The sequence below is a fragment of the Dermacentor albipictus genome, unplaced genomic scaffold (genome assembly GCF_038994185.2).
Source record: "Dermacentor albipictus isolate Rhodes 1998 colony unplaced genomic scaffold, USDA_Dalb.pri_finalv2 scaffold_13, whole genome shotgun sequence".
Lineage (NCBI taxonomy): Eukaryota > Metazoa > Arthropoda > Arachnida > Ixodida > Ixodidae > Dermacentor > Dermacentor albipictus.
The window spans coordinates 6,750,968-6,895,146 of record NW_027225567.1 but is presented as its reverse complement, the minus strand read 5'-3'; positions in this window follow the sequence as shown (position 1 = coordinate 6,895,146).

Sequence of the window (144,179 nt, the reverse complement as noted above, 5' to 3'; positions counted from 1 at the left end):
TCCACTTTCATTTCCATTAATCTATCGTTTCTTGATTTCATTTATTAAGCGCAAGTAAATTCCTCTATGTTGTCCTTGGTGTCAGTGTTTGTTGGCTTCTTATGATATTCGTGATAACTGGTCACTCTGGATAAGTCAGGAAATTCAGCCGTGGGGGAGAAACGACTTTTCAGACGCAAGACTTGCATGTAGCAATCACTCAGAACAGCCTAGACGATGAGCGTTTGGCCTTGTGTTCAGTTTACAGTGGAGCCCCTTTACATCGAACGCCTCTACAGCGAAATTGCCTGTTTAACGAATGATTGAGTATGTCTCAGCTGTACTCCTATGCGTCATATGTATTGCGAACGCCTTTATAACGAAGACCACTGCAAAAAATTTGTCTGTACAACGAAGGAACATAGGTGTCCCCGGCGGCTGATTTGTTGTTTCGAATACCAGGCAGCGGTGCCGCCGCATGCTCTCCGCAAACGTCACCGAGGTGCGGTGTGTGCTAGCGCTAATGACAGTGCTCGATATACTCACTTACGAGTGTGCCGATTTCAGTGTAGTCCGGCTACACTGTTTCACGAATCGCTTAACCCGCACGACGCTGCTCGTTGTAACACCTCAGTGGGTGCGACAGCTGACGAACACGTCGCATTTAACGACGAAGTGATTATACAATCGTAACTGACAACCGACGGAGTCTTCAAGACATCTAGGGTGGAAAGAACGCGAACGGCAACGTAGGCAAGATTGGTGAAGATCCTGTAAGCGAACCATGAATTTTAGGACGCAAGAAAGGCGATGTCAGCATTCGACGAGCTGCGGCGTTACTTTGCGTAGCTGCTTCATTTCGCCGCAGACCATGCTGCGCAATTAGCTTGGCCGCACTCGCACATTCTGTCAGACGAATTGTGAACAGAAAAATTAGTGACATATTTCACGAGTCTCTCACGAATTCATGTTAGATAAAGGTTTTCTTTTATGGAATGTGCGTACTTAGCCTGCTGTATATCGAGGCATATATACTGTACGCGACTTTTAAATAGAAGTGACCTGTATAACGAATTATCTTGGAGGTCCCGAGCACTTCGTTGTACAGGCGTTTGACTATGTAACGTGACCTACCGAATGCACCTGTACTATAAGAGCGAACGAGCACCGATTTGAGATTTCGGCACCCAAACGAGGATAAGGTTTGTCAAAGGGATCGTTTGAAGTACGTAATCTCGGTTTTCCGATAGTTTAGTCGTTGCGTATTGCTCACAAGACTCACGCAGAAGTGACGACAAATTTTCTGGAATCCAATGAGATGAGAACAAAAAGAAAATGCAGTAACACACAAAGATCCGCTCCGGGAACTGGCTTCTATAGCGGGCGCGCCCACAGTAAGTCTCGCAATAATGAACGGATGGGAGAAGAGAGGAGCTGAGCGCATTTCGCACTCGGCGGTGCGCTGAAAACAAGCCGGAGGGCTACAACTGCGCCAGGCGCGTCGCGAAACTAAGCGGCAGACCGCCCGCTTTCGCCATTTCACTCCACAGACGCGCACCATAAACACCATAGTAGAGCCACGAGCAGTGCCGCCGTGTGTGCCTATATAGATCCAAACTTTCAGCTGGCGCGGTGCGCTCGCGGAATAATAGTATCCGTAAATTGCCCAACGCTCGGTGCAAGAAAGGGCAGCGCTCCGCTCCGAGTATGACGGCGTGGCGAGGAACGATTTTGGCCTTTCGCGCTTTAATTACGTTGCCGCAATTAGCGGCGTCGAGGGCGAGGGAACCGACTAACGGGGCTTTGGCTAAGGCGAGGCGAAAGGCCTCGAACGCCGCGCGCCGGATTTATCGTCGCCGCGAGGACGCTGGCTTCTCAAACTGCTTTGAGCTCAACCATGCCCGCCTCCCCCGCAGCCTCCTGTCCCCCTTAATTCCCTTTCGGCCGCAGCTTTGCTCGCTGCGGAACCGAGTGCTCTATTCGCGCACCAGGCCACGGCGCTTTCCAGCGCGCCGGGGAGCTTCTGCTGGGCTCTTGATGAGCGCCGGCCACTCTCTCCGTACATTCGTCACCGCTGCCGAGGCGGCGGCCAGGATTCGGCTCAGTCGCACAACAGCCGCGGCGGTGAAATATGGGCGAGAGAGAGAGCCGAGGGAAGGAGAGATAGCGGCTGCTGGTCACTTCAGCGTTGGTCCGGCGCTCCCTTTCGTATGGCGCGCCCACTTTCTGGCGCGCTAAGGGCCAGAGTGCAGAGCGGCACCACGTATGTATATAAATAAAACGCAGGAAAAGGAAGGGGGGGGGGGTCAAAAGCGTTCGTCCAGCGCTCCTACGCAGCCATTCTAATGAAATGTGCCAGATGCCGCTTTAATATATCGCGTTTCCCCGCGCTGCAAAAGAAGAGGAGGACACCACTCCGCTCCTCGAGCGAGAAGTGGACGCAGTGCACGGCGTAATAGAGCGATGGAGAGATTGAAAGGGCGAGGGCTCCAGGCCTGGCTCGACGGTCAGTCAGTCCCCGTGCGTCGGGCGGTGTCAGCTTGCGTTCCTCTGCGAGTCCATTTGAAGCGCGAGGACGCGGCGCCGCATTTTTGCGCGGCCTGCTGCCCCGGGGCCCCCGGGTCGCGGTGTGCCAGGAGAGCGCGGGGTCGGCTGGCAAAAATTTTTGCCCCTCTTTCTCGCCAGGAATGAGTTTCGTTTCGTGGTGAATTGGCGCTGGACAGCGAGAGAGAGTTCTCTTTGCCGAGAATATAGAGAGACAATGGCCAGCTTAACAGAGAGAATATAACCCAGCGGTGGGAATTCCGGCAGGAGGCCCAGCCAGGGACGCAGGCAGGGTTGAGCGAATAATTGCCGCGCCACCTATTTGCTGGAGTGCCGTCGCTCTAGGTCGAAAGGGCAGAAACTTCTAATTTAATGAACGTGCAGTCGGCGTGCCACGCAGTCTTGGATTGCGTGCATTTGTCCGGTGGCGCTGTATGGAGTTGTATTCGAGATAGAGATAGAGGAAGGGCTTGACTGGGTTATTTGGTGTCGTCCGAGCGCCGATTACATCGTAGTTAACAGACACGTTCTCATAATAACTTCACACAGAAGAGAGAAATAAGGCAGTATATTTATTGCAACAGTGACGCACCCCAATATTGCTGCGTTTACATCAACGCTACGTGTGCTCACCACGAACATTGTATATGGCCGCTCAGCAGAAGTTGGTAATTCTTTCCAGACAATCGTGTGACTAAATATTCCGTAAAGTTTTCTGCTGTGCCCGCACAGCCGTTGGTGGCTGCCAACGATTTATTAGATGTAAGGAATAAGTAGCACAGCAGCAGGAAGTAGCTGATGTGTTGGAACGAACACTGTCTAGCGTTTGCCGCGTGAAGTGCGCTCGTGCCTAATCACGGGCGCAAACGGCGCGTGCGCTTCGTGGTTGTCATTTTTGGGACGACGCATCAATTCTTCCTCGCTTGGATGAAGTCTCCATAGTGGTCTGGAGGCTGTCTAGGCCGTCTGGTGGTCGCTGTTAGTTGGTGGTTCCTGCTTGTGACGTCAAGGTCGATGACTGAGTGAAGGTCGTACCTTGGGTATCGAACTAGTCTGGTGCCAGAGTAAGAGCAGAACTCGACGGTGTTTCTTGTGGCGTTTCATCAGGGAAGTCGTCTGCTTTACCCTAATCTATCGGCAGTTGTATTCCTTGTCTTCTCTTGCTAGCTTTCTTTCAGCATTGCCATTTGTTGGGCCTGTTGGTAAACTAACTTGGAAAGCATATTTAGCGCCAGCGAACAAGGACAGAAGGGAGACGACACCACAATGCGCTATCGGAAATGTAGCATTAGTGGTAGTAATAGTAGCAGAAATAAGCGCATTCTGGTGTCGTCTCCCTTCTGTCCTTGTTTGCTGGCGCTAAATATGCTTTACAATTTAGTTTTCTTTATGGGATTCAGGTGACGCCGAACTTTTTCGAGGGCGCATTTGACAAGCCAGGATCGTTGTCCGATACGGTGCAGAATTTGTCCTTCAATCTAGCCTGGCTTCGTAAAAAACTGCCAGATAACAACTTTCTCGCCTCATGAACAGAGACTTGATGGCTGTAGTGTCTCATGGGGTTCTTTGACTTGTGTTTCTGTCTCTGGCTTGAGAAGATCGAAAGGACAGAAAAGTTGTCACCCAAACATCGCCCTCGCTCATGCTATTCCTGTAGCTGTGTGAACCGCGGTGTGTTGCCCATACGCACATGAATCTCGCAAGTTGGCACTGTGTAGTCCAAGTGGTATCCGTCAAGAGCGCTATCTTCAGTTCTGCCAAATAGCGTCCTGCCTAGCCGTTTGTTTCAAGGCGGTACGCTGGTGATGGTATGACCTGTATTCCATCTGACACATCATCATCATCATCATCATCGTCGTCGTCATCAGCCTGGTTACGTCCACTGCAGGGCAAAGGCCTCTCCCATACTTCTCCAACAACCCCGGTCATGTACTAATTGTGGCCATATCGTCCCTGCAAACTTAATCTCATCCGCCCACCTAACTTTCTGCCACCCCCTGCTACGCTTCCCTTCCCTTGGAATCCAGTCCGTAACCCTTAATGACCATCGGTTATCTTCCCTCCTCATTACATGTCCTGCCCATGCCCATTTCTTTTTCTTGATTCCAACTAAGATGCCATTAACTCGCGTTTGTTTCCTCACCCAATCTGCTCTTTTCTTAACTTTTAACGTTGCGCCTATCATTCTTCTTTCCATAGCTCGTTGCGTCGTCCTTAATTTAAGTAGAACCCTTTTCGTAAGCCTCCAGGTTTCTGCCCTGTAGGTGAGTACTGGTAAGACACAGCTATTGTACACTTTTCTCTTGAGTGATAATGACAACCTGCTGTTCATGATCTGAGAATGCCTGCCAAACGCACCCCAGCCCAATCTTATTCTTCTGATTATTTGCGTCTGATGATCCGGATCCGCCGTCACAACCTGCCCTAAGCAGATGTATTCCCTTACCACTTCCAGTGCCTCGCTACCTATTGTAAACTGCTGTTCTCTTCCGAGACTGTTAAACATTACTTTAATTTTCTGCAGATTAATTTTTAGACCCACCCTTCTGCTTTGCCTCTGCAGGTCAGTGAGCATGCATTGCAGTTGGTCCCCTGAGTTACTAAGCAAGGCAATATCATGAGCGAATCGCAAGTTACTAAGGTATTCTCCATTAACTTTTATTCCCAATTCTTCCCAATCCAGGTCTCTGAATACCTCCTGTAAACACGCTGTGAATAGCATTGGAGAGATCGTGTCTCCTTGCCTGACGCCTTTCTTTATTGGATGGCTACGGTGGCTGTGGAGCCGCTATCGATATCTTTTAGTATTTTTACGTACGGCTCGTCTACACCCTGATTCCGTAATGCCTCCATGACTGCTGAGGTTTCGACTGAATCAAACGCTTTCTCGTAATCAATAAAAGCTATATATATGGGTTGGTTATATTCCGCACATTTCTCTATCACCTGATTGATAGTGTGAATATGGTCTATTGTTGAGTAGCCTTTATGGAATCCTGCCTGGTCCTTTGCTTGACACAAGTCTAAGGTGTTCCTGATTCTATTTGCGATTATCTTAGTAAATAGTTTGAAGGCGACTGACAGTAAGCTGATCGGTCTATATTTTTTCAAGTCTTTGGCGTCCCCTTTCTTATGGATTAGGATTATGTTAGTATTATTACAAGATTCCGGTACACTCGAGGTCATGAGGCATTGCGTATACAGGGAGGCCAGTTTCTCTAGAACAATCTGCCCACCATCCTTCAACAAATCTGCTGTTACCTGATCCTCCCCAGCTGCTTTCCCCCTTTGCATAGCTCCCAAGGCTTTCTTTACTTCTTCCGGCGTTACCTGTGGGATTTCGAATTCCTCTAGACTATTCTCTCTTCCATTATCGTCGTGGGTGCCACTGGTACTGTATAAATCTCTATAGAACTCCTCAGCCACTATAACTCCTCAGGCACATATAACTGCTCTATCTCGCTAGAAATAAAGGCTCTTCCCTTGTCGGATACGACTTTTCGTGATATACCACACGTAGTGAAGAGGCTGTGGAATACATCGATGAGAGATGCGGATGTTACTTGTGCCACGTGACGGACCTCCACTCACTCTCTGTACGCGTTCACAACGACTATGTAAACGTGCGCCTGTGCAGTGGCCCATCGAAGTCAACGTAAACTGTGCGTGTCACGCTGTCTGGGGACGGTCCCAGGTGGAAATTGAAATTTTTGGTTAGCTCTCCTGCGTTTTCTGGCATTTACAGCACTGTCGTACAGTTTGTTAGATTACCTTGTCCAGTCCGGGACACCATATAGCTTCTTACGCACTACTGCATGACTAGAATACCTCGGTGATCAGCAAGTCGCAGTGGCGGAATGCGAGAACGTGCTGCATCTTGTTATAATCACCCGAGATACAAGCGTGAGACAATAGCTATAACGTGCCAGTGCGGTCGCTCTTTGTCGGTAAGGCGTGAACTCATCTTCAATGAGTCTCTCCCCTGTGCCATCCTCAGCTGCCTAGTACAGCTTATCTAGAGTGTCTTCTTGCTGTGACATATCGAATGATCGCCTGGTGGCCATGGTTCGTCGGTGTGTTCTGGCAATTGATGGCAATCGGCTCGACGCATCTGCGCTTTCATGGTTCTAGACATGCCTGTAGGCTGTAGACAACGTTGTAATCATAAACAGATACTATGAAGCACCATATGGTCAGTAGGGGTGAGAGGACCTGAGCCGAGAGAGAGAGAGAGACAACTTCATGTAGTCGCCTGCAGAACGACACCATAAATAAATGGCGCCGTGACGCGGGCCCTGACGTCTTCTCAACGGGTGGTCTCTACTCAACTCCAGCGCGTGTTACTCCCGCGGTCGGTCGCCCTGAGGGGCAACGTTCCGTCGGTTTCGCTCGGCCTTTGTCTTTCAAGAGCCGCCGAGACCTGCTGGACGGCCCAGGTTTGGCTTTCGTGGTCGTAGCATTCCGCCGCAGCCGCGAGTCGCGGCGGAATCGTTGTACTTGTCGAAGCCTCACTGGGGAACTTGGTGCAATCCCATAGGATGTGCGTCAGGGTGGCCCTCTTCCGCTGGCACACGCGGCACACATCACTCACATATAATTTAGGGTATAGATGATAAATTCTCCGAACCCAGTATGCCAAGCAGCGGTTGATGGTAAGTCACGAAAGTTACATTTCTTCCCGCTATATATTTGTGAAACTTATTAGCTGCAAGGACTAAAGCAAGGCCTCCTTTGTCCAAAAGAGCAGAATTTCGTTCTGCCAGTCATAGTGTACTTGAAGCAAAGGCGATCAGAGCCTCTCTATTCTGGTCATCACGTTATAAAATAACGGCTCATATGTCGTAAGGCGAAACTTCGCATGTGACGACAAGATCGTCTTCTTCGTCGTAGCGAGCCAGTACATTTGGACTGAGAAGCAATCTTTTATGTTGCTTCAATGCTTCCTGGTGCTGGGTCTCCCATCTCCGCGTTGCGTCCTTCCCAAGGAATTGGTAGAAAGAGCTGGCAATTGTTGACCTGTTCCTCAAGAATATGTCGTCGAAAGTCAGCACACCGAGAAATGGCTGCAGCGCTTGCTTGCGATTTGGTGCTGGAGCCTCAATAGAAGACACTTTTAGAATAGCGTTTGTCGCCTTGTGTACGTTAAACGCAAGCACCTTTGCGGGACGTTAGGGTGCGTGTCCCTTCAAGACATTTATTTTAACGTGCGGGAACGCAAACGCAAGGAATACGTTAGAAGACGTCTGGTGGTAGAAGACGTCTGGTGTCTCCTTTGAAACCTATCCAAGCTAAGTCAATTCACTGGGAACCATCCTGTTGATCCTGTTGTTGCTATGCGGACGCGTCTAGTTTAGGCCTACGGACGCCGGAATCGCCCAACGATCTCAAAAACTGGACGCGTTATGTGCTCACAACTTCCGTTTCATGTGAGTTTAGACGAAAGCGAAAGGTCATTTTAATAGTTACTGGCGATGAACGAGAGTGAGAGCGTAGCCATCACGAGCATTCACGGTGAAGCGGGAGCCACGGGTGCCGCCATTTTTGACAACGCTATTTCTTAGCGTCCGTAAACATTACGGACGTTAAACTCGCCAAAACACGTACGTCATCATAGCGCACGTGAGCCGCAGAAACCCAATAACGTTCGGAGCGTGCTCAGTGAGGACGACGCTATTTCTTTACGTACGTAATGCGTTTATGTTCGGTTGCAAACGCTGAACTAAAGCTGTCTAATGGCTCGAACTTTTTCGTCGTTGGTGTGAACTCCGGACTTGTCCATTCGATGTCCGAGAAAATAAACTTGCTGAACTGCAAAACAATGTTTGTTTCTGGCCGGGGCGGACGTAGAACTTTGCAGCCTCTCGATGACTTATTCTAATCTGAAGGCATTTACGGGATGTCCTTTCCCCCGATTATCACGTCACGGTAACTGTTTAACCTCGTAGAGCCCTTTAAGCGTGTTGAGGGTCAGTATCTCAGGTATATTCGGTGTTACGCGAAGTTGCTGGTAGGCCTGCGCTAAATCCAAGGTGCTGAAGACTCTGCCTCCCCTCAAGTGGCCGAGTAGTTTATCTGCTGTAGAAACTGGGTAAGCTGCCTTCTTCTATACCACATTTACTGTACAACGGTGGTTGCTGCATATTCGCAATGAGCTATCTTTCTTTCGTACAAGTAGCAAGGACGTATCCCAATCCGGGTGCTGTGTAAGTTACCTTGGTTTGGGTGAGTTGGTTGGATATGCAAACTGCGTAAGTTAGTTCGATTGCGCATTGATTTTGCAATCGATCCAGTTCAGCCGCTACAGCAGATCGCAGTCTTCATTGTCTTCTTCAACACACACACACACACACACACACACACACACACACACACACACACACACACACACACACACACACACACACACACACACACACACACGCACACACACACACACGCACACACACACACACACACACGCGCGCGCGCGCGCGCCTCGTGTGTGTGTGTGTCGGGCTAAGGGGGGGGGGAGGGAATGAGAAGTTAAAGGAGGTTTGCAGGTTCCCACATTGCGTCATAACCTACACGTGCGTGATTTCACGCAGCAAAGCTTTAGATAGAGGATATTTATGTTTATTTGGACAGGAGTATACAATTTCATTGTTTATTTATGAACATTTTCTGCGCAAGGAAATGTTCAATCTTGATTGATAATTAACTGACAGCCTGACAACTAGCGAGTGTGCGGCACGGCCGTGAACTCATCCCAATTATTTCCGTCCTAGTCGAATTCTCTTTCTTTCCCTTTTCTTTCTGTTTTTCGACTTGTAGAAAGTAAAACCAGTGACACTGAAGCATTACACGACGCATGAGCAGAGTGCCTCATTAGGACCTCCCCATCTGGAGGATATTCCTATACTCACCATTTCCTTGACGTCTTTCAAAAGCGAACTGTCGGAGATGATATCTACCTACGGTATTGTTCTCCACAAAATCTCATGGACACCTTCTGCGCTTTTGTTAGAGCTCGAAATGAAACAAAACTTAAACGATTGTTTCATAAGACAAAAATCAAAAGTATTCAACATAACCGGGGGAGGCGAAAGCGAAGCTGCACACTTGATGAGCATTCTCGGGAAACCTGGCGGTAAGTCTACTGCGGCACGATGAATAATTCTGGCATAGCGATGAATATTTTCGTTGAAAAACACAGTAATTCGAGTTTGTGGGGATTTGGGGAATTCGACGCGCCATGGCGCAGGCGCATTTCACCCATGTCTGCAATCCTAAGCCATGCCGTTCTTGCTCCGAACCAGTTTTAGCGGTGGCGCTCCACTCGCCGTGGTTCGTGGGTGAGGGCGGAGCTAGTGACGTCACGGGAGTGGCCCCTCGTGGCTACTGCCGTGACGGTAGGGGCTCTCTTCTCCTTTGGGACAGCACCCGGTACGTACGATGCTCTCTCTCATCCGCCGACACCTTTGTGACTAGGATTGAGCTCACGCACGGCGCCTTTGCCCGTGCGGGGAGCGCGTACCTCGTGTTGTTTCCTATCCCGACGCTAAGCCTAAGAACGGGTGCCTAGTGCTCGCGCGAGGTCGTACCACGCCGAGCCGCACTCATCGAAGGCCCAAGCCGAAGGAGATTGCCCGAGCTCTCGCGATTTGGCCCATTGGTTATCGCCAGAGCAAGTAGCATAGCCGCCGGGACTTTTCCTAGCGGCGCGTCCCAGCTTGAGCCTGTGCTCTCGCAGCGACGTGCTACAGGCGCCCTTAGCTGTATTTTTCGCCCTTGGTGCGGGACCCCTTTGGTTCCCCGCCGTCCCGGGACCGGGCGTTTGTGCAGTGTTGGGTGCCGTTGGAAACAATAAATGGTTTCCTTCACTTTAGGGCAATACTGTGTTTTTGCGTGCGTCGCTCGGTAGCCCCTTGTGGCCTGAGCTCGCGCGCAGCGGCGCTAGAGGCTGACGGCTGACGCGGCCCTGTGGCTCGCTAAGCTCGAACCCGCGGTGGTCGGTACTCCTGTGAGACCCGAAGACCCCACACTGGCGCCCAACGCGGATTCAAAGGCTCATTAAGCCTTTGTCTGTGCTTAGCCGAGTTAGTACGCCTTTGCATATTATACTTGCCGCGTTATGTCTGCTAGGCCGAGTGACCTTTGTCATTTGTTAGGGGACTTTTGCCCTTTGTTACCGCGAGCAGACGCCGCGTTGCTCGATAACGGGGCCAGTGCTCCGTTTGAGCAGCGGACTTATGCACCCTCGCATGTCGCAGCCCCCTGTGGGGACGACAACACGAGGCGCTACGTACCAGCTCCCATTGGAGCAGTAGCGTTGTTTGGGAACGGGGCCAGAGCCCTCCCCGAACAGTGCACACCAGCTCATTCGTCTCCCTTTGGAGTACATTCGGTTGTGCCCAGTGGCGCAACCTTCGAGCGCGCACCTGTTTTGTCGACGCTGGCTGCAAGCGGCCTAAGCAATTCACGTATAGCTGCCTCAAGTGGCGGCTGTGAACGACAGCAGGCGCACCCCGCTAGGAGCCCGTTTTGCTCTGGGGCTGGCGGCGCCGCGGCTGGTATCCCTGTGGAAACCGCGCCGCTGATCGAGCTGGAGGACTGTTCACCCTTGCTCGACCACGCCGCTAACGCGCCAACGGTTCCCTTTGGAGCAGGCGCACAGACGCTGTTGCAAAACGCCGCCGAAATGATTCAGTCACTCTCGGGGGCAGTTAAGACGCTTTCGGCTGTACCGAAATGCGCGCACCCCGCTGTACGGTTGGCAGTCCCGACTTACAGCGGATACGGTGACATGCTCAGTGCCAGGGATTATTGTGACTCCCTGGTACGCTACCAGATGGCAAATCGTTTGGAGGATCAGGAGGTGCTGGAACGCGTCGTTCCCGTAGCACTTACTGACACGGCGGCTAGGTGGTACCGGCTTTCCGGATACCGTGCAACAACCCTCGAGGAGTTCCGCGTGGCATTCCTGCGCGAATTCCTACCCGCTGACTACCAGAGTAGGCTGCGGCGAGAGCTTGAGCTACGTACACAAGCTCCTGACGAGTCGCTTCAGGAGTACGTACGCGCGATGCAAGACCTTTTCTTAATCGCCGAGCCCAATGCTTCGAACGAGGAACGCGTCGAACGGGTGATCAGGCAGGCACATCCGACCTTTTCGGCGTACCTGCGCGGCGGCCGCTTCCGAGATCTGGAAGAATTGGCCGCCGAGGCAAAGCGCATTCAAGGCGACATTCTCGCCGCGCGAGCCTATCGCCCACCGCCGCCCGCCAGCGAGGCCCTTGAGCCACGCTGCGCGTGGGGAGGGCCTGTGCCCCTCCCCCAACGGCAACAACCCGGCCAAGCTGCCTTTGCGGCTACAAGCGGGTGTGTTTGGGAGCTGAGCGCGCGCGCTCTAGATCCCTACACGTACGGGAGGCGGGCAGCCTGTGCTGCACCACCGCCCGAAATGCATGCGCAGGGACGCACTTCGACCCAAGGCATCGCAGAGGTGGACGCTCGTAATAGCAGGCCCTTTGGTCAAGCAGCGAGTCGACCCCGGCAGGGAGCTGAGGCCGCTCCGCCTCGGGAAAGGTACCGCGGCGGAGTGCGCTGTTTTCGCTGCCAACAACGAGGGCACATAGCAAGGGACTGCACCACGCCCAGGCCTCCTGCGAGGTCGGGAAACGGGAGCGCGGGTCACTCGTGAAGGCACGAGTGACCGAAACCTTGCTTGTCCCCTCGGCGTATCGAGCAGGATGTGTTGCTGGGGCGCACGCGCCCTTCATTCCGGTGACCATTGTCGGCCGCGAATTTCCTGCGCTGCTGGACACGGGCGCAAGCGCTTCGTTGTTCGGCGAACAGGTGTTATCCCACTTGCAGAAGCACTCAGTGCGCTTGCGGGATTGCCGAACGACATTCAATCTTGCGAAAGGCGTGGCCCATTCGGCTGGCGCCGCAAGGCTGACTGTCAGGTGGGGAGAGCGAATGAGACGCACGCGTTTCGTTCATCTCCCCGGGCTCAGTGTTCCTATGATCCTCGGAAGGGACTTTCTCCTTAAAACAGGAATCGTTGTAGACATTGCGAATGGCGGCTATCGCGACGGACCGTTTACGTTGCTAAAGCCGTTCATCAGCCCGCCGGCGTCCGATCTTGCCTGTGCAGATCGGGCGTCGGAAACGTGCCGCGCGCCAAGTTCGGGGACAAGCCCTCGAGCTGTGCGCTCGCCTGCTCCTACTCCCCTTTGGGAACGAGAGGCACGGCACGAACCGCGTCGCGCGCAGAGTTCGGGGGCAGGCCCTCGAGCTGTGCGCTCGCCCGGTTGCACCAACGTGGTAGCTGACGCGCTATCCCGTGCCCCATTGTGCACCAAGAGCATTCCTCCAGGTGTTACAGCCACTGCCGGTGCCTTTGCGCCAGCAAGCGTCGGGGGCGAAACGAGCTCAGAGAGAGGCGAGTCCGCAAGCGGGCAAACCTGTCATTCCGCTCTCCAGGCAAGCAGCGCGCCGCATAACGAGCGAGCGGGGGAGCTTCTCGAAAGCGAACCTACAACGCCGTTGGCTGCAGTCCTGAGTGGGGACGAGACCAGACTCCCCTTTGGGAGAATTGGAATCGCATTCAGCAGGCAAGAGTTACTGAAGGCCCAGCAAATTGATTCGTTTTGTCGCGGAGTGAGCGACGGTCTCAGGGAGACGAAGCGCCGAGACGCTGCTGGTAGTGCGGCGGGCGCAGGGGGGCCGGAACCAGCGTGTGTCGCTGGGTCCCCCGCGGATTCATATTTGCTGGATCACGATGGGCTCCTGCTGAAATACATAGCCACCGATGACGAGGCTGTGGACCCGTTTAAGGTGGTTATCCCCAAGAGTCTGAGAAGCGCACTGTTGCGATCATCTCATGACGAACCCTTGGCCGGTCATTTGAGTGGCTCGAAAGTTTTTGCGAAACTAAGCCAAACTGTGACCTGGCCTGGCATAAAGCGTGACATTTTTCGCTATTGCCGTTCCTGCCATGTCTGTCAAACAGTGAAATCAAGGGGTGGCAAGCCACCCGGATTGATGAAACCAATTGACAGTGAGCGTCCGTGGCAAGTGGCCACCTGCGATCTTATGGGGCCTTTCCCCAGGAGTAAGCAGGGGTTCACACACCTGATGGTAGTCGTCGATCATTTTTCGAAGTGGGTGGAGTTGTTTCCGCTTCGAAAAGTGACCGCGCGAGCAGTGCTGGAGAGGCTACAGGAGTTTTTTGTCGGTTCGGCTTTCCGAAAAGACTAATTACGGACAACGCGTCCTATTTCACTGCTCGGGTGTTTGGTGCTACGTGCCGTTCCCTGGGAATTAATCACTCCACCACGTCACCCTACCATTCCCAGTCCAATTTGACGGAGAGGGTCAATAGAACCCTCAAACCAATGTTGGCGGCTTTTGCCGTGAGTCAAAAGGATTGGGCAGACCACTTGAGTGAGCTCGCGTTCGCAATCCGAACCGCCGAGAATCGCTCGACTGGTTTCTCTCCCGCTTTCCTCAATTTTGGAAGGGAGCTGGCAAATCCGGTGACCAGTGTCATTCAATGTCAGCTCGGGGATGAGGAGGCGCCGGCAGACTGTTCTGCGTACGCTTCAGCACTTCGGGACAGGCTTTGCCGGGCTCTCTGTAGAGCAAGGCAGAGTTTGACTTCGGCCAGGGCCCAGCAGAAGGCTCAATACGACCGCAAACATCGCTATCTTTCATTTAAGGTAGGTGATTTAGTCCTGAAGCGCAACCACGCTCTTAGCGACGCGAGCAAGGGGTTCTCAGCCTCGCTCGCTCCTAAGTGGCTTGGTCCGTACCGAGTAGAGAAAGTTTGGTCTCCGCTCGCGTACTTGCTGAAGGATTCCCCTTCGGGAAAACTCAGCCGTGCCCATATCGCCGACCTGAAAGCCTTTGCGTCGCGGTCCGACGAGCTCGCGCCGGTGCCCAGTGGCACCAGCCGCAAGCAACAGGGCACACCCGGGGCGAAGGACCGCATTCGGACCACGCACCGGTACAACCTGAGGAGACGGTCACCTGTGTGATATCGCGCCTGACGGCGGACTTTTTCCGCCACCGAAGGCCCTCAGTAACATTGCTTAGCCTCAGTGGGTTAGCTTCTTTGCGGCCAGTGCACGAAAAGAAGCTGGCCCCAGCCCAGCTCTAGCCTTGTTGACAGTGTGTTGTGCAGTGTGCATTTTTTTTTTATTTTTGGGTACGCATGCTGAGTGTAATTATTGTTTTAATGTCTTAAGTGTACAGTTGTATAGTTCATTTTTGTTACTTGTACATAGATTTTGACCGTTCTTGTTTTCTTCTGTGGGTGTTTTTTTTTTCTTCTCGTTTTCGTTTTTTTGCCAAGAGGGGGGGTCTGTGACTGGCGTGTCGTGCAGCGCGGGGGGGTGACAGTGGTCCCCTTGACTCGTCGGTGCGGGAGAGAGGGACGCTTCGCGCCTGGATCGGCGCGGCGCGTTGTGGCCAACGGGCGGCATGGCGGACGGCGAGGAGCGCGGTGCCACGAGGAGTGTGCGCGTGTGTGTGTGCGTGCGTGCGTGGGGGCTGTTGCTCATTGAAGCAAGCTGAAGCAGCCGCGCCAACTCCATCGGATCGCCGCGGATACCGTTGGTGGACGGGACCCTATGACATCACGCCAGGAGCTCGGCTCTGCAGTCGCCGACGCCGTGCGAACGCCCTGCAGCCGCCGCTGTGGCTGCCCATCCATCCTGCGTACGGCGGCGTGGCCAGCTGACCTGGCAGTGTCCTGCCCCGTCCACCTGGAGTTCGGGACCACCACCACCACGAAAGCGACACTCATTCGGGCTCACCGGCAACTCCGACGGAACAACGGTGAGCCCGTTCCTGCGTTACCTGGCCTGCTATCAAGCCTACGCTCGCAACTCCTGCGACTTCGGCCACCGTCCTGGCCACAGAACTTTACGCGCCGCGTTCTCTTCGCACCCCCGGACATTGTCCCGCGCTAGCAGCAGACTCTTTTGTTAAGATTTCTTCCCCCCCTTCGCGGCCTCATTTTCTTGTATTTTAGAGTGTATTATTATTTTTTATTATTATTTTTCCGTTATCATTGTATGTATGTTTTTTTTTTGTACGCATAGTGCTTGCTGGGCTGAGGTAGCAATTAGCTAGTGCATGAAAGGCTCAGTTGTCTTTGGTGCATTAGCCCCTACCAGCTTCTTCGCCAGACTGGTAGGGGGGCAATTAAGGAGAGGAGGATGTGGGGATTTGGGGGATTCGATGCGCCATTGCGCTGGCGAATTTCACCCATGTCTGTAATCCTAAGCCATGCCGTTCTTGCTCCGAACCAGTTTTAGCGGTGGCGCTCCACTCGCCATGGTTCGTGGGTGAGGGCGGAGCTAGTGACGTCACGGGAGTGGCCCCTCGTGGCTACTGCCGTGACGGTAGGGGCTCTCTTCTCCTTTGGGACAGCACCCGGTACGTACGATGCTCTCTCTCATCCGCCGACACCTTTGTGACTAGGATTGAGCTCACGCACGGCGCCTTTGCCCGTGCGGGGAGCGCGTACCTCGTGTTGTTTCCTATCCCGACGCTAAGCCTAAGAACGGGTGCCTAGTGCTCGCGCGAGGTCGTACCACGCCGAGCCGCACTCATCGAAGGCCCAAGCCGAAGGAGATTGCCCGAGCTCTCGCGAGTTGGCCCATTGGTTATCGCCAGAGCAAGTAGCATAGCCGCCGGGACTTTTCCTAGCGGCGCGTCCCAGCTTGAGCCTGTGCTCTCGCAGCGACGTGCTACAGGCGCCCCTAGCTGTATTTTTCGCCCTTGGTGCGGGACCCCTTTGGTTCCCCGCCGTCCCGGGACCGGGCGTTTGTACAGTGTTGGGTGCCGTTGGAAACAATAAACGGTTTCCTTCATTTTAGGGCAATACTGTGTTTTGCGTGCGTCGCTCGGTAGCCCCTTGTGGCCTGAGCTCGCGCGCAGCGGCGCTAGAGGCTGACGGCTGACGCGGCCCTGTGGCTCGCTAAGCTCGAACCCGCGGTGGTCGGTACTCCTGTGAGACCCGAAGACCCCACAAGTTCATATAGTTTATCGCGCAGGCGGCAGCAGTGTAGGAAAAGATAGTTTCACCCCGGAGGGTCAAGCTCAGAAAGCGATCGCAATTAGCATTGCGCTCGAGCTATTCGGACGGGGTTGCAGAGAACGTGGACGGCGAAGACATGTTGCCGTGACGCAGCGAGTGAGACCACTGCTGCTACACAGTAGGAACAGCATTATGGAAGCTGCCAGGCGTGTCAGAACGCTGGCATGATGAGTGAGCGTCGCACCTCGATGGCGCACGAGATGAGACCAACCGCAAACCGTCGCTGTTTGTCCTTCGCTAGGAACGCTACTGATGCGAAAGCATCAAATGGCCTATTGAAAGAAAAAGCCGGCGTCTGTAGCAGTGAAGCTGCGCCTAAATTCCCATTGGCTGCGACGCCACGTCACGTGCGTGCCTCGACGGAGCAGAGCGGGCCAAAGGGAACAGCTGGTGCCGCGCGAAGTCTCGCGTGGGGGGAGAGGGCACCACTGCGGCGCCACGTCACCCTCGCTCTCGGAAGCCTGTGGAAGCCTGGTCGGAAGCCTGGTCCGCGCAAGCTCTCGCCTGCGCTCTAACTTCGCCTCCGTAATCGCCATTAAGAAAGATTGTTTAAAAAAGCAGAATGAATTCGAAACGAAAAACGTTGAGTTTCGAACGGATGACCTCACTCTCGGAATCCGAGTGTCTTATCCACTGGGCTAAACCAGCGCCTCCTAGGTAGCAGGCCTGTGCACTCTGCTTTATGGCGTCATGCTACTTGGACAGAAAGTTGCATCGCCAAGCCCGGCGTGACGAAAGCGCTGACGACAAAATCACCGCGACTTGCTAGGGAGCGTCCCCTTAGATTCTATGGCATGGCGTCACGGATCGAAGTGCACCGACCTTGTTCTATCTAGGAGGTGTTGGCCAAGCGACTCACACTTGAGCGCGAGGAGTTCATAACTCGAAGGATCGCTCAGCGGCGTTCAATTGGACATTAAAGCTTTCGCATTCACAACTCCTAATGAGGGCTCAGGTGTCCTCTGATATTGTGTTGTGCCCACAACACTCTGGCAGCAGTGAAGCCGCTTCACTGCAGAAACCGATTTATTGGAGCGGGAGGCTGACAGGGATCAACACCCATGCACAACGCTAGATTACGAGGACTATATATAGTACGACCATCGCGTTTCGTGCGCTTGCGTGTAGCCAGCTAGCGTCACTTTTCAGCCAAAATTATTTCCAGGTAATACAAACAGATTCAAACATTGAGAAATCGTAATTATACCAGGGTGCATTTCTTATTTTTAATCTACAGAAAATGTATTTGACACGACTGAGGCCTGTATATTTAGGTGAGACGCATATACAAATTTCCTTGCAAGGTTTCACCGTGGAGGTGTTGCCACGTGTCATTTTGCACAACTTTCTGCGCCAATTCTAACGCACAGCTGCTTGCTTATTGGGCAAAACTATCAATAGTGTTTGCCTTAGCTCGTCGGATGCAAATTGCAAGTAAAACAGAAAGCACTGACATGGGCAGCAGGGAATTGTGTCGTGTAACTTCTTCCCTGTTGTCCATGTCAGTGTTTTTTACTGAAAATCTTTTCCTGCAAAATTATTCTTGTTACCATTATTGTGTAGTGTGATCTTTCTAGGCGTCGGAGCCTTCGGCGATGCAAGTCGGCCCCTTCGACTACTTCTAGTCCCCGCGTTGATATCGGCATGTTGGCTATGTAACATCACAAGTGCGTGGAGGTGTTGGGTTTCTACGGAGCGAAGGTAAATATTTTCATTCGGGAACTAACGAGGTGTTATGTTTAAAAATATAGAACGCAGTTTGCGTTATTGTGCTTTCCAGTGAAGGGAACCGCACTACTTTAACGATTTAAACAAAGTGTGAAGCGCGGAAAGGGAAGTGTCCGTCTTATTGTCAATAACTACACGACGAAGTTCGGTGTATCTCTAGCTGAATGTGTAATTGGCAAAAGCTTATGAGAACGACTGCAGGAGCATGAACAAGGTGTTTCATTTCACTGCAAGACCGGCGTTAGTCGCAATCATCGTACAGTTCGGGCAAAATTACGCTTCTCTCTATCTCTTTTGGCAGGATCATGCGAGCAAGTGAAAACAGTGAGCCTTAGGAGGGGTCAAAGGGGTGCAGTGGTCCACTGAGCTTGCGAGTCGAATAGATTTTCCTGGGCTGCTTGGATGGTTTCTTGAGTTGTTAAATACCGCTTGTACTTTGTGATTCTATGCTGGTGTTTGCCTTCCTTTAGAGCTGCGAGCAAGATTAATCTTAAACAAGTCGCCCAACTGTCCATCTGGCTACAGGGCTTTCTGGCGTGGTGGCGTTGGTTGGTTGTAGCTGCGTTACCGACTATTGCGCAGTGGCTTGGCAGCCATTGGAATAGAATGCCATGTCCGTTCTCGACACCGTTGACGCTGAGCTTGACTAATTATATTCCCTAATCTGCTCGTCAACGTTCGAATATTAGTAATCAACATGTATGAGTTAAGCGCGTTGCATACCTAAGTTTCTTTTCTTTAAGATATGCTTCTGGGATTGACGGATTATAGGATAGATGCCTCACAGTGCTTGGGCCTATACATGACAGTTATGCGTAGAGTCTCATTGTGTAAAATAATCTATCCATGAAACAACGCATACGCTGATCGGAAATGTTTTCGCCTCAATGTCAGAACATTATCCAGCTTGGTTAGTGTGATACGCGTATGTGGAATTTCACGCTTAGTCTTTAGCACATGAGATCGCTGGAAGAGAGCTCTTGCCTAGAGTACCTAAATGTATTATTATTATTATTATTATTATTATTATTATTATTATTATTATTATTATTATTATTATTATTATTATTATTATTATTATTATTATTGCTATACTGCTATAGAATATGTGGAGACATTCAAATACCTGGGTATAACGTTCAGCAGCGGCATGTCTTGGCAACATCACATGGCGTTTTTGTGTGGCAAACTACGTAGTGCAGCATATTTGCTTTTCAACATAAAGGGTTTAGTACCTCTACCAGTCAAGGGGAGGAAAGAGATAAGGAGAAGGCAGGGAGGTTAACCAGAATAACGTCCGGTTTGCTACCCTACACCGGGGGAATGGGAAAGGGGATAACAAAGATAACAGGGAAAGAGAGGAGGGAAAGAAAGAAGGAAATTGCGGTGAGTTCGCTGACGTGTGTGGGCTTACAGAAATTTCTCCTTATCTCTTTCCTCCCCCCCCCTACCAGTCAAGAAAATGATAGTGCATGCACTAGCGTACAGTGTGCTGAAGTATGGGATAACGATCTTCGCCTTTTGTACAGAGCACTGGAAAAATCGCATTGATAAACTGCTAAAAAATATGTTAAGAAATGTGGCTTATGGTACTACACTTAACGACAATAATATTTTTCAGGAATTAGGATTTTGCACATTGGAGGATTTATTTACCAGAACTGTTATTATGCGGCATAATTGGAGCGATAATTCAAAGAGACATACAATGCACCTCGATTGTTAAGAAATGAAAAACGTTTTAGGGTACCGTATTCCACTACTAAGTATGGTGAGGCGAGAAGAAGTGTATACATCCTAAAAATATTTAACGATTTGGCCGATGAATTCTTCTTGGCAACTTCGAAAAAGCAGTTGAGGAAATTATTGATGAAATGTTGAAATTTAGTCCTGATCTTTACTTAAGTTGTTTATGTGTTTCTCTTTATTTACTATGTCATTGTCTGTTAATGGGTAATACTACCAAACATTCTTCTCAAAGTTGAAAAAAAAACGTGTTATTATGTAAATGCCTACCTTTTCACTTTTTATGTAAATATGTAATCACATCGCTGTACCGACTCTGCCGGGCCTAGTCGCACAAGTCCTCGTGGACTTAGACAAGCCCGTTTCTTTGTTTTGCTTTTGAATGTGTGTCAATAATAATAATAATAATAATAATAATAATAATAATAATAATAATAATAATAATAATACATCATAATCATCACCATTATTATTATTATTATTATTATTATTATTATTATTATTATTATTATTATTATTATTATTATTATTATTATTATTATTATTATTATTATTATTATTATTATTATTATTATTATTCAGTCCGGCCGAGCGTGTGAAGCTGTCATAATCACCTTGTTCTTTTCGTTGGGTCGGCCTGCGTCGGAGCACTCGATAACGGTCGCCGTGTCGGATCAATCTGTCGCGCCTACATTCCTTCGCATGGATGGCAAGCACTGGGCCATCTGACGTCATCGACCCCCAAGGGACACCTGACACTTGCACGCGCTGAGCTGGCATGAATCAACGATGTTAATCGTCGACCAATCAAAGTACCGCACAAAGAACTAGAAACTATAAAACCGAGCGTATTACAACCATCGGGCGCAGTCCTGCGGAGCGTGTGATCATGTCATAATCGCCTTGTTCTTCTTGTTAGGTAAGAACAGTCACCTGTGAATTTCGTTTTTTTTTTTTTTACGCTTTCTCCGCCGGACTGACTCATAGAGCTCGTTGAAGGTTGAGGTACCTTGTTTTCTTGTATCATGGTCATGGAAGAGTGCATTGCTTGTCACCGTGCGTTACACGATGATGGTCGTTTTATGTTATGCGTTGAATGTAAACACGGCTACCACTTGGGTCAACCCTGCTCGGGTAAAGCACCTGCAGTACTTTGGCATCGAAGAGTCAAACTAAGCCAGAAACTTGGGTCTGTAAACGTGTCGAGTAGGCCGGCAGCGTGACGCATCGCAGATGGAGTGTAGCCGGACAGGGAACGGCAGTTCTGTAGAGCCATCCTTGGCTTCTGAGCTCGAAGAAATAAAAGAGTATTGCTTCTTTGTTGACTCTCCATGCAAAAGTGGATTCCCTACTTCTGCTGAAGACTGAGTTTACTAAGCTTTCGGTGAGTGTTAAGGAACTAGAGAATTCGGTCTCATTTGTGTCCAAGCTGTATGAATCAGTAATGGAAAACCTAAAAGCTAACAAAGAGCACGGGAACGCCCAGGAAGAAGAAAATGTTCACTTGAAGGAATTAGTCAAGGCCCGAGTGGTACAGCTTGAGCTTTTGAAGGATGCACAAAATGAGAATGAACAGTACGATAGGAAGGCTAACTTGGAAATCGAATGGATATCACTGAAGCAAAACCAAAATTTAAGGCATGTTTTATCAGAGGTAGTCATCAAGCTAGACCTATTTAGCTTTTCAAGTACTGATGCAGAGGCGGTGCATCGCGTGCCTAGTAAACGTGCCCGACAGTCCTGATACGGTTCACTTCTGAAGCAGCGAAAAAAGCTTGGTTTGAATCACGAGGAAAACTGCGGTGGCTACACCAGAACGGTTCTCTACCCAAGTTGTTTTTTAACGATAACTTGACAAAAGCAAATCGTAGTTTGTTTTGGTGTGCAAGAACAGTCTCTAAGGAGAATGGGTACAAGTTCGCGTGGGTTAAAGACGGCAGGATTTTTGTAAAGAAGGACGAAGGTGCGCCTTTGATCCGAGTAATCAGGCCAGCTGATATTGCTAAGACTGTGTAAGCTGCATGGCCTCTAGTTTCTGCGTGATTCCTGGTTTTAGAAGTTTCGAAGATGCGTTTGGCCTGAGGTCGCAACGTAATTTTACTCTCGTCAACGTAAACATAAGAAGCCTCCGAAAGTATTGGAATGAATTTAGAGAGATAGCGGCAGCGGCTGGCAAATAAGTTGACGCCCTTGTTCTCACTGAAATAAATAAGCCACACGTATGTGCTGATATGTTTGCGCTGTCTGGTTATCATTTACGTTTCGTGACCCGGCCACGAGGGCGAGGAGGTGGTATAGCGACTTTTGTTGGCGACATGCACGTTACGTAATGAGTAGATATAACATACATTCATACGGAATGCATGCCTGGCCATAAAAGTGAATATTTCAAATGCCGATTTAATCCTTCTTGCGTTATATCGTCCACCATGTAACAGTGGGAGGCGATTCCTGGCGGATGAAATACTGGGCAAATGGAGTTCAGCTGTGCAGTTATGCTTAGCCGGAGGTTTGAACATAAATACGCTATGCGTCACGTCAACTAAGAGAGAGAGAGAGAGACAAAGAGGAGGAAAGACAGGGAGGTTAGCCAGTGTAAGTTCCGGCTGGCTACTCTGTGCTGGGGAAAGGGGTAAAGAGAATGAAAGGAGAAAGAAGAAGAAGAGGAGAAAAAAAATAAGGAAATTCATGCAGTAACGCGATACTACGCGATACAACACTCAAAGGCGATCGCACAATTCGCATGTCCTTAAAAACTTCAGCAAAGCCCTTAAGGCCTTGAGTGCCGAAGCCCGTCTGGACCAGTGTCCTAGAGCTTTTTCCTCTGTAAAGGGGCGATTGTCCAGTTTTCCGAGCGCGGTTACGAGCACTGTTCTTGGCATTTTGTAGCTGGGACAGTCACAAAGGAGGTGCTCAATCGTCTCCTCGCAGCCGCAGGTGCCGCAAGTAGGGCTGTCGGCCATCCCAATGCGGAATGAATAGGAGTTCGTGAATGCCACACCGAGCCACAGGCGGCACAGAAGTGTTGCTTCCGCTCGTGGTAACCCTGGTGGTAGGTGGAGTTGCAGACATGGATCCAATCTGTGGAGACGTTCGTTCGTGAACTCATTGGTGTTCCACAGATTCACACAGTCACGTCACGTCCACGTCACACAGTCACGTCAACTAATGTGTCCGATTACTTATCCGTTTTGTGTTCTTATGGCTTGGGAGCCATCATAAATCACCCGAAACGAGAAGAGTGCTTGAATAACCAAATATTAGCGGCCTGCATAGACCACATTGCGGTGCGTGCATCAGAATATTCTTTGGATGCTTGCGTCTTGAGTCACAGGTTAGCCGACCGCTATTTCGTCGCCTGCCGCCTTTCGAAGCCTTCACGACTCAGCTGGGAATGCAGAAATAAATAAAATGGGAATTCAAATCACTAATACAAAAATGTATGACCAACACATCTCTAATTTCGACTGGCCTTTGCTGATTGATGCCAGTGCTGCCGATAATGTATACGAAAAGTTCTGCAATCAACTTAAGCACTTTGAGCGCCCAAGTATACTGTAATAAAGAAGTGCAGAAATAATGTTAGCTGGCCTAATGCTGTTAATATGCGTACGATATCGTTTAGAGATTGGCTATGGAAGCGCTGCAAAGGTGTTCCTAAAAATGAAACATTAAACGCTGAATATAAAATGGCAAGAAACAGGGTACTCGGGGTTTAGCGAACAGCGAAAAGACTGGATTCTTTAAAATAAATTCACCCAATCACGCAAAAGTTCCCGCGAAAACATGGTCATTAATAAATAATCTTAGGAGAGCAAGCAACGTGCTTTCTTATCCCATTGACTCATTTCCAGATGACAAAACAGTGGTTGTGTTAATGCATTCAACCGGTTGTTCTCGCGTGCTTCTGAAAGCGCTTTATCCCAACAGGGAAGTCATTGTACGTTGCAGGAATCCGTGTCGACGTCTGCTTTCTTGCCTAGCTTATCAGCGCCTGGCTTAAAAATGATTATTTTTAGTTTTCGGCAAAATCAATCACCAGGAATAGATGGCATATCAGTAGGCACTCTGCGAAGAAATTTCGATGTGCTTTCAAACATCTGGCTTTTCTAATTAATGGCTTTTTAGAAACCGCAGTAATTCCTGAGACTCTGAAAACAGCTGTCGTTAAACCGCTGTTTAAAGGAGACAGGAAAGATAGTGTAGAAAGTTATAGACCAATTTCGATTTTGCCGGTACTATCCCAGATATCCCAGATACTCGAAAAATTCCTGTACGAATGCATTGCGTCTTTTTAAACTAAGCTTTCAATTTTATCGCTCAGGCAGTTTGGTTTTGTGGCGAATCGAGGTACCACAGGCCCTATTAAAAGAATTCTCAGATGAAGTATATTCTGCATTTGAAAACAACTTATTCACCTGTGCGCTATTTCTAGACATAGCCAAGGCGTTTGATACAGTGAACCATAACATTATGCTGGCGAAAGTGATTTTGATGGATTCAGAGGACCATTTCACAACATACTGCGAAAATACACGTGTGGTAGGTAACAAATAGTTATGGTCGACAAGGAAACCGTCGGTAACAAACAATGGCTTCCAGCCGGTGTTTCCCAGGGATCCATATTATCACCCCTATTGTTTAATATATTCATAAACTATCTTCTTCTAGTAACTTCTAAAGGTACTGTTTATCAATATGCAGATTATACGGTAATTTTAAGAAAGCATTTAAATTATGAGAAGGCTGTGGGCGCCCTGCAAAATACAATACATAGTGTAATGCACTGGTTTGCGAAAAATTGTATTAACGTAAATATCAATAAGACGCAGTTAATATGTTTTAGAAGTCCCTTAAATACTGCTGCAATAAACACCCCAGTATACTTGCATAATCAGCACTGTGTTTCACGTACATGTACCCCTGTTGCGTGTGTAGACGGTGTGCGATATCTCGGTTTGTTTTTTGATAGCAGCATTTCGTGGCAGCATCATCTGGCCTATATGTGTGGTAAACTTAAGAGTGTCGCTTGGTTGCTTTTTAATATAGAAGGTTTCACACCATTATCTGCAAATAAAACCGTAGTGCACGCTCTTGCGTAAGAGAGACTGGTTTGATGGACATATGGTGAAACGCTTCAGCGGTAATGTGCGAGGCGCTCGGGCGGAGCAATTGCCGGCCTTGTTCGCCAGGCTAAACCCGCCTGTTGCTACAATTCACTACCACCACCACCACAGTATATTGTGATACGGAATCACTGCGCTCGCTTTCTGCGCATTGCGATGGCAAACGAGAATTGACAGTTTATTAAAAAATGTATTGAAAAGTGTTGCGTATGGATGTGGCCAGGTTTGAGATAAGAATTTCTTTTCGGCATTGGGTTCGTATTCATTTCAGTCTTTATTCAGGTGAACTGCGGTTCTTCGTAATTTTCGGAATGACCAATTCAGATAGAAATATGTAGGCCCGCGACTTTTGAGGGACAACAAGCGCTTCAAAGATCTTCGCTCAATAACTAGGTATGGCGAGGCACGACGATGTGTCTTTGTCCCAAGGATCTTTAATGATCTGCCTGACGATTTCATTTGCTTCAGTCAGATCTAAAGGGAGTTAAAAAAATTGTTATCTTCCATTTGAGTTTTCCGTTGCTCTGTTGTGTGGGTATTTGTTTATTTGATGTAATTTGGTTACCTTCACCTGCATCTCTATTTAAGAGTAAGCTTTAGCTCGGGTGCTCCTATCTAAATACACGTAAACGGAGAATTCGTTTTTCTCGGCAACCACTGCACCATATGCGGCGAGTTTTATTGCATTTAAAAGAAAAACTTTAAATCTCGTGTTGGTTTTGAATTTTTGATTTAGGTCGTCAATTTTTTATTAAAATGTGGCAAAAATAAAAAGTTTTCAGAAAACGAAATTGTCAAGTTTACAACTCTGTAACTCTGCAATGCAAAATGATATCACAATTATGTGAATTGCATCTAACAGTACATCTAAAGCGGACAAAATTTACATGTTACACATGAATCTGAAAAAAATTTAGTAATATGGAAATAAAGATTCTGCAGAACCCTTGTACACAACGTAACAAATTGGTGTACGATATAGAATGACATATCAAATTTGTCGGCTTTCAATGATCTAGTGAATGCCGTTTGGAGAACCTCGATGTTTGTCCATGATGTAGAGCTATCAATTTGTAAACTTCGTGCTTCTATTTTTTTCAGACCTCAGAATATTTGAAAATCTTTTTAATAAAATTCAGGCCCTAAATCGAAATTCCGCTTCCCACAGTCACTAGAAGTTAACTTTCTTAAAATTGGTCCAGGGATTATCTCAGAAAAAACGTTTTTGCGTTTTACATGTATTTCAATAGGCCACGTCGGGGTTGGGCCCGAGCTAAAGCTACGTCTTAAATGTGGAAATGTTCACTTTCCGTTGGAATAACATGTATTACATCTTATATTTTATTTTCTTAGTTCGCACAATGTTTTGTCGGCACTAAGGTAGCACCTGTACACACCCAGACCTCATCACTGTTGCCGAAGCTACCGGGCCTATTCACACAAGCCCTTCAGGCTTCGACAGGCCAGCCTAACCTGTATTTTCCTCTAGTGGTGCATAGAAAGATTATTATTATTATTATTATTATTATTATTATTATTAGTAGTAGTAGTAGTAGTAGTAGTAGTAGTAGTAGTAGTAGTAGTAGTAGTAGTAGTAGTAGTAGTAGTAGTTTTGAAATTTGCGCGGTATGCACGTATCACGCACAACTTATTTGTTATCGTTACATATAGAATTCCACCTTCTTATTCCTACTTTTCTTTCGTGTTTAACTTTTCGCAACTTCTCGAAGCGTCAAAGGACCTTAATGGACGCGAAAGAAAAACGGATATCGCCCGCAGCTGGCGCCTTGTCCCCGTGGCTGCCGCGATTTCTAAATGTCGCGCGCTTTTAGCGGCCGCTCTCGGAGGAGGAGACCGCGGGAAGCGGCCTGTTTCCGGCGGCGCCCCGACTGCCGGATCGAAGGGCGCAGATGTTCCCGTTGTAAACCTGCTTGTCGCTGCGACCAAAATGAATCGCTCACGGCCGCCTTTGATGAATGGTGCTTCACTCGCCGGGAAAGAACAAAAGAAGAGTTCAGAGGCGAGAGTAGGCGCCGAGAGTAGGTCGACTTTCGCTTTCCTCGATACAAGGAAAGAAAAAAAAAATCAAAGGACGCATTTGTCCGTATGTGCCACCGGGCGACGCATATAATACAAAGCAGCATGAGCCGCCAGTCCCTGCGCAAAATTCTTGCGCCGTACAGGCGCCAGGTTCGTTAACTTAGTTCCCCCCCAACCCACTTCCTCTTTCCTTCCGCGCCCAACGCCTTTGAGACGTTTCCCTATAGCGCACGGACGCTCGCATACAAAGTACGGACGGATACACTTTGGCGCAACCGCCTGTCAAATGTTTTATAAGTGCGATCGTAGGCTGGGGAGGAAGCGGTGGAAGTTCTCCTTTTCTCCCTTTCTGCTTGCTGTCGCAATTAAAGCTTCATTAATTCTGATAATTAAATTGGCTTTCTGCCGCTGATTCGGTTGATTAATGATGAGTCGAGCGGTGTGTCTACACAACGCGCGCACGCACGCTTCCGAAGCTCTGTTGCCTCGCCGCGGTTGGCGTCCCTGGCGTGTATTACGTAATCTGGAGCCCGCGGTGCGGGATGTATACTTTCTCGCGACGGAGTGTGAGCTGCTCCCGCGTGGTGCTCAAGTTTAGCGACTCGCCGCGGTTGTGGGTGGGTACTGGTAGTATTACTATACCTGCCTGGAGGGACCCCAGTGAGCGTCCACGCAATCTTGCTGGTAATTCCCTCCCCGCTTTTTCGTGCAGCGCGTGCCGTACGCCCTTTCCGCCTCGCCCAGGCAGACTCGAGTCAGTTGCGTCGAGAAAGTGGCGGCTGTGTAACAAACGACCCGATGGCGTGCCCGTTCGCGACCGCACGCTTCTCTTGGCCTTCTCGCGCGTTTCGCGCAGCGGCTCGTGCATGGCAGCCCCGTATGCGTGTAAAACTGGCGGAGTGGAGGGGAACCATGGCGGAACGGAGGGAAAGGAACGCCGTAGATGGCCCCAGATAGTTGTCACGCTTGCCTGCGGTTTTTGTTCTGCGGCGGCGACGACGCGCTCCGCGCGATTAGGTTTTTAACAAGGCCACCTCCGCCGCAATTAGCGGCGGATGGGAGGGGCTTCCCGACGTGAAACGGCCGGGGATCAACGAGCCGAGGGTGTTTGTTCGCTCCTCGCGATGATCAGCCTGGAAGCCCGAGCGATTCTCCTCCCGCGGGCCGTCGGAACTACCCTAAATAAAACGGGGGCCTGCCGCAATCGGGAGTACGGGCCGGCCCGCCTCTTGGCAGGTTAAAGAAGAGAGATGGCGCGCTCGCGCGTGCGCGCGCACGGCCGCGAAAATGATGCTTGATTGCGAACCGCGGGCGTTGCGGTCTTCTCATCCAGACTGTCGGGAGAAGTGAGCGCGCATTTATCCGCGGGTGCTTGCGCGCTCCACGTCGGGCCTAAACAGCCGCCAAGTCGTTTGTCACTCCGGTGTCGTTCGGCTTCCATCTTCATTTCTTTCTCGGCCATCTGCTTGTCTCCGTCTGCCGTATATGAATGACGCGTGCAAAAGCCAGCAGTAGGGTGGCGCGCGCGCCTCGCCAGTGGGAAGGGACGCGGCCTGGGCGCCTGTAAGCCATTTAATAACTAATCACGAGCACAAATGACGTGACCCGCGTGCGGCTTCACTTACATCCACAGGCGGAGACTGAAACCTCGCACTCGAGGCTTATGCTCCTCTCAGCGAAAGATAAACATCGCACTGCCTTATTGTGGCAACGAGCACGTTAAACTTGCAACGTATTATGTCAGGAGAAGCAGACCACTCGCTGAACTTTCAAATAAGTTCTATTGGACACGAGCATATTTTAAGCATGCCTTATCTGCTGACGTATCACGGGACAGAGCCAACCGAAACTGAAAATTCGAGCAGAAGGAAGACGAAAGATAAGACGCCATCAAGAAGTAGACGGACGTCTCATACCTGCACATATATTAGCTAAGCCATCGACAAAGACGTGCTTAGGCAAAGATCGCCTATAGCGTTTACTTTTGTCCCGATTATTTCACGTGTAGTCTGCTCACTGCTTCTCCCATAGATGCTTGCCGCTTCTAATTGCGAGACCATAAATCTTCAGACAGAGCGCATAAGAATTACGAGACTGCCTCTTATAATGGTGCTTTTCAGGGAACAATGGGCCACCTCACTCACGGTTGTAGCGTATGACTGCCCAGGCAATGCCCGGAGAAGCAGGAAACTTATAAGAGTGACAACTTTCAGGAATCGTTAAGAGAACTATCAAAAGGAAATGTTAAAGCGACCACAAGTCAACACCGAGCCCATGATAGTCACGAGTGCACGATATCCGAACACGAAGTGACGGAAATTATTGCCTTTAGCGAAACTCTGCAAAACGCGAATCGGTGTGGCTTGCACAAAATACGGCATTTAGGTTTAGACACAGCGGAGACTGCAAGAGCTGTGGGACGAGTGGGCTGGTATGCTTAGTAAAGCAATGCCGTCCTAATAGGCTGAGCGTATGTGCTCCCACGCGCTAAGCTGTTTTTCCTACAGAAGTGAAGCGCTTGGGACCAACCAGTAGCGAATACTGACATTCCCTTCTTGTAAACAGCGAAGCAAGCAGCGAAAGTGAGAGATGAAACCCGCGATGCGATGAAAACCAGAGCCAGAAGGCAGAAATTTTACGCCTCCTGTAATTATTGGAGATTCTTTAGAATGACATAAAAAAAAATTGATGTATATAAAGTTGGCTAAAACGAGTGTACGTGTACAGCCTCCCGCATATTGAACTGCATCGTGTGAGCTTCGATCAGACGCTGCATATCAGCGCTTACGAGAGCGATAATCTGCGGGACTGGCCGTGTAGTACGCGCATGCGCACAAAGCACTCTCCAGGACCAGCATCGTCACAGATAGTGAGGTTGCGAAACTCCTGCTTTGGTAAGCAATGCGTCGCCCTGAGGGAAACAGCGGAGCATGCAACGCTTGCACTGGAGAGTGCTGTGTGCACCTTGTCTCGCAGGTTATCGCCCTCGTAAGGCGCTGACCGAGTGCGCGGTCGATGCTCGCGCGACGTAGTTAAAAATGCGGGAGGCTGTACGTAAGTGCCGGAAAAGAAAGTATGAAGTGTCTAGGAATACGGCTGACAAAGGGACAGAAAATACAACAAGAGAGTGAGAGAGACGAACGCGGATGTTTTTGCGTTCCTCTCCTCGCTTCGTTCGCTGTTTTGTGCTCCTACTTATCTCACTCCATTTGCCTATATATGCATTTGCCACGCGCACCGTTTCGCCTCCGCGCGTCGACGAAGTTACCATCAAGACGCCGCACATATAGCGCGGCCCGGCTGCGCTCAGACGCGGCATGCACACCTATCCGGCCCTCCGGTTTTTATTACTCATCCGCGCACGCGCACCTTTGGTTCCGCGCAGAGGCGGAAAGTGCGCGCGCGACGCGTCCGCGGGTCTTCCGGTGCGGCGCCCACGGAGCTCGTTGCAGCGCTGTCACTCCGCACGTCTATTATTCCGCAACCCCGCCGTTTGTAGCCTGCGCGTGCTATCAAGAGCGCGCGCGCGCCTTCTGCACGCATCAGGCCCCGTTCGGGCTCGGGCTCTGCAGCACGGTTTGCCTCCTGTGCGACGCGGCCGAGACTTTTTTTTTTTCTTCTCTGCCCTGGCGCGACACGTTTCTGCTCTCACGAATAAATTGGCTCCGCGCTGCAGCTGCTTGACTGCTGCTGCTGCTGCTGCTAGCAAGTAAGCCTGCAGCTTTTGTTTTATGCTTGTGTTGCCTCCATTTGCCGAAGTGAAAGAAGGAAAGGAATAGGAGCGGGCGAAGCCCACATTCGCCACTTGCCGTGCTCGTTGCCGCACCACTTGCGATAGGTGAAGGATGTGTAGGCTCCTTTTCGTATTCTGGTCACCCCCCCCCCCCTCCTCACTGCTTCTTCCCCTATTGGCTTCTACCGGTTCTTCCTTTGTTTTCAGCGTCTTTCCCAGATACATCACGTGCTCGTGCGCTTCGTGCCACGACGGTGCCGTTAACGACACGCTGGAAAGTTTCCACAAAGCCGCACAATGCTACGAAGTCTTCTTTCGCGTTTTGGTTGCCTTCTGCACTGCGTTCAACAGGTATAGCTGTCTCCCGCAAACTGCCGTGCTTCAAGAAATTATGCGGATATTTAAGATTACGCAAAAAAGCGCGATAGTCTCGTGGAGTTCCACAAGGATCAGTCATACGTCTTGGTCAAATTTAAAGCCGTATTGGAATAGTCATATACTTCAGTAAAGGGAAACCTTAGCCGCGTTAGTGGTTGCGATTTCAGAAATCAAATTGTGGGTTTTAACGTTCCACAGCAGCATAAGTTACATAAGGGAGACAGAGGGAGAGAGAGAGAGACTTCTTATGGGAGAAAAGCCGAGAGGTTGGCCTGGAATACTCTGTTCTATCCTGTTACTCGGCGTTGGGGAGCGGGAAAAGGGGAACAAAATGAGAAAGCGAAGAAGAAGATGAACATATCAAAAGAAGTAGATATAAAAAGTTAAAGATTAACCGGAATCAGTTATTACAATTGTATATCTAGTTCGGTGTGTCTAAAGAAGAAAAAAAAACCCACAGTTGCTTTCATGGTCTGACATATAGTATTTTGGCCGTAAGCCTAATAGCAAGCCTTCAGAAAGTGGCCGGTTATCTATGCTTGCCAAATATCCCTCCACTGCTTGTCCGTCTCGTAAGCAGAGCGGGCACACACAAAACACACGGTCTACAGCCTCGGGCACGGCTCAGTTCTGACAGTGCGGGCTGTCCTCACGGCCAATAAGATGACGCTAGTGCTTTGTAAAGGCCCCTGTAAATATCAGTATGCGTAAATCGACGTCCTCTGGGGCTTTCGCGGCTGCTTTCGTTTCCCGAGCCTTGTCGATTCGCCGAAACTTCAAACTCGACCACAAGACGACGTTCACAGCTTCGGAGATTGCTGCGATTCGCGAAGCAGTTCGTTACGCGGCAGGAACAGCCTGAAACATGAATTGTCTTTTGTGATGCTATAAGGGACGCCGTAGTGGAGTATTCCAGAATTTCAACCACCTGAGTTTCTTGAACGTGCATTTAAATCTAAGTGGCAAAAGCATATTTTTCTTTCAACCACACTGGAATACGGCCACCAGGGCTAGAAATATAACCAGAGACCTCGTGCTCAACATCAGAACGCCGTAGCCAGTGAGCCACCGCGGTGGTCTAACTGTGATGTGTATCGTATCTGGAAAGGGAAAAAAAATTAATATTTTTCCCTCGCGAAATCAAACGAAAATCCGCACGCGCACTTGGCCGATCGTTTACTTTCCTTCTCTGTGTTCGGCACTGAAATGAGATAAGAGCCATATATTTGATATCATGTTGATGGCCTTGCAAGTGTTTGGTGCCTTATGTAGGTTTAATGAACATATTATTAAGCAAAAAAGTCATTCGTTGATAGCTCGAAATATATTAAGAGTACCATCCCGCTCCGCGTGAGTTGCGAAATTAGATTATTTTTCTTTTTTTGAATTATTCAGACCCAACGCACATTTCGAATTCTGTGTGAAGCTAAGTTTTAGTGAAATGGTGAATTAAATGCTATGTAACTGCTCATATTCTGCAATGGGTTTTGCAGCAATGCGATTACGTGCCTGTCCGGCAAATCATCAAGAAGCGGAAACACCCCACCATGCCACCCATGTGATCTACGCGACCGTAGATTGCACACTCTCCGGGATCGACCCACTTTTCAGCACCCCATCTCCTAACTCCGCGCTTGCTACGTGATGGCAACTGACGCTGTCGGCCGGCCTGCCCTGCTCGATATTCGTAAATGAGAGTCTGCAGGGTTGTAGAACAGTATGTACGGAATGTTCCAGAACACTATTCTCGGCGGAATCGAGCGGATTCACCGTCGTTACCGCACTTAGTGTGGATTGCTCTTGGTATCGCCTACTATATATATCGATCAGTGTATACAAGTACGTGTACGGCGTTGGTTTCTCGTTGTTGCTGTTCTGTCATCGTGGCACTCGTAATGACTTATCAGCCCTTTCTTGAGCTGCAGCGTTTGGTCCTCGGCTATCATGACTGCGTTGTAATATTGTGTTTGTGTGAAGCGCGCACAGCGTTTTTGGTCTCCTTTCTCCGTTGGCCCGAGATATTTCCATTATGTGGCTTACCAGCGCTTTAAGCATATCACGAAAGACGTTTGAATGCCACTTTCAAGAAATTAAGTGGTCACTGCGGCGCCTGAATGCATGCACTGCTTTAGCGTCATTGGTGCAAACTGCGGTATTTTGGTGCACAGTGGGGCATCAGTGCAATTATAGCATTAAGTAAGCAAGTGGTAAAGGAGCTGTTTTGAATGGTCCGGCACGATGCAAGCCGAACCTTTAAGAAACACCGAAATAAATGTGAAAACAAAAGTTCTGTGGCTGAATGTCAGATCGCCGGTTCAACCTGACATTGCGTGGTTCTGTCACTTTCTACAGAAAGCTTCTACGCTTCTCGTAGCCGACCACACATCCTTATGTTTGCTGAAGAAGAAGCGCAGCGAAGTGATGACATGTTTTCCTACCTTCTTTTATAACGATATCTTTAGTCTTGATCTGATAAAGGGAAGTCTTCCGAGTGGTTTCTGGTAGTCTGAAGGTGCGCTGAACAGAAATACTCTCAAGCTAACCTAAATAAACAAAATTTTCGAATTGGAAAGCGGTAATAAGATTTATTTGCAAGAAAATAGGATAAAGCGTGCTTGACGATTGCGATGCATTATGGAGCATATTTCCCCTCTCAGGCAATGTCGAGATGAACCGCAAGTAAGAAAAGGTATAAATTTTTTCTTGTCAGCAGGTGTCTTATACATGCAACATCAAGTGGCCACAATTGCTAGCTAAATGCAAACTTTGCTTTTAACTACAATGCCACTTAGTCGACGCGAATTCTTGTGAATGAGCTTTGCGATTGTACTTTGTTTCCAAAGCTGCGTAGACTCTCGTTTACTCGTTCGGCGTGATGCCTTATGACTGAGTCACGAGATCGTGTATAACCTCGACGGCCGTGGTTATCCAAAATAAATAAGATTCTGGTTTTATGCGCTGAAACCACGATACGATTATGAGGCGCATCGTAATGAAAGACTCCGTATTAATTTTGATCACCTGGCACACAGAAGAGACACACACCACAGAGCGCTACTTGCAACTATCGTTTTATTCCCTTGTCAGTGGAATAAATACAGGAAGATACTCTGGGGGGAGGGCGGTAGCGACAAAAAAACAAACAAAAAACAAAAAATAGTTTTGACAAACATTGCCATCTACCAATGCCAAGCCGGCTTTATCATGTGATCGTTTTTGCTGCACTCGACATCACAAAAAAACCCATGATACGAAATTTCCGATTAGCGCATGAGGAAATCTAATTCCTTTGCACTAAGGAATACTGAGGGATCCTGAGCAATCCAACCTCTAATATGCTGTACCAACACGCCCAGTCGTCAACCTTGGCAAGATCACCTGGGGTTCTTAAACGCGAACGTAAATCTAGTTACATGATTTATTTATTTATTTATTTATTTATTTATTTATTTATTTATTTATTTATTTATTTATTTATTTATTTATTTATCTTGCATGTTGCGCATCGAAATGCGGCCACTACGACCAGAACCAAACCAGCGGTTACGAGCTCGGTAGTGCGACGCCATAGCAAATGGAAGACGTATTAATTATGCAACGTTTATTTTCCTTCTAATGCTGGCATTTATAAAACTAGCTCTAGCTTTAGAGCGTTGTGTTACGCAAGCACTCATTCGGAGGGCGAGCAAACGAATGAAAATGCAACTACTCTATGCAGAGCGTAGTAGACGACCAAGGCGAGTCCCCCAGCCAACGTCACCGGTGATATGATGATGATGATTTATGGGCATCCCCTTTGAAACGGTACGGTGACAAGTAGTCACCTGATCTGCTTGAGTTAATCAGGCATGCTATACATGCTCTTCATTCACGCAATTCTGCATCCATCTTCTTAAATCTTTTTTTCTCTTCCGAAACCGGAGCGCCGTTTGCAGCGTCACCCTTTCGTGGCGCACGAGATTAGTGCTATCAGCATACATTCGAAGTGCCTTTGATCGTAATCGTAAATTTTGTCACCCAGGGAGTTAACGAGGAAGGTTCATGGAGTGAGTAACAGCGCAAGGAACAGGATTATCTTGGTCCTGTCCCCTGCGCTGTTACTTCGATTAAGTTCAACATGTACCAACCAGCCCCCCCCTCCCATCCTAAGTTAGCGTTATTTTGAGGAAGGCTCGTGCTCGAGCTGATCGGGCTCACGCTCTCGGCGAGATTTATATCGACGCTTTCTCTCCCTCGGGAGGAGAGGCACACAACTAAGGCTTCCTTGTGGTTTGACTAAGCGGCGGGTGGAGGAAAGGAACGACAGTGCCGAAGGGCTAGCCAGTTGCCCTGAAGCGTGACAGAGAGGAAACAAAAATTGGCAAACTTGCGCTACCTTTCAGAATCTCAGCGCACCACCCTTACGTTCCTTCCGGTAAGTTACGGCACAAGCTGATGAACGTAAAGGACAGACTGAAGAAAGAAATGTTCCCCTTTCGGGGTGTTACACTGCTTGTACTACGATTGCGTGCACGTAGTGGCATTATTAAGACGTTTCCAGTGCTTAGTGAAAAAAAAACAAGAACAAATAAAGGCAGGCCACTAAGCGCTGCAAATTTCTTAATAATGTCGCGGTTACATGTAGCCCAAATTTATGTATTAACTACTATATGCGTAGCGAAAGCGGCATTTTTGAGAGGCGCCTAGAAGAGTGCATGAGCGATATAAAAAAAAAAAATGCGGAAGGTCTCGTTCAGTTCCTTCCATGCAACGACTTGCAATATCTACATTTCTTGGCTATTCGGATAACCGAAAAGTGGCTGAATCGCAACGACGGTAAAATTACGCCTGCCCATGGAAGGTCCCTGAAATAATTACTGTTTTGAAGCATTTTAGGTTAGTCAACAAGACTTCCGCGTGGAAAGCCGAAACGTCTTCTATCCCCTGCGACACACCACTTTGGAAGTCGTTCGCTCTTTGCGTAATATGGACAGTAGATATTTGAATGTAATGGACTCGAGTATAGTGAACAATAAAAAACAATCTTGCGCATTTGGCAAAACCAAGTCATACAGTTAATACTAATCGTACAATAACAGCACACAAAAGACAAAACATATCAAAATGACATTACCAAAATTAAAGAGAAAAACATGCGAACAAGCGTAAAAACTGTGTAAATGCGTTGGAGATACTGTCAAACAAATACTGTGTGCAAGAGTACGTGTAATTTTGCGAAGTCGATCGGAGTAGCAATGTGTGATGACAGATTATTTCATTCAACCATTGTATACGGAGGGATGAAATACTTGCAGAAAGAAATTAGCAGACGCGTGATAGGTTTTAGTTTTGAAAGAATGATCTAAAGCGTGGAAAGGTGGTTGTAGGTGGCCGATATATATATATTTGTGAGCGGTGACGGCACGGTTGATGGCAGAGGTTCTGAAGAAGACACAAGCAAGCAATTGTGTGGTGGCGTGATATTCAAATCGGGCGCGATAATTTAGAGCATCAATGTGAGATGCTATTTCTTTATAGCAGAAATATTAGTGTAGGATGAATAATCAGAATGAATGAACAGAGTCGTGCGCTTTTGTAGAAATTCGATTCCATAGACTAGAAAGTTCTTTCGTGTATTCTAAATGGCGGGACCGTGCTTGACTTTAGAACGAATGACCTGATGTATGATAGTAGCCCGCGTAAATTACCAGGGTATATTTTATAGGCTGCATTTGAAAAGAGCCTTTTATTATGCGGGGTTTGCCGCATGACATAAGTAGTAAACAATTAACTACAAGGGACATGAAATAAGCGCATGCGGCCTTGTGTGACGCGCGTACTGCAGCAATGCATTCCCACCCACCCAGCGGTTAGCTGCGCCAATGTGAGATGGATGTCATGGTACCATGTTAGAATGGACTGTAAATGGATAAGTTATTTATATGTGATGCTTAGGTCGAAAGTGTTGATATCGAAGGCGAAACGTGTTTGAATTTAGGAGTTTCGCTTCACGAAAGAAATCAGCATAGCTTTAGAAACACTTGGTGTGTTATAGAAGCACTTAAATGATTTCTAGGCCATTGCGAGATCTTGTAACATATTGACATATTGAGCAGTCATCTGCAAAACGTCCGATATGGAAGGACACGGATCTGGGTAAATCGCTCTAGAAGATTAGGAAACGTATGTGCGAGGCGCCGGGTATAAACCCTGTATAAACACCTGTATAAAAGTTGAGCTGAAGCTCTTAACAGAAGTATGTTGTATTCGTGACGTGGAGACGCCTTTAATCCATGCATTAAAGTGTGGGCGAGTTTGAATATTAGTAAGCTTAAGTAGTAGTTTGTGGTGAGCAAGGCGATCAAAAGCTTTTCAGAAGTAAGGAAAAACTACGTAATGCTTGAGTGCAAGTCGTGCATCAAACCGGCTAATTGTGTTTAGCATGAGTGAGTACGGAGAGAAACGATGCTCGTATCAATATATAATTTTGAAATCTCTGAAGTTATTGTTGACTTGACAGTAAATAGCCTTTCTGAGTCATTCGCAGATATAACTATTGGAACAGATTGGGTGATAGCATAACGGCAGTGTGCGCTAACCAGCCTTTCTGTTCGAGTGGTATGGTATTATTTGATAAGGATAGCGAGAAAGGGGTGCATAACATGGAGAATATTGTTAGACGATATTTTTACTATGGTATTCTTGATTCCTATGTAATAAGACGATGACAAAGTTTTCAAGCTTATTTAGTTATGGGAGCATCACCGCCACAGTGTGAATAATTTCTGGCATTGGTGTATCCACGAAACCATTCAAAGTGGGTGATGATACTGTGTCTTCAAGCGTAAAGCCGAATGAATGAAACGTTATTTATTATGTCAGCTCATCGTAACTGATTAACTATATCGCCATTGACATGAGGAAGTGTTATATGTTCAACAACGATTCAACATTAGCCAAGAACGTTGAGCTTGGTTACCTAGCATGGAAGATGGGTAAGTTATGAGAAAGACTGGCGTTTAGAAGACTTCAGCTTACTTGATATTTATTTTTCGCAGTTCTTGCAACGGCATCGGGAATCATACTTTTCTCTACAAACAAGTGTTTTAATGCGTTAGCATCAGGAGTGTCAAAGGGGAAAAAACTGCATGTATGTGAAGTGTGGCGAGGCGTGGCAGAGGTATATACATACATACATACATACATACATACATACATACATACATACATACATACATACATACATACATACATACACACACACACACATATATATATATGTATATATATATATATATATATATGCAGCGATGTGGTGTACATGGTAGACAATGGCAATGTTGTGAGCGGGGTTTAAATTATGGATTCGGGACATAAAGAATTGCTACGTAATGCTAACGCATGTCTCTCGCATGTACCGCTAAATTTCCACTGAATTTTATTTTTTCATTCTTTTTCACCGACGCCCTGGTTAAACCAAGGCGTAGGGTAAGTTTCATATTTGTGGTTGTTAACTAAACGGATTGATCAATTCGGTCGTACGTGCATTTGTTTTTATCCAGTTGTCTTCAATAATTTGCGATTCGTAGCTGCCCAGGAATAGATTAAATAAGACTGACATTTTGTCCCCTCTTAAATGGCACACATCGAGACAGATAGCTAGAAAGGTAGGGAAAGCAAGATGAAATCTAGAGAGGTTAACGAGAGTACATTTCTTGTTGACTACACTGCACTGGGGGAAGGTGCAGTACAGCTAAGGGGCGAAGAAACGAAGAAACGGATCTGCCCGCACAAACGCGATGAGGCACCAGGCAGCGATCAGTCTTTCACGCTGGCACGACGCTTTGGGAATGCGCATGAGTACCTGCTTTTAAAGCAACTGAGGCTGACGTCGGCTAGGACCAGGGCCTGAGGGTTCTGTTGTCCGTGAAGGCATGGCTGTCTGGCGTGTAGAGCGTAATTTTTTGCGCCCTGAAACCTCACTTTTCACATTCACAGAGCAATTGAAAAAAAAAAAAAACGGGCTAGTTGGTGCGTAAATTCCAGAACTCAGACATGTTTCACTAGTGCTAAAAGACGTAGAACTATAACGTAAAGGAAGCAGACGACGACGCTAGACTTCATTTGAATATTTACTACGCTGAAACATATAATTTATGGGTGCTCAAGTTTCGTTGCACCTCAAACTTAAGGACTGTCAGCCATTCCAAAGGCTGCCGTTTCTGATATCGAGATTAGATTAGATAGTCTGTCCTGATACATTATGTCGCCATAAATACCAGGTTCACTGGTTAATAAGGAAAATAAAGTGTTAGCTGATGTATCGGAAGACTGTGCGTGGATAGGTAACAGGCTGTAATAAAGGAATACTGACACAATATTTTTGAAGTGGAGATAACGCGTGAGATCGATGTATGTTGGCACACACACACATCGTGTGCAAGATATCAACGGCGAATATAGCTTGGAGCATATTTAAAATTAAATTAGAAGTACGTGCGCGCAGCCAACCGCAAAACGCAGCACGTCGCGACATCGACCTCAAGGATGGATTGTAAACAATCGAGAAAACGCTACGTCACGAATTTTCGTTGGTTGCCATGCTGCTTGCATGTGTTCTTCTTAGTTGTTGCGTCTAGTAGGACGCTATCCGCGTCACGGCAACTGCAGAATTAAACGGCAGTTTTTGTCGTGTCCACAGATTTCCCGTACTATCAGCTTGAGTGCCATTGAACGTGGCCGATGCGAGCATCTTGAGGTTCGTCCTCGCTGTCGCCGGCAGCAGCATCCGAGTCGATGCTTTCTAGTGGGTCGAATCGAAAGCGATTGGCCACGTCAAATGCGGCGGTGACTCCCGTCTGCAGGGAATCGTCGCCACTGGACGACGAAGCCGAGAACGACGATGGTGGCGAGGACATCGAAAAGCACGTGCAGGCGTAGCAGACGAACTATAAACACGAAGCTCGCGCGCCAGCGTGCGCGCTGGTGCTCGCGTCAGAGTCTACGTCGGAGGTTTTTGCGATCACGTGCCCAGCTGTGTTTACATTCCTTCTCTGGCCCTTTCGTTGCTTTCTGAAGCTGAAACTTGGACTTGTCGCTAAAAACAAGACTCCAAATAATTACCTGTCGCGCTCTGAAGTAAATGAGGTTTTGCGCCGTGATTACTGGGTCATTAGCTACTTATTAAAGCAGAAATAACAGATAGAAATTTTTTGTGTCAGTGCTCCTATAAAGAAAAATCGAGTCACGACTGCACGCAGGAAACTACAAACATCTGTGAGGTGAGTTTACGTGGAAAGGGCAGTGCAGTTTGTTGCGTTGTGCGCTGCTGACGAAGATATTTTATGTTCAAAATTATTAAATTTTACTTGCAGTTCACAGGCCCCTTCTTCGCACTTTGGTAAGGGTCAAGTACGGTTATCTCAAAACTGGCTCTATACATACAGTAACGGGATTATTGCTAAGTGGGTCTGACGCCATTGTTGTCCATGTTTGTTTCTGAAACTGCAACGCATGCCGCAAATATAACAGCAGTTTTGCAATTTGCGTGTGCAAAGTTAGGGGACGGAAAGTACCGGGCTTGCAAAGAACACAGGAAGGTATACAAAAGAATCCCTAAGGAGTGCAAAAGTACGCAAGTGGGGCGGAGCGCTTTGTGTATACGCAAATGTCCCTTTGGGTACCAAAACCCGTTTGCTTTTGCAAAATATAAAACCCCTTAAAGACTTTAAAAATTGGTTGGCGGGCCCCCAATAAATCGCCGACTGCCCAATGCAATTTCTCATACCTCCATGTAATGACCACTTCATCAAATGTTGTACCTGTAGAAACGGAAGTGCCACGAAAGATAAAAATGAATGAATCTGTGGACTTGAGTGATTTATCCGGCTCTGAATTCATTTACTGCGGCTGCAACAGATTTTCACAGTAGGCACCGTCATCTTCTCTCTCTCTCTCTCTCTTTCTCGAAAGAGAGAATCGCACCGGGATGCTCCCTGCTGGAAAGCCTCATTAGTGGGTATGGAGTCCATGACCCCATGAGTCGTAGCCGCACGCACTCTTCTGACTAGATCAACCTGATCTCCGGAGTCGACGCTGGTCAGCAAAGCCTCCCACTATCGTGTGATAGGGCGTGTGTTACGAGGTATTGATTTTGTTAATTAGCATGCCCATGTGGCGTGGTAAAACGTCGTAGCTAGTAAGTTGTAATCAGGACAAGTATGTGGACAATGTTTGGGATACATCGCATCATATATAGCGTGCTATGTGGAAATGTGTTTGTAATTGCCTCCACGACACTGCCTCATCGTGCGTGAGTGATGCGTTGGGCGGGAGGGGGGGGGGGAAGGGGATTTATCGAGATTAACTTCTCGTCTCTGCCCTTCTCGAAGAGAAAAGTGCCTCACTCTTTTTTTACGTTTGCAAACATGTCCATGTTGCTGGTTATAAAACCCCAGTTGGTCAAAATTATGCATGTGTCCCTCACCACCCCCCCTTTACTGCGTGCCTAATAATTAGATCTTAGTGTGTTTTAAACATTAAACTCCGGAATGAATTCATTTTTGGCTATGCAATTGCACACATACAAACTCACAATTTTTCCCAAAATTTTCGCCCCTAAGAAATCCGCCGCATCTTCAGCACATACTGTCAGAGTGACGCTCGAAAGAAATCCAGGTTGGTATTTCTTTTTAATTATTCACAATAAAAATAGCACAGCTATAAAGAAACCCTAAAGTGTACCTTCCCTAGACACCGAGCATCAAATCCCATTATAAGTAACTATTACTGTTCAAACACATGACCAAAAAACACCTTGTGGCATGGAGTTCTAGGAGCATCAACTGAGCTTAATATATTTTGATGCCTGGCGCCTTCTTTCATTACACTTATTCACGCTTTTTGTGAAGAAATGTAGCCTGGTTGTGATGTAGAAAGCAGTGAGTTCTGCTGTGATGGATTCGAAGTGATCAGGGCAGCCAAGTTGATGCTGCAGCCTTGCTTTAAAAGCACCTAGCTAAAACATCTAAAACACTGTCCGCGTGCAACTCAAGAAGACTAAAACAAACTATGAAGTCTTTGTCCAAGTTGATCATAAACTTGTACAGAGGGGAGGCAGGATATGACAAACCACCATTGTCTTTCATATGGTAAACTCTGCAAGCCTCAAATTTCCTGCTGCCCATTTTGTGATCAGTAGTGCAGCCTTCACAGCCTGTCTTTAAAATGCATTTTCTCGCCACAACCAGCGATATAGAAAATTAGGCGGCTGTCAATGGATGCTGGAGTCCCAAATACCACAGCAGCAGGCAGCAACCTCGAGTTAAAACACGTGAAAGGTCATGGAAGTCACTTTCAGGCATTATTCCTTGGCAGATGATGCGGCTCTCAGAGTCTTGCAGCAAATGGTTCGCAGCGGCAAGGGAGCGTACAACTAAGTCTTGGCACAACCCACCTCTAAAATACAGTTGAGCAGACACTTTGTCTTCATGCCCAGTGAAATGCACAACTTTCTCATGCAATATCTCGAGCCTTTCTTGCTTTTGTACCTACGATGTCACGAAAACTACGGTTGAGTCGTTGCAACGAAGAGGCGGACTGCGCAGCTCAAGGTCTCACTAGCCGAGCGGCAGACCACACCGTTCTTCAGCCCCCGACAGACCGACGAGCGACCCACGAGTTATTAACGACAGGTCAACAAATACTGCAGGACCAACGGCTCGGAAGAACGCAATACGCTCCCCCCACACAAAGCTCTCAATAAACTCCAGGCAAGGGACTGGCGCCGCCTGCAAACTAACACATACCCACACTTGTCTCGTCTACACGCAATCTACCCAGACAGTTATACGTCCCGAACATGTCCCTGGTGTAGCAACCACACAGCGACACTCGCGCACATAACACACGAATGCACCGACCGTCCGGGCGACGCAATTTCGCCACGAGTCACAACACACACACTCACTACGTGGTCTTGGGAGGCGAGACTCTCCGAACTGGACCTGGGAAGCCAAGTGGCGACCCTCGACCAGGCCCGGCGAGCCGCGATCGCCAGTGGAGCCCTGTCAGAGGGAACCACCCAGGAATAAACCGCGCAACGGTTTCTCCAATAATAAAGTTCCTCCTCCTCCTCCTGCCACAGTTAAAGTGGCACCAGAGCTTGAGGGAACATTCACTACTTGGAGCGAGCTAATTGCGAATGGTTCATTCTCCGCAAACCGTCCGTTTTCATCTTACGCAGTCTCGACCAGAATCCCGCTCCGTGCGCTCTTACGTGGCTTCGTGCTTACCATCGGTGCACTTTCGGTGGCTGGCCTCTTCCTTTCTGCCCTCTCTTCAACAGGTGCGACAGAAAGGTAGGACGTACAGTCGGGCAGAAGGGTAGGCACCGCGCCAGGCGCCAGCGACAGCTTCCCACGTGGAAGTCGCATTTCGGTGCTATTGATGATGCGGACGTAATCCCTCCAAATGTATCGAGGCTCAAAGTGGCGCTCACATACCACTGAACATAAAAAATTGTAACAACGCAAACACGTGCAACCACAAAGTAACAAGGACGAGACACTAGCACGCAATTTTTATGTCAAGTATGCACCAACTCACCCAGAAAGAAGTTTTAATGAAATACCGCTGAAGATTCAGTGAGATGCGTGTCTGCTGTTCGCAGATTGCGCTCTCCCATTTCTTCCCAAGTTCATTTTCCGTTGGTGCGGCGAACAATGACGCTTTCGGAGCGCCCTGATAATCGCTGTGGCAGCCCGGAGCGTATAAATGGGTGCCCGTTTTTCTTTTTGGCATCGAACCTCCTGTGCTGCAGCAGATGCAGGGATACGCATTCTTTTTTCAAATCATCCACTGTTTTTCACAAGCATGGCCACGTTAAACATAACACGGCTCGGAAAACACACGGAGCAAACAGCCGCAGAGCGTGTCTGAGCTGGCTCGACCGCGCGCCAGCAGCTAGAAAAAGCACAGCACTGCCACCGACGGCGGCTACTGGCATTTGCTTCAGCCGGCGCATTGTCCCTCCCTCTTTCTCGCGCCACTAGGACATTATTCTAGTACACTATAGTTTTAGTGCAATAAAAAAAAGAAAAAAAAAACTGTTTCAACCAGGATTCACAGACCCCAAGCCTGGCACCTTACCGCTACGCCACGCCAGCCGACAGAAACGCAAGGATAATTTGCCATGTCAAAGCCGAGAAGCAGCTTGTTTCGCAAAGCTAAGTCTTGAACAGGCATGGTTGATGCGCTATCGCCCAGCAACTGAAACTCGCGCCTGTACCAGAAAGAAAAAGTTGCTGTCCGTATTCAGCAGTATGCTTGGAAGTACCACAACATCGATTTTCACTTGCGATTGCTATTTTAACTTCGAAAAAAGTCCTAAAGGAACCGCCGACCCGGGACGGTGTATGGGCTGTTACTGCCGATTTCGATAGCCGTTTCTTGTTCTTCACGCAAAGGATATGCAACGTTTCCTTAGTTCAGTGATGCCTTTCAGTCAACACGCCTGTCTAGTCATATATCTTCGTCAGAGAAGCGCAGGCTAGTGCTGGGAGCCGTCGGCGATAGCACATATACCTGTGTTTATGACGCATCACATCAGCGGTCATCGCTTCTTGTGCTGGCACTGTAAGCATGAAAAAATTGTTTATTTAAGAACACCGATGCGAAAGCTTAAATATAGAGTGATTTATCCTTGTTATATTTCTTGATTCCCGAGCCTACACGCGATGATAGCGTGAGGACGGACTCGGCGGATACGCTAGGCCTAAGCTTCGGTGGGGACCGATCTCGGTGCGGGTAGCTGGCGAAAGCTAAAATGTGCGTATCTGAGCCTCAGAACTTTTTTTAGTACAATAGGGAAAGTGGAAGCGCACAAATCACTTCAGCTTTGTTATCGGTGCAAAAATATCAGTCAGCGATAGGCTTCGAACTCGGGGTCCGTTCGCGCGCGTCTTAACGACTTCTGCATTTCATGTCCACTCCACAACACTGCGACAACGGCGACAAATCCCAGTCATACGTTACGTGCGAACTACTAAAAAACGCGGCGTCCTCTGCATTTACGTGGTTTCGTTCAAGAATTTAGCTATCCGCCCAGTCAAAAGGGAAAATAAAAAAACGAAAGTGACTTTCAGTTTCAAATGTGCATGAATAAACAGGGCAGCTCACGCACCTTTATTCCAAGCTGTGACACGAAATAGGGTTTTATAACCCCAAGATATAGCGTTATTTAGGATAAGAGACTAGTATCAAGCGATAAAATTGAATAAAGTATTTAATATTCAGCAGCGCTCGTCCATGCGTACTGGAACCAGCGCAGTTTCCAGTGCGAACCAGCGAACTGTAGCGAGAACCAGCACCTGTACAGCACAAACCAGTGCGCCCCAGCGTCATGGCAGTGGAACCAGCGTCTCTTCCAGTGTGACCCAGCTCTTATCCAGCGTTCTCACTGGTGTCCCAGTGAGTCCCAGCGAGTGCCAGCGTACCCGGTGCGACCCAGCGCCAAAAAGCGCGCTGGTTTCACCCTGGAAGACGCTGGGAGACGCTGGTTTTTGCAATAGGGACGGAACTACACTAATCATTCGTGGTATGAGCAGCGTAAGACAAAGGACAATGTCTTGATAAGCTGCCCCCCCCCCCCCCCGTATTTACAGTCGTTCTTGTCGTGGATAATAAGATCTTTTTTTTTGCGTAATGCTATTCACCTATCTGAGCTTGATTGTCCTTCTATTTGAATTCTGCTTTCCTTCTTTCGTTGCAAATAAAGGCGCGTTGCCTGCGACGTAAACCAGTCTTTCACTTCCAGAAGTACTTTGGGACCACCGGAAATGTTTGTTTGACGTAAAGTTTATGTAAGCAATTGGAATCTTACCCGATGGCCACCGTCATGCATGAAGTGCACGAGCGAATTGCGACGTCACCTGAAAAACATCGTCATCGCACCAAAAGTGCCATGCGACTGAAAATGCTCCTCATTTCGCGTCTTGCACACAGGTGAACGACCTGGCTACATCGTCTCATTCGCACCTCTACAGGACGGTCAGCGCAGGCGACAATAAACCGGTGGCACAGATACCGGAGGTGCTCAACCGCGGGTACGAGAGAAGGGGAGGGGAGTCCGGGGACAAAGCGCATCCCAGCAGCCTGTCAGGGAGAGGATGCTGTTTCTCACCTGCCCGGAGCAATCTCGTCTCACGGCACTGCGCTTTCCTCGTCGAATAGCTCCACCTCAGACTCATCTCCCCGAGCCCCCATAGCTATTCGCGCCATAAAGGGAGGCCACGGTGGTCACTCCGCTCGCGCGTCATCGTGTCTTTTGTTTGTTTATTTATTTATTTATTTATTTTGCTTTTCGGCTATAGGTTTCGTTCTTGCATGCGCCTGAACGAAAGCACAGCGTTCGTGTACGCGAGAGGGGAGGAAAGAAAATTCTCGCCATTTCTGGGCCCATTGCCCGAGGGCGCGTTCACGATGAAAGCGAGAAATAAATGGATGAGAATACGCAGATAGGGAGCAAGGAGCTTCGTAAGAAAAAGGAGAAAACGAGGAGGGAGCGCAAAAACAAAATGGCCAAGACGAGCCGTGCACGGGAGGAAATGAGGAGCGGCAGCCGAGGCCAGGGCTGGCGCGCTGCCCCATTTCCCCTTTGCCGGCCGGTGACGCATTCGTCATCGTCGTCGACAGTGGGAAACGCTGCGCCGGCCACCCTATAGTCGGAGAGCTGCGCTGATGGTCCAGTTATCGCGTGACTGGTTCCGTTCTCGCGCCGGCGCGCGCGCTCGTCTCGGCCCAGGGGTCAGACCGCGGGCAGCACTTTTGTGTGCATGCATAGCTTGTTACCTTCGCGTGGCGCCTTACAACGCTCGTATTCTAGGAACAACTGCGCCTCGTTCAGTGTCTGTCGTTCGACACTTCCTGCCTCCCACCGCTGCAATATATGCCAGATAAAACAAACAAAGAAGACCATTCTAGACGAAAAAGGACGTCAAGAAAAAAATTAAGTGATAGAGTAGAAGGACAGAGTTAAAGAAAAGCACTAGCTGACAACGTAGAAATGTATGAACTTCGCATCCAACGAAAATGCACGCACGCACGCACATGCGCACGCATACATGCCCGCGCACGCTCGCCCGTCCGACGAGTGACAAAGCGGAGACGAAGCATTATTCTGCAGGATGAAACACAACGGACTGTGCACGTATGAGGCTGGTCACAGTTGCAGAGATTAAAGCACACTACCAGTATACCAAAAACGAAGCGGTGTGTAACAACGCTCGGAGAATATGTGAGCCAATGGGAAGAACGACGAGGTTACAACTTTGGGAAAGTCACGCCGAGAGGGCGAAAGGAAAGCGATTCTTAGCGGCAAGGTGAGAGAGAGAAACACTGGCGTGGTTGGTCCACCTACACGTACATCCTGCCGCCACTTTCGGCGGTCGAGGCTGAGAGAACCAGGACGCATCAAACGGCATCCTGAGAAAACGGGGCGGCTGGTATTCGGTAGCACGCGGGGAGATACGACCAAAGTGCTGAGCGGCGCAAAAATGAAATCGCGGCCCTCCCGATGAGGCTTCATTATGAAGAGCGAGAAGGGAAGGGCGTTGCAGGAAAGAAGACGCTGCCTCGAAACAAATGGTCCACGTCTTCCTGTCGCGGCGTGCCAGGTTGTAAATCAACCTATAGAGGAGTGAATTAGAAAGAAAAAAAAAAGGGGGGGGGGGTGGAACGGCAGACAGACAGCGGGCAGAAAAGAAAGCGAAACTACAGAATAGGCCTCGGAGAAGAATGGTCTCTCGTTCAGCGCGTCGACTAGCTATATATGGCTCGGGCGCGTTTCTCTTCGTGTGTGTCTCCGTTTTTCCCACAGACTTGCACGGCCCGCGGGCTTTCGGCCGCTGCAACGCGGCGTGGTGCGTCTGATCGTCCGTGTACATGTATACAAGCGAGCGCGCATACAGACGCACCTAAAAAAGCAAAAGAAAAAAAAATCCCACCACCTTGCTCTTTATTTTTATTTTGTTGTCGCATTTTCTATCAGTAGCTGGCCCTTGCTACCTTCCCGCCCGTGGAGCCAGTGAGCAGGATGCCTGAGGAAGACATCCATCAATCGTGAACGGCGCGATGCCCCCAGTGGAGAGTGGAAAAGGGAGGCGCGATTGCCGGACCGTGTCGGGGTCACACCACTGCTGTGTATATCAGTGGTTCAAAACTGTTGAACATGACTGTCCTTGCGGCAAAAGCCTCCAGGCACGCGTTTCTTTATCCGAGTTTAGCGAAGTCGGGTAAATTGAAGGGGGTGTGGGGGAGGCGCTGTTAGCCCGCGAAGCGCGGCCTTCGCTTCATAGAGTGATGACCTCCGCCCTCCTTTTCCCTCGTGTTATTAAAGCCCAACGTGGTCGTTGTTTTCTTCTTCATTTTTCCCCCTTTCGGCATTAAAATTGGGAACGGCTACAGGATGACTTTTATTTTCTTTTTTCTTGGTTCGAACCATCGTGGTTCGAGTTTGCTGAAGAGACTGAGAACAGATTTCCTTTATAGTCTTTCTGCCGTACGTATACATGCACGGTAGGCGACCGAGCCTCTCTCGCTGCATGATTGCCATGCAAGGAAGGGAACGTGCGACTATAGTAACGAAAAAGTTGGCAGTCACTTTAGCACACGCTGAAGAAGATGAAGGCGAAAGCCTGCCCCCTCACGAGACATATTTGTTTCATTACTTTACTTTTTCTTTCCAATGCGTTGCTACCTCCTATTACTTGCTTTTTCCCACCAATTGTTGTGGGTTCGAGTGCCGTAATTAACTGTACCTTAATTAACATCACCCCAATTAACGTCAATGGGCATGGGTGTTAATCAAATTTTCTAAATTAACAACACAGGTATAGTGCGTTCGACTCCCACCAAAGGTCGAGGGTTCGACTCCCTATGAATTTTGGTGCCATAACGCCGGACGGCCGAATGCCGGACACCGGATTTTTCGTCCCATGAGCCGTCTGAGGCTTTCGCTTTATTACTTGAAAGTCGCTTCTCTTACTGCTTTATAGTTACTCTGAAATCGCATGGATGGACTCGCAGCACTGTTGGTGTATCCAGATATTAAAGTAAGCTTTCGCAGTATACTAAAGGGAACTAAGCGTGCATATCTTACGTATTGGCGTTTGTATTGTAGTTTTGTTCAAGGGGTTGGGGTGCACGAGAGATAGATTTAACTTTGAAATCAGTTGGAGAGGTTGGAGGCATGAGCTTCCCCGTCTCGGTAAGGTATCAGAAAGTCTGAATTTTATTTTAAGGTCCACTGGATGTAGAATACATCTTTTCGCTGCATCGATTGTCGAAACATGTTCTCAAAGATCATTCGTTGAAAAGTTTCTTGCAAGACATTTTCCTATCTACCACTTCTGAAGCCTCGCTATCACCTTTATCTGCAGTTTTCCCAAGCAAGGGGAAATACGTCTATATGTTCGAAGCAACTTGTCTGTGTAGCCGTAAGAAGCCTGCCTCCAAAGCTCAATTCTCCTCATTTACGTTCTGTGTCGGGTCATGAAGCACACGAATGCGCGGCTGTGACACTTTAATTTCGTACCAGTTTTCTGCGTGGGTATTGTCTAGTGTAAACAATTTTTGTAAAACGGTGTGAGCCAGAAACGCTGCCACAAATATTGGACAATTTCTGCACACACTGGTTCCATTTTGAAGACAAGGTCTTTGGCGACTTCAGATCGATTTGGGAGTTCTCGAGTCCTGGGTATCTCACCCCTTTCGTCTCGTAAATCAAAAGTCTGAGGCTTTCTAATGTACCTAGGAGAACAAACAAGGCGTCAAAAATGAAGCTTGGAACGAAAAAAAGATGCACCAAGTAAGCGCAGAGCTAGCTAGGTACGGAGCCGTAATAATGCGTAATTAATTTTAAAAAAAGAGGCCGGAATGGAACCCTGATGCGATCATTCAAGCTGTTCGTGCCTAAAACGTGAACAGGAAGTGTGGCTTCACTCAACGAAAAAATATGGGCCGATTCTGATGGTAGAGCAGCCTAAACGGAATGAAAGTAAAGGCTATTTGTTATGACTAAAGGGCTCCATGTAAGAGTAAGATGGTACTAAAGCACGGTAAGGTGCCGTAGGGAGAATTATGCCGACTTAACAGCGGCTGACATTGAATAAAGAAAGACAAGGTCTTCCCTGGGAGCCTCTCCTTCCTGCCAAATTACAAGCATGAAAAAAAAAAACCCATGAAACAAACCACATGGTATACTAATGCGACCCACAAGACCTTATCTTTCTTCAATGTCAACCGCTGTTCAATCGCCTTTCTTTAAAAATGGTTTTATCAAGTAGCAAATTTCCGATTTAATCCGGAATTTCGCAGTAAAATTTGCGCGCACCTTCGTGTTTGTATTCGTGCGCACCTTCGTATTCGTGCTTGTGCGTTCTTTTTGTATTTCTTTCTTAGTCCACACGTTAAAGGCTTATCGTGCTGCGACGGAAACGCTGAACTGAGTTGGTCACAACGCTGACCTTCCTACCATATAAATTGTGATTCGCTGTGCGCGGGTCTGCTCGCAATATGGGGCTGTGGTGTTTCTTTGCCTTTTGTTGTTATTAATTCCATCTGCCCTGGTCAGGCACGAAGCTGCCGTGGTCTATCCTTTTCGTGTGTCTGCTGAGGTGCATGGGGACGCAGTAATCCTCATAATACTCATAACAAGACATAAAACACAGTTTTTTTTCATCCTCAATTACACGTCCAGTATAAGGAAGATGTTGCTGATCGCATTAACTTCGCCGATCGTCTGCAAAGAATGAATGCGCCTCAATTTATTTTTACTTTTTCTTAACAGTAGTGGGTACAAGGAGTTCTTCGAGATTTTTTTTTTGTTTTTGTTCTCTGTGCTCTTTGACGTCTTTACGGAACCACACAGGACACGTGTAGGCGTGCTTGTGCGTGTTTTCTGTATACTCAAGTTGTTCCTGCTTATGTTGACTTTGAGCTCTTTTAACGTTTCTGCGCGAATGCTGAACACCTTGGTTTACCCATTGAGCACATGCTAGTATTGCATGACAGGTTGCAAGCTAGAGTGTTTTATGGCTACGCATGAAACGTTTATTAATGGCCAAACGTTGTTTGCCTGACTCAGCCTCTTTCGGGTATAAGTAGGTATCTGGCACATTTAGCGACGGCGCACCGCTAGAGGTCGCAACGTGTCTGAGGTGCATAGGTTATTGCCTCGATAACAGCCGGGCTTGGTATGGAGGCGCCCTAGAGGAGCAAGCGTTTGCGCAAACTGACGTCAGTGGTGCAGATGGCTTCGAAGCGCTCGCCTATGCCGAAGGGGGTAGACGCGGATGCGATTCGTCGCGGGCACTTAGCAAAAGGTTCTCCTCGAGTCAAATGTAAAAGCGAAATGCCGGTGAGCTGTAAGCGCATATATAGCGTGTGTGTAGTTCATAATGCTTCGAATAACGCCGAATGTACATGGTGTGGGAAGATCACTTCCTTTTTTCACCCGCTTGTATTACTTCTTCCTTTACGGACTTGCTTTAAAAGTTTTCATCATTTTATAGGCGCTAGCGTTTTTTTTTTCTAGTCCTGTTTCAAGGTTAATGTTTAAGGAAATCTGGCCCTATGACTGACCAACTTTGCCATACTTCGCAGCTGATGAAGAAGGGCCATGCAGCCAAATGACTTGATTTTACCGTTCCTTTTATGGCTATCCTTAGGCCTCTCTACTTTTGTACACAGCGATGGTTGCTCGACTACTGAAGACATTTTTGGTTTTTTTCAGTTGCATGTTGTTTCTTTTCCAAATTCAGAACGTACTATTTTTTTACCCCTAACTTCGGATTTGTTCTTTTTTGCTAAATGTATACCCATATTCCTTCTTAATCTTGGCTGCCTAAATCCTGTTTCTTTTCATGAATACCTCCCTACTACATATGAAAATAAATTGACCTTCAACTTATTTTGGTTGTTTTACATGTAAAGCATAATTTCATATCCTCTTCATGGCTTATGCTTCGGAGTCGGTATGTGCCCCTGCGACATAGCATAACGTACTATTACCACCACCACCATCATCACCATCACTACTACTACTACAACAACAACTACTACTACTACTACTACTACTACTACTACTACTACTACTACTACTACTACTACTACCTGTTTATTCAAACTCAGGGGTTGGCCGGTGCTCCGCCACGCCGGTCGCGTATAGGAGTGACGTAATTTTTATCTTTTTAGTAAGCTACATACACGCTTTTATTTATTTATTTATTTATTTATTTATTTATTTATTTATTTATTTATGTGTACATACTGCAATGCAATAAGCGCTATAGCAGGAGTGGGTTAACAGAGGGAAATTATAAGCAGAAAAATACAATAAAACGATTAGGGCGATGTGCTAAGACCATTCAATTTGGATGGCAGATACAAAACTTTGGGATAGGCATGTGAGCGAACAGACCCAGGCAAGGAATTTCAGTCTTCTATGGAACGAGGGCAAAAGCTGAATTTAGAGGTAATAATGCGTGCAGAGTAGGGCATCAAGTTTAAGTTGTGATGTCGTCTCGTCGATGACTGTGGCGCGATGTTAGTATAGTTATTTTTTGAAAGCGTAACGGAAAAATTGACAATGCTGGGCAAGAAATCACGATGATATGCGGCGACGGGAATAGAGCGAAGTTAAATTCAAGGACCGAAGTGCAGAAGAGGATGAAAAGTCACGGTCATAACGGTGACATATAAATCTTACAGCTTTTTTTCTGAATTGCTTCTAGCATGTTAATCTCACACTGCTTATAAAGATTACAAACTACAGGTGCGTAGTCAACAACAGCACAGATTAGCGATTTTTATAACAGTAGCTTAGTATATTTTGCAGAGTTGGATGGTGTACGACGTAGGTAACCTAGTTTTTTTTGGTGCTTTGTTACAAATGTAATCACTGTGATTAGACCATGACATATTATGGGTAGCAATGACACCGAGATAGTTAAACTCAGATACCCTACACACAGCGCGGTTATTGAAGGAGTAATGAAAAAGAGGAAAATATTTTTTTACAGAAGGATATAACAACGGTTTTATCCAAGTTAATGTTCATTTGCCAAGTGTTGCACCAAGTACAAAACCTAGCAAATGACTCTTGGAGGCGGCAATTATCATTAGAACATTTATTCATATATAACACAATCATCGGCATGAAGACGAATATTAGAAGCGATGTTAGCAGGCAAATCATTTATGTAAATTAAAAAAATAAGTTTCCCAAGAACGGAACCTTGGGGCATTCCAGATCTCACATCAATAGCATTAGAGACGGTCGAGCTGTAAGAGAAACCAGGAACGAAGTGAAAGAAAGCTTGAAATCTACTTAAGTAGTTGAGGATTATTTAGTACAGCGTTAAGTTTAGCAAGGAATTTAGATTGCAAAAATGTATCAAATGCTTTAAAGAAGTCTATAAAGATAGCATCAACGCGGTTGCCAACATCAAGGGTAAGGAAAATGTCATGCGAATACTCAACTACATTGTCGTACTAGAACCGCGCCTAAACACGTGCTGTATGTCAGATAGCAGATTATGTGAAACCAGAAAAAGCAATATGTGTTTATAAATGATATGTTCTAAGAGTTTGCATGACGGTGATGTTATTGTTCTAAGAATCTGCATGATGACTGTGTTATTGAAATTGATCTGTAGTTCGATAAAGACTGCTTATCATAGGATTTATAGAGAGGAAGCCTTTTAGCTAACTTCCATGAGGAAGGAACAGTGGCAGATGATAAAGATTTGTTATATATGACTGCCAGATATCTTCATGACCACAAGGAATAGCGAACCAAGAATGCATTGTGTATCCCGTCCGGACCGGTGCATTTCTTGGTATCCAAGTTTAATACGAGGTTAATAATGCCTTCATTGTTTATGTCAGTGTCAGTGATTGTTTCAGAAGAAACTATATTGGTGAGAGAAGAAATGAAGTTGTCATCGGGTACAAATATGGACTTAATATAATTGTTGAAAGCATCCGATATTAATGATGGATCACTGATGACGTCATTGTCAATGTTGAATGAATTTGGTGAAGCATCGCGAGGTAAAATAGAAGACCAAAATTACGAGGGTTAGTTCTTGACAGATGAGACAGTTGAACGCGAAAAAAATCTTTAGCCGTTAGAATTTTCAAATTAAGTTCATTTTTTGCCTTGTGAAACCTGTCCAGGGTCATAGGATCGTTGGTTCGTTTAGAACGCCTAAGCCTACGGGCACGACCAGATAAATGCAAGATATCGCGAGTGATCCGGGGAAGGTTAGCAATACCTTTCTTAGTTTTAATGGGCACAAATCGTTAGATACATGACTTGACAAGATCCTCAAAGTAATTAAGACAATTTAAATCCTCGCTGGCTGACAGAAATCAAAACGTATCGAAATGATCAGCTAAGAGATCAGTAATGTAATTGTGGTCCGCACGAGTGAAGTCAGGCAAACTAGTAAACGTAGGGTGATTGGGAAGTTGGACAAGAGAGCGATAACAAAACGCCTCTATGATCGTAGAGTCCATCAATTACTGCGCAAGAGAAGTCATTTTTCGCTAGGTCAGCGTTTAGGAAAACCAAGCCGAGGATTGAATTTAACCTAGTTGCACTAGAAACGGCTTGAGTGAACCCAACGGACACGGAAATATTAATTCATTACAAATTGCTACGTCACTTGTTGTATTTGTATATGTTGTAAAATGTGATGGCCAGTGGATGTTAGGAGCGTTGAAATCACCCATGCAGATAAATCGTGATGAAGCAATGTTAGTCCGGCATATGAAATTTGCACTAGCATGAATGACATCAACGGAAGAACCGCGCGGATGATATGCAACGCGAATTACAATACATTGATTATTCAAGGATATTTTACAGCACACAGTTTCTGTATCCGAGACGAGCACAAAACTGAGAAACGAAAATCTGAAAGGACAAACAGTACGACACCGCCGCCAGCGCCGTGGATCCTGTCTATGCGCACGGCAATAACACCGGGTGGAGTAAACTCGGAGTCATTAATATTACTGTGTAGTCATAACTAAGTGATGTCTATAACATGAGGGGAATAAATAGAAATAATAGACAGTAAGTCCGGATAATTTTTTAACGATTCTGCGGGCGTCAGTGTTCAAAACGACGAGGTTATCGAGGTGGCCAGAACGATGTCAGGTAGTGGATGAGCCGGGAGTCGAAGACAGAGGCATGCAAGGTAATGCTTGAATATACTTTTACTAATGTGTTCGAACTCTCATCCCAGTTATAGCGAACCATGTCAATGAACGCATGATTGTATCTTAACTTTATGACAGCGCGATTGTTACGAAAAGGAATGGATGCGTCCCAGATTCTTTTGCGAATAGATCTAATCCTCGCAGAGAAATCTGTGATGAAATTTGAGCGCTTGAGTTTATAACTGTTATTTAGAACCACAGTTTTGTTGTTGAAGTCGGAAAGCTTTAGAATAATAGCACGAGTGCGAAGAACGCGTGCTCTACCAAGCCTCTGGACGCGTTCAATGTGAGGACAGATAATCTTCAACGTCTTACTAATTACACTCGTAACGTTGGACAACAGTATGGCAGTGTTCTCATTCGGGCTTTCCAAAATATTATGTATTATAAGATTATTTTTTCCAGAACGATTTTCTAGGTCATCATTTTTTTAAGACCTCCAGCTTGGTAGTTTGAAAATATAAGGAGTTGATTTCTGCACGTAAGGTGAAGATTCTAATGCACCAACACGCCACTCTACGGCATCAAAGCGGCAGGCGACTCTCTGTTGAAATGACTTGATGTCACCAATGTCTCCAGCCAACTTATTTTGCCCAGTCAGTAGAGAACATTTCGGACACCGAAAGATCATGAGTGTCATGGCATACAGGAGGAAAATGTGCATCAGTAGCCCTATCGGGAGTGGAGTTGGAACCAATCTCACTGTACGGGCTCCAGGTTTATTACCAGACTGATTGATTTTATTGGTACTCGCTGACTGGGACTGGGGGCCCGGATTGAGTTCCACATCACCGCTCACAATGAGACGACCTGTGCAGTATAAAACGTGCAAACACCAGGGCACAAGACTATGTGGGCAAGGAAGCAGGAAAAAAAAGCTATCATGAGGTCGGATACGTACAGCGTTGGAGTAGCAACGTATTTCCGCGAAGAGCAAGCAACGATTAAACATCGTACTGCTGCAACCGGGTCTACTGAATAATGGATCGATGCGCAGTACATTTATACTCCTGGTGGCTGAGGTCACAGACCAGCAGTTGTCGGCAATTGGCTGATCAAGAGGCAGCTCGCCGGGATGACTGACATGCAGAAGTTTGAAGAGGGATACGCGGGAACTATCACTTATCGCAGTGATAGGGTAGTTTCAGAGCAAGCACTCAATGGAATTCACGTGTCCAGCCACAAAGACGGAGCAAGGTGAGACGAAGCTAATCCAGGCCATGTGACGACCCAGAAAGTGGGATAAGCAAAGCAGGCGAGACACTGCACGAAGAGCAAGCAACCTGGCCTACTCTGAGATATCTGAGATAAGCGCTGACGTGGATCCAACAACTCACAGAATCGTTTCCATCTTTGAAATTGGAGTGCATCAATGCGGCGCTGAATCTTCTTTTGCATCCGCATAGCCTCTCTGAGATCGTGGATGGATTTAGTTTTCGTGTATCTTCTTTCAGCCCGCCGGAAAATCGCTCGTAATCACTGCAGTTCAGCTTCAAATTCTTCATATTTTGGGAAAGGCTGAAAACTGTGCGCAGCCTCTTGAATGGCTTTCCGAATTTCATATTCCAGACTAGAATGGTTCCATTTCTGACATACTTGCTCCATGTATGACCGAAACGTCGAGCAGTCAGTTCGTTGGAGAGTTGTAGATGAGTATTTAACTAGTCCTTTGATACTCAGATATGTAGGAATATGACCGCTTCTATTTATTAGGTGTCTGGAAACCAGTGCACGTTCCTTTCAAGACGCCGAAAGACGAGAGTCAAATCTAGGAGTTGATGTATGTAAGCCCTCGTAAATATGTCGGTCTATGGCATCGTTGAGGTAATAAAGGTTGTGCTGTGTGGCAAATGATACTAGTCTCCTTCCCCTGCAGTCCATATTTAACCTCTCCCGAAGTGGATGGTGAGCACTAAAATCTCCGGTGAGAATTGTAGGGCCGGATGTCGCTGATAACCCGTCGTGAGTGATTCGGAGTCGAAGCGACTTGACGGAGCAGTGTAGGCAGTGACAAGAGTGAACGCAAATTCCTTCGCTTTTTTCCCCTCCCTGCTGCCGTATTCGGCCACTGCCTCCCTCATGACTCCTGCAATTAACCCATGGCCCTCAGTCCCCAGCGGCTGTGGAGCACCCAGCCAAGGCGGCGGTCAGATCTGGGACGCCGCAGAGGGTGTTAAGAATCTCTGGACCCGGACAGGCCGCCACTGGAAACTGAACCTGGCAGCGTTTAACATGCGATACCTCTCAAGTGAGGCTGGCTCAGCAGGGCTCTTTGAGAAATTATGGGTCATTGCCTGGAATATTATTGGTCTTAGTGAAGTTAGAAGAACTGGTGAGGCTTATACAGGGCTGACTAACGGCGACTTCCTCTGCTGCAGAAGCCTTTCAGATCAGATAGAATACGGTGTACCGGGTTTATAATCCACAAGGACATAGCAGGTAACATATTATTTCTATTTTATTTATTGGGTACCTGCTTCGCCATTCAGGCATTACAGCAGGGAGGGTACAAGTCATATAAAGAAACACTCAAAATTACATTTATGAAGCATGGAAGAAATCATCATTTGAACAAATACAGACAGTGTCAGGTGGTAGGGTATTCCAATCTCTTATAGTACGAACAAAGGAAGAGTAGCGGAAAGCGTCATTTTTAAGAGGAATCTCGCGTATTTTAAATTTCTGATCTCGCGTTGTAGAAACATATGTGGGTGGCTGAAAATAAAATTCCCTAGCTGTCCCCGTTTCAGAGTAGTATATGTTATGAAGAAATTTTTATCTGAGATTTCGACGACGGTGTTGAAGAAGGTGCCAATTTAATGCTTTTTTGCTTTCTATCATGCTAAGCATCCTGTCATACTTGCCAAGGACAAACCGAACTGCCCTGTTCTGCAGTTTTTCTAGTTTATCTACAAGTTCTGTAGTGTATGAATACCAGCAAACACACGCATACTCCAGTGTACTGCGGACATGTGTGAAATACAGTTGCTCCCTAAGTTTCTTTGGTAAGCTACTAAAGTTACGTTTCAAGAAACCCAATGCTCCAAAAGCCCTGTTCCTAACATGAGTAACACGTCTGTTCCACCTTAGATCAGCAGAAAAATATACAGCTAAATATTTATATTCTGTCACTTGTTCAAAAGTAGCATTATTTGTAGTGTAATGATTGCTGTCGTATGAGCGCTTGCTGGTAAAGGTGACGTGGACATTCTTTTTAACATTCATCGACATTGTCCATTTTTCATACCATGTGGCAATCAAATCGAAATCATGTCGTATAGTGCTTGTTGGTCAGATTCTTTGTTGATGACCCTATACACTATACAGTTATCTGCAAACATTCTAAATGTTGATGTAATGCCCAAAGTGATGTCATTAATTAACAAAAAAAAATAAAATGGACCTAAAACTGATCCCTGGTGTACACCAGAAGCCACAGGAACATATTCAGAGGAACATCCGTTGAGAGCCGCAGACATCTGTCTTCAGCGAAGATACTCAGCAATCCATGCGACAACTTTGTCATTCAATTTGCAACGTCGAACTTTAGCGATCTGCAGACTGCGCGTAACGACGTCAAAAGCTTTTTTGAAATCCAGATATATACAGTCAACAATTTGTTTCTTGTCGACTGCTGAGACTAGCTCATGAGTGAACACAACCAATTGTGTCGTACACGAAAAATTCTACGGAAACCCATGCTGACTAGGAAGAAGAAGGTTATTGTTATCACGATGAGACATGATGCAGCTATAAATCCCATGTTCCATAACCTTGCATACAATGCTAGTTAAGGATACTGGTCTGTAATTTTCAACTCTGTCCCTCTGTCCACTCTCATGAATTGGCACCACTCGCGCTAGTTTCCAGTCACCAGGAACAACGCTGTTATTTAAGGAATTTCGAAATAAGCGACACAAGTACAAACATAAAATACCCGAGACAATTTATAAGGAATGATGCAGGGATATCAACCGGACCACATGCTTTTGTTGGTTTCAAACATTGTAATAATCGCTCGATGCCCATCACATTAAACACAAACTCCGACATTTCGTCGGCTTCGATCGGAAAATCAACACTATTTACCCCACTAATGTTTGAATGAGTAGACTGAAATACTGATGAAAATAATTAACAAAAATTTTGACCTTACCTGAGTCTTCAATAACAATTCTGTTGGACCAGTGAAAGGGGGGAACAGAAGTGTCATCCTTACCGTTTCTCTTAACATATTTCCAAAATTCCATTGATGAATTCTACAAAATTAACGAGAGGGTAGCAGTCTTCGTAATAAAGCTGAATAGGAGGTATAGAACACAGGTCGTACAAGCCTACGCCCCAACCTCAAGTCATGATGATGGAGAAATGGAACATTTTAATGAAAACTTATAATCAGCAATGGAAAAGGTACTAACTCAGTATGCTGTAGCCATGGGCGATTTCAATGGAAAAGTGGGGATGGACCAATTGGCAACTACGACATCAATTCCAGGAACACCAGAGGAGACATGTCAGAATTGGCGGAAAGAAATAGGTTACGCATAATGAATACCTTCTTCAGGAAGCGCTATAACGCGAAGTGGACCTGGAAAACCCCAATGAAGAAACAATAAATGAAATAGATTTCATACTCGGCCGATCCTGGCATAGTGCAGGATTTATCATCAGCAATTTTTATGATATAGTAAAAGCAGCAGAAGAATTCCATTCTCACCTGTACAGTACCCATAGCAGCCACGCTACCTTTATTCGACCTAGTGATGAACAGGATATAGAGCCTCCTTCTATAACTAGCGATGAAGTTAGAAGAGCCTTGCAACACATCCCCCAAAAAAGGCAACAGGAGAAGATGGAATAATAATCTATTGAATCAAAGGAGGAGATGTCAGAGTTGAAAAGCTTCCGGCCCTTTATACGCACTGCCTCACGACCTCAAGTGTACCAGAGAGCTGGAAGAATATCAATATTATATTGATCCATAATAAGGGAGATGTTAAAGAATTGAATAACCATAAGCCCATTAGCTTGTTTTCAGTATTGTAGAATATATTAACTAATTTCCAATATAATCAGTGTAATACTTGACTTCAATTGACCAAGAGAACAAACAGGCTGCCTTCAGGAAGCGATATTCTGCAATGGATCACATCCATTTCATCAATCAGGTAATAGAGAAATCTACAGAATGCAATCAACCTCTCTATATGGCTTTCATAGACTGTGAAACATAATTTGACTCAGTAGACATACCAGCAGTCATAGAGGCATTGCGTGATCAAGGAATACAGGAGCCATACGTGCATTCTCTTGGAAAATATCTACATAGATTCCACAGCTACCTTGGTTCTCCACAAGAAAAGTAGAAAGCTATCTATAAAGAAAGGTGTTTGATAAAAAGACGCAATCTCTCAAATGCTATTCACTGCATGCTTGGAAGAACTATTCAAGCTATTTAACTGGCAAGGTGAGCGAGGATCAACGGCGAAAACCTCAGCAATCTTCGGTTTGCAGATGAAATCGTCCTGTTCAGCAACACTTGAGACGAATTGCAACAGATGATAGCGGACCTCAACCGGGAAAGTGTAAGAGTGGGGTTAAAGATTAATATGCAGAAGACAGATAATGTTAATGATCACCAGTCAGCCTCTAGAGTCTGTACAGGAGTACGTTTATCTAGGTCAATTACTCATAGGGGACCCTGATCATGAGAAGAAAATTTACAAAATAATAAAAATTGGTTGGACCGCGTACGGCAGGCATTGCGAGATCCTGAATGGGAGCTTACCGCTTTCATTGAAAAGAAAGGTGCACAATCACTGCATTCTACCGGTGCTAACATATGGGGCAGAAAGTTGGAGGTTCACAAAGAAGCTCGAGAACAAGTTAAGGACCGCGCAAAGAGCGAAGGAACGAAAAACGTTAGGCGCAACGTTAACAGACAGGATGAGAGTGGTGTGAATCAGAGAGCAAAGGGGGATAGCCGATATTCTAGTTGACATTAAGAGAAATAAATGGAGCTGGGTAGGCCATGTAATGCCAGATGTAATTATAGATAACCAGTGGATCATAACAGTTACAGAATGGGTGCCAATGAAAGGAAAACACAGTCGAGGACGGCAGTAATTTAGGTGAGGTGATGAAATTAGGAAATTTGCCTGTGCAAGTTGGAATCAGATAGCGTAACACAGGTATATATTCCGAGTCATGTCAAATACATGTGCGTTTGATTTTACAGCTGCAGCTTAACCCATGCTAGAGTGTATAAGCGCGACTGAACGAGGATGTAGGAAGAAACAGATGCACAGACACAGCGCTGTGTATCTGTTTCTGTGGCTGTGCATCTGTTTCTTTTTACGTCCTCGTACCTCGTACAGTCGCGCTTATACACTCTACCATGGATTCTAACCAACTAGCCCGCCACCATGTTTTATTGCAGCTTAAATTAGCTTGGCGTTCATTTTAACGACTCGTGTTCAATAGCAGTAACCGAGGAAAGTGCTTTGTATTTTTCTTTAATTGTTTTGTTTCTATCACGCAATTGTCTTCCTTGTAACTGGCCAATCTTATGTTATGGGGATCTTCTTGAACCTATATTGGTGGTCGAGTCTATATTGGTGGCCCTATTCAATCCCAGAAACTCAGAAACGCGCAGTTTTGTTGCTGTGCTTTCTTTTTCTTACGTCGTACTTCTCTTGATTTCCCAGTCATGTTTGCCCGAATTCCTTGGGCAACATGTTCCTTTCACCTCATGTTATCATCCTTCATTCATTGAACAATTATTTTTTATAGAGAAGCCGGCGACACTATATTTGCCAGCATTGTCGACAACATCTCATTCATTCATTCATTCATTCATTCATTCATTAGAAGCGTACACCGTTAGTGAGATCTTTTTGTCATGAGACGCGTTGCGGGTTCTTGCTCCCTATCGGCTGACAGGACGTGCAGCTTTCGCTGTACGGCATGTTCATTGGACTGCGAACCACATTATACCGGGTGTCCCGCGTAACTTGAACCAAACGTCAAAATATGCAAATGCCACGTAGCTGGACTGAACTAAGGTAATGCTGTTTGCCGTCCCTTGGAGATACTGAGATTATGTTTTGCATTCCACCTGTATCGAGGTTTTCAATTCCACTAATTTATCAGTTCCTTATTTCAGTTAGTACATATATATATATATATATATATATATATATATATATATATATATATATATATATATATATATACACACAGTGAGTGCGATTCTACACTTACAAATATAGTGTGCAGAAGCGCTTCAAATATTGTGTCATGCATCGTTTGAAGTGCACGGCATATAGGCGAACTTACCGAATATCACAGCGCGGTTGGTTGAGACGCGGTCGTAGGCATGGACAATCTTGGACGATAAGGAAAGGGGAAGGCACGCGAATTCAGAAGTCAACTGCATTGAAACATGACGGGAAAAAAACCGCGCTCTTTCCCAGATAGCCGCAAAAAACAAAATAGAATAACTGTAAGTGACAAGTCTACATAATGGTAGTGTGGGACATCCTAAACAATCACTCTTTCTGATGTCTGTCGTGTTAGTTAAAAATCTATTTTGCAGCTAGATATAAAGCTGGTGGAAGAAACAATCACACGCTCGTTTCATTTGCGCCGCTGTGTTCGCGCCGTGCGGACTCCACATTCATCAAAGTACAGTGTTGTTCACCTTTCGGTTTCACGTGAAAAAATTTATTCGGGCTGCCTCGAAGTCGTCGCCTTTTGGCTACCGCCCATACGTGCGGTTCGGCGACGCAGCCCCGCTGAGCGAGATAAATCTCGGTAAACACGTGAACCTTTCCGTTTTCATCCATCCGCCCAATCAAGAACGTCTCGCGGCGTTCCGGGTATGAAGACGTATGGCAGGAGGCGACCTGCTTTTTGGCACCTGAAACTTGTCTCACTCACTCCTCGCGGGAGGAAAAGGACCGACGCAAAAGTTTGGGGAACGCGCAGAAACTCGCTGCCGGCGCAGCATCTCAAGAATGCCTGTAACACATGCCTCTGGGCCGCGCGCAAACCTCGGACACGGAGGCCGGGGAAGTCGGGGCGAACTTTCCCCGCACGCACGCACATCCGCGCTGGCAGATAGAGACGGAAAGCGAGGCGGACGCTCTGTGCAGCTGCCACGCCGCAGTAGACGCAGCAGTGCGCGGCCTGCGGTCAGACCTATTAGTCTCGCGGGAGCGGCGCAAGATTTACGGCCTTAATCCAGCGCTCAAAGCCGGCGGTCTCGGCGGGAATCTCCCGGCCGACGCTTGGCTGCCTGGGCCGCCAATCCTGATCCCGGAGCCCTAAGCACCTGGGAAAGCCTCTCCTCGCTACCCGGCGTGTCTCTCCAGCGACGGCAGACTGACAGCCGCACGCGCCCTCTCACTCTCGCCGACACCCGACGCTATTTCATCCTGAGCGTCGCGCGCCGCAGTTTCTTACGCGTACGAGACGTCCAAATTGGAAATGGAAGGGGACACGCCAACCCGGCGCGCTGAGGTGGCCCTGTTTGCGGGCTCCCTTTCACCCCGCTGTGTCTCCTCTCGCAATGCATCTGTATAGTTTGACGCGTCTTGCGCTATCGTCCCCGACACTCTTGTCTGCCAACTGCGCGCACTCCCTCCCAACCCTGCCTCAGAACTTGCACCCCCGCGCACAGAGGCGAGCCGAACGAGCGGGCGGAAGAGGAGAAAGGCGAGAGAAGGGTGAAAAATTTACGGCCCGCGCTCGGCGTCGCGGTTCCGGCACTCGTTTTTCTTCATTGCAACACGCACGCACGGATGACACCACCGCCGCCACTGCTTCGTCGTCTGCTGCTGTTCCGTCGTGTGCTACTGCTGCTGTTCGCTGCTCCCGCTGTTAGCGCTGCGCTATTCGGTTCTATCCTGCGTCCCTCCACCCGGCTACGTTCCCGCTGCCTTTCACACCCCTCGTTCTCCACACCTAGACGTCGAGAGCGTCGCGTAGCGTGGCCCAGTGGAGCGCACCGTCGCACGCGGCGGCGGCGGCGGCCACGTTGGGCCTAATGAGGAAAAACGAGCCTGCCGCTAACGTCACCTCTCCGTTTCCCCCTCTGGGGCCCGTCGCGCGCGCCCCGTATATAGCTCTCCCCTAATTTGAGCTGATTCTCGATTGGGTTGGATTGTCGCCTGACGGACGCTCGCCACCCCCGCACCCAGGCTCTCTTCGCCCGCCGAACTCGCGGGGTCTGTGCTCTACTCGGTAGCAGCCGCCGTTTTTGATACCCTTTTTTTCTCATTTTGCTTCGCACGGGACACCCTGGACAAAGTACGTGCATGCAGCGGAAGCCACCTGTCTAACAACCACCAAGTGCTGCTAGCTGTCCTCGCCTTTCGCAATACCTTTGCGCTTTCGACTAAGCCACACTGCATTGTGTAACAAAGCACTATATGCGGTGGCGACAGGGCAGCACAAAACGTTTAGATACTTGCGAACTAGCCTGCCCTTCTCGCTTGCCTTGAATGGCGGTGGTCTGTCTGAAATGAGGCAGTTTTAGAAAAAGCACCCGCCGTGGTTGCTCAGTGGCTATGGTGTTGTGCTGCTGAGCACGAGGTCGCGGGATCGAATCCCGGCCACGGCGGCCGCATTTCGATGGGGGCGAAATGCGAAAACACCCGTGTACTTAGATTTAGGTGCACGTTAAAGAACCCCAGGTGGTCGAAATTTCCGGAGTCCTCCACTACGGCGTGCCTCATAATCAAAAAGTGGTTTTGGCACGTAAAACCCCATACTTTAATTTTAATTTAGAAAAAGCATGACCTAAGGTTCGCGCGCCTTATCCGCCCTAGCTATGCATAGAAACGGATTCAACCAGACTTTAAGTTTCGCGCACGCGCACTGTCACTGAAGCTTCTTTTTTTGCGAGCACGCAGCCGGCATTTGATGAGGTAAAGCTGAAGAGCACGCTTTCATGATGTGGAAACACGGTGTGGCTCAGAGCACGAACTTGGTGCAACACTATAGTGAGGTACGAAATTAAGACACCGGAAAGATTCAGAAAGCACTGAAAAAACCGAGGGAGCAGATTAGCGAGCATATTTGGCATCGGCAGGAACAAGATGCGGACATCCAGTATATACCCAAAGCAGTACATCATCATCAATTTCGATTATATTGTCACCGTGCGCTGCCAAAGAAAAGACTGTCGCTGTTAGATGATCCGACCGGCATTCCTTTTATTGGCCCTGCCTACCCATGCATCCTAAGCTCATTGCGGACGTGAAGGTACACCCTTTGGTGGGCTTATTGACGCCACCACACACATATATCGTTGGAAAGAAAAAATCAATAAAGAAATTCCACAATGAATTATACTGTACCCGGTGGTTACAGATGAGGGAATAAATCTGGTTTCTATTAAAGAGGACGGAGACATCGGTCTCGGATAACTTGCTCCCCTTAATACGCTATACCTCATGACCTAAAACGTACCATAGACACGTAAAACTGTCAAGATGATATTGATATGTCTGACAACACTACAAATCACTGACTCTGTTGCGAAAATTAAGTCTTAACTTGTCATTGTTAAAATACACTTTTGTATCCATTCACGATGTTTAGTTATTGTATTACTATACACAGCGTTACTAAAAATTATGAAAAAGTTCTTTCTTGTTTATCTCTGTGTAAATATTCCATTTGACTGTCTATTTCTATTATTAGTGATACTTTCCCTACTTAATGCCCTTTCTGCGAAGGCCCTTTTCAGGCCTGCAATATTTTTCTAAATAAAATAAACTAAAATAAAATAAGTATCTATTAATGCGAAAGGAGGCTTTAAGGTATTGAAAGATTGGTATTGTACAAAATATTCACAGCGGCGATTTCGAATAGGATTAGGACAGCACTTGACATTAACCAATAAATAAAACAAGCTGGCTTTAGAAAGGATATTCAACAATCTATTGCATTCATGTCATTAATGAGGTTTTTTGTAAGTCTGCGGAATACGGGCGAATCACAAGGTCTTTGCCCCCCTTTTTTTAGCCAAAATCCGGCTGTTAATGCGAAGTCAACATATCCATTCCCAGCGGTGGACCTTTCTTGGACCGGCCCAGCCTTATCTGCCGGTATAGCTCCGCAGCACGGCGCTGCTGTCAGGTGTTGAAGATGGCAGTTGTGTTCCACACGTCCACGGCATACGAGCAACGAAACGTGATTCGTTTTCTGTGGAGCTAGGAACGAACGCCCATGGAAATCCACAAGGAAATGCAGCCCACTTATGGGGAAAGGTGTCTCGGTTTGAGAAGTGTGACGCGGTGATGTTGTGAGTTCGTAAATGACCGTGAGGACTTGCATGCCAATGAGCGGTGGCTCCATAATAAGCCGGACAAATTCTACCCCAGGAGCACCTCAAATTTAGTGCTGCGATGGGATAAATGTCAGAACCGGTGTGGGAACTATGTGGAAAAATGGTGTAAGATACGTATATATGTAATTACGTGTGTGTACCTTATTTTGGCTAATAAAAAAATAGGGGCAAGGACTTTCTGATTTGCCGTTGTATAAGGAACAGCTCCATATTCATAGATTACAATAAAACGTAGATATACCAACACGATGAAGTAAATATACCAACACTCATGGAGGCATTGCGTATCGTATATTCATAGAGTCATCATACTTGAATTTTTGAGCCTCTAGAAGGGACAGAAGAGAGGGAACTGCTAAAAATATTTCTGCAAAGCATAACACTTCAAATATAAGTGAGAAAAATACCACTTAATTATGATGATGCCAGGCATGGAAACACAATCCCTCACTAGTTATTCACAGCACGCTTACAAGAATTTTTCAAAATGCAAGATCGGTAAGGATTCGCGACCTGTGATTTGCAGCTGACATTGTGGCGTTGCCGAAGCCCAGGCCACGGTAACGTCATGTCCAAATTACAACATTGTCATCTCAAACTTAGAACAAGTCGTTAAGAGGAAGCTTTAGCTCGGGCCCAACGCTAACGCGGCCTATTCAAATACATGTAAAACGCAAAAAGCGTTTTTCTGAAATAACTCCTCGACCGATTTTGAAGAACTTTGTTGCATTTGAGAGAGAAAGTTGAATTCTAGTGACTGTTGGGAGCGGTATTTCGATTTAGGGCTTGAATTTGGTTAAAAAGATTTTCAAAAATTCAGAAGTTTGAAATAAATAGAAGCATGAAGTTTACAAACTAATAGCTCTGCATCAATAACAGATATCGCGGTTCTGCAAACGGCATCCGTTATATCATTCAAAGCGGACAAATGTGGTACGTCATTTTACATCTTACGTGAATTTGTTACGTTGTTTACGAGGGTTCTGCAAAGTTTTAATTATATATTATAAATTTTGTGAGTTTCATGTGTAAGATGTCAAATTTGTCCGCTTTAGAAGTGCTATTAGGTACAATTCACAGAATTGCGATGTCATTTTTTGTTGCTGAGTTACGGAGTTGCCAACTTGATAGTTTCGTTTTCTGAAAACTTGCGATTTTGGCCAATTTGTAATAAAACTTGACGACCTAAATCGAAAATTATAAATCAACAATCACTAGATTTGAAGTTTTTCTTTTAAATGAAACAAACCTTGTCAAATTTGGTGCAGTGGTTGCCGAGAAAAACGAATTCTCCTTTTACATGTACTTAGATAGGAGCACCCGAGCTAAAGCTTCCTCTTATGTACTGAGGAGCACCCGAGCTAAAGCTTCCTCTTAAGAAGAAGCTTTAGCTCGGGTTGCAAAGGTTGCAAAGGTTGCACGTAAGGTTGAAACCATCGGATGCAACTTGCAACCTTAGGTTGCACCAAAGGTTGCACCAAACTTGCAGATAAGGTTGTAGCGTTAAACGTTGCCAGGTTCAGATTCCAATGGCGGCCTGTCCGGGCCCAGAGATTCCTAGCACCCTCTGCTGCGTCACAAGTCTGACCGCCACCGTGGTCCGTTGCTTCGCAGCTGCTGGGGACTGAGGGCCGGGGTTTGATTGTTGTATTCATATAGGAGGTTGTGTCCAAGTACTGCGCCAGGGTGGCCAATCCTGCTCTGGTGAGGGAGTGCAATACCGGTTCTGGTCACCGAGATCAGGCCGCATTCCAGGCCTGTTTATGCAATTTTATTAACACGCGTTTTTCTTTTAATCCGGTGGAAAATTGCGAGGCGGATGCTACTATTATTATTATTATTATTATTATTATTATTATTATTATTATTATTATTATTATTATTATTATTATTATTATTGTGGCGGAAGTTACAACTAGTGTCAGATGGGTTTCTCCGCCTTGCCAAATCAACTGTGGTAGTCGCTGGTGTAGTACACGGTGTGTAGAGATGGTTCCTCATGAAGAGTTCCCTGAGCCATACATGCCTGCATTAGATGCATTTTGATTGCCTTGTAGTTAAAATTATGCTTTTCCATCTTTTTTTATGCGAAGCATATTACTAGAGCTCAACCCAGCTCCTCAGGCGCGGCGGTGTCGCCTTCAATACCACGTGACACCGTGACGTCACGACAGAGGAGAAACGGGGCTCTAACTCGCGCCGTCGCTCGCGGCGTCGCCTTCAAGGCTGACCACGTGACACCGTGACGTCACGACAGAGGAGAAACGGGGCTCCAACTCGCGCCGTCGCTCGCGGCATCGCGGCGGTATATAAGCAGCTGCGCTTGCCTCTGCTAGATACTCACGAGGCGAGATGCCTCCTGGAGACAGAGCTGCTCGTTGGAATGAGAAGCGAAGGTTGCGGCGTGCTACAGAGACTGTTTCTAGGTGGCTTTCCTACGGCGCAGTGACTACGCGCCCCGCATCGGACGCGGTGAGCGTCGAGCAACGCAGCGTTCGGCGCGACAACGAAATGTGCGCCTGAGCAAGCGCCGCACGCCTGAGCCGACGCCGACGACACCGGCTTTTCTGCGACACGAGCTCCTTAACGCTGTCGCGTTAAAATAAAGGCTAGTATGCTTCGCATCCTGGGCTTAACCTTAGCTAAGCCACACTCCATTTTTTTTTTCTTCACGTGCAAAAGTAGACTCCAAGGAAAGTTTTTCAAGGAGGACAAGAATGAAATCTTGGAGTAAGATGATGTATTTCGAAAGAGGATGTTTTCGGCCTAAAAAAAAAAAATTAATTAAAGTTATTGTCGAGGCAAGTTGGCAGCAAGACACGCTAAGCATTCCTTTTTTTCCTTTCTGTTTTTCTTTTAAAGAAAACGATCTGACAGGAAATTGCCGTGCTCGTAACAAGGGCAGTTGGTAGGAAGATGTGGCTAGGGCAATAAGCCTTACGCGTACTTTGAGCATTTCCGCGGCAGTTTGAGTGGTTATTGTTGGATCCTGGGTTAATACTGACACGTATACTTATCTTTATCGGGCAACCACGTTTCGCAGCCTAACAAATGTATCGCACAGCGTGGGACGCGCCTGTATGTATCCGAAGTTTCTGGAACGTTATCGATGCTTCTATCCGCTGTCTGTTGTCGCCGAACGTTATGTTATCTGATTTCATCACCTGACGCGAATGGTGTAGAACTTTGTGGAAGGCACGCGGGTTCGAACGATTAGTCTGGAACATTCGATAACTGCTCTATAAAAGCCGACGCGCTTGACCCGCTGATCAGATTTTCGACGATCGCCGAGCGTGTTCGCCGCTATCGTTGTGCTATAAGTGTAACCTGTTTTGTGGGCACAGGTTCGCCCAATAAAAGTTAGTTTTGTCGTTCACAGTATTGCTACTGTGTTATTCAACGTCACCACCACGTGACAATACAATAGCCGCGGCTGTTGGCACACATCGGGGTAAACAAAAGGCAATAAATTCGCACAGTCGCAAGCATGGCTGAAAGTATTGCGCCGCGTCTCCCACATCTAGCGCTCATTGATCATCGCTCGCATAATTTGTTTAGAAGATGAAACATATATAGCTGGACGCTCTGAGGCAGTCACCCCGTAATTGGTATGCCGGTTGCTGCTGATGGTATTCTCTTCTTTTCACTTGAAACATTTCATTTAAGCCAGAGTTGAGTGTTATGGGGGCAGTGCCACGTACGTGCTGTTTTTTTTTTTTAGACATCGATCAATGGGAGGTTGTGCACGATGGAACGCAACTAAGTGCATGCACCGACCCGGCACTGTGACAACAAACAAGAGCTGGGTGCGTATTCACAAAAAGAAATTTTTACGATATAGCTGCTCGTAAGAACAGATGCCCGTCAGTCGTGCTGTTGGACATATCATTATCGAAGGCGGCTGGCCAATGGGAAACAGCATTTATAAAAGAAAATGCTCAAGAATTTCGCCCCTAGTCTCCCACAGGATTTATCAGTGCCAGGCACACGTGGTAAGGTGTACATTATGGTGCGTATCAGTAAATCTATCAAATATAGAGATTTTTGTAGGGAAACTTTACATCTCTATCTACAATGCGAGTACATCCTTGAACTATTCTGGGAGGCCAGACTTGAAAATTCTAATTTTGTCGTCATCCAAACAATACAAAGGTTCACAGGAAAGTGTAGACTTGAAGTGATGAACAGTCGTCGAACAAGCAAACGAAAGCGAAGAATGTATAAATCGGAGGCAAACTAGAAAAAAAAAGGAAGAAATGTGTCAAATTTTTGTAGCAATGGGAAATGGTTTGAACTTCCGACTGCACGTGTATTATCATAGTTCCATATAGTATAGATGTCTCTCGGGTGGCGACGAAAAAACAAATAAAAAGTGCGCCAAACAACATAATATGCCGGCTACGCAATAAAATATTAAGCATAATTCTGTCACAGGTTGCTTCCCGCCTGCTGACGACCAGGCGACGTTTATTTGTGTGTTTTTCATCCCCTCCACCCCTATTTTTTTTTTTTTCGAGGAAGCTGTCCGAGAGTTCTTGAAGAGAAAGCAAAGATCAGGTGGAGCACGATCTAGACCTAAGAACGACTTAGCAACACTAAACTTTCTGAATAAACCTAACAAAGAATGCGAAAAAGAGCAACAGTCGTCGCCAAACCAATCAGTGCCGACTGCGCATACGTCGCGAAGAGAAACCGAATAATAATAGTCACAATAACAATAATAAAAATAGAGCCATATATTCGAGCATGGAGAGAGCTCGCCACCCGCTGCGTAGATATCGGGACTAAATTTTCATGCAGGCGCGCACCGAACACTTCTGCCGTCCAAGGCAAGAGACAAGAACGAAAACAGAGGGGACGTCAAGTCAGCGGTGAGTAAGAGAGATGCGACGCGTGCGCTGGAATGCGGGCGGCGGGCAAGAGTTGCGACCGCGCGAAGGGAGACCGAACCACCTCCACCACCGGCTGCTCTCCCCTCCTCGAACCTCCCGTTCGAGCCGGCTTCGCGCTCCGCTCGGAATTAAGTTATATAACGTCCCGTCCGAGGGGCAACGCGTCCACGCCATTAGTCTTAGTTTGCTTGTCCACCTCGTGGGAAATGCCTGCTGCCGTGCCAGCGCTATGCGGAAGCTCGACGCTCGTGTCAGGAGACGTCGCGCGCGGGCTCGCCGAGAGCTGCCCGCCCTGGCGCGACACCCCTTCCACGCTACATTCCGCGCCGCGGTGCCCGTTCACTGGCAAAGGTGCGCGCACACCCCTCCCCCCCGACCTTCTCACGTCGCGATACCCTGGCGACTTCGGTAGCAGCTCCGCGGCCGTTGACAAACAGGTCCGGATGACACCTTTGACGCGGACCATTTGACACTTTCAGTCGGAAGGCTCGCACTTCCCTGCGCTCGCGGTCCCGGCGGTGACGTCGAGTCGAATTTGGAAACCTTTCTCTGTAACGAGGGCCGCTCTATCTCCCTTCGCCCCTGGCTCCACCGTCCCTCTCCCCGCAAACACTTTGTCCTCTTTTCCGCCGCTCTGCGAGCTCTCTTGCTATCCGGCTCCCTGAGCATCCCTAACGACTCGAGTTGGAGGAAAAACGTGCGCGGCGCCGGCAACTTTCCGGCGCGCAAGCGAACCCGGGTAAGGCAGGGAAAGGAATCTATAGGCTATTGCGAAGGCTCTAGATTTCAGCTAGCGCTATAGCTTCGGTTAATTCGTTAAGTATACGGTATTTAGAATTTTACCACAACCTCTTTAGAATGCTCACAAGTATGTAAGCAAGGGGCTATTCGTTTCCTACAAGGCTCGATACGTTTTCTCTGCCTCCACAAAGGTCACGCATGGGTACCTGACATATACTAGCGAAGGTGGTTTAGCTCTTCACAGATGATGCTCCCGTGTGCAGGGTGTAAGGATTGGGAGCTCAATCCCATCGCTCGTAACCCGTTGTCAAGATTGGAGTCGGGCATGAATTAGATGGTAGCTGGCCCATGCCGTCGCGTCCAACTTATCGGCACTGAGGACGTTGTTGAAGGGAAGGACTGCTTCTCATCGAGAACGAGGAATATGGGTTTACTTACAGTATCTACATAAGGACGTTGCAGTTCATCAGTCTAGCATGACTGCGAGAGAAAGTACACTGAGCAGCCGCACAACAGCGGTTTATAAACACTCGGTCCTCCCTCGATCCCAAGGTTAGGGAAACGTTCGACCAGGCACCGTAGACGAGCTGACCAGGCACTGTTGGCGAGCCGACCAGGCACCGTAGGCGAGACGACCAGGCACCGTAGGCGGGAGGGCTTACACACACACATTTCCGCACAGGTTCACGGCCCCCAACCGAGGTCAGATGGTCTTCGCAGAACTCGGGGCTTACGTCAATAAAGGCGCATTTTATTCCCCGAGCTGACCCCCGCAGCGCGCCCGCCGGTTGCCCATTGTCTTGCGTTTTGAACGGCGCCTGGGAGGGGGCCTCGAACTACGTTCTCTCGGGGACTCCCTCGTTCACAGCAGACCATGTTGGCGGTGGCGGGATCAGGCACAAAGCCTGCTTCGTCGCACTCATCTTGGCTCCAGCGACGGAGAGTCGAGGACGCGCGTATTGTTCTCAACACACAGTCGACTTGGGGACGCCGTAGCTAGAGGTTTGCGGTGGCGTTCCAGGAAAAGTTGACGCCCGCTGTCGCAACTGGCTGGCAAAACTTGCACGTCAGCGGGCCGTTCTTAACAAGGGTGCGCACGTGGCACGTATACAGCACGGGGTTTCAAAGAATGAACTGTGCGTGCCAGCAAATGTTTCATAGCTTCAGGAAAGGACTTCTTCGGCTTCAGCGGTGATATGTTCGCGAACCTGTGTGAAACAGGGCTTCTGCTTTGCGCACGACGAAGTCGCTTTTGAGTTTCTTACATGAAACCGGCTTTAATCATCTCCTGTAGAAATTCCTGCGCTCGTTTGTACCTTTATTATTAGAGTGTGTATTTTCCATTTCTTAAACGCGTGAGCATTTCTATGCCTACCCAATGAGGAAGCCCGCACGTCCATCCGTCCGTCCGCACGTACATCCGTCCATCCGTCCGTCACGTAAGACGAAAGTGGCCAGAGCACAGCGCACACGAAGCTATCAGAACTCGGCGCACTCTGTCCTCATCGCAGATCACTTTCAAGATAGGGCCCGAGCAGCCACGCCATGCGCAGCACCGCTATAAAAAATTCAATGTATAAAACAAGAAGCGCGGCAGCAGCAGCGAACGAATTCACCTTCGTGCTGCCTATCGCTTCAACGCGAACTAAGCGGCGAGAACACCGCACACACGAAGCCATCAGCACTCGGCACGCCATGTCCCCATCCCACATCACTTTCAAGATAGGGCCCGCATGGCCGCGCCATACGCAGCCGCTGCCAGAGTACGGTTAAACACGGTTGATAATGGTTCGGTGCGGATGGATAAAGCGCTAAAGAGTGATAACGGCTTATAATGATCGGAACATTATTAACGCACCTGGCGCCGCCACCTGCAGTAGTCTGCCTGCGTCATCAATTCACCTTGCGCCACCCTCCGTAGCAGTTCGTGTCGCCGCAACGCTATCATTTATAGTGGTCGGATCAAGTTTCATGACATTGATAATGCCGCCGGGCTGCGCGGAGATGAGCAAGGATGCGATCTTGTGTGCGTTCCAAAATAGAACGGAGGCAGTCCGTTCGACCGAGCCGCACACGATTGGTCAATTTGAACCGTGACGAACGCCATGACATCAATTGTGACGTGAGCCGTGGCGTCTTGCTGATGTTAATCATTCCGTGTCGTCTGTTATCGGACGAACGCAACGGAACGGACCGCCTATTTCGTGACGTAAAGAACGGACCACCTCCGTTCGATTTTGGAACGCGTACAAGATCGCACCCCAAGTGGCACTATGCTTACGAATGCTTAGACAACTCCCAGAGGAGCTTCTGCGTGATTTTTTTTCTCCTGTCTTACATGAGTGACCGCTTCTGCACTTTTACATTTTTTTTGCTGAAACCCCGTAATCATCAGGCGAAACCTCAGCACTCGTACGTCAGTGTGATGTCACGAATTTCGAAGTCCACTCCTTCGTGCATGGGCTATTTTGGCGCAGGAAAAGTTCTCAAAGCCCGCAATAGGTTGAGCCTATGGTTGTACTACAGCGCAATTTTGTATTTCTTTAACGATAAACAGTTGGTCAGACCAGAATAAAGGCTATAAAAAAAAGGCAGTCTAGTCAGCTATCGTTCGTTTTCACGTCTTTTCTCATTTATCAAGTCTTCTCTCGGGATAAGAATGGACGCTGTGTTATTGCAGAACCACAATTTACTAATAGAACTCGGCTTATTTTTTATTTGCTGTCCCTCTATGGGCAGACGCTCCTACTCGCGTAAGGCGAGATCGCTGGAGAAACTCGGGCAGCCGAGATCTGACTCTCGCGATCATGCTCGCGCCTTAGCGGTCAGCGCCACTTGAAAACACGCTCAGTACAAGACGACTCGCGGTGCAACTAACGACGTCTGGAGGGCTTCGCGAAACGAGCGGTCGCGGCGAGCCTCCTTTCGGAGGAATTAATTTCGGCCCCTCGAGCGGGACGCGATTAAACGACCGTGTGCATGCGACGGCCGCAGTGTAGGCTATACACGTACGCGCGCGATGTGACGTTCGTTCGAGGGAGCGCGAGTGCTTGCCGCGAGGAAGCGTCGCGTTATCGGCCTCGCGGGAGAGAGTGCGGCGCTACGGCTCCGCGAAGGAGAGGGCGCGATTAAGCGAGCGTCCAATTAGCGGCGTCGCCGATCACTCGGCGTTAGAGCGAAGCCGTTCGGGAGCCCATTTGCTGCCCCCAGGTATATCTTACGCCTCGCAGGTGCCTATGCGCTAGCGTGCGAGGCTTTGAAGAGAGCGAAGTGGGGCATTTAGAGCGGCAGACACTGCGTAGGCGGAGGCACCTGTGCTTCAGATACCGCTGAGGAGATAAGAGAGGGATAATGGGGAGGGCTTTCGGCAGCACCCATGCTGCAGAGCATGCCGCTTGAAAGGGCACAGATAGTGAGAAGGACTCTGCGAATGGTTGGACGCAAGCAACTGGCCGACTATAGCTACGAAAGCGTTTACATGGTAGCGTTGAACTGTTTTAAAGTGACCGACAACCAATTTTCATGGTACCCCTCCTTTTTTTTGTGCAACGGAAAGCTTACCGGTCAGAGTGTGTAATTATGAAGTAATCATAATTCATATCTGCGCGATAATCTTATTTCATCCCCAAGCTACATATCTCCTCGCATTGATCATCATCACAAAGTTGGAGCTTTGCAGTGTCGCACTAGAACCTGTCATTAGTCTTCCTAGGACGTGTCAAGAATGGAACCACCTTCCCGGCGCGTTGATAGCTATTGAAGACCACGCACAATTTCGCACGGCCATAATCGACACCATCACTTCGCGCTTCACATGTCTATGTCTACGTCACTTGCTGCCTTCTTTGTTTTGTAACTTTCGTTACCCCACTCCCCTGTGTAATACTTTGTGGTCTTGATGGTATAATAAATGAAATGAAGTAGTAACGCGCAAAACACGAAAGAACATTTTTTTTTATCAGCATTTTGCGATTTGCAGTGACGATGTAGTCGTTCACTGGAAGGATGCTGAAAACAGCGATAGGTGCGCGTGATAGCGATTACACGCCGACATTAGTGGGAGGCAGACAAGTGCGGCAATAGCTACCAGAAAGTATTATTTTGTGTATCAAGCCGATGTTCCAGTGATTAACGTTTTCCGGAGTGTTAAATTGATTCTACAATAATAGCTACGTGGTTTCGTGTCCAACTACTTTGGTCATTAACATGTGGAGAGCGTTTTTTTTTGTCGTTTTTTAGCGAGGCCAAGTTTAAGTTCTCGAAAGCCAAACAACGCTTTTACACGTGATACTCAGTTCAGCGTGTTGCCGTGGCCACGCGTGTGCTGATTTTTTTTTATTGTAGTGCTGCAGGTGCACCTTCATGGGGGGAGGGGGGGGGGGGAGGGCACAAGTAGTCGATGAAATTTTGTATCTCAGGGACACCACGCATCTCTGGGTACTTACTCGCAAACTCACGCGCGTACAACAGCATGTGAGCTGCCATGCGTCGTGGCACGGGTGTACCGCTCGTTAGGATGGAGTTTCTTTACTTTGCAATATGCAAAGAATAAAGCGCAAGCATCTAATAAAAAAAATTAAATTATGGGGTTCTACGTGCCAAAACCACTTTCTGATTATGAGGCACGCCGTAGTGGGGGACTCCGGAAATTTCGACCAGCTGGGGTTCTTTAACGTGCACCTAAATCTAAGTACACGGGTGTTTTCGCATTTCGGCCCCATCGAAATGCGGCCGCCGTAGCCGGGATTCGATCCCGCAACCTCGTGCTCAGCAGCCCAGCGTCTAATAATATGCGAGTTGCAATTTTAAGGAAACAGTGTGCGGTGCTCTGCTTTATAACAGCCGACTTACGTACAGTAATATCATGTTCTGCATCCGGAGTACCATGATGTCAACGCCAAGCCGCGCCACTTACTGGTTCTTTAAGCTTTCTTTGCCAATTTAAAATTATAATTCCTGCTTAAATCGCGAACAGCGTGCTGGATTCTGTCACTATCAATTATGGTCAATTCATTTTCACAAACGTCTCACGGCACATTCTGGCCAGTTGTCAGTCCCTTTAATGAGAGGCGCTTTCGCGGGGTCTAACTGCACGTCACCACTGTTTTACCGGCATGCTTCACTGAGCGGCCCTACTATTAAAGCCTGGAAAATACAAAAAGCGCGCCCTACGACTGTTTCATGACACACCTCTAAGTACTCTGCTTATTGTACAGTATACGGTTTAGTTAACACCCGCATTAGCAGTTGACGAGGGTTGCAATGTGGGCTTGTTGGTAATGCATCTTCAAGGGGAGTATGGTAGCGCGATTCAAAGACGGGACAAGAGAAGACACAAAGGGACACGGCTGTGTGTGTCCCTTTGTGTCTTCTCTTGTCCCGTCTTTGAATCGTGCTACCATACTCCCCTTAGCAGTTGAGTCGAGTTCTACCACATAGTTATATATGTACCTGCACATCATGTTTTTGTGCAGCCGGCCACCGCTATTCCTGAAGGCCGTGTGCCATGAAAATATAACCAGATGCTTAAACGTTCTAAAGACAACAGCTCGGGATTATTGGCATGTTACATTCCGCGGAATAATAATGCTTTACGGGGCGCTCTTACGTTTTAAAGGGGTGGAGACATGAACATTTTCGTTCATGCGTTCTTTGATTCAAGCATTGCGTACTGCTCCAGGAAGCACGATACACATCGCGGGATTTATATATGCCCGGTGAATAATTTAATAATAGCGTTAATATACCGGGCGATTTCGGTTTCTGGGCTCCGGGTGATGCTATGACGTCGTAGGAGCGGAAATGCAACACGGCTTGGTCACGTGGGTCGCAAAAAATAGTGACGTAAAACTATGCTGCGTCGTCTGCTAGCGCATACGCGTGCTCTTCTTGCAGGGGTACACTCTTAAAATTGTCACACCCTTATGGGTGTAATGAGGGTTTACTTATTTTTTCACCCTTGTAAACACCCTTGAAACACCCTTTTCAAACGGGAAAGGGTGTTCAATAAGAAAACACCCTTGGAAAACCCCAGTCTTTCTAATTTACACTCTAATTATAAGGGAGTAAGTGAACAAGCTTACAGTATATGATAAATGAACATTGGCAGTTAACGCGTTGATATTGGCTATACATGAAACGCGCGCTACCTGCTCTTGAATCAGGTAGCTAGAATGATTAGATCGGGACATCTAGGCAGCAGCGCACTGACTCCGAACAGCGGTCAAAAATGAAGTTTCCCGCAAATGTTGATATCGAACGGATGACACTAACGCGCCGACTTTGCATAGCCAGATATCTGCAAAAGGCTTCGCATGATCAATGGCAAAATATTTACAATGCTATCACTGAATACTTAAAGGTGTGCAACCAGTTAGGCTGGGAATGGTTAGGAGTGATGGCTAACGTTAATAGCTCACCCACTTACGGTTTGTAGATGACATTGGCATACTCAGCAACGCTGCAGACTATTTGCAACAAACGTTTGAGGACCTTGGCGCAGGAAGTGTAAAAGTCAGATTGAAAGTTAGTATGCAGAAGAGAAAAGTAATGTTCCATAGCCTGGCGAGAGAACGAAATGTGATGGTCGGCAGTCAGCTTCTAGAACCTGCGCAGAAATACGCTTATTGAGGTTAATGACTCGCAGGGGCCCCTGATCAAGGAAATTAACAAAAATAAAGAATTAGTTGGAGAGCTTACGGCAGGCATTACTAAATCATGACCATGGAGTTTACTGCTAATCATTGCTTTCTACCGTTACTAACGTATTGGGCGAAAACTTGGAAGTTACCAGAGAAGCTTGGGAAGACGTTGAGGACCGCGCAACGAGCGATGGAATGAAAAATATTAGGCATGACGATAATAGACTGTAAGACAGCGATGGGGATTAGAGAGCGAACGGGGGTAGCTGATCTGGTTGACATCAAGAGGTATAAGTCGTGCTGGGCAGACATTGCAATGCGTAAGGGAGATAACTGCTGCTCTATTGGAGTCGCAGAATGGGTGCTAAGGGAAGGGAAGCATAGTCGAGGATGGCAGAGAATAAGGTGGACGTGATGGAATCAGGAAACTTGAAGACACGTGGAACCAGTTAGCACAAGGCAGGGGTATTGGACATCGCTGAAGAAGTTTTCGTCTTGCGATGGACATCAAAATAGGCTGATGATGATGATGATGATGTCATGACATCCATGCCAGCTTCACGGCATGTCATTCATGTTATGTCATGCATGCGCGTCATGCACGTTCTGATAGCTCGATTTGCGTCGATTGCGGGGGGGGGGGGGGGGCGAGTAGCGGCGTAGCCAAGGGGGGCACGCCGGGCACTTGTAACGCTACTAACAGTAAATTTTTTGCTACTATGGCAGTGGCTCCGCTCTTTCCCCTCCACGGTCAATTGGGACCCCCCTCCCCACAGTGTGAGGGAGGGGGGTGCAAGATTGCTCTAGACCTCTCCCCCTAACTTGTAAACGGAAACGGGGGAGGGGAGCTGCCGCCAGGCCGCAAACCTTAGGCAGCCCAATTACCGGCTGTATTTCCTTTTGGACGTGAACACTGCTCTAATGTCATTACACAGTAGGATTCATGGCGGCTTGAGGGCATGCGACAATAAAAAAAAACACTACAGCCGTCAGCAAGTCTTAGCTTGAGCAGATCTTTGGGAGCTGTGCAAGACTCTCATAAAAAGAAAAGCTTCGCACCCCTCTTACATGGATGGTCAACTCTGGCTCACCGCCGACTGCACATTTCCGATAAATAAACAAATCACACAGGAACTACTCTTCGATTTGTCTGAGTATGCGTAAGCATTGTGACTCTTCCTCATCTACACGAAGTCCATGTCTTTATCACTGTTATGAAACTTGATCCGACGACTATAAGCGACAGCGCTGCGGAGACGCGAGCTGCTGTGGTCGGCGGCGCCAACTGAATGGCGCAAGCAAAGTACTGCAGGTGGCGGGGCCAGGTGCGCTAGTGACGTTCCGTTCATTTTGAGCCGTTATCGCTCTTTAGCCCTTAATTCTCATCCGCGTAGAACCATTATCAACCGTTCTCCGGCGGGGGCTGCTTGTAGCACGGCCGCGCGAACCGTATCTTGAAAGCGAACTTCAATGCGGAAAGAGTGACCACTGCTGAAAACTTCACGCGCTGTGCTCTCACCGTTTACTTCGCTTTGAAAACAGACGCGCGTACACCTATCTTGAAAGTGATCTGCGAAAAGCGCATAGTGCGGCACGAGCTGAGAGCTCCGTGAGCGCTATGTTCTCGCCGCTTCCGTCGCGTTGAAGCGAGAGCTAGCACGAAGGTGAATTCACTCGCTGCTGCGGGTTCTATTTTGAAAGATATCATGTGGTACGGACTGACGCACGGATGGTTTTTCTTGTTGGGTAAGTATAGAAATGTTTACGTTATAAAAAAATCGGAGGGTTCGCGAATGTCGCGATAACAACCAACACCAACCTACTCCCCCGCCCCCCGCTGAGCGATGCCGCCTTGGTCGCCCCCTCCCCACCCCCGGGAAAAGGGACACTACGCCTCTATCTCAGTTGAAGAAACGATGATGAAACGTTAACAAGAACAGCGTACGCGTTGTTCCATGGCCTCCGAGATTTGCATGCGAAGCTGGCGCACGCGAATTTAGGAGGCCATGATTGACTGCTTAATCGCATAAAAAGACAAAAATAATGCCAAGTGACACAGTAGAAAAATGTAAACAAATAACTGATCTTAACCATACTGTTTGGGAAAAAGAAATAAAAAATTAGACAGCCGCAACACACGCCACTAGAGGCACCACCACCGGCATAACGTCGGAACCAACAGTTGGCAACATTGGTTCACCGCTACAACGCTGCCGCTGCTTCCTCTCTGCAACGAAAGCCGCCATTTTCTCGCGCCTAAGGGCTCATTCACACCGGCGACTGACAGTGGTCACGCGACCAAGTTGGTCGCAAATGGTCGCAGACGGTCGCCTTTCTTGAAAAGCGACCATTTTGGGCCAGTCGCTCTCTGCGCGATTTTTCAGTCGCGCGACCATGGTCGCAAAACTGATAAACCAATCAGCGGCGCACCGGAAGTGATCTTTCATGTGTCTACATCCGGCCTCCTCCCGCGTCGCGTTCAAATTCCGCGTAGATTCCGAGAGTTCTCGCTGAGAACGATAATCTCCGGGATTGCGGCTTGCGGGTCGCGCTCAGCCGGGCTTGCCGGTGTGAACATCAGTCGCCTTCGCTCGCTTTTTGATTGCGAGTCGCAAATGGTCGCGTGACCTCTTCAAGTCGCCGGTGTGACTGAGCCCTATCGTTTTGTATCGTTTTGTTCTCTGCAAGTCCGCGCACGCAGCTCATCGGTGGATGCATGGCTGCACGGCGTCGCAATGCGGCCTGCGTCATTTTCTCATGTTCGCCTAATCGGTGTGAGATATGTCGCATGGGAAATGTTTGATAGAAGTGCCTCCCGTCCAAGTGAAGCGGCTGTATGGGGTTCGGAAGCGTCGACGGATTTCCGGCATGCGGATTTCAGGTACGTGCAAATGCGTTTCGCCCTCCTATTGAGCTCCGGAGCAAAGCGTGCAATATTTGATGTGAAAGATGCAGTGCCCGTCATCATGGTGTGAATTTCGAGCGGCAAACGAGAACTGCGGCACTTAGCGCACACCGCGGTTGCTAAGTCAGCGTGGAAATTGTTTTACGTTACCGTAATATGTTGCTGTCAGTCAAACCTGCGGCTTGTGGACAGCTAGCCCATTGACTTTTGCTTGTGGATGCGATAGGTATGCAAATGGAAGCGGTAATAATTTTCGAGAGCAGACGGTTGTTTCGCTCGATGTTTGGTCGTGTTCGTGGCGTATATCGGTTGCACTATTCCTCGACGTGAAAAGCGCCTATGATAATGTAACGCATGAAGCCATCCTTGATGCCCTGGAAAATAATGGAATTGGTGGACGCATATTTCGGTGGATTCGGAGCTATCTATTCAAAAGATCCTTCTTTGTGCTGTAGGGGTTGAAGGACGGACTTCGGGATGAGAAGACAAACTTGGTAGTATTTATTTTACATTATTTACAAGGAGGTGAGAGACAAGTAACAGTCGTACAGTCATTACGGGCCGGCAGCAACTCGGACGCTGCGGCCCGCGGCAAGAAGTTCGAGAGAGGTCAATCAGGGAATCAGGGAATGCTCTGGTCTCTCTGGAAGGCTTCTTATAAACCCTTCGAGCACTGGAAGTCGCGTCATGTTCGACCAATGGGAGAGTCCGCTCAGATGACGCCACTTTCAGCCAATGGTTGGCGCCCGTATCGCGTTGTCACACCCGGCGGCTCTCTGCGGTCTTGCCTCGCAGTGGTGCAATGCGCTTCTTCAAAGGAGGAGAAGGGAAGGGGCGCTCATGCTCCATTGTACGAGGGCCCACCTGCTCCCGGTGGTACGGCTCCGCAGTGGTGGCAAATGCCTTCTTCAAAGGCGAAGAGGGGTGACGATTGGGCTCTATTGTCCGAAGGCCCCTTCTAATCGGCGGCGTACGAACTTGTTTGCAAGTGTCCTGCCTCAGGAATGTGGCACTCCTGCTTCTGCATTCCTCAATTAGCTGTGCTGCGATTCGAAGTGGTTTGGGGAACTCGAAGTAGCCTCAGGAAACGGCGCCATATCTAACAGTGCACAGTGTAGATGGCCGAACTGCTGACCATTACACTTACCGTGGCGTCCCTCAGGGTGGGGTTTATAGCCCCACTTTGTTCAACCTTGCAATCCTTGGCCTTGCCGACATTCTACCACATACAGTAAACCTTTCCATATATGCTGACGACATATGCATATGGGCCTCGGCAGTTACACGTCTCCAGGTGCGTGCACGGCTCCAAAAAGCAGTTACCCTAACATCATCGTACCTGCGTACTCAAGGCCTCAGCATTTTGACCGAGAAGTGCGCCTTAGTCGCCTTTACCCACAAGCCCATGACCTGGTACCCCATTTCTATTGACCACCAACCAATTTCCTACGCAAAAACTACTCACCGATTCCTAGGCGTTATTATAGACAGAGACCTTTCATGGAGCCCCCACATCTCATACTTGAAGAAGAGGCTTACTTCTATCTCCCATATACTAAGGTTTCTTGCCGGTAAAACGTGGGGCACATCCGTGGCATCTATGCTTCAACTATACAGGACGCTCTTCCTAGGATAGGACAGCACACCAGTGCTGTCCAATGCTAACAAAACTAACATCCATGTCCTACAGAGCATTCAAGACCAAGCCCTTCGAACATGTCTGGGGCTACCTCAAAATGCTTCAACCGTGGCAACAATTGCCACCGCGAGAGACCACCCAATAAGGACCTATATAGATATCGACGTACTCCGGGTGCATGTTCGCCATATATCCAGAGTCCCTGACCACCATCTCGCTCGCTTGCCTGAAACAAGACCCAAGGCAGCGTTCTCCAGATCAATTGCGGCTAACCGGCACTCTGTCTTTGAGGCACTCACCCGCAACAAGAACGTCATCCCCTATGTGGTGCTTGAAGAAGCCTCCTGTGTACCTTGCTGTTCCAGGAATAGTGAAGAAAGCTAGCCTGACCACCGCGGCTCTCAAGCAGATCACATTGGAACTTCTGCATTGTTCATACGCTAACCGAATTCATGTTTACACGGATGGTTCCGTCTCGGAGAATTCTACGGGCGCCGTTGTTCTACCATCTCACTCGGTCGTCATCAAGTTTAAGACTTCACACGTAACGACATCTACAGGTTCTGAACTGGCCGCTCTTCGCGCTGCTGTCGAATACATTGAAAAAGAACCGCCCAACAAATGGGCAATATTTGGTGACTCGAAAGCAGCCCTCCAGAGCTTGTGAACTTTACGACGTGGCAATTATGAACAGCTGGTGTCACAAATCAACAAAACCTGCCATTGCGCTTCTGAAAGAGGACATGATATCACATTTCAGTGGCTGCCGGGACATTGTGGCATCGTTGGTAATCACCTCGCCGATGACGCTGCCCGACGTGCCCAGGCTGGCTCACCGACACTCCTTATACCTTTATCCAGAATCGACGCTGCAAGAGAGCTTCGCAGTCTCACTCGTACCATCACGTTAGGTTGCTGGCATACACCACAGAACTCTTAAGTGTCGTTTAAGCAGCCTCGACCCATCACTGAAACTAACATTACCAGCGAACCTTCCACGACGTGACGTAACACTGCTGTGTCGGCTGTGGGTAGGAGTAGCATTCACCAACTCCTACAGCTATCGTATTGGAATGGCGGATTCACCAATGTGCGCTAAGTGCAAGTGTGAAGAGACCATCAGTCACCTTCTGTGCCACTGTTCTCGCTTCGATAATTAACAACGTGAGACTCTCCAGGGTGCCTTAAATAGACTGGATGACAGGCCATTTACGGAAGCGAAGATCTTGGGAGCCTGGCCTCACAGTTCATTGGCCCAGAAAGCAGTCCGAGCGCTTTTTCGCTACCTGGGGCCAACAGCCTTGAGTGCCCGACTATAGACATCCTACTCCTAAGTTCTTTCTCTCCCTCTTTCACTCCCCATTACCCTCCCCCCGTGTAGGGTAGCAAACTGGACTCAGTCTGGTTAACTTCCCTGCCTTTCCTTCTTCCCTTCTCTCTCTCTCTCTCTCCCCACAGTGCATCTCACTGAACCAGGAATTGGGAAAAAGTCTAAGCTGTCATCGCCTGTGCTGAAACAACTGTCTCTGCTTCTTCTGCACGAGAGGTACGCGGATAGTGTACATATTTATACTGATGGTTCCACAAACATCTAGTGTTCATCCGGTGCTGTGGTTGTCCCAGCAAGAGCTATTACATCAGCTTTAGGACTGACCGCCCAACGACCTCGACATGTGCGGAACTAGCTGCTCATCGCGCTGTACTTTGTTTCGTCAATCGGGAACCACCTGGACAATGGTCAATCTTCAGTGACTCAAAGGCAGCCCTACAATCTGTGCTCTCAGCTCTGCGTCGCGAGCCATTCGAACAACTCGTATTCGATATTAGATGCCTGCTCCATACCTCACATGAGAAAGGACACCACGTGACGTTTCAGTGGCTGCCAAGTCAGTGCGGCGTCATAGGAAACGAAGACGCACAGGAAGAGGCCATACCACTTTCACGGTCCGACGCAGCCAGCAGACTTTGAGTGTTTCCACAGGAGATCACGTATCTCTATGGTGCACACGAAGCAGCCAGACCAACTGGAGCAATCGGCAATACCACCTGCCCTCTTTGATGCATCTCTGCATGTCAACTGGACTCCGCCGAAGAGAGGCCACTCTGCTTTATCGCTTGCTAGGGGTGGCATTGACGAAATCTTACTCATTTCTCATTGGAATGGCCGACAACGCTCTCTGCAATGCCTGTCTTTGCGAGGAGACGCTAGAACACATTCTGTGCGACTGTCCTGAATATATATAATGTTCAGAGACATTCCCTGGTGTCCGTTCTATCGCACCTTGACTATAGACCATTGTCAGTTGAAAGGATTTTCACATATCGCCGACAGAAGACATTGCAGCTGAAGGAGACGAAGGGACTACTTCAGTTTATGAAAGAGACGGGCTTGGACAAGCGGCCGTGACACTGATGTCACGTACCACGCAAGAGTGACGGAGTGTAACTGACGATGTGTGTGCTGTGCTATGTGCTCTCTCTCTATCTCCTCCCCATCTTTCATCCCCCCATCCCGCTCTCATGTGTAGGGTAGCAAACCGGTTGAGCTAAACTAGTTAATTTCCCTGTCTTTCCTTCTCCACTTTTTCCTTTCTTCCTTCCCCATTTCCTAAACGATAGCACACCTCAAGAGTGTGTTTTGCCTAGAAATTAAAGCAACGTTCATGCACCCAAACTGCTTTTAATTAAGAACTTCCGTGAGTCTGGCGTATCGGCTATGGCGTTGCGCTGCTAAACACGAGTGCGTGGGATGGAATCCCGGTGGTGGCGGCCGGATTTCTGTGGAAGCGAAATTAAAAAAAACGCCCATGTCCCGTGCATTGGGGGCACGTTTAAGATCCCCAGGTGGTCAACATTAATCCGGAGTCCCCCATTACTGCATGTCTCATAATTATATCGGGGTTTCGGCACGTAAAACCCCAGAATTCAAGTCTCTAAATGTAGCGACAAATGGAGGCGCGTATATTACCCTAGGAATAAAATGGGGGCAAGGCAATGAACTGAGCTAAAGTGCCTTGAGGAATTTTACCAGGGCAAGCTATACAAAGTAGTAAAGAAAGTCACTCAAAAAGGCGAAGTTGTTAAGGTGACTTAAAATTTACCAAATTTCCCGCTAAGTTAGCAACACTACTCGGCAGTGCATGTACACCTTTCAGAAATTTGAGCCTTCACAGCGCCGAAGTTGTCCTCCGAGCAGGAAGCGCTAGCACCTGATCTGTGTCTTCAATGTGAACGCTGACGATAAGCGAGCATAGAAAAATACATTCAACAGGAGCGGACACTCCCATAGAGCCCATCGGCCGAACTTACTGTAGCTCACCAAGCGGTGATGTGAAAACCTAAACCACACTTCCGCTTCCGGATTTGGCCGCATGCATTTTGAACGCTAGCTGGTACACGTTGCGCCGCCTGCGCTGATCGGCGCGGCATTCGGTTTAAATGCTGTCAGAGTTGTCGGACGACCCTACCGCTGTCAACCATATGTAGGAGTCGTCGGACTATCTCGCCACTGCCACCATTTGAAGGAGTTGAAGGTCGTAGAGAGGAACTCGGTGAGCAGGATTTATTTACATATTAAGCATTCTAAGCAAGATACATTGGCAGTCTAGCGCGACTCCCATATGGAGCCCGCAAGACTAACATACAGCAAACAGCATACGAGCACACAGCTCACTGCTACATTTCGAGCATGACAACGAGCACTCAGCTCCCGACGACGAGCACGACACGAGCACACTCTAGCAGCCGGCAAACGCTGCTTATATTCTCTCCGCTTGACGTCATAGTCCGACGTCATCGTTCGACGTCACCGTTCGAGGGCCCCGTGGAAGGAGTGGACGGCGTGGACGGAGTGGACGGCGTGGACGGAAATGTTCGTGTTGCAGACACATACAGCTCTCAGTGCCGCACAGCTCTCGGTGTCGACGTCAGAGGGCTTCGTGGAACTCTGCTCCGTCCCGGATGGCGCTTCCGAGTACCACATTCCTGAGCTGACCGCGCGCCACGTGGCTGCCGGTCATCCGCAGTTCTCTGAAGGGCGCCCCGTCTGGTGGGCTTGGAACACGTGCAGCGGGCTGAAAGCTGGCACGTTGCCACCCCGCACGGCCATTCCTAACAATGCGTAAGCATTTCTGTGCATACCCAACTAGGAAACCCGCCCGTCCGTCCGTCACGTAAGACGATCGCTTTCAAAACAGGCGTCCCAGCAGCAGTAATAGTAGTAGTAGAAAACATTTATTCACAAAAGAGGAAAGAAATGCGGTGAAAAAAGTGTACAGTGAGTGGAGTCTTCATTTCAAAACTCCAGTGGCCTTGCCTGCTGCTCTCCCCTGGATTACCAGTCCGCGCTAGGTCTCTAGATCTGAGCTGGGCAGGGTGGCCTCCCACTGCTCCTCCGGCTGTTGTGTTTGTATGTCTGGCGGTTTGGGTCCCGTACACCCCCACGTGACATGGTAGGCAGTGGGCTGTTCTTTACACCAGGGGCATGTGTCTTTGTAGTCTTCTGAGAAGATGCTGTATTTATGTAAGTTGGGGAAAGTCTTGGTCTGGAGCAGTCTCCAGTCCCGCGCTTCCTGCGCGTTTAGCCCCTAGTGTGGTGGGGGGGGGGGGGGGTAAAGCTGTCGTTGTTTGCGCAGGTATTGAAGTCTCGCGCCGTAAGCCGCGGAGACGGGGAGGGTTGTTGAGGAATCGAGGATTGTGGCCGCTCGGTTTGTGTGACCTCGAGCTAGCCTGTCCGCGACCTCGCTACCCTCCAGCCCCGATAGCCCCGGGGCCCACGTAATGTGGTTTTTGAGTGATGAATTTGTAGCCAATGGATTAGTCGTGAATCTAGATAATGTTTGAGGTATTCTGCCTGCTAGCAGGAGCTGACATGCCGCTTGGGAGTCGGTAACTACTTGTAGTTCTCGGTTGCTCGCGTCCCCATATTGAACAGCCAGCATGATCGCCGCCGCTTCCGCTTCCGTGACCGTACAGTGCGGAATGGAGACGCTCGAGACTTCTGTATAAGAAGAGTCCACCACCACGATGGCTGCTGCGTTCAATGTAGCCTGATAAAGGGAAGCGTCAACGTAGACTGTCTTCTGGCTCCGTCCCACTGTGGGTTTGAGGTAGTCTACTCGGACGTTTCTTTTGCCTTAATTGTGAGTTTGAGACATGTTTTTTGGGAGCGGGGCCACGTGTACTCTGGCCCGGTACGGTGTAGGAATGTTCGTGGTCGACTGGATGGTGTCAATGTCCACCGGGTAGCTGATGCGCTTGAGGATGTGTCGGCCTGTCGCTGTGGGAAGGAGGCGTTCTCTGTGGGACAGGAGGACCGCCTCTTGAATTTCCTCGCACGTCTTGTGTAGTCCCAAAGCTTCCAAGCTCACATTGGATGTATATGGTGGGAGACCAAAGGCATTCTTGTAGGTTACGCGTATCATCGCATTGACTTTGTTTAGGTCTGCTCAGCGCAGGGTGAGGTAGGGGAGCCCGTAGGAGAGGCGGCTGATGACCATCGCCTGCTCCAGACGGATCGTGTCCTCCTCCCGCATGCCTTTTCTGTTTCTGGCCACCCGGCGGATCATCTTAGAGATCTGCTGTGTTGTCGTTTTGAGCAGTTGGATTGGGTGGTTGGCCATTCCGTCGCTCTGCAACCAGAGACCCAGGATCCGGATGACTGGCACTTCCCAGATTGGAGCCCCGTGTAAGAGGATGCTCAGGTGGCCTGGTGATTTGTAGTTGTGTCCCTGTATGCGGATAACTTCGGATTTGTCGGGTAAGCAGCAGAGCCTGCATCGAATGGCCTCGTTTCGACGCAGTTTGCTGCCGCTTGGAGTGTGTCTTCGTTCTCGGCTAGGGAGCCGGTGTTTTTCCAGATCATAATGTCGTCCGCATACAGGGTGTATCCAACGTTCGGAACCTGTTGCAGAGCCCATGCGACTCCGATCATGGCGATGTTGAATAGGAGCGGGGAGATGATCGATCCTTGTGGCATGCCCTTGTTGGGCATGTCTTGAGGGTTCGATCTCGTGTCACCCATCCCTATTGTAGCCGTTCGGCTGGACAGAAAGGTCATGATATATTGAAACGTGTGCTCGCCGCAGTTGAGACTGCTGAGCTCCGAGAGAATGGCCTCGTGAGACACATTATCAAACGCACTTTTGAGATCCAGCGCCATCATGATGTGTTCGCCAACCCTCGGGATGTTGGAGAGAACCTCCTCCTTCAGGAACAGGAAGGCGTCTTGCGTCTACAGCCAATCATGGAGGGATGAAAAAGATTGTTGTCTTCTATGTAGTGTTGGAGGCGCGTCTGGACGACTCGCTCGTAGAGCTTGCCCAGGCACGATTTGAGAGATATAGGTCGTAGTGCTTCGATCACCGGCTTCTTTCCCGGTTTCGGAATTGCTATGATCTCCCAGTGTTTCCACTCGGAGCGAATTTCATTCTTCTACCAGAGCGAGTCATTTAGGTGCTTGGTGAGGTCCTTGATCTGTGCCTTGCTCAGGTTGCGGATCATGGCGTAGTTAATTCTGTCTACTCCCGTCACCGTGTTTCGGGTGCACGATCGGACGGCGGCATACACCTCGGCCTCAGAGATGGGATCGTCGAGTGCTGGAGTTTCCTTGCCCTGGTAGGTCGCAGAGCACGGTGGGGCGGTACTAGTACCGATGCATTTGTCCCTTAGAGCCTGAAGCAGTGCTGCGTCGTCTCCCGGGAAGGGGTGAGCAATGCGCTTCAGGGTCCATGTAGATTGTGACTTTGATTTAGAGGGGTCGATGAGGTTCCGCAGAATTGCCCAGGTACGATAGGTTCCCAGCGTTCCCCGCAGTGACTCGCAGAACGGTTGCCAATTTTGCTGTGCTAGGTTGGTAGCATATGTTTAAGCTTCCTCCGTGAGCTGTGCAATCCGTAGGCGGAGGGGTCTGTTTAGGCGTTGTCTTTTCCATCTTCCCACGAGCCGGCCGCGCTTCTGCCATAGCTTGAGTAGGTGGCGGTCTACTTCTGGGGCTTCCGGTGTGTGGTTTACTGTTTCTGTTGCTGTCCTGTATGCTTGTCTGATGTCTTCGCTCCAGACGTGAATCGACTGAATGAGACCTGACGGGAAGGGTGCATTGCAGAATTTGGGCCAGCCTGGGATATGGGCGGTGCCCAGACCCCTTCTAATTTTGGATGATGATATGGACGTGCTGAGTATGCAGTGCTCGCTGCCCAGCGGTTCACCTAGGTTCGTCAACATGGCGTCGGCGACGTTCTTCGTCAGGGTGAGGTTGGGGCAGGAGTCACGGGTAACACTGTTGCCTTCCCTGGTCGTATATAAAGGGTCGGTGAGGAGTTCCAGACCGAGGGTTTCTATTGTTGCTCGCGCGACTGCCACTCCTGTTGCTGAGTTTGACTGAAACCCGCAGTCATGGTGGGGAGAATTGAAATCCCCAACTATGAAAAGCTGGTTAGCTTGCGCCAGTCGATTGGCCTCGGAAAGGAGGTTGGTGGAATCGGCCTTTGCTGGTTTTGGTGGCTTATACGTGTTAACCACGAACGTGCTCTTTCGGCCCCGTTTATTAGGCACTATATCTATGGCTAGGTGATCAATGTCCGGTTCCGATAAAGAGTGCTCGATGACAGTGATGTCTTTTGCGACAAGGATTGCAACCGTCGCCATGTGAGGTTGGTGGATTGTGTAGTAGCCGGCTAGTGTTGGGGTTCTTTCGGCTCCTATCTCTTGCAGGCAGATAAGGTCAGGCCTTATGGGGGTGGTGCAGAGGTATTGCTTAAGGAGTCCTTGTTTTCAACTGAAACCTCTGCAGTTCCACTGCCATATTTCTATGAGTTCGGTGGTGTTTGGCTTATGGCTTGGGACTATATTGGGCGGCTAGGTGGGCTGGCGGGCCACATCGCTCCCAATGGAACTGGCATGGCTGCGATTGCGGGAGGGACCTTGATCGCATGACGAGGCGCGTTTGCGGCTTTGAGTCTGGATTGCCTAAATTGATATTGAGTGTGAGTTTTGCGCAGCAGTTACCCGCGAGAGGTTGCCCGCTATGGTTTCAATTTTGGCTTGAAGCACGCTGAATATTTGGGTGACATTTTTGGTGAGGGAGCTGACTACTCTCTTCTCCATGTCCTGTAGTGTTTGCTGTAGCGTTTGGTGGGTCACTACTTCATCGGGTCGCTGTGGGGGTGTGGTTGGTGGCGGCGGAGTGTTTTGTTTCATTACTTTGTCTAGTTTGGCCATAAGCGCTGCGATCTCGGCGTCTTGTTCTGCTATCCTAGCATTTTGCGCTGTTATAACAGTTTGTAGTTTGGGGATTCGGGTGTCTGTTGTAGGAGTAGGGGAGTCCTTGCCCCTGCCTTCCCAGCTCACCTACTTGGTTGTGTCTTGGGCGGGTTGCTGCTTCTTTCTCGGCATCGGTGTGGGCGGTGTCCGCATTTGTTGTGGGTGTGGCTTCTGCTGCCGGGCTTGGGTTCCGGTCCTGGATCAGCTCCTGGATTGGCTGCGGCTGCGGCTGCGGTCGGCTGAGTCCCCGTCCATGAAGTCGAACTAGCGGTTTTTGTAGATCTTGGGGAGGCCGTCCCGTCGAGACAACCTCTTCTATTCGTTGTTGCGGGCGGGTGGCAGCTGAAGCTGCTCTTGGTGGCTTCAATCTCTTGGGGCATTCTTTGGTGCCGCTTTCTGCTGACCTGCGGACTCTGCTGACCACCGCAGAGTCCACATTTCGGCTCACAAACGTGGGTGGGGGTGGATTCGGCATGCCGCAACGGCGGCAAACCGGCGTGTTGGGGTTTGGACACACATCCGGGTGATGTCCCGGCTGCATACACGTCCAGCAGAACTGCCGGGCCGGCCTATACTGGTAGCATGGGTATTCGCACCCTCCGTGGTAGACCAGCTTGGGTAGGTGGGGTCTCTCTATGGTGAGCAGCGCCGTTGTAGATGCATCCAAGATGCGGGCGTCCAGGATCTCTATGCGGGTGTCCCACACCCACAGTCCTTCCATGAGGGTTTCCCTTGTGTTGTTGGGGTCGAGTCCCTGAATGAACCCTCTGATGGTTTGCGGTGAGAACTGGACGTATGCTCTCACCGGGTGGGCTTGGTTGTCCAGCTTAAGGTGGGTGAGATGGCAGATCTCATGAGCGGTCTCTTCGTGCGGGGTGCTGTTGCATACTCCAGGGTAGCGTATCGTACTGCTGCCGAGTTGTAGCGGCACCTGCCTATCGAAGCTCGACCGACGTTACTTATTGGGTAGCGCGGCGTCGTCGGCGGGCTGCAGGCATCCGGTAGTCCACGGCGACCAAGCAAGGGCGAGACGATTTCTTGTGCGAAACTTGCACGGTTTATTCAAAGGTTGGTGAAAGAAAATGAGAAGAGCATGAAGTGATTAAAAGTACATTTCGGAGCCCCTTAAATAGGCTCTCTACAGTCGTGGGAGAGATCTTGCTTCCGTCGACGTCACGTGATCGGCGCTGAAAGCCTGCTGAAAGGAGGAGGGCTCTTGCTTCCGTCGACTTCACGTGACCGGCACTGAAAGCCTGCTAAGAGGAGGAGGCCGTCCCGCCTCCTGGAATTGTAGATGCTTGTCCGTCTCCTTTGCGCGTTTCTGGTTCATGGAAGTTCTCCTTTTGGCCATTCGAGGAACGGGTCCCTCTGAAGTCGCACACCCACACACACAAAAGAGGCCTGTACACTGCTGGGCTTCCACCAGACCGCCAGACACTCGAAATGGCCATGGCGAATTAGGAAGTCACGCTTCATTTCGACGAGGCAAGGTGTGTGAAGGCTGGGTGAGAGAAAGTTCTTTCTGCACGTGGTGCGGCACGCCAGCCGTAGCAGGAGCAGTCACGCCTCATTTCGACGAGGCAGGGTGAATGGTCGGTTGAAATTCCTTTCTGCACGTGGTGCCAGACGCCCACGCTAACAATGCTCACTATCAGGATGTTTGAGCCCATGTGGGGGCGCACGACGTATTTCCCCTCCGCACGAGTGGGGTTCTGGCAGGACTTGACAATTGCTGCCGCGATAGCGTGGTTGGGGTATTTCTTGAGGGCTAGGCCTCTCGTCGGCCGGATGACTATTTTCAGGTCTCCCTTTGGTAGGGGTGGCAGTCTGGGGGCGACGAGAAACGGGCTTACGGCTTATGCGTGGGGACAGGAGGTTACAGTTGGACGGAGGGCCACTCACGGATATGGCTGATTCCAAGCGAATTGACCTTCGTGCTGCCTCTCGCTTCAACACATATTAAACGGTGAAAACACAGCGCACATTAAGCTATCGGCACTCGGCGCACTGTGCCCCTAACGCGGATCGCTTTGAAGATATAGGCCTACCCGCCGTGGTTGCTCAGTGGCTATGGTGTTGGGCTGCTGAGCACGAGGTCGCGGGATCGAATCCCGGCCACGGCGGCCGCATTTCGATGGGGGCGAAATGCGAAAACACCCGTGTGCTTAGATTTAGGTGCACGTTAAAGAACCCCAGGTGGTCAAAATTTCCGGAGTCCTCCACTACGGCGTGCCTCATAATCAGAAAGTGGTTTTGGCACGTAAAACCCCAAATATTATTATTAAGATATAGGCCCCTCGCGGCCACACGATACACAACCGCCGCCTGAGTATGGTTGATCGCGGTTGATAACGGTTCGCGCCGCCGCAGCGCGGTCGTTTATACTGGCCGGTTCAATCTCGTAACATTGATAATGACACTGGGCTGCGTGGAGATGAGCAAGCGGCACAATGCTCACGTATAATTAGACAACTCCCAGAGGAGTTTCTGCGTTACTGCTCAACCGCGCGCTGTCTTGGTGCGGAATAATTTTTTTTTTACTAAAATAAATATGACTGCGAGTGATCTTTACAAGCCTCCACCGAATCTGTGCAACGGACGTTTTCAAAAAGCAGACGCAATTTGCCTTGTGAAACGAGGAAGTGTTTATTTTGCTCCACATAAAAGCTCGTTCCTGGCTTTTCGAGCGTTCAGCGAATCTTGTGGCACCAGGTAAGGAGCAGAAGCTCCACCGGATGGCATCAGCTGACTAAAGTAAATACAAACATCAGTGTGTCATTTTGTATTTGGACCTTATAGGAAAACTGCGTGCAGAAGCGAAACGTGCGACAGTGGTGAGTGGGCGACTACGAACAAAGGCAATTAGCTTTTACAAACAGGGCGTAGAAAATACCCGACTCAACCTAAACAATATACCATACGTAAAATATGACGAAAACACCTGATTTCAAAGCATTCTCCCACTCCCGGGCCTTACTTGCTGCTCTTTGAGAGCACAAATACACGGGGACTGCGCGTTTTCGACACAAGTTGGCCTCAGCCGACGCGTTCAGGAGAGTACGGCCATAGTTGTAGGCGATGCTTGCTAATCTTCGCCCTCTTGCATTTGTCCTTGTACTTCCCCATGCTGGATGGTGTGCATTGAAATCGCCTATGATGACCCATGGGGCGGAACAAATCAAGATATCCGCTTATCTATTAGTATCGAATTTTCTGGAAGGCGATATATACACGCCTATGAGAGTAAGCAAGAGTTTTTTTTAACTATGATGAATATATACTGATTGTCGTCGTGGGGGGCAATTGGTTTTAAAACATAGGTGGGTTCATGACGAACAAAAACGAGGATTTTGCTGCATGCACCATTTGTTGATGACATGATAAATTCATACCCTGACAGTCTGATCGGTTTCGACAAGTTGGGCTCACAAATGACGATTAGTGCAACACATTAGTGTACACAAACTGACGAAAATCTGAAAATCGTGATTTTAGCCCTCTGGCGTTCCACTGGATGACGGACGCTGCTTTGACTTCTTTTCGGAAGGATGGGGTGTGAGTAGCCACCTGTCTAGTTGAGGGATTCAAGCACTGGCGCTTCGAGCAGACGGTGTCCCCATGTCCACTAATATCGCTCGATTGACCTCCATGAGGGAACGTAGTACCGACATGACTTGACGATCTGTTTTAGGTGAATCATCCATGGCCAGAGAAGGCCCTGGTGGTGCCCCGACCTTCTGAGGTTCCTTAGAAAGGAAGCGGCTCGGTAGCATAGGCCATTCCTCTAAAGAAAGGGTCTTATCTGCTTCCTTCGTGGAAATAGTAGGCCCTTTCGCGGCGCGACTAAGTGGTACCGCAGTGGAATGGGTACTGTCACTTCGCGCATGCGCCTTCTTTGAAGACGTACGATGGTGCCGACGCCGACGCCGGACTACTTCGGCTGCCTCCCTGTTGGCCGAATTGTCTCTGGCCATTTGCTTGAGAACCGCACGCTCCCTCTTGATGCGGCCCGTGGCAATTTTTGTTGAATTTCTTTCTCTATGATGCGACGTCGGCGGTTTCGAGCACTATACAGGGTGTCCCGCGTAACTTTAGCCAAATATAAGAACATGCAAATACCACGCGGCTGGACAGAGCCAAGGTGATGTCGTTTGCCGTCGCTTGGAGATACTTAGATTATCTTTTTCATTGCGCCTGATTATATAATTATTCTTAATAATTAATTAAATTATAAAATAGTTTAATGAGATGGAAAGTGTCAATGAGGAAATCGTAGAGCAACATGAAAAACTGCGATACAGGTTTCTGTTCCTCTATACGTGATACAGAAAGGTGTTTTTCCGAGCGTGAAATGGACGCTGCAAATAGACGCAACATTGCCGCGCGACTGGCCGTTCAAGGTACTTTGCACGTGTATTCGCGGGCTTCTTTCAGGCTCGGAAAAACTCTTATGTAGCACGTATTGAGCAACAGAAAGGTGTATCGGGAACGTTTCACCTTTCTCTGCGATTTTCTCATTGACACTTTTCATCTAATTATAATACTTCAGAGATTGATTAATTGAGACTAATTATCTAGTTAGGAGGAACGCAAAAAAAGTTGCCTGAGTATCTCCAAGCGAAGGCAAACGACATAACCTTGGTTCTTTCCAGCTAAGTGGCATTTGCATATTTGTAATGTTTGGGGCAAGTTACGTGAAACAGCCTGTATAGTTATGGCAGTGATTGCGCCCTGCTGCTTCTGGCGCATAAATACAAGCCGTAGAATGGGATCCGGGATGGCTTTCCGCCAACTTTGCAGCGCGCGTCGGTTTACGCGACTTTCACAATGAGTAAACACCCATTCAATACGGACATTAAGGAAGTGGCGTTCCTGTCGGACGTCATTATCGTTGACGTGATCAGTCAGGGCCTGGATTAAGCTTCTTTATATTCTAGTTAGCGTGGCTCGTCGACATAGAAGAAAACAACTTCGTTTCCATGCAACATGATTAAGCTGCTTCTCCCTTGTTCGTTCGCCATAGGGCCTAATTGCTTATCTGACAAGCGCTTCGGCCAGCCCTTCGTTTCCTGTGTCATTGTTTCCCGCGATGTTTCCTCAGCTCTTTTCTGTCCATTCGCATCCTGTATTCTCTGAATTTTACCTGGCGTGTCAGCTGTGGGACGATGAAATAGTACAGCTATATAACGTGTTACGCTTAGCACATGTTAACTTGAATAGGAGTTATGGGCTATAATGCACTTTAGATTTTAGTCAATTCTCTTTATCGAGAATGCAGGGAATTCTGTCGGTGTGTCTATAGCCGATCACATGCTGTTTTGGATGCGGAAGGGGCTGAGGTATAGAAAGGTCCTAGGAGGGAGATGGTGGATAAAAAAAAAAAGGAGTGGACAAAAAAGGAGAATTGGCTCAGAATCAGCACATTCATGTCAGTGGTGAAGTGGGAATTACAATCAGATGTATATATACACAAGGTTATCCGGCTATTCTTATGTGCATAAACCACCTTCTAGAGCTTGTCAAGCGAACCAACGTCCCGAAGATAGGAAAACAAGTTTAAAGCCTGACGCTGTCTAGAAGACCAAGACATGAGACCTTTTCATCAATTTTGTGAAAATTTACATGGTCCCGCTACCAATGCGCGACGGCTCTTGTGAGGAGATTGTTTGTGAATTCTGGGGTGCGTGTTAGCTCGTTTATTAGAGACATTTGTGCGCATGAAGTTTGTTACATGAAAACAGAAAGAGCAAAAATGAAACCCTAGTGACAAAAAAGCAGTAGCAATAAATGTGAGCACCAGATATTAAAATAGACTTGTAGCGCCTTATCGAAGGTGTCTTTATTTATATTGTTGCGGCTGAGGCACGTTTAATTAGAGATTATCTAAGGAGAATGATGGTCCAGGAAAAGGGTCCTACGATTACGATACTCCCTAATACGAAATTTAAGCGCAGCTCAATAGGTGTTTTCATTTGGCTATGTATTGAGACAAAGAATTTCAGACCGAAATCACCGCACCGTCTGGCAGTGGGCCAGTGCCGTCAGCGCCTTCGCAGAGGGAGGGGCAGTGTGGGAACGCTGGCAGGGTGAGTGGTATCGGAGCCAGCTGTGGAAGAAGACGAAGAACGCGCAAGCAGTGGCACGAGCGCGTTTGCGTGGTTACTCCGAGGGACGCCCACGCTCAACAGAGGAACGGGTGCGTAAGAGTACCGCTCTAAAACAGTCGCTCATTGTTGTTGCCTCAAAACATGGCTCAGATTCGGCACTCAGCGCCCAAGATCCGTCATCTTCTTCCTCTTCGTCTCGCCGCAACCGTGGCGTTAAGCCTGTTTCACATGCAAGCGAAAATGCTCGCGAATCCTGCCGCCGCGCCGCAGAAATCGGTTTCGAGCGGCGGCGGCGGCACCAGCGGCGTGAGCGGCGAGGTTCGGGCAAGTTGGAATTTCATCGCGGCGGCAGAGCGGCAGCGCCGCTTCTGAACGGCCCGCTTCCCCACGTGACCAGAGGAGGACTGGTGCGGGAAAGCCTGCACATAGGACGATGTTAATTTACTTGCTACTATCAGCTGTGAAGATTCCCACTCTGAATGCCAGGGCGACATCTTGAATTTGCATCCCCGATGCCATGTACAGGGAAGGAAGCAAAGAAGTAAAGCTGGCGTACTCGGATAAGCGATTTATCAATAAAAGGCGGCGAACTACCTAGTACCTCAGTCATTGCAAGTCTTGGGCGTGACGGTATAGACCAGAACACGCTAGTCTCGCACCCAGACTAACCGAACGCATACTCTCGCACCCGGGTTGCCCGGTCGACCGGCGCTATTTTGTACTGGGCTGCCAAAGTGTGTTCGCCGGCGACCAGTAGACATGACAAGCGCCAGCTCTAGGGCTCCAAAGTGCGGAAATGTGCCCGTTCACACGGATCCAAAGTAGAAGAAGTCATCTGGGCATCATTGCGTCGTGTTTGGATGCCAAAACAACCAGCGGAAAAGGAGCAGGTTGCTTAGCGCTGTTTGCGAAGAGCACAACACACGTAGGGAATCGTGCCGGTGCGGTGTTTTCAGCCTGCGCCGATTTCCATCCGCAACGAAGAATGCCAAGCTGCGCCACCGGTGGATAGCTGCAGTGAATAGGAAGAACTACCAACCCAGTGAAAATGCACGAGTGAGTATTCGATCTGTGTATATTTTGGTGCCACGTTCAACTTTGCGCCCTACAAACGTAATACGCAGGTTTGCTCCAAGCACTTTCTGGGCAACAAGCCTACAGAGCAGAATCCCGCGCCGGTGCTTCGCCTTGGCTATAACAAAAAGGCAAGCCTTTTCGTGGTTTCATTCAGGCAGAGCTCCCGACGGTTAAGCGGAACAGTTGAGTTTGCGGTTAGCGATACTTGCAGCTGGTGCACGGAATGACCATTAAGCGTGAACGACAAGTTGTAGGCCTTGCTGGTGAGCGTTATTGCTAATGAAAGTAAACCGAAGTCTGCTCGTCACGTAGCATGCGTCCACAAAAACGTAAACAACGACTACTCGTCGCCGAAGGTGTTCTTGCAGCGCACCTACCTTTACGAGCTGGTGTTGCAGGTGTCATTCGTAACGAATTCATTTGAGCCTCCTGAACTCTAAACTGCGTGCGGGCTGTTATGCGGGGCAAAATATTTGCGTTCATATGGCGAGGAAAATAAGGTGCTTAATTATTCTTGTAGTTTGTAACAAAATTTTGATCGTTCTCACTAGTTTTTTTTTACTGTTTTCTTTTCTAAGGGAGCGCCAACAATCCGATGGCCTCGCACAAGCGAAACAGGTCTGGTACCAGGTAGCTGCAGTTGGTGGGGCTAATTTCTTGGAATGCAGGTGCGGTTGTTGTCTTGTACCAAAGGGGTCCTGATGATGCAGCTTTAAGTAGGGATAGTTATTTTACGTGCCCTGTCATGGTTTGTGCAACTGTACAACACCTGCATCTGTCATGCTCACCCTGTTATACGGGCTTTGACTGCACATGTAGTTGAACATTATAACTACTGTAGTACCTCATTTTCCAATGAGTGCAGGTTTAGCATCATATGCTGCTTGTTCGAGTGCTGTAGGCTTTTGTTCTGAATGTTGTACTCTTAAGTGGTTGCACGATACAATTGGCCTGGTGTATTTTCTATTTCATTTTGAGAGGACTTTATATCTTCGCAAAAGTGATGGCATGGGAAAGAACTACAGCCCTTCTTACTATAACATCTATTTTGTTTTCAGTGTGCAGGTGGTGAAGGGCAGGCGTCTGCTAACCAGGCAGTCAAACGACCTCGCCAGTTGGTTGCCAAGCGCGGCCAACCCAGTAGAGACCATTACAAACAAGGCCAAACTGAAAGTGCAGATGACAGTGTTCTGCGTGCTTTAATAATATATGGCACCAACACAGTGCTGTAAATTCCTTCACAGGTTACGTGCCAAAAAGCTCACAGGTGTTCTAGCATATAGCGCGCGGTTTGTACAAACGTAATAGCGTACCTACCCGATGTATTCGCTTCTGCACTCTGCACAGCACTCAGTGTGTCCATTGTGGACTTCCACGTGGTCTTGAAGTTTGATTGAATCCAGACAGCGAAAATGACACGTTAGAAAAAACGTGAAACAAGCCTTCCGCCCAGCTAAAAAGCCCAAGTTTCGCTTTCGCGCCAGGCCGCATCTCCCGGCGTGGCAGCCCAGGCCTGCTACTTCGCGGCGCTTGGGATAGATGGCGCGACCGGCGCTCATCAATATGGCGGCGCCCTTTGAATTCACGGTGTTCTGGTGTATAGGTTCCCGCACAACGAAGGGCATCGTGAGCGGCCCTTCAACCAGGTCATGGAGCGCCTCAAACTTTTCTGCCAACATCTTATTACTTCTGAGTACACTCGGTGTCGGCGTTCAGGAGCAGCGGCATCTGCACAAAAATATTGCACAGTAAAGTACTATTTCTGTGCAAACACAACCCACCGCGGTGTGCAACTCGGATTCCTCCTTCCGATTCTCCCAGATAGGTTTCACCCACCAGCGCCGTGGAACCCGGAGTTAGAGCAAAGCCTTTTTTATAAGGCGAGCAGAAGAAGATCTGTGTAGAATCCTCATGTGGCGCACATGAATCCATCTCTGTTGACACGCTGGCGTCTGTTATGGCAGCGTACCGAGCCGCTCGCGAGTTGTGCGCCACATATGCACATTTTATTTACAAAAAAAAAACACAAAAGATGAGAAGTAAGCATGATTTAGATATTGAAAACGCAGAATATGTATATATAAAATAAAAATTTGAGAAGCCGGGACAAATCAATGCTTTTGTTAGTAGTCCAAACTACCGAAACTGGCGGAAAGTCCCGCGTTTTTTGCCAGCAACATTGATAGTCGCAGCGGCGGAAGACGCGCGGCGGCAATGCATGTGAAACGAAACCTCGCGAAAAGCTTCGCAGCGCCGCGCCACTGTTCGCTCCATTCGCTCAATCGCTCGCATGTGAAACAGGCTTTACACTCTCTGTTTCGCGGACGAAGCCTATCGGGCGAATCAGGGGAGCTATTCTGTAAGAGTCCACCAAGCAGACATATCTATTGTGTCTGCTGCTGATGTGCTGATTGGCTGTCGCACCTCGCTGCCGCAGAGGCGCAGCCCCGCCCAGCCAATCAGAACTTCAACAGCAGGCGAAATGGACATGTCTACTAGGTGGACTCTTACAGAATAGCTCCCCAGTGCTGGGTAACGAAGTGAAATTATTTCAGGCGCGTAATATGCGCAAGCTGAGTGTTGCCAGAGAGATGTCCTTGCGACAGGACACGTGCGGCCACGTATGTTAAGTCGCTGACTCGGTCAGCAACCGTGAAGGCACCAATATACTGTGCCAAAGACTTTTTAACTCAGAAAAAAAAGTGAAACTGGCTCGTGGAGGCGGTCACAGCGTTCGTCAGAGCGATCTTGTGAGGCTAGTGTGCGCAGACTAGCGATTTGAGGGCTTCCTCAGCACGGCACGAAGTTTCAGCAACTGAGTCCTTAGTATGGAGTGGAAGTGGGAGGATGGTATCGAGGGAGCTGCGCGGCGATCGGGCGTAGAGCGGGTAAAAAGGGTTTTAGTCGGGGATTTCGTGCTTCGGGGTATTGTCGGCACATACGTGATAAACGGCAAGACCTCATTCCAGTTCTTGTGATCCTATGCCACATACATATCCAGCATGTTATTAAGGGTGCGGTTTGTACGTTTCACAAGGCCATTCGTCTGTGAATGGTATGGTGTTCAAGGACGGAATTGGAAAGTTCAGAGGCGAAGCAATTCTTCAGCAGCGTCGGCGACGAGTTGGCGACTACGGTCGCTGATGATTATGCGAGGTGGATCGTGGCGAAGAATTACGAAGGGTGACAAGAAGGCAGCAACAGAAGAGTGCGCCGTGCTTGCACTGCAATATAGTGCGTTTGCTGTCTATGAACTCCATTTCAAGAAAGGGTAAAATGCAACAAATAAATAAGAAAAGTTAATAGGTACGGTTGCGGTTTCCACGTATCTAATACTGTAGTCGGTACAGATGATGACCCAGAGTTGTTCGAAGACCGCGCAAACGGTCCTAGCAGGTCGATACCAACTTGCCCTAAAGGCGTAGTAGGCGCCGTTACACGCTGAAAAAGGCCGTACGGAACGCCTGTGGGTCGCTTGTGACGCTGGCACTGGTCACAGCTGGACATGTGTTGTTTGGTAACATTATGCATCTTGGGACAGTAAAAGTGTTCCGGCGTTGAACGCAATGTGCGAATGAGTCCCAGATGGCCTGATGTTGGATAATAATGCATGGTACGAAGCACATCCCACCGCAGGGAACGACTGGTAAATATTGCGCGCCACTTGCTGCGCAATTTATCTTATGCAACAGCCCATCACAGGAACAAAAGCGGCCACTTGACTTTAGACAGCGGGCATCAGCGAACAGGGAGTCCAACAAACATAAATAATTTCTGTAATGGCTGTTCTCGACGGAACACGGTGACGTCAGGAAGCGTGTGGGAGACACCAGCAAAGTAGGAGTCGAAGGTGTGCGCATCGTCCCCCGTGGTTACCAGAGGGAGACGGGAAAGACAGTCAGCGTCGGCATGACGTCGTCCACTTTGTAGAAAACAGTGCAGTCACATTCTTGGAACCGTAAAGCCCAGCATGCAAGGTGGCCAGATAGATGGCGGAGGGTAACAAGCCAGTTCCAGCGGCGAGTGGTTCTTGGCAGCGCCAGCCCCTGGTAGCACCTCGCACTTTCGGAGGCAAGTCTGGCGAGGATGTGGACGAGTGGCTCCTACAAACGGGTGAGCAAACAAGAGGGATGCAGCAGCGCAGTTTTGAAACGTCATCTCCTTCTTAACGGGCATGACTCCCGTGTGGTTTGATAACCATGAGGAAAGTCTTGTGGGATAGCTTCGTGTCCGAAATAAAGGAGTGTTTCGGCGACTCTGTCGCGAAGAAAAGACAGGCCGAAAAAGCGCTGGTTCAAAGAACTAAAGTCCCAAGCGAGACATGCACAACGTATGTTGTGGTTATACTGAAGCTTTGCTGAAACCGTCAACGTTCGGGTGTCAGAGGAGGACAAAGTTGGCCACCTGTTGAAAGGAATTACTGAGGAGGCGTATCACTTGCTCATCGGCAAAGAGAGCCTGGACATAGTAGCTGTTATTAGATAATATCCCAGTGGTTCCCTTTTCGAGCATTCTGCCCCAATCAAAACGGGGTTGGAGTAGTGCAAGGAAGCACGCTTCGGTAACAGTAGAAGCTACGGCAACACATTTAACGAGAACCAACTTGTTTGGAGCATTAAAAGTATCCGCGAATTCAAAATCGCATGCAACCGACTTTGTAAGTTGATAACCGCTCGGACGTCTGAAGAGCTTTCGGGGAAGGCTAATTGCCGATCATCGTGGCGCAATGCCTCTGATTTTCCGTTAGGCGCCTTCTGAAACAGTCAATCACACTTAGCTGTAGTAAATATTATCCTTTATTTTGAGTTGCTGTCTCGAGTGCGTCTATTTTGTTGCCGTGCACACACCTGATAGCGTGGCTAAGACAGAAACATCTGTTCTCAATAAGCCACGAAGTAACTGCAAAAAAAAAATGAAAGAAAGAAAGAAAGAAAGAAAGAAAGAAAGAAAGAAAGAAAGAAAGAAAGAAAGAAAGAAAGAAAGAAAGAAAGAAAGAAAGAAAGAAAGAAAGAAAAGACGTCGTTTGGCTGACATAAAAATGGGCTCAGCACATGATCCATCGGCAATAATCTTAAAATTAATCGGGGACGGATGAAGCCTGCCTTGTTCATCGCTCATGATCTTCACCAACCACACGCATCGTGAACCCTGCATGGCAAAAATCGTTCATTGCTTTCGGCTATCTCAAATTACGTGCCAATTGTTAGTCTACCAGCGGCAAGTTGTCTTCCTTCTTCCTCTGTCCTTTTACGGACTACGCCTGTCACGCCATATGCTGTAAGATACGTTGCGAAGAGAGCTGTAGTGCAAAAGATTAAGGCAGTTCGTGCAATTTACGGGTGCTCTTAACAAGAAGTGCCAGAATGGTGTCGCCTACGGCTGGTACGGCATCAAGGCAGACGCATCGCTTTACCGCGCGCGCAACCAACCTTTTGCTATAATCGACCGCAGGTATACAGGGCAAACTAGAGTTCTTCAATTAGGCTAAGTTATCCCGGTCGTGGACGGAAACTCCCCCGCCGTGGCTTTTAAGCGAACTAGCGACCGCGGGCACGCGCTGTCCCGCGCTTTCAAAACTTTACTTGCCATCACGGTCGACCCTGTGCCCACCCCCCTTCACCTCTACCAAAGTCGACGTCGTTTAAGTATGCGCTCGCGAGAGAGGGGCGGCAGGTGGCGGGGAGGCCTCGTACACGACATTAACCACGAGCGTCAACCAGGAACGTTCTTCCCCGAAACAGGCTCACTACACGCGTACAAGCATTACGACACACCGCACACGGCGTCGCGCTAGCGGGACATTAGAAAACTTCGGCGGAAAGTCCATCGAGGGGTGGAGGGGGGGCGCTGCCACCGGCTGCTAGGCGAGCCCTCGGCACAACGAACCGAGCTTCGCCGGCGGCTCCCAGCGGACGCGGCTGATCCTGGCAGCTCGCACAATGTACGGCTCCACGGTGCGTCGCCTGCACCGTTTCTGCAGGGCGCTAGTGCGGATGGCCCGCGCGCTCTGCCGTCATTATGCGCCGCGAAAACTGGCTTCTTAACGTGCTTCGCTCGAACCGCTAATGTTCTGATATCCCTAATATCGGGGAGGCCCCGAAGAAGCTTTTCGGAAAGCGAGGAGCTAAAAAGGGGGCTCAGTATATATCCACGTCTCCGCCGAGGCTGGTCTTGGTAATTTCGCCGCCACTGCGGCAGCGACGGCGTATAAACGGGATATAAACGGGACCCGGCCGCGACTGGCGTTCAACAAACGAACAGGCCAATTGGAAAAGACGCCCCGCGGTGTTGAGACAGGGGGCGAAAGACGAGGGGGAAACAAAGGGTTGATCGGCAAGAAGGAGTCGAAGGAAGGCGCTAGGAATTAAGGTGGCTTCGCTGCTCGAAGTCCAGACGGGAGCGCATCCGATGCGCACGGTTCGTCGCCTCCTTTGCGCGTCTTTTGAAACTCATTACGCCGCTCCGCAAACTTGTACTCCCCTCTGTACGAGACCCAGGCCGACAAAGCCTACCATGACCATTTATTAAATGAAAGTTGCGGCTAAAACCGTCGGTAAAGCCACCGTCAGCGACTGTCGCTCTGCCCGTCTCAACTCTTGCCACCCCTGACTGCCACTCGTGCATATACGTTGCGTGATCGTAATACCGAAGTGCGTGCAACGATCTAGTGATACCGCACCAGGTCGTCGACCACAGGTGAATCAGCGTTTTCGCTCTCCTTACCGCCGTATATGGACAGCGGAAGAGTAATAAGCAAGACCGCGAAGCAGTGCAGCCGCAAGGGGACGAGGCAATGTTGCACCCGGCGCTGCCGCTCTGAGCCGACGCATTGTCGCGGGTTGTACGGAAAAGCTCGTTGCACGACCGACTCGTTTTTTCGCGAAATTCTCTTCGCGAACAAGCGCGCTTGTAGACCGTGCTCGAAGGCTCAAAGTTCCGAGCTCCCTTCGCGTGATCGGTCCTCAGGGAGACACGGTAGGCCGCGGCAGAAAGCTCTAATTAGGCTTAACGGCTTCTCGAGGACTTCGGGCTTCCGCGTAGCGCCCTGTCTCTCTCTCTCTTTAGCTATTTTTTTCATCTCGCTTGAATCTGCCACGTCTTGCAGGCTGGGCTCAGGAAAATAAATAAAGAATGCGCAATGAAATGATATGGAAGTTGGCACGAAGTTGAGAGCCGAAGACGGGGAAGATTGAAAGGCCAAGAGGTAAAATAAAAGCAAGAGCGTTTCCAGTACGTTGGAGCAAAATGACGAGAAGAGCGTGAGTGTCGTATGGTGGAATCGTAAGGGGTGGGCTGGGAGGAGGGTGACGACCAGAGTGGTGCGCCGCTGCGGGCCTCGAGCACCAACGTTCGAGTCCGCGAAAGGGGATTCCGAGGCGTGTTACTCTTGATTCATTTGCATATTTATGATGGGGTAAAAAAAAAAGGGGGGGGGAGGAGGGGTGCAATGGAGAAGGGACGGGCGTCGGTAGAGTACAGAGGGGTGCGAGTAGTGGTCCTGCGCGCGCCTTTGTGGCGTGCGACGGCGCCCGAAAATGCTTTTACCACGATGAATCCGCGATCGGCTTCGTGCATGCCTCCGCCGCTGCAGTGCAGCACTCGAGCCGCGAGGCCCGTCGCTGTGAGCGCGGTTGGGATATTTATGGGCACCATTCTTTTTCTTTTTGTTTGTCCTGTGTCTCATCGAGTCGCAATACTATACGGAAAGGCTAGCGAAGAGCAGTAATACGCGAAAGCGGGCTTGAGAACACTTCTCGACGCTCAGTACGTTGTGAGCACACTGGCAAATCGCTCCTTTTGTTTCCTGCGCCTTCTGCATTGCCCTGTTCGTGCAGCTCGTTCGCTGATGGGAGGCAATCATGTCGATTGCTCATCGGGAACCCTCGATATTGTGCTCGCCATATACCCCACCGCCCCTTCCTTAATCTCGCTTCGCTCCTCTGCGCGTACTCTCACTGTTTTGATAATGACGATCAAACGTACGGGGAAGAAACGCGGGCGTTGACTCCAGAAGCATTTTTGGATTGAAGGGATTTAGTGCGCAGGCGATAAACACTGCTTGGAACGTCGTCACTTGCAGGGCGGCCCTTTGTCGCTGTCGCATGCGCTGTTACTGCGACGAAATTATACCTGCCATTTCCAGGGATGCCTATGAGGTGTTTTCAGCAGTGAACTTCCGCCTTTGCGCTCTCTTAAATCTACTCTAACCCCCCCCCCCCCTCCTTCAATCTCTCCCCTGCTTCATTGGCTCCTGCGCATGTATTTGTTAAACCAAAATGTTTTTGTGTGCATGCATACGCTGTTTCATTCTTACTTTTACGTTACAGCTGCAGCTGACGCATAATTTTTTCTTAAAAGCGCTAAGTGGCACTAAAATGTGTTAAGAACGGCCAGCTGCAGTGCAAGTTTGCCAGCCATTTACGCCAGTGGTGGCAACCTGATCTTGGAATTCCGCTGCCAACCTCTAGCCACGGCGTGACTAAGTCGACTTTGTGTCATGAACAATACGCGCATCCTCCACTCTCCGTCGCTTCAGCTAGGATACGTTCGACGAAGCAGGCTTTGTGCTGAAACCGCCACCGTTACGCTCTAGCCTCGTCGCCGTTGTGACTGAAGGAGTTCGACGAAGCAGGCTTTGTGCGCAACACGACAACGCCGACCTGATCTGTTACGGGTGGGGGAGTTGACACGGGAACGCCGACGAAGGCTCCTTCCCACGCACCGACCAAGACGCAAGACAACGCGCTACCTGGGACGGCTCCGAGTTCTACGAAGACCCTTTGACGTCGGCTCCGGACCATCGCGCCTGTGTGTATGCGTGTGTGTGTGCGTAATCCGTCCCGGAGAGAGGCGGCCTGTTTAAAATGACTGAACGAACGTTCGCATCACCTTGTATCGCGGGAGGACCGAGTGTATAAAAACTGCTGTTGTGCGGATGCTCGGCACACTTTCCTTAAGTAGTCATGTTGGACTGAGACTCTCTCTCAAGCAATCATGTTAGACTGATGTACTTTCTCAAACAGTCATGTTAGGCTGATATAAATACTGTAAATAAACCCATATTCCTCGTTCTCGATGAGAAGCAGTGCTTCCCTTCATCAACGTCCTCAGCGTGGATAAGTTGGACGATGGGATGTGCCAGCTACCTTCGAATTCATGCCGGACTCCAATCTTGACAACGGATCACGAGGGATGGGATTGAGCCCCTAATCCTGATAAATGCCAAGACGATTCAGTTTCTCAGAAATTTCGGCGATCAAAAACGTATTCTAGGTGCCAAACTGTACGAATATCTTTAATACATCCCACGTCATATTTTGGCTTTTTTCATGCATATATGTCCGGTTCTGCTTAATCTTAATTGATCCTAAACGTTATCCAAGAGGCTACAATTTTCCTCGTTATATGGATTATCTGATGGAGCAGTGAGCCAAAATGAAGCTTCGCTGACTGTTCGTTTAATGAAGCGCCGAAAAGGCGCCGACTCCACAGTGATCGGTAACGTTCTGCTAAATATGCGCATTATTACGATAAATACACGTACGTTAGCGCACCTTGAACTTAACAAGGTATCATACTTACCACAGTAGTTCAGTGGCTATGGGGACGTGCTGCTGAGTACGGGGTCGCGGGTTAAGTTCCCGGCCCCGGCGATCATATTTCTATGAGGGCAAAACCTAAAAGCACTAATTTACTAAGATTAAGGTGCACTTTAAGGAAACCGTGGCTGTCAAGTTTAGTTTAGGTTGAGGAAAAATTTGGAGGACGCCTAAGCTTAGCCTTTAAAACTGTAACGCGATAGCATTAAAAGATCCCTGACTCATTCTCACGCTTCCCGGCAACTGCGTCTTTTTTTTTCTCGAACTTTACCTCAGCGCGCCGCTGATGTGGATGCGCGGAGGCGAGCGCCATCTGGATGGTGTTGTTGCAAGGAACCGAGCGGAGGGCGCCGCTTCATGAATGGTAGAAACGCGGGAAAAAGGGTTTGTGTTTGAGTTTCCGCCTAGCAGAATTATGTTTTACTCGTATATTCAAATTACAGACCGAGGCTATCATGTCTGTAAGTTGTGTGTATGTCGTACTTTACGATTTTTATGACGCATTTCACTTTGAAGAATTCAATTAGTTCAGTAACGCGTCTGCGCCACGCGAAGGGCCTGCGTGGTTCGGTAAGCGTAGTTGGAATACATGCCCGCGTACAAAAACGGTCGGCGCAGGTCGTGGACACCAGATTTTTTGCAACACTGAGCCCATAACGCTATCGCTCTTGACTTCCTTTGACACATTTATGGCGACATAATTCAACTAAAAAAAACGATTCGGCAGCGCCACATTAGACTGCTTACGTGTGGGTACGCGAAAGCGTTGTAGTGCCCTTGGTGAAATTTATTTTTCCGCGTGTTCCTTGTCCGCGCAAGATCTGGCGTGCATTGTAACTGCACCTCGCACAAGGCAAAATCAAAGCGCGACAAGCGTCTCAGTACGCTCGCTTGCCCGCGAGGAGTTCAGAACTCGAAGGACCGCTCAGCGCCATTCAATTGGATATTCATGCTTTGTGTTTCATACACCCATGATGTGGCGCCACCTGCTCCCCATTGACTGCACCGCCACGTATGCATTGACGCACGCACTATAAGCACACCTTTAGTCGGTGAGAACCGTGGACCCTCTCAAAAATCTAATCCAAGCCGAAAACTGTCACCCGGGTACCCTCACAGAAGATATCAAAGAGTGCAAAGGCTAGCTGCTGTCAATCTTGGAGAAGGAATATAAAGGCGCTATGATCTGGTCTAAGACGGAATCACCGTAAAGAGATGAGGAACCGCTCAAGATTTTCAAGACAAAAGAAAGACAGCGCGGCATGAAAAACAGAATAGAAGTAATACAGAGCGGGGACAGTATTCTCAAATCACAAAACGACATCGAGGCTGCTTTTACTCAAGCATACAAGGGCCTCTTCGAATACGGAAGTTTAAAAAAAAAAATATTGGGTTTAACGTGCCAAAACCACTTTCTGATTATGAGGCACGCCGTAGTGGAGGACTCCGGAAATTTCGACCACCTGGGGATCTTTAACGTGAATACGGAAGTAGCACATGCAACCGTGAACTCTTGCAAAAGTATGCTTCAACGTTAAACTACATAGATGACGAGACAAAACAGCAAACGGATCAGTGTATATCAGAGAGCGAAATAGAATGGGCCATACAGAAGCTAAAATCAAGAAAATCGCCAGGAGTAGATGGACTCAGCACTGCCTTTTACAATAAATTTTCCGCGGAATTAGTTCCAATATTACGCGACGTGTACGATGACATTTTGAAACGAGGATTGCTGCCGCCATCTATGCGACGACGTCTTACTGTCTTACTGCCAAAGAAGCAATCAAGGTAAGTGCCGACAGTGAGCGATTTCCGCCCCATTAGTCTTTTAACGACCAATTACAAAATTCTTGCTAAAATTATAGCTAGACGGCTGGACTTTGCCCTCGGATCAATTATAGGCAACCATCAATCTTATGGCATCAAAGGACGTCGCATCAGTGATAACCTGCATGCCATGAGGATGCTGTGCGAAGCTACCTACGTTGATGGATCTAGGGCAGCGGTTTTGCAAGTGGATCTGAGCAAGGCTTTCGACAGAGTAACACATGACTTTCTCTTCAACTTGCTTAAAGCCTGCAACATAGGGGACCAACTTCTAATATATATATAGGTATCTCATACAGACAAGTGACGACGCGACTGGTAATCAACGGGCAAACAACTCCCACAATATAGCTCAACAGGTCCGTTAGCAAGGATGCCCCATGTCACAAGTTCTTTTTGCTCTGTACTTAGAACCCCTGTGCCGAACATTCCTGAACGACAGTGACATAACAGGCTTCACTTTCGCAGATACTCCTCTGAAAGTTCTCGTCTACGCCGACGACCGTATGCTTGTGGGTGCCTCTAGAGAGGAAATCCGCCAAGGAGTGCAGCATGTCATGGACTTTTGTCAAGCTTCTGGTGCTAAAGTGAATCGAGAAAAGTGCGCGGGTGCATGGCTAGGTGCCTGGGACTTAAAACCTACCACCTTCCTAGAGGTGAAGCGGACGTCTGAAATCATCAGCTACCTCGGTGTGTGTTCTGATACTGCCAACCTACAGAATGGACAAAATACAATTCGAAGTGGCACCCTCGCGGAAAAAGTGCAACAGTGGCACGGGAGATCGGTCCTGCTCATGAGCAGAGCCTTTGTGTGTAACACTGTGTTCTTTCCAGCTATATGGTACTCAGCGCAGGTGATGCCCTGTTTACCGGCTCAGGTGAATCAAGTGCATAGATTTTGCGCAGCATATATTTGGGAGTCACGCTTTGAGCGCATGAGGCGCAGTAATGTATTCTTAAGTAAGGCAAAAGGAGGTCTAGGGCTGGTAAACGTTGAGGTAAAACTCAAAGTTCACAGGTACCTTTTTTGCAAAAATCAAACCCATCATATTATACGGCATTCTTTCAAACAATTAGGAGGGGGGTACTTAGGCAAGTGGATCGAAGGTGCCTAGGGAGTCCCACGAGCCCGCACCCTAAAATTCGAGGAGGTGGAGCAGGCAGCTCGCTTCATCGAGCAGCGTTTTTCTCAAGAGTACCTAAAGAATGTGAAACGGAAGAGACTGTACTGGAACACTATAGATATGCTATTCCCACCACCACTATATCGGTCTCGAGCTGGAGGCCAGCTGGAGTCTGACGTTTTCAAGCGTCTACCAAAATATCCTGTAAAAACAGCGATTAAGGATGTCTTTGTTAGGCTGCATGTCGAAGTTCTACCTGTAAAAACATGGCTACGTAACAAGGGCTTTTTCGTGCCGTGATCAACGGACTGCCTGCTCTGTCCCTATGCAGAATTGTTGCTGCACGTATTTTTCTTTTGTACAAACGCAGTACACTTTTGGCCCAACATACGAATTGTGTTTGACGTGCAGATATACCCAAATTGGGATAACGTAAAATTTGTGACACTGGAAGATGTCAAAAATAACAAGGGTGTTGAAACCCTGTTATTGTTAGGTTTGTATGCAATTTGGAGATCACGAACTGATTACGTCCTAGCTCCAGAAAAGGCAAAACCTGCGTCGACGCACTTTTGTGATGCTTTTGCGTATACAAGTTCGCTGCTGGGCGGAGAAGATGAGTTTAGCAAGCGATGGCAGGTGTGGTAGAAGCGCTTGCAGCAAAGACGAATACTTATATAGATGTGCAATTCTTTGTGTATCTGTGTATGTGTTAGAAAAGCTGTAAAGGAAGAACGCTTCAGTGCATGGTACCTGCTACGTAAAAAAAAGAGAAAAAAAGGAAGTCGCAGAATAAAAAAAAAAGGCCGCTGTTGCGTGGGGGAAGCGGGCTCGTCTCGCACGCCGGAGACCCGGGTTCGATTCCCATCCCGACCGAATTTCCGTTTCAGAGGCGTTCGTTTACTTTGTTTGCTGTAACCTCCCTGAGAAATATCACGTCGATCCTAGCATTTTGTGGCGTGATTTTACTCTTTGCGCCCTCGGCCATTTTTGGTACTGTCTTTCGGTCACGCCGACTACGCCGACGGATGTACGCCTTAAAAATGAAGAAAACATTTTGCGTAGACAATGTAATATTGCAGGAAAAAAAAAAGAAAAACTGGAACACCCATGCACCCCCCCCCAAATAAAAGATCAATAAATACAACTGAACATCTGATCTTAACAACTTACGCTTACGTCAACATAGTAGGGGCTAACTAAGTGAGAGCGTTAAATAAATAAATTGTGGCAGGGCTATATTGTGGACATTACAGCCTGCTATTTTGTATACATCTAGTAGTCTTGGCATATTGTTACTTAACATTTGACACCCAAAGTTAGTTCTAAAACGCCGAACCTTCCATGCTTCTGATTCACGTGTGGTTTAGTGTGGCACATTTTGGCATAATTTGTTGACTCCTGTGAGAAGGGTAATGTTACGCTTAACAGTAAAATGGTATTCACGTAAATGTTTGCGTTCGTAGACGATATAGGCTTTAGGTATGGGAAGTGCCTTAAACAGGATTTCAAAAAGTATGGGCCACATAGGATACACCAGGTACCCGTATTATTTTCTTTTGCATTTGTAATAAATTATTCAAGCTACCCTGAGTCGTGCTCCCCTGTAAGGATTGGAGTCGGGCGTGAATTAGATGGTAGCTGGCCCATGCCGTCATCCAACTCATCCACGCTGAGGACGTTGTTGAAGTGAGAGACATGTTCTCACCGAGAACGAGGAATATGGGTTTATTTACAGTATCTACATATGGACGTTGCAGTACATCAGTCTAGCATGACTGCGAGAGAAAAGCACACACCGCAGCCGCACAACAGCTGCTTATGAACACTCTGTCCTCCCTAGATCCCTAGGTGAGGGAAAAACGGCAGTTCACTGCCAATTTGGAGCGTCCAACGTCATCGTAGCCAACCCGCCTTTAAGGGGGAGGGTTACACACTCACTTCCGCACAGGTTTCACTGCTCCCACCGAGGCGAGACGGCCTTCGCAGAACTGGGTCTTGCCCTAAGGAGGCGCAACTTAATCCCCGAGCTGACCCCCGCAAAGTGGCCGCCGTGGTTCTCCATTGTCTTGCGTCTTCTAAGCTGCGTGATGTGGCAGCGCAAAATATCGTCCAGGGGCTACTCTGCTTCAAACAGCGGCACGGTGAATCCATGAACAATACCTGGTCCGCCGACCGTGTTTAGTCATAGCAGCGCCGAGGGGGTGTTGACGCGGCACATCATCGTCCCTACAAAACGAGTCACCGCGGCAGGTGGGGGAGGGTTCCATGGCCGCTTCTCGGGAACTCGTCAACCTCGCAGCTGCGTCTGGCTGAGAAAATTTTGAACGTCGGTACCCTTGCCGGCCGTTCGTAACACCCCACACAAAATGTTCGTAATTAATATGGGACTCAAATAAAGCTTTATAAATTAATAATTTCTCAGATGCATGTACAATTTATTTCTACTTAATACAACCGTTATGCGGCTAAGTTTTTCTAGTGCAGAGTACTACACATGTTCGCCCATTGCATAGTTCTGGTGAAATATACCCCTAACACCTTCACCGTGTCCATAACTTCTGTAGTTGTGGATTTAAACCTTATGTTTTGATTTGAAAGTAGACCAGTACCATTGGTACGAAAAATTACAGCCTTTGCTTTGACGGAGTTTACCCTTTAAAGTTTTCTTTGGACCAATAAGAGAGGCTACGCAAAAAATTCATTGACCATGTTATTTAAATTAGTGTAACAACTCAATGTGATAAACACACTGGTGCCATCTGCGTATATCGCAAATTTCGCCTGTTGATAAGTAGAATCAATATCGTTAACGTATATATTAAAGAGTAACCGGCCCGGAATGCTGCCCTCTGGAACATCACAAGGTATTCTTTTAGTTAATGATGTAACTTTGCCTACTGAAACAAAGTGGTGTATGTTATTAAGATCAGATTTTGGTAGTTCAAGTGGACGGCCTTAATTCTATATTTCGCTACTTTGTCGATTAAAATACCCCGATTTATGTGGTTAAACGGCTGCGTAACGTCGACGAATATGCCTATTGTTAAATGTTTATGTTCGGAGTTCTGCCAGATGTATTCTTTTTGATCAAGAGGGGCTAATTCCGTGAACTTTTTTTTTCACGGAAGCTGTATTTAACATTTGTATTTATCTTACATTTATCACAAAATGAAGACACTTGATTTAGGATAATCTTTTCGAGACCTTTAGGAAATATCGGGAGGATTGATATCTAGCGATAATTTTTAAGGTGTAACTTATCAATTTTTTATCTAGTATCGGTTACCTAAGCAGTCTTCATTTTCTCTGGTAATAAGCCCGCAGCAATACACAAGTTGTAAGTATAAGTCAGAACAGGGACTAAGCCATGCATCACACATTTTGCAGGTCAAACCTGTGAGCCATCAGCATCGCAGGTTCGATAATTTTTGAGTCCTAGATATACCGAACATGCATATATATAATTTGGTCCGATTGGCTGAAGACATATTGTGTTTTAATTAGGTGGTAAACATTATGCGACGTAGTATGAATAAGGCTAACGCCTCTGTCCGCAAATTAGTCATTAAGTGTGCTTCCTAGATCTTCCCCTACCAATAAGGGACTGTTAAAACAATATTTAACAACGGAGCTCTTTAATTTTTAGTTTTGCCGTGGAGCTCTACCAGAAAACTCAGCCCAGCTGTGTGTCACCTCGCGTTGCCTAGCATCCACTTGCGAGAGCACCAAACCACGTAACCTCCTCACACCCCACGCGCGTAGAGCGGAGTAGTGAGGTCACAGGCGAGTAAAAGCTCGGACCAGCCGGCGCGGCGACACACCTCTCGCCTCCTCTACTAAGTGCGCGCGCACGGCTGCTATGGGAAGACCGAGGAAAGTCCGGACACCCGAAGAAGCGGCTTACTAGGAAGAGCGCCGTACTGCCAAGCGAGAAGCGATGCGTCGCCACCGAACTGATCCGTAACACCGTGGCGAAGCTTTGGCTGAGAAGAGGCGACGCCGAGTCGAGGAACGCGAGTTTCAGTCTAGCGAACGCGAGAGTCGGCGCCTGAACGCTCGACGTCGCCGAGAAAGCGATCCCGGCCTGCTACTGCTCGAAAACTTCCGGTGTATAGCCCGCCGAGACAATAACTTAGCAAAACCTAGAAACGACTTAGCCAAACCTACCAACAGCTTAGCAAAACCTAGAAACGACTTGCCCAAGCCTACCAACAACTTAGCAAAACCTAGCATAACCTCGCAATACCTACAGACAACTTAGGCAAGCCACGTAAAAGCTGGGTGATCACAAGCTCCGTTGTTGACTCCAGCCTTGTACCACTAGTGGAAGCTGCGCATGTTTTTTGAACTGGATCATTAATCTGCTTTCTGTTCGTGAGATTATTCAGTCTGTCCCATAGTTTGTTGCTGCCATCCACGCATGATGAAAATACCCGCGAATAACCATCTCGTGTTTTCTGTAAATTTTTGGTTAGCCTTTTACAAAATGTCTCAAATGCTTTCAGATCCAGAGACTCTCGAGTTCTAATAAATTTGCATTGCGTTGTCTATAAAATTCTTCCGTTAACCATGGCTTTCTTAAGCCCCCCCCCCCCCCCCCCTGAATGCCTGTGTAAACAAAATGATATTCCTACAGCCCGAGAAGCCTATTAAGAAATACATTATACGCTAACTCAGCATTATCTTGTTGGCAGATATCATATGGCTTTCTTAAGCCCCCCGCTTCTTTTTTAATGCTTTTGTAAACAAAATGATATTCATACAGCCCGAGAAACCTATTAAGAAATATATTATAGGCTAATTCAGCATTATCTTGTTGGCAGATATCATCCCAGTTAATTTTCTTCAGTTCCATTTCGAAAGCTGCCTTGGCATGCTCAGTTATGTTCTAGAAGGTTCCGTTAACACCTCTGTGCACGGTTCCTGTTACTGTAGCTTGAATTAACATACGAAGAGGCGTATGGTCGCTTATGGAAGCACTCAACACAGCCTTTGAAACGCGAAGAGAGTAATTCGTAACCAACAAATCAAGAATTGTTTCTGTAGTTGTCGTTATTCTAGTGCGGGAGGGAATTGTTTAATGCATCTATGTGAGATACTTTCTGAAAGCCAATCCTACGTGGAGTATCAGAGGGCCATATTCACAATAAGGTCTCTCCCGAGAAATAATTTCAAGCCGATTTGATTAGCGAACGGTAACGGGTCATTAAAACGTCCACCATCCTTATCGGAAAAAGAGGGGAGAGGGAGGAGGCGGTAGCATACGCGGAACTGCTACACTTCCTCAGCATTACCACACAACACTTCATAATGTGCCTTTACACGGAAATAGGTAACTAGTATAGGTGGGCGAACATAAAATTTTCGAATACGAATCGAACACAAATAGGAAGTAGCGAATCTAAAGAAAGACGAACGCGGACGCATTTATTGCATGAACATTTATGTCGACATAATTCGGTGCCACGCATGTGCAGACTAGGGAAAAACAGACAGCCAACGTTCACGGACAGTTGGAACCAGTTTTAAACAAGATTGTCACAACTAAACGATAGTTCTTAATAAAAGGACTCCACGAATAGCCTCTCAACGTCTTTACAGACCGGTTGCAAACAAGCTTTCCAAGAATTAATTATTGTTTTAGAAAGAAGACAATGAAATCAATAATAAGAAAGAAGAAATTGTTCTTTCCTCGTTAATCCCTTAGCTATTTGACTGTTACAATACCAGAGCGCGTTTTAATGAAACAGCAATGCAACGGTCACTTGTGAAAATGATGGCAGTTTAACGGCACTTTCAATGATGTCATTTTCACCCTCAAGTGTGCGACGCACTTGATGGTGAGCTCCGCAGTTTCGTAACCGTTGAACTCAAGCAGCTCGTCAGTAAAGAAACGCATACAAAACCGCATCTCAGTGGGGTTCGCTATACGGCAACACGCGCTGCTGTCTTGGGTCGTCCTCAGAACGAAGCTAAATAATTGCCGGCGGGGAGGGAATTAGAGTGTGCGACCTCGACACCCGAGTAAGCGTAGCGCCTCTAAACACCCGCCGCTCTACCGGCGTGTGCTCTCTTTGCCGGACTCGGTGAAGCCAGCCTTTAGCGTATATCTTTATACGGCCCGCAAATTGCACGCGCTGTTAGGTCTGGCGTCACCAGGGCTACCGCGGGCCTCCACTTTCTCCGCGAACCTCGCCATGCGCGTGAAATGCGAAGCAACTTCGCAGCGCCGAAGCAAGCTCTACTGGCATGCAGTTCCGTCCCACCGTGCAAATAGACTACTTCTGTTAAACGCGCCACGCGTCTCGCGCAGCCTTCTCGGCTTGGCTCGTCACGGCCCTGCTCAGCGGAGATCGCTGAATTTTCATCCTGTGATGCTAATCCGAGGTTGCGTCGCTCGCTGCACCAGTGCCACGCGTGCACGGCTCGTCGCGCGGTGGTGGGTGGGGGAGGGGGGGGGGCAGGCGCGGCTGTTTCTTTACGGCCTCCGGAACGAGCGCAGAATGGGCTCGCGGTGTGTTTGCGGCACTTCAGGCCGACGGCCGCCCGCCTGGTCGTCGGCTTCTTCGCGCGCTCATTGCCGGGCTCCAGCGAACTCGGCCGAATGTGCCGCCGAGCTCGTGGCGCGACTAGCGCCACGTTGTCAGTTGAGCGGCACGACGAGCGCGATGCGCGTGGCGCCTTTGGGAACGAGACGCTCGTCTGGCTCGGCATCGCTCCGCTTCGTGCGCAGCAACTTGCTATAAGGAGCGCACACAAATATTACCACTGGAACGGTGGTTAATAAGTGCCTCGTTGAAATTTACACGATGCAAGAAGGAGCGCCAGTTTCACCTGGTTCCTAAAAGAATAATGATAATAATAATAAATTAAAAATTAACTTGATATGGATCTTTTAAGCACCGAGAGGTTAAGCGATGTCAATGAGTTTTCTTTTATAGAACAATGAGGACGTAGGATATGGCTCCTCTGTTAGCATTAAGGGTTTGTTTTGTCGCGTGCCTCATGACTGTGTTTATATGCTCAGTGGGAGCTTGTATTCAAGTAAACAACGTTTCTTTTTTTCATATTTTGTTTTCTACAGGGTGCTTCAAACTTGCGCTGAGCCTTAAACAATATATGTGTGCTCTACACGAATGCAATTAACTCAGTATTGCATTATCGCTGTGACCTTTAGCCGCTGGTAGTGTACATTGTGTTATTTGGAGCATAAGTAATTAATTAACAAAAATTAATTAACCAATTTTCCATATTGTTTTAGGCGCCAGAGTTTCAATAGAAATGCTGTAGAGCGTATTGCGAGAGAGCGTAAACATTATCTTCAAATCAATAAGATTCGAGTTCGGCGTCTGTTTAGTGGGTCTGGGCACCCACCGCGAACGCGGTTCCGAGACCTTGTCTCGAAGCGGCTTCCTCGGCTCGCTGGACGGCCCAGAGTTGTGTTGAGGAATATCGAATTATTTCAATGAAGATAGCTAATGTGGGGCTACATTTCCGACGCTCCAGAGAAAGCCCCAAATCTAAAGAGTGTGCTGTGGGACTGCGCACTTGCGTGGGAGCTACATTAATGTCCTTAAACATGCTTCGAGTGAATTAATGGTGTCCAACGCGAATGATGTCTAATCTCTTTGGCCACACCATTTTGGCCGTAGTTCCGCAATTATTTTCCTTAATGTGAGATGACTTCCCCACAAGAGCAGATGTACAATTGCGGATTTCGTCTTCGCTTTGCTGTTGGCAACGCAAGTGTTAACGAGATGTTGTATCGATTTCGTCTTTGTTTTGCTGTCGGCAACGCAGGTAATAACCAACGTAAAGACCAACGCGTTAGAAATAATGTTCACTATTTGCTAAGAAACACGTGCTGCACTGTGAATTAACTTAATTCCCAGCAATAAGTTCCTCCTTAAACATTTGTCCCCATTTGTCAATTTTCTTGTAGCCTTCTGCAGGAACTAGCATACTTTCCGCAGAGAATGCAGTAAACCTGAGTGTAGGCTATTGCAAGGGCACCTACTTCCTTTCTTTAAAAAAATAAATAGGTCACTCCTTCTCTCTTAGGTAAACAGTACATGACAAAGATAGGCTAGCTCAAAGAAACAAACGAGCAAACAAGCAAACAAGCGAAACAGTGCTAGCAAAGATAGGCCTGCTCAGTCAAACACACAAACAAATGAAGTAAAATAACAAAATAATATCTATATGAAAGCCGGAACACGCTAACATAATAATCTAATTAGCCCACTGTACGTCACAACACAAACAATTTGCGCAGCGAGTAACGTCAATTAATATTACAGAGTAGTGACTTGCAGTTTACTTGTATTTCAAGCAAGCGCAGACTAGAATACAACAATTCGGCAGCATGTTAGACTCCTGTAACACGTGAAGGCGAAAGCCTGCTGCACACTTCCTAATGCAATAAGTTACACGATCGGAGGGGTCACACACTTCTTGCAAGTCATAACGAGCCGCACTTTGAAGTACGCGTGTGGCGCTTTAGGTCGACCTCTTCAACGACACATGCGAGCGCCTAATGCACTATCTACAGGTTCTTTCTTTCTTTCTTTCTTTCTTTCTTTCTTTCTTTCTTTCTTTCTTTCTTTCTTTCTTTCTTTCTTTCTTTCTTTCTTTCTTTCTTTCTTTCTTTCTTTCTTTCTTTCTTTCTTTCTTTCGTTCCTTCTTTTGTGCTTGCGTTCCTTCTTTCCTTCTTTCTTTCTTTCTTTCTTTCTTTCTTTGGTTTCTTCATTCATATTCAGTCATTGCACCTGAGCTTGCTTAGGGGGTGTGAGCCATTCATGATGCTGATATTTTTTGCATCATTTTTTTGCTTCACTCAACTAGACGCCACTTTTTTTCGGGCGTGAACCGTTGCAACGAGCCACTTAAGGCTTTCGCCTTAATATATACAATGTTTCAAAATTTCAAGACGTTTATTATCGAAGTACACGTAATACATTACATGTGACATAAATCCAGCAGTTCTCATAGCCGAAAGAGTGAGTCTTCCTATAAAACCAGACATGAGACAGCGACACTTCGGTAAGCAGTGGTAAACACAGAAAATTTAGTTATAGAAAATGTTCAGTTAAGCAAGAAATAAAACATATATAGATAAATATAAGAGCAGGTATTATGAATATTAAGAAGTGTTTATGATTTTTAACTGGTATGAGCGCAAAGCCTTTTCAAGCATTTCAAAGTATCCCTTCTTTGTATCTGCAGGCAAGGAATTCCAAAATGATACTGATAAGTTTGTAGTATACTTGTTCTGGGTTAAGAGAAGGCTATTTAATTTGCAGCGCGAGTTGGTAACACATGAAGAAACTCAGTATATATGTGTAGTAAAGGGATTGGGGGGGGGAAGCTTTCCATTCACATATTTATATTTAAAAATGCCGAAAAAGTATCTGTTTATTTGTTTGAACCGACAAATATGCCGTGTGAGCAGAGCAAGGAGGACACATTGGACATGAAGCTGCTGAAGGTTATTGTTCTTATTGCTTGCTTCAGGAGATGCTGAATGGTTGATAAATGAGTAACGTAGGTGTTTGCCCGTGATGATATGTAATAGACAATATTGCTGTGAAAGAAAGCGTAGTAAAGCGACAATATTTCAAACTGAAAGTAAGGACGAACTTTTGGTAAAATTCGAATGGCATATGCTGCTTTTTCGCTTAAGTAGTGAGACATGTGAGTTGAACTTTAAATGTTCATTTAGTTTGATCCCGAGAAACATTGCGCTAGAGGTAGCATGAATCTGAGTGTCATCCACGTAGACAAGAAGATTGTTGGGAATAATTTGGTTATTTGACGAAAATGCAACGAAGTTAGATTTTTTTGCATTTATATTTAATTTATTCTTGTTGAGCCAGTCAACAGCAATTATCAAGTCGGTATTCAGTCTACACAAGATCGAGTGGACCTCATTATCAGCGGTTATTATAGTGGTATCGTCCGCATAAAGTACGTAGGAAGAATGTAAAAGACTTTGCGGTAACTCATTGATGCAAATCAGAAATGGTAATCAGAAGCGTTACACCACAGGTTGCAGCTAGATAAAGATGAAGGGATACTTCGCAGAACTTTTTAACAGCAGCATAGTGATATTTCCGCAAAACATAATTCATGCAGAACATATCGGAGAAGTAATTGTCCGCAATTCTTTACGCGTACCAAAATTATTTTAAGGCGCTAATATTTTTTTCCAATGAGAGCGGGCGTGCGTCGAGAGCGCTCAATTTCATCCTTTAATTCTTTTCTATTATGAGGAACATGAATGCAGCAGTGTAACGACAGATGCTCAATGTGTGCTGATTCCGAGCAAGACCATAACGCACTTTCGGCTTGGCCTAGTCTATGTAAAAAAGAAAGAAAGAAAGAAAGAACTATATATGGAGTGCCTAGACGTAATCTCTTTGTGTTACTGATTCGACAGAACGGCTGACTCTTAATGGAATACGGAATTGTATTGTTTGGATCAATACGATATAGAACGGAGTTAATACCACAATCTTCAAACCAACTATCTCTCGACATTCGGACTGACTTTTCACGTAAACTGTTGTGTGCATCGCTTTGTGGGAGTGATATTACATATGTCTAATTTTCAGTGTGCGCACTGCGTGGTAAACTATCAGTGACACACCCTGTTCCCTGGAAGGCCCCATGACTAGGAATCCACTTAAAGTTTCATGATTAAGGTCTGCCGCCTTTGTATTTATATTGTGCTTGATATATAGACGCTTGAGAGTTGCGCCAGATTGCCCATATGGGTTGGTGTCGTTGTGAACATACGAAGCTCAAGACAGACATTATGGCGCAAGGTTCAGCTGTTGTAGAAATAGTGACGTTTGATAATTTGTCAATTTTCTATTCTCTAGTTGAGGGTGTGTAGAAAGCGAACGTCGAAGTTTCATCTTGGCACGAGCCATTTGGTGTTAATTTCAATGTGATCCCTGTAGGCATAGTAGATGTGACGATTGGTGCACAAATATCTGTGGTTGGTCACACTAACGAGAGACACACAGACATTTAATTGAAACCCCTGCAGCTTATGCTGGCCAAATTTTATTCTATGGGACAATGCATCTCCGATAATGTATTGTCGCGTGTACAAGTGCGCCTCTTCTATAATTTAATGCCCGAAGAAGCGGTGATCTACATGCTGAGTTGCTAGGCGAAAGTAATGGCAGCACGTCTCCACAAATATCAGCGCCCGACAGGAAGATTGGCGTGCCTCTGCAATTACGTAAAGCAGCTGCCGTTGCACCTAGTACTCCAAGACATATATACCGAGACTCCTGCCCAGGAGGCGGTCAAGAGCTTCCTCCGAGGAGTGGGAGAGGCTACGAAGGACAGGTGGTAGAATAGACTATTCTTCAACTTATGACTACGCAGTGCACGTGAAGCAGTGGTGATGTTGAAGAGCCCCATTTTGTTCCCGCAATGCGCCGCACAACATTTATCATCGCGTAATGTCCTGGTCTATGTTATTTTACTTGCGGCGCCCATGTTAGTCATCTGCCAAGGACGACATCTAAGAACTTGTGCTACCGTTCACGATTCAGAGCTTTTCCGTCTATCACTAGACTAAACTTTTTTCGGGAGTTTGCTTGTGTATAAGAGAATGCTTTCTTTTTTTTTTCTTTTTCTTGTGGCTATATCACAACTATTTTTTCTCTTTCTGCAGCACGAATGTGCATTGAAGTTGTCGCACAGTTTGACAAGCGCTGACACAACGCTGCCCGCACACATCATGAGGCAAAAGAGGTAGGAGTAAACACTAGCGATGGCTTCTTGGCGCACGGTCCAGTCACGCGTGTCGCGGTCCGTGATGTCACGCTGAAGGAATCCTGCGCGGGAAGTTCCTCTTTCAAATATAAAGCTGGTGGAAGACGAAGAAAAAAAGAGAGAGAAACACGCCGCGGTAAAGCAGGTCTGCAGGCAATGCACACCTCGCAAGCCTGCTTGCCGCACGATCGGGCATATCTGTCCGCTAGACAAACAGACACGCTACACGTCCGCGGCTCTGCACCCGCCGCAGGCTGCGGCCGCCGCCTGAGCGGCCAGCGAAGAACGCTGGGGAGAAGCTGCAGCATCGAAGAGGACGTACTACGTAGCATGCGCGTGCTGCTCGACGGATACACGTGGATCTGGCGGGATCCGTCAGTTCAATTAGGGGCCGTGTCAGCCAGGGCCTTGCTGCGGGGGAGAGGCCGCCGTGCGTGTATAGTATACATGTGCGCTGGCCTCCTGCCTGCCGCGGCAGCGCACAGCGCACGCCGTGCCCGTTGTGTATGCGAAAAGCCACGGGAAGGTGGGGGGGAGGGGGGGGGGGGGCGAGTAGGGGACAGGCTCGGGCTACAGGGTGGCAGCAGCAGCACCACCAGCGAGGAAGTATATACGAGGAGGCTGCGCGTTTGTCTGCATGCACATGCGTGTATTATCACCGCGTGTGTGTTCGTGTGTCTGTGTCAGTGCAAGAGGTGTACGCTCAAGGCCGAGGGAATAGGAAGAGGGCGAAGGTGGAGAGAAAGGCAGGGGGGCGGTGAGAAGGGGGGGGGGGGGGGCGCTGCGGTTGTGGAGCGACGTCTGTCTGGCAGCGTCACCCAGCGGGTGGGCGCCTGCTTTCGTCGTTGGCGCACCTGCGTCCGCCGACCCAGGACTGCCAGGACGCAGCGGGGAGGAAGATCTCGGTGGGGCTGCTGATGATGCTGCCGCCTGCGACGAGCTGCCCCAATGCACCCCGACGACGAGCGGACGATGGCTCCGAGAGCGCGGCTTGCCCGCCGATCCGCCGCCTTCGCATCGCATTTATGCTTTTCCACATGGAGGAGCGTATATATATATATATATATATATATATATATATATATATATATATATATATATATATATATAAATATATATATATATATATATATATATATATATATATATATATATATATATATATATGACAGTAATAGCAAGAAATACACTCAATTAGTCCGCATCGACCGTTATTACTCGAGAAACTGCTGTGCCCCTGGTCACCAGAAGCAGCTCTTCATTATTGACGCCGGCATACTCACCTGCTAGACAGTGAGGACGTTTATAGCTGACTGGAAATGTTAGCCTATAGCTACCGACATGTAGGTGCGTGTTGCATGACGTATGGTGCAATTCACTGCGCGCGGCACTTGGCAGTTTCATCTCTGAAGTGCATGCCTGTTTCGCCCTTAGCTTTAATATGCGTGTGTATTGTTTCATCCGTGTGCGATTCTTATGTGTTTAACTGCAGATCGGACTACGTCGCAATCATAAATCGAGTGTCTGTGAACTCTACTTGTGATTTCGTGCTCACACTGTATACATCTTGGACCTCATAGGCACCGTGGTTACTATTTTCATCATTCTTAATGATTTGTTTACTGAACTTGGCAGGACGCTTCTTCCTATTTTACATTATTTCGTTCCCCTCGCTGCTACGTGAAGGGGGGGGGGGGGGAGTCACACTGTGAGGTGACTATATCTACATCTTTTAATGTTACTTTAAAAACAAACAAACAAAAGCCTCGGGCTCGCTCTCCCAGCACATCAGCGAAACTCACTTGCCGACCTGCTGCCACAACCCGCAACCCTGTTCTCATCCTTTATTGAATCCAAAGGGCAAGAGAAGGGTCATGACTCTTTACACTTACATGAAAAGTAAGACACCTTCTGCTGCTGTAGCACATTAGTAGAGTGGAAAACAATGCGGCGTAAATTATTCCTAAAGCCACCTGGGTGGCCTGGAATCTGAGCGAATCCGTCGCGCACACACGCCGAAGCCACGGGGTTTCCGCGCCGAAGCGAGGCGAGCCGCCCATGTTGTCCGCAGCGGGTGTACATCTCCATGGGACCGAACGAAGGCAGTGCGCGTGAGAAAAAAAATGACACTTAAGCCTGTTTAACATGATGCGATTTTCGTCGCACCGGAAGTGCAATTTCCGTCGTTTGCGATGAAAATCGCAGTCGCAGTGCCGACCCCCCGATTTTCGGCTGCGACCAACCGGTTGGTCGCACAGTCGCCCGATCGCTGCGATTTTCCGTCGAAATTGCGCGGAGAGCTGTCAACGGAGCTATTTCGCCGGTTTGTTTTGGAAAATGGCGTCTCGCACGACAAGTGCGATGCGCGGACACGAGGATCGTCGAATTCGGTACGTACGCGAAGGGAGAATAAAAAAACTTGTACCGCAGATTACATTCTGCGATTGCTATGCGTTTGTTGACACGCTACACAGCAAATGAAGTGCATTTTCACGTTTGCTTCGTACGCCTTTGCGAGTTGTCAGTGCTAGGAGGCGTTCGATCCCCAGCAGACGACGAGGTCGTCACAATGTTCTTTGTTGAGTAGCATGCAAAAATCGCGCTTACGGAGCAGCTTGCATTATTTCAACCTCGGCAAGGGCAAATGACAAGACAGCAAAGTACCCGAAGTTTCTACGTTGCGCTGAACGCGGTACCGTTCAGTTGCATTTTTTTGTCGGTTTTCAAGCATGAATTTCCCGATGCATCTTGAAAGATTATCTTACCTCTTATTAAATTTGACAGAGTGAAAGTGTAGGCTATCGTAATGAATTTGCTACGATAGCATTAAATCCGTGGCTTGAATAAAACATTACATGCACGTTAAGTTGCACCTCTTCTCTGGATAATGTTTTTTCTTGCACAGAAACTAATAAACATTGACTATGTTAGAGACTTTGTATCCTTACTGCATCTGTATTAACACTTGCTTTGAAAGGTAATTAACTCTGCAGCTGCTAGATTAAGTAAATTGCTTGCTATAGTGGCACAGTGAGAACGTACCCTCCTGCACAATTATGTAGAACTCGTGCAACAATGCGTAAAGCAGGCCAACGGCCTGTTCTTGTGTGGATAAAACAGTATAAAATGACACGCTGAAGAAAATTAAATCAAAACTGTGCAGTGAAGTCAGCCAGTACAAGCAGTTCTTGCACGTTCACAGCTGATCAAGTGTGCAGAAAGATTCATGCCTTACATGTTTCTAGTAAGTTTCTAATGAGTTTGTGATCACATATATTAGTGTGTAAACCCATATAATGATATCCAGTGCGATTACTATTTTTATAAGTAATGAAATACCATGCTACTTGCAAGAACATATATCACCCGAGGATTTTAGAACAAATTTCTGCATTTCAACGATACACAATGTGTGGTTTATTCAAAAGACCACAAACTGGGCTTTTTTGCAATGACAAACTTATTCCAAACTTTACTTACATACAGGCAAGAAAAAAAGTTATAGACAGAAATATCGTTATTCAATTTGTTCACCTGCCACTGTGGCTATAGCATTCTGCTGCTAACACAAAGCGAGAGGTTGATTTGCCAGCCATGGAAGTCGCATTTCGATGGGAGTCATGGGTGAAAAAAAAAGCTCTTGCATTTAGATTTAGTTAATCACCTTTTATTGAACCCTTACACTTCAAAATACTATTGCTTAGGGGGGCATGCTTATGCAAAATCTAACACCAATAGAAAGCAAAGGGCAGAATTGTAAAACAACCATTTTTCGTGATAATTCGAGTGTGTAAATATTCATTGCATCTATATGTATTGTTCAACAGCACTGCACAAATAAGCATGATCAGGTATAGCAAGAACTCTGTCAGGAAGCTGGTTCTACATATGTATAAATGTCAAACCCGCCGTGGTTGCTCAGTGGCTATGGTGTTGGGCTGCTGAGCACGAGGTCGCGGGATTGAATCCCGGCCACGGCGGCCGCATTTCGATGGGGGCGAAATGCGCAAACACCCGTGTACTTAGATTTAGGTGCACGTTAAAAGAACCCCAGGTGGTCGAAATTTCCGGAGTCCTCCGCTACGGCGTGCCTCATAATCAGAAAGTGGTTTTGGCACGTAAAACTCCATAATTTTTTTTTCAATGTCAATGCATGAATGCTCATACTACGTCACACACATGGCACAAAAAAAACCTTTTTCAAGAGTTGTCTTTTCTGGCAGATATGAGTGGGCCATAAGCAGCAGAAACTTTATTGCAGGACATTGTGTAATGCCCCTTATGAAAGAATGAAGAGAGTGAAGAAGCTTTTAACAGCAGTACCTCATGCTGCTCTAATAAAAGGAACGATGAGCAAAAACATTTCTGGTAAAGCACTTAAACAGTAACTTTCTGAAAGACAGAAAATTCCAGGTGAGAGTTGGAGGTACATTTGGCCCACACACACAAACAACACGGGCATACTACAAGAAACACTACAGCCTATGGTGTATTACAGTCTATGGGAAAGCTATCTTATACAGAAATCAAGAATGATGCAGCAAGCCCTCGACAACACTGCAGACTTTCTTGGCCAGTGTGGCCTCTCGCTTTCTGATAAGTCAGCTCATATCGACGTCGGAAAAAAAAGAAAGACTAGAATCATAACTACCCCAGATTGGACATTGTGATCCACATAGCTGGACAAATATGCCCGCAAGTCAACATCCACAAATCCTCAGCTAGCGTAAGCCCATGCCGGCAGTGCCAGCACGTGGGTGAAACAATTATGCAATGCCTGGACGCAACTTCCACACCTGGTGAAAAGAATCATATCGAAATATTGGGGGTGGACGAGTGGATACTATAGAAAATCGCAGATGCTGTACTTGTGTCCAAGGTATGGTACGGTATGAATTACCAGCAGCACATAAAGACAACTCATTGAATACAGGCATCGGGTAGTAATAACAAGCCTTTCCAACTTTACCATGCTTGAAGACCTCTATGAGAAAGAGCTAACGAACAAGCACCTAGACAGAGTAGAGTTGCAGCCTGCAGCACAAATTCTTTGTCTCAAGAGCTCAGAACCTCGTCCCAAGATACTATGCCAGCTAGCATATGAGATGCAAAGACGACTACCCCTCCCTTCAGAAACGCAACCTCGGGAGTACCTGAACTTGAAACACAACAGGCCCATACCGTGAAATATGGGGGCAAAAAATTAGGCCAGGAGGCTATATGCAACTGCCAAACGTACAGAGGAGGTTGCTAATCATGAAGATGCAAGCAAACATAAGGCACATATAGTACACTGATCTGGCAATAGCAGTGTAACAGTAGTATGACACTACATAAAACTAAACCCCATATAAGTGAGTACCATTCCAGGTCATCCTACACCTAGAAAAGCTGAACTGAAAGCAATCAAAGCAGCACTTGTAATGTAGATTACACCCTGCACAACACCCTGCATGAATTCTCCAGAAACTGTCTGGGCCTGCACATCACACAAGATTGTCAGGAAAATCAGGAGATTGACACGCGACTTGCAAGCACATGGCCAGAAATTAAATTACGGGACACATAGCCGTGCAGATATTCCAGGACACAAGCGGGCTTATAAGCCCGACACAATAACTGAAAATAGATGAGTTTGTGTGTATTCATTATTAACTAAAGTGCAACAGATAGACAACAGACAAGAACGAAGCGCTCTGTGTGTTCACTTCGTTCCTGTCCATCGCACTTCTGTTCCACTATAGTTAATGAATTCATAAGGCTGCATAGGAGAAGAATGATACCTCTGCCCAAGGGCCCGATCTCACATCCAAATCCATGCGTGTGCACACACACACACACATATTTTGCAAGAGTGCATAGCATGAAGCAGTATCAACAGGACGACACTAGATATGGATGAGGACTAACTTTCAACTGAGGTTCATTTGTAAAATGTGGCGAGTTATATAAATTACCAGAAAAAAAAAGGACGATGAGCAAAACGAGAACAAGGTGAAAGCAGGAGCCAATGTTTCGACAAGTGGACATGTCTTCTTCAAGGTCCACTTGTGGAAATGTTGGCTCCTACTTTCACCTTGTTCTCATGTTGCTCATCGTCTTGAATTTCCATCTCCTACCTTCCCCGAGTTTTCCCCAGTAAAAGAAAGACATCTTTGAAGGATAGATAAAAATTGGTGCTTGATGCAGCCAAACATAAATAAAAATGCTACAAAAAGAAAATAGAGAAAAATTTCAAGTGCAGGAAAAAATCATTACAATTGCCAATCCTGCATGCCATCACCTTTCAAGAAACACTGTTGTTATTCCAATAGACAGACTGACAGCGTGCTTATACAAGCACATTCTTCTAGTTCCATGCCACTGGGGAAAAAATGAGTTTCCTGGAAGGTAGCCACATGCACACTTGGTGATCGCAATGTTTTTTTTCCCTGGACTTGTATATCTATATGTATTTTCTCCCTTTCCTGCTTTTATGTTTGGTTTCATCAAGCACTAGTCTTTATCAGGTTTTATTGCTGTACTACTTTGTGGTAACCTTTATATATCACTGCATTTTCACAATAAACCATTTAATTAGAAGTTAGCGTACCCTGTTCCTACTGCTTCACACTGTACATTCTTGCTACATTGGCCAAATAAAAGATTTTATAAGATATCATGATGGCCATTAAAGTGACTTGTTGCAGTTTAAAAAAGAAAAACGAATAGCCTGGCTGCAAATGGCACCAGAGAACACATAGGACAAACAAGAAAACCGAGATCTAACAACCAAAAGTTTAATGTACACACCGAGTAAATGCTCGTTGACAAGCAATAGACTGAACATACACAAAAAGGAGAAGCAAAAATTCATGTGCGTTTCCTGACAGGAAATGCATCCATTTCCAACGGAGGCCGTGCTGACAAGATTAACCCAGTATTTTTAGATCTACAGCTTCCATAATTTCTCTAGGCAGCCGATCTGCACAGTATGCTAGCTTCTTCCTCTACAATGCACGCTCAGATGTGGAGAGTGCATTGTAGAGGAAGAAGCTAGCATTCTGGGGAGATCGCTGCCTAGAGAAATTATGGATGCTGTAGATGCAAATACACTGGGAGAATCTTGTGTCAGCATGGCCGCTGTTACACTTTCAGAGATGGATGCGTTTCCTGTTGGGATCTGTATGGACACGCATCAGATCTTGCTTCTGCTTTTTGTGCAAATTCGATTTATTGCTTGTCGACCAACATTTACTCAGCATGTTCAATAAACTTTCATTTGTTAATACACCTCATGATTGTCTTGGTCTCTAGCAGAAAGGTGTTCATTCTTTTTACAGTGAAGCTGTATATGCCTAGGCGAAACACTCATGGTCCGATCCCAAGAACCCTAGTGTAGGGGTATGAGCCATTGCATTCATCTTGCAAGATGGACGGAGACATTTCTTGTTGGGTAGACATAGAAATGCTTATGCATTTCAAACATACATTTATCTGCGTATTATTGCAGGGAAGGGACACAGAGGGGGATGGGGTTAAGACAAGATCATGATGTCATAATTATCTCGCAGCAAAGGTGTGGTGAGCCATTGGCTAGACCAATAGTGACGTCGTTTCTCTCTAGCAGCAGAGCGCGCGTGCAACAGTCTCTCTCCGACTTCCCAATAGGTTCAAAAATGTGTCCCTGTATTTATTCAAATGAAATGTGCAGCCCGGGTACGTCACTTGGTAACTACAGTGCATAACTGAGTCATAAACATTATGATTAACGCATTACAAAACACAAGTGCGTAACATAATTCAGAAAGACTTTGATGGACCCACTGGGTTAACACAATGAACCACTCACTGCACTTTCCATGATGGTGATCTTGCAAAGTGCAACGTGTGGCATTCCAAATAAACAATGTGATAAACCTAAGCCAAACATGTGCATAACCTCATTAAGAAACACAGACATAACCAATAATATAGAAAGACTTGAATAAACCATTGGAATTAACCCAGTGATAAACACCGGGGCTGCACATTTCAGCTTCGCTGGTTTACCGTCTGTACAGGGTGCATGGGCAGTAACTTTTTGTTATTGTTTGTTAAGTATTCTATAATGTTGTACCAGTAAAACACGTTGGGCTAGTTGGTGCAATGTATTGGTATTGCTTTTTTGCTGGTTTTTTTCTTAACGTTGTGCCCTTCTTCCTTTTGTAACAACTTTTTTATTCCCCCTTGCATACTACTCCAACCTTGCAGCCTGCGAGGTATATAAATAAGTAAGTACATAAGCACATGTCATTCATTCATCTGCATACACTTCGCACCATTCCTTGCTCAACAAACGTCACTGCGTTGACGTCTCGCAGCGTGCATCTTCATTAACTGCCGTTTGCGTTTCGGTATGGTTTGTGAACAGTGTAATGCATAAAGATTACATGACATTAAGGTTGTGACCTATGCGGTGCATAAGCAAACCTTGCAAAAGATGACGTGTTGGATTGTTGAAAATAAGACAAATTGTATATATCTTGTGTTACTTTAACAGCATTTAATTGACCTCTTGAAAAAAACTTCACTTCGCATAGATTTCAACACGTACACTGAATCTGCAGTTTTCTTTTTTGCTTATTAATGCAGTCGTTACTGCATGGCCACATTGTAGATTTGAAAACAAAGTCAAATAAATTTGTTTGTTGCAATATAACAATATGTGTAGATCACTGCGATTTTAACACCAGAACTTGATACAAACAAGCACACTATAGGATGCAGACAAATGCTCAGGACAAACTCCAGAATGTTTGCATCCTAATACTTATGAAAGTGAACGGTTTCATTCCATGGCTGTCAATGAGAGGGAGAGAGAAAACTTAATTGTGTTTGTGGAACAAAAACGCATTGATAAGCTTAGACATATAGTCATTGCTTAACACTTTCGAAATGAATAATTATAGTTTGCTATCGACATTGAAGCAGCCTTTCGACAGCAAGAAAAGGAATCAGTTTATCCAGCTCTGAACATTGAATTGCAGAAAATGCAAGCAGGCACAAAATTCTGCCAATATAATCTGTTTAGGAATACCAAATTGGAATAAACATTGAGGCTTGCATTTGTACTTTCTCTGGCTGAGCAATCTAGTTTGAAATGACTCCCATAAGCATGTCGTAACAATGTTGATCTAATACAGGTTAAATGCATGACTAGCTTAAGAAATCTGGATGATTGCTATAAATTACAGTGAAGAAACTATAATATCTAATAACATTAATAATATAATAATAACATTTATTTCCACAAGACAGGCTAACCGGGAGAGGCGTGCGAGGCTGAGCAGAAAGCTGAAAAATTCTACGGCAAGTGCGCCTGCCGTGGGCCTACGATCCTGCATTATGAATGGCGCGTGTTGATATGGTCTTCTTGTTAGAAGTTCCGAGTATACTACCAGCGCGAGACACGGGACAACAAAGTGGACGAGAAGCGTGTCTTTTAGAATGCTATGTTACAACGTACAGGTTTCTACAAAAGTGACGGTAACTGCTCGAAACATTTGATGCGTCGGCTTTTGCGCCTTTAAAAATATTGAGAGGGGGCTCCCATATATATATTCGCAGCGCAAGCACGGCGATGGACGAACCAGGCTAGCGCTAAGGTTGAATTTCACAACATAATTTTCATTCCACGTCGTAATCACACAGATCGTTTGAGGCTTCGTTCAGGGGCACACGCGGGCGTTCGGGTTGGTGCTTCTTGTTGCGTTTGGCGTAAGAATATGGCTAGGAGCAGGCATCACATATGCGCAATGACAGGCAATATACACGCATCATTTCTCCAGAAGCTGACGCCGAGCACGGGTAGCGCGAGGATCTTGTTGGGCTGACAGGACAACTTCGTGGCAGCCGAATTCCGAATGCTGCATATGCGGTGAGGGTAGCTATATGAACTTGTCGATAGGTCATCTTTTAGTTTGTTGTAGAGCAGGCAGAACGAAACGGTCATAGAAGGTAGATAAGAGAACACACAGCGCTGAACTATAGAATAAAGAATCGCTGAACCACCTGCGAACAGCTGTTTACGTGCGCGATGTCGCACTGAACTACAGAAACCGCCGTCGCGCACTCCAAGACAAATCTTAACTAACGTTTTTAAATTAGTACACGTACATATTATTTGCTTCTAATCAAGATAAGTCAATAATATTATTGTGTAAACTTTTTATTTACTACAATAAAATAATTATGCAGCGTGTGCCACGAAACCTGGCAGTAAGCAACCCTGGGCGTCGCACCAGTCGCATTGTTGAAATCGCAATCATGTGAAATGAGCCCTCTAAAAATCGCATTGCGACGCGTGCGACAGCACCGATTTTCGTCGTTGCAGTCGCAGCATGTGAAACAGCCTTTAGAACTGCCTGCCCGTTCAGAACGCCGCGAGCTGAGAGTTGGTCTATTTGTGCGGTCTATAAAGATATCTGTTCGCGGCCTCCGGTTGTTGCGGCGCAGAAACTCTCCGAAGCTGCACGTTTTTCCAGCAGTCATTCATAATCGTTTAATGCCACCCTCCCCCCCCCCAACCCCCTCTTCTTTTTCCTTCTCCTTTATCTAAAAGGGACTCGAAGAAACTCCGGTATATAAAAACACAAAATTAGTTTTGATTAATATGGCGTGTTCTTCAAGAGCGCTACTTTCAAACATTTGGCCAAATGCGGGTGAAACGAAGCCCGAGCTTTCCTTATTCTTGAGAATTCGCAAGCCGGAATGTCAGCGCCTGTGCGTCAATCTGATGGCGCGGATTTCAAAATATTGTTCTCGTATGGAGCCCGTTTTGGCACAGTAAAGGTTCTTTGTAGCTTCTTAAGTTTGTCTATGAACAATACATATGCCCTGCTATACTCCTGTTGACAATGCAGGCGCAACCAACTCGGATCACTGACGAAACTCGATAAGGAAATTAATTGCAGTAGAATAGTTGCATTAAGCAGACCCTATAGACGCTTCTCACGTTCGGGCATTTTTAAATGGTAAATTCATTTGATAATATGGCGAAAAAGCTTCAATAAATGAATAAATAAATAAATAAATAAATAAGAGTTGAAGATGGTAAAGTGAGCCGTAGACAAAATAAGTTCAGTGATGTTTCGGAGCAGAAATTTCGAGTGGTACCAGCGGTGATTGTCGGTAGCCTTCTTTGCGTGCCACCTCGCTTTAGATGTCGCTGTCAGGCGAAGGCTAAGGTGCTGAACTTGGGGAGTGGTAGTGATGATACCTCACGAGATCGTGCAGTAGCCGCTCAGTAGCAGCAGCAAATTTAAGGCTATAGCCCGCCGTTCATTCGCCCAGACTTCGGAAACTTCGTAGCTAATGAATAAACAAACGGGATGCCTTGCAGTTTTCGAACCTTTTCAGCGATGCTCAGAACAAATGAGCAATCTTTCACAATATAGGCATATGAACTTTTTAAGCTTACACCCGTGAACAAGCGTAGGGGGGCCACGTTTACGGCAAAATAGCGAGAGCGCAAAGAGAGAGAGAGATAGAGAGGAGGGAGAGAGAGAGAGAGAGACTGGCCTTTACAATGCTAGGCGCGCGCTTTAGGACTATTAAAGGGGCCCGGAACCACCCCTCGGGCTTGCTGAAATAACATAATCCGCGGGTAGCATACGCTGCTGTGAACATGTCAGCCAAGTATTGTAGTCGTTCGCGGCGCGGGGAACTCGCAAGCGGATCGCGAAGTCACCTTTCCCTCAAAAGCTATCTTCTCAACAGAAGGCCCTGTCCTCATTCTCTTCTAGACGCATTATGTCGTCATCCGACGCACTATTTCGTTATTGCCTTAGATGGCTGCTACTGGCCGATAGCCGACATCAAGCTGCGGTCGGCTACATGGCGTAGAGACCGCGGGGTGTCGCCACGCGTGCACTGGCTAAACCATGGGCTAAATGCACTGCGGCTCGCTGAGGGCAGCCGCGTTTGGCTTATGTTTAGCGCGTCGTAGGCACCGAAGGCGGAAGTCGTTGAGGCTACGTTAACATCCAAAATGAAATTTGAACTGCGCGCCGCGGTGACATTTAGAAGGCGGAGCGTTGTGGGCTCGCCCCACTGCGCCGTAGCCTTCGCAGTGCAAGGCATTGAAGAGGGAACGGGAGCACAGCGCAGGCCGTGTTAGAATGCCAATAACTCCGGTTCTCCTAAAAACATTGACGAACTTTTTGCGCAAAAGTAGTTCTGATATATCCTTTTTTTTCACTTGAAAAGCCTTTCTCCACTTCGATAAGAAGTGGTTCAGGGCCCCTTTAAGTGGGCACAGTGGTGTTCGGGCAGCCATGTTGAAAGCGGCGATATTAAACTACGGGTGACATGAAGAGGCCGCCAAGGTATTCACGTTTTTTCGCGGTCTCCGTGGTGCGCATGCTTTCGCTCACGGTGCATAACGTGGTGTAAGCATCGCCTCATTTTGACTATGCTATGCTCGGATTATGTTGTTCAAATTATTATTCCGTTCTTGTTTTCTTACATTTATATTAACGTTTTATGACGGTGTTGCTACGTGATTACTATTTCTTTTTGTTTCGGCAGTATGAACCTTATTTGTGTAGCCTGTGCACATCATGTATACTTTTCATTGTCCAATATCTTGCGCCCCACAACCCTGCTTGATAAAATCACCCGTCGTAATAGTGGCATTCACAAACAGACAAAGAAACGAACGAATAAATAAATTAATTAATAAATATGGTACTTCTTGGCTGCTCACACTACTGGGTCACTAAAACATACTGCTCGGTTGAGTTTCTCATTCAGTCGGAGATCAAGTTTAAGCGAATTACTTTAATTAAATATTCCGCTGGGCAACTCGCGGACAAGTCTCCTCGCGTATTACAGGGCCTGTCTAAGAACCGGCTATCCGCTTGCTTCCCCAAATTCATCCGATCACTGCGCAGTGAAAGCAGCGGTATTCCGGTGAAAAGCAAAAAGAAGCGTACGCAGAAGTACAAGAACGGAGTTGGGAGATGGAACGTTCAATTTCGACAATGGGTCTGCAAGAACAATACAGGCTTGTTGAGTTTTACGTTCGAGGCCGGCACGACACGCATTTGCTTTCTGAGCATGTTGGTTCATAGTTCAAATGAAGATGAACCAGTGGGCAAAAAACAGCGGGGAACTCAAGGAGAGGGGAACATACTGAAAAGCTTGTGCAGTTTGTCTTCTATTCTCTGCTTTATTGTTGTTGTTAGCTGTTGTGTCTGCATCTTGCGCCTACGCTTGATTGTTATTCGTTGCGTAGATCTCTCGTTGCTCCGCTAAAAGGAAGAGAGAGAAAGAAAAGTATCAATATCAATTACAGTGATTATCCTTGCAAACCAGTAAGTGATCACATATATATAAGTAGCCCTTGAGAAGCACTCTACTATGAATGTTTGTAAAGCCTTAATATTTATCTGTGTAACACGCGTAAAAGCGTAACGTTTGCTAAAGGCGCACGGTCAAAAAGCCAAAAGGACGTTTATTACGAGAAGAAAGATTTCGGTGATTTGCAGCTTAAATTTCAAGAGCACAGGCTTCCGATTTTCATTTCTTATAACTCCTTATAACAACGCGGGCTGGACTGCCCGAACCCTCTTCCACGAGGAGACGACAAATACCGGAGACGATCAAGAGCGCGCAGATTACTTTCGACGGCACTCTCTGCTCTTAGACATGCGTTACATTCTTATATTACTCGAAAGCTGATTGTGATCAGTAATGCCCGTCAGAATTGCTCTCGGCGTGCATGCAAGGGGAATCCGCGTACATGTTCTGCAGTGCGCTGAGTTTCTACGTTTTTTGCGGCGCCGTATAAAGCTTCGTACATCTCACGTATATCGCAGTGACATCGCGTGGAGTGCGGGAGCTCTTCTTCCTGTACAGCGTCTATACTTTGCATTGGCAGAATAACTTGGGTTAGGAATTAGCAGGCGCCATGCGCGAGTGCACACTAGAACATCCGCAACAAATGCGAACTCGTATGATGAGCTCCTGCAAAGACAGCAGCGCGTACGGCTGTTACCGGCGCATCCAGTTGATTTCCATATGTTCCCGATGACGTGCACGTTTGATTATCTTTGTCATTTCATTCTCGGTATAGGATTAACGTCCGTACATGCGAGACACACGTTCTCCTACGCAACGCTCTTTCCTTTCCCTTCATTGCTCCCCGTGTGTTTACGGCACGTCACCAGACGTCGCGCAAAATGACAGTTGTAGCGAACGCACCGCATAATATCTGTACGCTCCTCATCTCCTCCTCCTTTTCATCCGATCTTATCAGTGTGTGCCGGTTCACCTGCCATATGCAAACACACCGAGCACTGTGCAAACGACTGCCCCGTGTAGTAGGTGGGCTGTGTTTACGCGCGCGAGACAGACACGGTCTGCATGGTGCCTTTCACATAGACGGCCGCGTCCTTCAGCCGAAAAGTTGCGCCGGTTATCCCCGCCTACACTATAGCTGTCTGGTTTGACGCATTATAACAGCCCACTCGTGCTCCCGAGCACAGAATGACAGTCAGGTGAGTTCGACGCCCCATGGCGGCATTTCCGCGCTGAGCGAAAGACAAGAACCTAATATGCTCGATGTATTAAAATGTAAGAAAACCTCTATACGAGTACATACGGCAGTTATTCGAAACGGGCGTCTCCGGGATTGCGGATCGCCCCCTCTGTTCGTGTTTCTCTATGGATGTAAGAAATGTTACGTCAGTGCGTCATTGGTACTTTTGTCTGGGCGAGATCGTCTATATAGACGACACCGTCGCCATACTTTTTTAGCATATATAAGAACATGAATGGTATTACGCGATCGTTTCTTACTGATTCACGCTATTTTAGCCCCATCGAGCCTCATTTCTCTTTAGGCTAAGGACATTTAATCAGACGTATACGCTTCTCACGCGTCCGTGTCTTCCGCGAGCTGCATTTAAGAACGGCCCCGTAACCTCGTCACCTTACCTGGTTGACGGCGCCCCATTCGCGCCATACGCGCGCGCGCTAATATTGCATATACGGTCGCGCGTGGCACGGCACGACTGCGAATGTGCGCGTACACGCTTCTTTTTTCAGAGCCCCCACCGGGTTGCGCTTATTCAGTTTTTTTTCTCCCGAAGCGCGGGCAAGCCACGCGCGCGCGTTTGGTGAAACGCGCACTTGCATATTCAATGGCTGGGCGAATCACTTTCCTTGTTTCGCGAAGTGGTCGCCCGCGCACTCGCAGAACGCCTCATCCCTCACGAGGCTGGCGGCGAAAGCAATCATCGTGAATGCAGGGCGCTATTTAAGGGGCCCCGCGGCCGTGTCCGCATGCTGCGATCCCCCGGCCGCCGTTGCGTGCGGCTGTTAACCTAATGGTTTGGTCCGGGGAAAAGAAAAGAGCAAGAGGAACAGACGACAGGAAAAGTGGGTAATGTCGGTTATCGACATAAACAGGCCATGTTTTCTGCTTCTCTCCTCGCCCGCCCGTTTGCCGCTGGCCAGTGTGTACACAGCAGACGACGTGACGTGGTATGCAGGGGGAGCAACCGCCAGACAGAAGTGTACGAGGCAGAACTCGGACCACGCATGGCATGACGTCGAGCACACTTGGCGCTAGGCTAAACAACGTGTATGGGGATGGCCGTCGCCGCCACGTAATAACAGTAATCGTCGGAAAACAGTATCGCCGCGTGTCTTTACCGGTGTGGCGCCCGCAGCTCCCACGCACCAAAGGTCGCGCCCTCTCCCCAGTCACGCGAATTCGAAACACCGTGACAGCCGCGCTTCCCCCCTGGCCGTACATGTATTATGTTGAACGAAAGAGAACAGTGACAAGTGCTGTCACAGTGTGTAGGGAAGATTCCGCCTCTGGAATTCAGCTTGGATGACGCGCGACTGACGTAAGTGCCTCCGAGTGGAATGCCCGCGGGGGGGAGGGGGGGGAGGGGGGAGGAGGGGGGGGGTGCTGTATGCTATAACACTTGCTCAAATGCAATCACCACCTCATCCAAAAGGCTATGGGATAGCAAGGCCTTTTTGCTGCTAACTACACATAATAAAGCGACCGCACGCGCTATTGGCACCTATCTCGCGGCTGAGATACACAGGCAATGGCGGAAGTTCAGACGTTACGTTCGAGCAAAACCAGTGGCCTAAATGTAACAACATTTACAGGTTTACGGTTTCGGCGAGGCGGTGGTAGTGGCGAGGGGGGGGGGGGGGGGTAGGGGTGCAGCAGGCGCAGTTAGCCTGGGATGCTTGGTCGGGAATTACTCCACCTGAGCATCTATCAACTCCCTGTATTGAACAAGGGGAATCACCAGAGGTAGAACTCCCTTCCTGATTACTGCGAACCCTTCATGGAACACTAAGTCTTCAAAGCTCGCATATGGAAGGCCTTTCTTGTGTAGGTTGTGAAGCAACGCCTTTCAAGTGCCTCGTCAAATTGCGGGCATACCCAGAAATGGTATTCTACATCACCGATCTCATCCCACAAGGCGTGAAGAGCAGGAGTGGATCGTCCAGTCTTAAATAACCAAGCCTGGGTGTAAGCGAAGGTAGTTCTAACGCCGTACAGTGGCCGGTATACCTACCGTATTCACAAGTATAAGTGCTTGTACCGCACAGGCATGATGTGGAATGTTGAGGAGCACCCTGAAATGATCGCTTATTGCGTCGTCAATTTGCTGCACATTCTTTGGCGGTCTCAATATAAGGGACATGATTACACCTTCGCGTGCAAGAGAGTCAAGTTTTCTCATTACCTTCAATTCCAACGTGTAACGGTATCCACTGAGAGAAAGAGGGAATAATCAAAGACCCACTGAAATTTCAGCTTCAATCCCCTGCTGTTGAGGTCATTAAGCAGCTCAAATATTGACTAGTACAGCACGTACAAACACTTATAATATCATATACGCTATCCAAAGAACACAATAGCTAGCAAATAATTGTAACTTTTCACCTTCATGACACCTGATTACTGGTGTTCCCCAAAGAAGTCCATTGGTAACGATTATATTTAGGTTGTACTTTAGTGATACAGCAGACGTCACCAATGAATCAAACTTCATCATATGCGCAGAGGATGCCAGTTTTTGTTTTGTTTTTATATACTACCCCCGTTCAGACACTGTTCAGAAGCAATGTCGTCCTTCAAAAAGCTAAAGTATTTGAGTACCACTGATTTCTTACAGGGTAAATATGTACAAAACCAAAGTTTTTTTTTTGTTTACGCCCTACCAATTATGCCCTATCAAAATTTGCGCCTTACCTCTTTTACCCTGTACCAAAATTACCCAATTTCGAATGCACATTGATCAGCCTGTCACTAGACTCGTCACGAAAGTTAGGAGATTAGCTGTAATTTGCTGCAGCAGTTAATTTGCAATTCGCGCACAAAACATGTATTTGCTAACACGGTAAAAATTTCCGGAGAGTATCACTTGCAAAAGCTTCCCGGCATAATCGTCTGCGACGATTGTCTAATTTATGCGAGGACTTTTGCACTTCACAGAAGCTTTATCAAATTTAATTTCAGCCAATTGAGCCTTGCGTGGCGGCGCACCCACTTGGCTTCGTCGTTTTTGCAGCTAAACACACTGCGCATAGAGAAACATATAGGTAAAGAGTGGACACTCTCGTGGGGCCGCCCTGCGGCTAAGCTATAGCTGAGCCGCAGGGCCCTACAGAAGTTCAATATACTGAACTGCCGCCGGGTCCCCGAGCGGCTGGTCAGACCGCTGATTTAGTCTTCCGAGATTTTAGACGCGTGATTTAGCTCTGTTTTGGCTTCGCTTTCAATAGCAATGCTTTCTATTTTAGTTTACCTTTGGCTTCTAAAATGTTCAACTACGTCATCTATAGTGGGGCGCAAGAGCTCTAATATTTCATGTTTAAGCATGCCGTACCTAACAGCCGTAATAAACTCGCCGATCGCAACCTTTTTACTGGAAAAGCCGCCAAGCTTCTCGAACAACCTTAACAAGGCTGAATTAGCTGATGCAGATTGGAAAGATATTAGGATCAGAGCTCTCTCTATTGCAATTCATTTGCCGTTTCTGAGCCGCTTTTCTCAGTGACACACAATAGGAAGCAGCTGTTCCATACAAAAAAAGTTCCTTTGTCCTTGTTCACACAGAGAATCGTACCAAAAAAAAGTACTGGATCACACACTTTATGGAGACACATACACAGACAGACACAGAATGCGAGAAGAATGTTTTAGCCTTGACAAGCAACGCGTCAAGTAAAAGTGGCACTTGGGAACCGGGCCAGGCGCATGGCAGCGTGCATATATACTTACAGTGAGTTAAACATCCTTCATAAAACGATCCCAAATGCGCATTACACTGCTCGAGCCGCGCCAAATGAAGCGCTTGTGTGATGGTACGGGTGAGCCACATATAACAAAGTCTGTGCTTTAAAGCGATGCTGTTGCGAGTGACTTTTGGAAAATTACGCTTTTGAGGTAATACACGTGTTCTTCCGGAAAAGACGGGTGCAAAAGCAAACGGGTGGCTACACGTGCGAAATGCACTCGCCCAGCATAAACCGTCTTGCTAACAATGTTCTTAACGCAAGAAATAGCAAAATTACCTGTGCAGAGAAAAGGAAACCCGTTACCGCACGAGCGAGGCGACGCGTGGAAAAGCGCGGTGGGGTGGGCGTAACTAGTGTTCCTGTATATGCTCCCTGCGGGAGCATATACAGGAACACTAGGCGTAACCAGCGGCACATGACCGGCGCAGCATCAGCGTCTCTATGGAAACGGGATGCGTGGACGTAACCCCATAGACGTATGATAAGCTGTCTGCCTTTGAGGTAAAGTGGAAGTGGACATCGCTACACCGCCTGGCGTGAAACGGCCACTCTAGCCACGGCCACTCTAGCCACTCTAGAAGTGGCCACTCTGGAAGCCACTCTAGAAGCGGCGACTCTAGCCGCGAAACGGCTGAGTGACCGCTGTTTACCTAGGTATATATGATTCTCCATGCATTGCGCGTCTCTGGAGACCTTTGTAATTCTCCACGCGCATGCGCGTCGATATCGTGATAGCACGAAAGAAAAATTATTTCGCTTTTAAAAACGCTATCCACGCCATTTTGTCGATACATAACGCGAAACCGTCACAGACGAGCTCTTCCGTTCGTTTAATATGGTTCTCATAAATGACACTGCAGTAACAAGGAATCCTGGGCTAGCCTGTGAACCTTCATATCTCATAAAACAGCGCTAGTTCAGGCGACGACAAAGAAGGTGCACGTGCGAGCTGGTGTGTTGTGCCTTCCTTAGTCCTCATCTGATGTGGCACTGTTTGTAAAATGTGAACGTTCTAAGAAATGTATAACTTTGCGGCTCGCAGATATAAAAGAAACTTAGAGTACAAGAGTTAGTCTTGCCTTTGTGTAACTGAATGACTGTTATATTAATTTGAGGTGACTTACGCGTCAATCGTGCATTTTCCAAGAACCATACAGGGGTGCACCAGTAATCGCTGACTATCAGAAATATAAACGATATTGAGTGTAGGGGAAATTAAAGTATCATTGAAGCAACAAAAATAATTAAAACAATTTTAGAACAATTACAGTATTACTTATACTGCACAGTATTTATAGCGCTGTCAATGCTTTTTGTCTTATAAATGCTACTCTTTTCTTCAATGCAGATGGAGACGTTAACAATATACAATTTCCTGAAATTCACGCGTGCTAGCCGCTTTATACTTCCACGTTTCTGTATTGATAAACATGATGTATTGTTTCTGTTTTGTATTGATTGATAATAAAGCTTGCTTGATATTCAAGCGCACTGATGCGTGGTGCCCATAGAGAGTTGTCTGTCGAGAAAAAGTAACACAGTTAATTAACGCGTTTATTGTTCTGTACTACAAAAGTTTGACAGCGCGACAGACACGGACAAACAAGAATATACATTCAGAGCGCTGGACTAACAAATGAAACTTTAGCTTCCTGAGGGTAGTCATAAAAGCGCTCTAGGGTAATAAAAAAAAAGTAAAATACAGACAATAGCGCGAATAGACAAAATAATGTAATCTGTAGAAGCATACCGCCCCACGTGTCAGCTATTCAGCGATAGGAATTCGCAATCCTTACCTGGCTATACGCCTTTGTATCCACACTGACCTACTTGTGACCACATTTCGAAATTTCTTGTGTTTCCATGATTTCTCTGATGGGCCTATGTGTTTCTTTCGCGATTACACGTGCTTGATTGAAAAGAGGTCGTCAACCGTAATCGCGACAATGCGCATTCAGGTGACCACATACAAATTTCGACACTGTACCTTTGTCCTCGGATCCGTTCATCTAGACATCGGTCAGCTTGGCCGATGGTCAGCTATGGTCAGAAGCGTACGCATTTGGGCTGCTTGGTTCACTACTTGAACGGAAACCGCACAGAATTATAGGATGTGATAAGGGTACAGACAATGGCGCTTACTACCAACCATATGTTTATTCTTCCAAACAACATATTGTTGAGAATGGCGAGCTGCGATGCAGGATTGCCACCTAATTACGACTGGAGAACAAGACGCGCATCCCCCACTCTCCGTCGCTTCAGCTAGGATGCGTT